This window comes from Eubalaena glacialis, chromosome 5 (genome assembly GCF_028564815.1).
Source record: "Eubalaena glacialis isolate mEubGla1 chromosome 5, mEubGla1.1.hap2.+ XY, whole genome shotgun sequence".
In the NCBI taxonomy this organism is placed as follows: Eukaryota; Metazoa; Chordata; class Mammalia; order Artiodactyla; family Balaenidae; genus Eubalaena; species Eubalaena glacialis.
Window position 1 is genome coordinate 26,814,567 of NC_083720.1, and position 144,179 is coordinate 26,958,745.

General features: G+C 37.4%; 1 protein-coding gene across 1 annotated transcript; it reads left to right on the plus strand.

The window, feature by feature from the left end:
• Window positions 1–36,662: 36,662 nt before the first annotated feature.
• On the plus strand, window positions 36,663–119,549 carry ARSJ (arylsulfatase family member J). The gene is made up of 3 exons (XM_061191138.1): window positions 36,663–38,013; window positions 113,448–114,846; window positions 119,513–119,549. The coding sequence occupies exons 1-2, from the start codon at window positions 37,613–37,615 to the stop codon at window positions 114,844–114,846; spliced, it is 1,800 nt and encodes a 599-aa protein (XP_061047121.1). The 5' UTR covers window positions 36,663–37,612; the 3' UTR covers window positions 119,513–119,549.
• The last annotated feature ends 24,630 nt before the right edge of the window (window positions 119,550–144,179 follow it).

Below are 144,179 nucleotides of genomic sequence, written 5' to 3' on the forward strand. Positions count from 1 at the left end.
TATAGTTGATGTACAATATTCTATTTTATAGATGTACAATATAGTGATTCACAATTACATTTAAAAAATTTTTTTAATCTTTATTGGAGTATAATTGCTTCACAATACTGTGTTGGTTTCTGTTGTACACCAAAGTGAATCAGCCATATGCATACATATGTCCCCATATCCCCACCCTCTTGAGCCTCCCTCCCATCCTCCCTATCACACCCCTCTAGGTCATCGCAAAGCACCGAGCTGATCTCCCTGTGCTATGCTGCTGCTTCCCACTAGCTAACTATTTTATGTTCGGTAGTGTATATATGTAAATGTTACCCTCACTGGGCCCCAGGTTCCCCCTCCCACCCCATGTCCCCAAGTCCATTCTCTATGTCTACATCTTTATTACTGCCCTGCAACTAGGTTCATCAGTACCATTTTTCTTTTAGATTCCATATATATGCATTAGCATAAGGTATTTGTTTTTCTCTTCCTGACTTACTTCATTCTGTATGACAGACTCTAGGTCCATCCACCTCACTACAAATAACTCAGTTTCATTTCTTTTATGGCTGAGTAATATTCCATTGTATATATGTGCCACATCTTCTTTATCCATTCATCTGTTGATGGACACTTAGGTCGCTTCCATGCCCTGGCTATTGTAAATAGAGCTGCAATGAACATTGTGGTACATGACTCTTTGAATTATGGTTTTCTCAGGGTATATGCTCAGTAGAGGGATTGCTGGGTCATATGGTAGTTCTATTTTTACTTTTTTAAGGAACCTCCATACTGTTCTCCATAGTGGCTGTATCAATTTACATTCCCACCAACAGCACAGGAGGGTTCCCTTTTCACCACACCTTTTCCAGAATTTATTGTTTCTAGATTTTTTGATAATGGCCATTCTGACTGGCATGAGGTGATACCTCATTGTAGTTTTGATTTGCATTTCTCTAGTAATTAGCGATGCTGAGCATCTTTTCATGTGCCTCTTGGTCATCTGTATGTCTTCCTTGGTGAAATGTCTATTTAGGTCTTCCACCCATTTTTTAATAGGATTGTTTGTTTTTCTGATATTGAGCTATATGAGCTGTTTGTATATTTTGGAGATTAATCCTTTGTCTGTTGTTTTATTTGCAAATATTTTCTCCCATTCTGAGGGTTGTTCATGCATGTTTTAATTGGATTAGGGTCTGAGTGGGTGGCAGGCAAGTACCCTTTGTTAAAACTTGCTCTAATCGTTTGCTCTATAAAGCTTCAGGATATGGTTAACAGTGGAACTAGATTCAACTAGTTGTTTGTTACTTCTGAATCAATGTATTAGGTCAACAACATGGATCTTTAAAAGGAATCACAACACAAAATATACCTTGTCATAACAGATTCCTCTAGTTATTTCCAGAAAGTAACATTGACTTAAGAAATTCAACTAATAGACATAACATCAAAAATGTTAAAATTAGAATAGTGCGGGAAAATGATACCTTTTTATTGAAAGTGACTTAAATAAAATATATTTCAAAATCTATAATGAGACAATACTCCCATTTTTATCTTTCCGTTTTTATATAATATTTGTATATTGATTTTCTCTAAAAATTCAATTATTCTTCCATTATTCCTCTACAGTTTTTCCCATTTAATCTCAAATTATTTGAAACACCACTATTTGCTTACCACTCCTTATATAGTCTAAAGTCTATTCAGAAAGTTTCTAACATTGTAAAGTATTTACTTCCTTCCCTTGAATTTTGACTTTTTCTACTTCACAAGATATGAACTAGAAATTCTCTTGTTACAAATGTCATTAAAGTTTATAGCAGTGAGGGAAAGAATGCTTAACCAAATCAGAATTATTTTCCACCTATCAATTTATAAATTTGAAAAGCTCCCATAATAGCTGTACACCCATAATTATTGGTTATTTTATGTTGAATTCAGATAGGTTAATTGGATAGTTCCACAAAAAAGATACTATATGATTAAATGTATATTTACATGTAAGTTTTTTTACTAAAACTATTAACATATCATCACAAAGGAAATGCAGGTTCCTTAAATTCATTCATATGAAAAGAAATTTATGAATGTTGCAAAACTAGTTTCCATGTGGTATTAAACTGAAAGAAACAGAATACTTTCATTTTGTTTCCAAAAATTTTTAAGGCAGGTATTTTTTATAAACCAGAGTCAGACTCTAGTTTATAACCAGACTTTATGGCTCAGAATTTTCAATATGCTAATAGAAACATCTGCAGATAATCTATAATTTATTTATAATGCCAAGTAAACACAAAGGGCCACAAAGGGAAACATGACCTATAAAATCTTATTATGAGCCAAATCTTTGATATCAACAGGAAATTATATAAATTACAATATAGTTTAAAGCAATGAAATGCCTTTCCCATGGTATTATTTTAATATGAAAATCTGACAACATTTTAAATATGGAATGTAATTTTAAAAGACATTTAAAAAAAACTCTTATCAGCAATATTCATGTCCTCCATTGTGGACAGGGAATAATGTAAAACATCTGCATATGTTTTAGTGTTGCCAAAATACGTTATTATGGCTACAGTTGACCCAGCAACTTAAAATCAAAAGCTTCCTAAGAGACTGAAAGGGGGTGGGGGGGCTAAGGGTTATATTCCATCATAATATAAAAGCATATGTATTGCCCATTCCACTTATTTTCCACTTTTTTTTTTTTTGAACATCTTTACTGGAGTATAATTACTTTACAAACGTGTGTTACTTTCTGCTTTATAACAAAGGGAATCAGCTATACATATACATATATCTCCTTATCTCCACCCTCTTGCGTCTCCCTCCCACCCTCCCTATCCCACCCCTCTAGGTGGTTACAAAGCACCGAGCTGCTCTCCTTGTGCTATGTGGCTGCTTCCCACTAGCTATCTATTTTACATTTGGTAGTGTATATATGTCCATGCCACTCTCTCACTTCATCCCAGCTTACCCTTCCCCCTCCCTTTCTTCTCAAGTCCATTCTCTACGTCTGCATCTTTATTCCTGTGCTGCCCCTAGGTTCTTCAGAACAATTTATTATTTTTTAGATTCCATATATAGGTGTTAGCATAAGGTATTTGTTTTTCTCTTCCTGACTTACTTCACTCTGTATGACAGACTCTAGGTCCATCCACCTCACTACAAATAACTCAGTTTCGTTTCTTTTTATGACTGAGTAATATTCCATTTTACATATGTGCCACATCTTCTTTATCCATTCATCTGTTGATGGACACTTAGGTTGCTTCCATGTCCTGGCTATTGTAAAGAGAGCTGCAATGAACATTGTGGTATGTGACTCTTTTTGAATTATGGTTTTCTCAGGGTATATGCCCAGTAGTGGGATTGCTAGGTCGTATGGTAGTTCTATTTTTAGTTTTTTGAGGAACTTCCATACTATTTTCCATAGTGGCTGCACCAGTTTACATTCCCACCAACATTACAAGAGGGTTCCCTTTTCTCCACACCCTCTCCAGCATTTATTGTTTGTAGATTTTTTGATGATGGCCATTCTGACCGGTGTGAGGTGATACCTCATTGTACTTTTGATTTGCATTTCTCTAATGATTAATGATGTTGAGCATTCTTTCATGTGTTTGTTGGCAATCTGTACATCTTCTTTGGAGAAATGTCTATTTAGGTCTTCTGCCCATTTTTGGATTGGGTTGTTTGTTTTTTTTGATATAGAGCTGCATGAGCTGCTTGTAAATTTTGGAGATTAATCCTTTGTCAGTTACTTCATTTGCAAATATTTTCTCCCATTCTGAGGGTTGTCTTTTTGTCTTGTTTATGGTTTCCTTTGCTGTGCAAAAGCTTTGAAGTTTCATTAGGTCCCATTTTTTTATTTTTGCTTTTATTTCCATTTCTCTAAGAGGTGGGTCAAAAAGGATCTTGCTGTGATTTATGTTATAGAGTGTTCTGCCTCTGTTTTCCTCTAAGAGTTTTATAGTGTCTGGCCTTACATTTAGGTCTTTAATCCACTTTGAGTTTATTTTTGTGTATGGTATTAGGGAGTGTTCTAATTTCATTCTTTTACATGTAGCTGTCCAGTTTTCACAGCAGCACTTATTGAAGAGGCTGTCTTTTCTCCATTGTATATTCTTGCCTCCTTTATCAAAGATAAGGTGGCCATATGTGCATGGGTTTATCTCTGGGCTTTCTATCTGTTCCATTGATCTATATTTCTGTTTTTGTGCCAGTACCATACTGTCTGGATTACAGTAGCTTTGTAGTATAGTCTGAAGTCAGGGAGCCTGATTCCTCCAGCTCCGTTTTTCTTTCTCAAGATTGCTTTGGCTATTCGGGGTCTTTCGTGTTTCCATACAAATTGTGAAATTCTTTTTTCTATTTCTGTGAAAAATGCCAGCAGTAGTTTGATAGGGATTTCATTGAATCTGTAGATTGCTTTGGGTAGTATAGTCATTATCACCATGTTGATTCTTCCAATCCAAGAACATGGTATATCTCTCCATCTGTTTGTATCACCTTTAATTTCTTTCATCAGTGTCTTATAGTTTTCGGCATAGAGGTCTTTTGTCTCCTTATGTAGGTTTATTCCTAGGTATTTTATTCTTTTTGTTGCAGTGGTAAATGGGAGTGTTTCCTTAATTTCTCTTTCAGATTTTTCATCATTAGTGTATAGGTATGCAAGAGATTTCTGTGCATTAATTTTCTATCTTGCTACTTTACCAAATTCATTGATTAGCTCTAGTAGTTTTCTGGTAGCATCTTTAGGATTCTCTATGTATAGTATCATGTCATCTGCAAACATTGACAGCTTTACTTCTTCTTTTCTGATTTAGATTCCTTTGATTTCTTTCTCTTCTCTAATTGCTGTGGCTAAAACTTCCAAAACTATGTTGAATAATAGTGGAGAGAGTGGACAACCTTGTCTTGTTCCTGATCTTAGAGGAAATGGTTTCAGTTTTTCACCACTGAGAACAATGTTGGCTGTGGGATTGTCATATATTGCTGTTATTAAGTTGCAGTAACTTCCCCCTATGCCTATTTTCTGGAGGGTTTTTATCATAAAAGGGTGTTGAATTTTGTCAAAAGCTTTTTCTGCATCTATTGAGTGATCATATGGATTCTCTCCTTCAAACTGTTAATATGGTTTATCACATTGATTGATTTGCATATATTGAAGAATCCTTGCATTCCTGGGATAAACCCCACTTGATCATGGTGTATGATCCTTTTAATGTGCTGTTGGATTCTGTTTGCTAGTATTTTGTTGAGGATTTTTGCATCTATGTTCATCAGTGATAATGGCCTGTAGTTTTCTTTCCTTGTGACATCTGTGTCTGGTTTTGGAATCAGGGTGATGGTGGCCTCATAGAATGAGTTTGGGAGTGTTCCTCCCTCTGCTATAGTTTGGAAGAGTTTGAGGAGGATAGGTGTTAGCTCTTCTCTCAATGTTTGGTAGAGTTCGTCCGTGAAGCCATCTCGTCCTGGACTTTTGTTTGTTGGAAGATTTTTAATCACAGTCTCAATTTCAGTGCTTGTGATTGGGCTCTTTATATTTTCTATTTCTTCCTGGTTCAGTATGAGCGGGTTGTGCTTTTCTAAGAAATTGTCCATTTCTTCCAGGTTGTCCATTTTATTGCCGTATAGTTGCTTGTAGTAATCTCTCATGATGCTTTGTATTTCTGCAGTGTCAGCTGTTACTTCCCTTTTTCATTTCTAATTCTACTGATTTGAGTCTTCTCCCTTTTTTTTTGATGAGTCTGGCTAATGGTTTATCAATTTTGTTTATCTTCTCAAAGAACCAGCTTTTAGTTTTATTCATCTTTGCTATTGTTTCCTTCATTTCTTTTTCATTTATTCTGATATGATCCTTATGATTTCTTTCCTTCTGCTAACTTTGGGGTTATTTTGTTCTTTTTTCTCTAATTGCTTTAGGTGTAAGGTTAGGTTGTTTATTTGAGATGTTTCTTATTTCTTGAGGTAGGATTGTACTGCTATAAACTTCCCTCTTAGAACTGCTTTTGCTGCAACCCATAGGTTTTGGGTTGTCATTTTTTCATTGTCATTTTTTTTCTAGGTATTTTTTTATTTCCTCTTTGATTTCTTCAGTGATCTCTTGGTTATTAAGTAGTGTATTGTTTAGCCTCCATGTGTTTGTATTTTATACAGATTTTTTTTCCTGTAATTGATATCTAGTCTCATAGCGTTGAGGTCAGAAAAGATACTTCATATGATTTCAATATTCTTAAATTTACCAAGGCTTGATTTGTGACCCACGATATGATCTATCCTGGAGAATGTTCCATGAGCACTTGAGAAGAAAGTGTATTCTGCTGTTTTTGGATGGAATGTCCTATAAATATCAATTAAGTCCATCTTGTTTAATGTATCATTTAAAGCTTTTGTTTCCTTATTTATTTTCATTTTGGATGATCTGTCCATTGGTGAAAGTGGGGTGTTAAAGTCCCCTACTATGATTGTGTTACTGTCTATTTCCCCTTTTATGGCTGTTAGCATTTGCCTTATGTATTGAGGTGCTCCTATGTTAGGTGCATAAATATTTACAATTGTTATATCTTCTTCTTGGATTGACCCCTTGATGATTATGTAGTGTCCTTCTTTGTCTCTTGTAATAGTCTTTGTTTTAAAGTCTATTTTGTCTGATATGAGAATTGCTACTCCAGCTTTCTTTTGATTTCCATTTGCATGGAATATCTTTTTCCATCCCCTCACTTTCAGTCTGTATGTGTCCCTAGGTCTGAAGTTTGTCTCTTGTAGACAGCATATATATGGATCTTGTTTTTGTATCCATTCAGCCAGTCTATGTCTTTTGCTTGGAGCATTTAATCCATTTACATTTCAGGTAGTTATTGATATGTATGTTCCTGTTACCATTTTCTTAATTGTTTTGGGTTTGTTACTGTAGGTCTCTTACTTCTCTTGTGTTTCCTGCCTAGAGAAGTTCCTTTAGCGTTTGTTGTAAAGCTGGTTAGGTGGTGCTGAATTCTCTTAGGTTTTGCTTGTCTCTAAATGTTTTAATTTCTCCATTGAATCTGAATGAGATCCTTGCTGGGTAGAGTAATCTGGGTTGTAGGTTTTTCCCTTTCATCACTTTAAATGCCCTGCCACTTCCTTATGGCTTGCAGACTTTCTGCTGAAAGATCACCTGCTAATCTTAAGAGGATTCCCTTGTATGTTATTTGTTGTTTTCCCTTGCTGCTTTTAATATTTTTTCTTTGTATTTAATTTTTGGTAGTTTGATTAATATGTATCTTGGCATGTTTCTCCTTGGATTTATCCTGTATGGGACTCCCTGCACTTCCTGGACTTGATTAACTATTTCATTTCCCATATTAGGGAAGTTTTCAACTATAATAATCTCTTCAAATATTTTCTCAGAACATTTCTTTTTCTCTTCCTCTTCTGGGACCCCTATAATTTGAATGTTGCTGTGTTTAATGTTGTCCCAGTAGTCTTTGAGACTGTCCTCAATTCTTTTCATTCTTTTTTCTTTATTCTGCTCTGTGGTATTTATTTCTACTATTTTATCTTCCAGGTCATTTATCTGTTCTTCTGCCTCAGTTATTCTGCTATTGATTCCTTCTAGAGATATTTTAATTTCATTTATTGTGTTGTTCATCATTGTTTGTCTGCTCTTTAGCTCTTCTAGGTCCTTGTTAAAAGTTTCTTGTATTTTCTTCATTCTATTTCCAAGATTTTGGATCATCTTTACTATCATTACTCTGAATTCTTTTTCAGGTAGACTGCCTATTTCCTCTTCATTTGTTTGGTCTGGTGGGTTTTTACGTTGCTACTTCATCTGCTGTGTGTTTCTCTGTCTTCTCATTTTGCTTCACTTACTGTGTTTGGGGTCTCCTTTTCGCAGGCTGCAGGTTCATAGTTCCCGTTGTTTTTGGTGTCTTCCCCCAGTGGCTAAGGTTGGTTCAGTGGGTTGTGTAGGCTTCCTGGTGGAGGCAACTGTTACCTGTGTTCTGGTGGATGAAGTGGATCTTGTCTTTCTGGTGGGCAGGACCGTGTAAGGTGGTGTGTTTTGGGGTGTCTTTGATCTTATTATTAATTTAGGCAGTCTCTCTGCTAATGGGTGGGGTTGTGTTCCTGATTGCTAGTTGTTTGGCATAGGGTGTCCAGCACTGTAGCTTGCTGGTTGTTGAGTGGAGCTGGGTATTAGCGTTGAGATGGAGATATCTGGGAGAGCTTTCACCGTTTAATATTACATGGAGCTGGGAGGTCTCTGGTGGGCCAATGTCCTGAACTCGGCTCTCCCACCTTAGAGGCACAAGCCTAACACCGGGCCGGAGCACCCTGTCTGCCTCACGGCTCTGAAAAAAAGGGAGAAGAAAAGAAGGAAAGAAAAAAATAATAATAAAATACAAGTAAATAAAGTTATTTAAAAAAATTATTAAAAATAAAAAAATTTAAAAGTAATTAACAAAAAGAAAGAAGAGAGCATCCAAACCAAAAAACAAATTCACCAATGATAACAAGTGGTAAAAACAGTGTTAAAAACTACTCTAAAAAAAGAAAAATGGACAGAGAGAGAGGAACCAAGATGGCGGAGTAGAAGGACGTGCTCTCACTCCCTCTTGCGAGAATACCAGAATCACAACTAGCTGCTGGACAATCATCGACAGGAAGACAGACACTGGAACTCACCAAAAAAGATACCCCACATCCAAAGACAAAGGAGAAGCCACAATGAGACGGTAGGAGGGGTGCAATCACAGTAAAATCAAATCCCATAACTCGTGGGTGGGTGACTCACAGACTGGAGAAATCTTATACCACAGAAGTCCACCCACTGGAGTGAAGGTTCTGAGCCCCATGTCAGGCTTCCCAACCTGGGGGTCCGGCAACGGGAGGAGGAATTCATAGAGAATCAGACTTTGAAGCCTAGTGGGAATTGATTGCAGGACTTTGACAGGACTGGGGGATACAGAGACTCCACTCTTGGAGGGCACACACAAAGTAGTGTCTGCATTGGGACGCAGGGGAAGGGGCAGGGACCCCAGGGGAGACTGAACCAGACCTACCTGCTAGTGTTGGACGGTCTCCTGCTGAGGTGGGCGGTGGCTGTGGCTCACCGTGGGGACAAGGGCACTGTCAGCAGAAGTTCTGGAAGTACTCCTTGGTGTGAGCCCTCCCAGAGTCTGCCATTAGCCCCACCAAAGAGCCCAGGTAGGCTCCAGTGTTGAGTTGCCTCAGGAAAAACAACCAACAGGGAGGGAACCGAGCCCCACCCATAAGCAGTCAAGTGGATTAAAGTTTTACTGAGCTCTGCCCACCAGAGCCACAGTCAGCTCTACCCACCACCAGTCCCTCCCATCAAGCCTCTTAGATAGCCTCATCCACCAGAGGGCAGAGAGCAGAAGCAAGAAGAACTACAATCCTGCAGCCTGTTGAACAAAAACCACATTCACAGACAGACAAGATGAAAAGGCAGAGGGGTATGTAACAGATGAAGGAACAAGATAAAACCCCAGAGAAAGAACTAAATGAAGTGGAGGTAGGCAACCTTCCAGAAAAAGAATTCACAATAATGATAGTGAAGATGATCCAGGACCTCAGAAAAAGAATGGAGGCAAAGATCGAGAAGATGCAAGAAATGTTTAACAAAGACCTAGAAGAATTAAAGAACAAACAAACAGAGATGAACAATACAATAACTGAAATGAACACTACACTAGAAGGAATCAATAGCACAATAACTGAGGCAGAAGAACGGATAATTGACCTGGAAGCAGAATGGTGGAATTCACTTCTGCAGAACAGAATAAAGAAAAAAGAATGAAAAGAAATGAAGACAGCCTAAGAGACCTCTGGGACAACATTAAACGCAACAACATTCGCATTATAGGGGTCCCAGAAGGAGAAAGGACCAGAGAAAATATTTCAAGAGATTATAGTCAAAAACTTCCCTAACATGGGAAAGGAAATAACCACCCAAGTACAGGAAGCGCAGTGAGTCCCATACAGGATAAACCCAAGGAGAAACAAGCCGAGACACATAGTAATCAGAGTGGCAAAAATTAAAGACAAAGAAAAATTATTGAAAGCAACAAGAGAAAAACGAAAAATAACATAAAAGGGAACTCGCATAAGGTTAACAGCTGATTTCTCTGCAGAAACTCTACAAGCCAGAAGGGAGTGGCATCAAATACTTAAAGTGATGGAAGGGAAGAACCTACAACCAAGATTACTTTACCCAGCAAGGATCTCATTCAGATTCGATGGAGAAATCAAAAGTTTTACAGACAAGCATAAGCTAAGAGAATTCAGCACCACGAAACCAGCTCTACAACAAATGCTAAAGGAACTTCTCTAAGTGGAAACACGAGACAAGAAAAGGACCTACAAAAACAAACCCAAAACAATTAAGAAAATGGTCACAAGAACATACATATCGATAATTACCTTAAACGGGAATGGATTAAATGCTCCAACCAAAAGACACAGGCTTGCTGAATGGATACAAAAACAAGACCCATCTATATGCTGTCGACAAGAGACCAACTTCAGACCTAGGGACACATACAGACTGAAAGTGAGGGGATGGAAAAAGATATTCCATGCAAATGGAAATCAAAAGAAAGCTGGAGTAGCTATACTCATATCAGATAAAATAATCTTTAAAATAAAGAATATTACAAGAGACAAGGAAGGACATTACATAATGATCAAGGGATCAATCCAAGAAGAAGATATAACAATTATAAATATATATGCACCCAACATAGGAGCAACCAAACACATAAGGCAACTGCTAACAGCTCTAAAAGAGGAAATCGACAGTAACCCAATAATAGTGGGGGACTTAAACACCTCACTTACACCAATGGACAGATCCATCCAAAATGAAAATAAATATGGAAACAGAAGCTTTAAATGACACAAAAGACCAGATAGATTTAATTGATATTTATAGGACATTCCATGCAAAAACAGCAGATTACACTTTCTTCTCAAGTGCGCACGGAACATTCTCCAGGATAGATCACATCTTGGGTCACAAATCAAGCCCCAGTAAATTTAATAAAATTGAAATCATATCAAGCATCTTTTCTGACCACAACGCTATAAGATTAGAAATGAATTACAGGGAAAAAAACGTAAAAAATACAAACACATGGAGGCTAAACAGTACGTTACTAAACAACCAAGAGATCACTGAAGAAATCAAACAGGAAATCAAAAAATACCTAGAGACAAATGACAATGAAAACACGATGATCTGGGCTTCCTTGGTGGCGCAGTGGTTAAGAATCCGCCTGCCAATGCAGGGGACACGGGTTCGAGCCCTGGTCCGGGAAGATCCCACATGCCACGGAGCAACTAAGCCCGTGCACCACAACTACTGAGCCTGCGCTCTAGAGCCCACGAGCCACAACTACTGAGCCCGTGTGCCACAACTACTGAAGCCCACGTGCCTAGACCCTGTGCTGCACAACAAGAGAAGCCACCGCAATGAGAAGCCCATGCACCGTAACGGAGAGTAGCCCCCGCTCGCCACAACTAGAGAAAGCCTGTGCCCAGCAACAAAGACCCCACACAGCCAAAAATAAATAAATAAAATAAATAAATTTATTAAGAAAACAAACAAACAAAAAAACCACAATGATCCAAAACCTATGGGATGCAGCAAAAGCAGTTCTAAGCAGGACGTTTATAGCTATACAAGCCTACCTCAGGAAACAAGAAAAATCTCAAGTAAAGAATCTAACCTTACACCTAAAGGAACTAGAGAAAGAAGAACAAACAAACCCAAAGTTAGAAGAAGGAAAGAAATCATACAGATCAAAGCAGAAATAAATGAAATAGAAACAAAGAAAACAATAACAAGTATCAATACAACTAAAAGCTGGTTCTTTGAGAAGATAAACAAAGTTGATAAACCATTAGCCAGACTCATCAAGAAAAAGAGGGAGAGGACTCAAATCAATAAAATTAGAAATGAAAAAGGAGAAGTTACAACAGACACCGCAGAAATACAAAGCATCCTAAGAGACTACTACAAGCAACTCTATGCTAATAAAATGGACAACCTAGAAGAAATGGACAAATTCATAGAAAGGTATAACCTTCCAAGACTGAAACAGGAAGAAACAGAAAATATGAACAGACCAATCACAAGTAATGAACTTGAAACTGTGATTAATAATCTTCCAAAAAACAAAAGTCCAGGACCAGATGGCTTCACAGGTGAATTCTATCAAACATTTAGAGAAGAGCTAACACCAATCCTTCTCAAACTCTTCCAAAAAATTGCAGAGGAAGGAACACTCCCAAACTCACTCTATGATGCCACCATCACCCTGACACCAAAACCAGACAAAGATACTACAAAAAAAGAAAATTACAGACCAATATCACTGATGAATATAGATGCAAAAATCCTCAACAAAATACTAGCAAACAGAATCCAACAACACACTGAAAGGATCATACACCATGATCAAGTGGGATTTATCCCAGGGATGCAAGGATTCTTCAATATATGCAAATCAATCAATGTGATACACCATATTAACAAACTGAAGAATAAAAACCATATGATCATCTCAATAGATGCAGAGAAAGCTTTTGACAGAATTCAACACTCATTTAGGATAAAAACTCTCCAGAAAGTGGGCATAGAGGGAACCTACCTCAACATAATAAAGGCCATATACGACAAACCCACAGCAAACATCATTCTCAATGGTGAAAAACTGAAAGCATTTCCTCTAAGATCCGGAACGAGACAAGGATGTCCACCCTCACCACTATTATTCAACATAGTTTTGGAAGTCCTAGCCACGGCAATCAGAGAAGAAAAAGAAATAAAAGGAATACAAATTGGAAAAGAAGAAGTAAAACAGTCACTGTTTGCAGATGACAAGATTCTATACATAGAGAATCCTAAAAACACCACCAGAAAACTACTAGAGCTAATCAATGAATTTGGTCAATTTGCAGGACACAAAATTAATGCACAGAAATCTCTTGCATTCCTATACACTAATGATGAAAAATCTGAAAGAGAAATTAAGGAAACACTCCCATTTACCATTGCAAGAAAAAGAATAAACCTACCTAGGGAGACAAAAGACCTGTATGCAGAAAACTAAGACACTGATGAAAGAAATTAAAGATGATACCAACAGATGGAGAGATATACCATGTTCTTGGATTGGAAGAATCAATGTTGTGAAAATGACTATACTACCCAAGCAATCTACAGATTCAATGCAATACCTATCAAATTACCAATGGCATTTTTTACGGAACTAGAACAAATCATCTTAAAATTTGTATGGAGACACAAAAGACCCCGAATAGCCAAAGCAGTCTTGAAGGAAAAAAACGGAGCTGGAGGAATCAGACTCCCTGACTTAAGACTATACTACAAAGCTACAGTAATCAAGACAATATGGTACTGGCACAAAAACAGAAACATAGATCAATGGAACAAGATAGAAAGCCCAGAGATAAACCCACGCACCTATGGTCAACTAATCTATGACAAAGGAGGCAAAGATATACAATGGAGAAAAGACAGTCTCTTCAATAAGTGGTTCTGGGAAGACTGGACAGCTACATGTAAAAGAATGAAATTAGAACACTCCCTAACACCATACACAAAAATAAACTCAAAATGGATTCGAGACCTAAATATAAGACTGGACACTATAAAACTCTTAGAGGAAAACCTAGGCAGAACACTCTATGACATAAATCACAGCAAGATCTTTTTTGATCCACCTCCTAGAGTACTGGAAATAAAAACAAAAATAAACAAATGGGACCTAATGAAACTTCAAAGCTTTTGCACAGCAAAGGAAACCATAAACAAGATGAAAAGACAACCCTCAGAATGGGAGAAAATATTTGCAAATGAATCAACGGACAAAGGATTAATCTCCAAAATATATAAACAGCTCATGCAGCTCAATATTAAAGAAACAAACAACCCAATCCAAAAATGGGCAGAAGACCTAAATAGACATTTCTCCAAAGAAGACATACAGATGGCCAAGAAGCCCATGAAAAGCTGCTCAACATCACTAACTATTAGAGAAATGCAAATCAAAACTACAATGAGGTATCACCTCACACCAGTTAGAATGGGCATCATCAGAAAATCTACAAACAACAAATGCTGGAGAGGGTGTGGAGAAAAGGGAACTCTCTTGCACTGTTGGTGGGAATGTAAATTGATACAGCCACTATGGAGAACAGTATGGAGGTTCCTTAAAAAACTAAAAATAGAATTACCATATGATCCAGCAATCCCACTGCTGGGCATATACCCAGAGAAAACCATACTTCAAAAAGACACATGCAGCCCAATGTTCACTACAGCACTATTTACAATAGCCAGGTCATGGAAGCAACCTAAATGCCCATCGACAGACGAATGGATAAAGAAGTTGTGGTACATATATACAATGGAATATTACTCAGCCATAAAAAGGAATGAAATTGAGTCATTTGTTGAGTCGTGGATGGATCTAAAGACTGTCATACAGAGTGAAGTAAGTCAGAAAGAGAAAAACAAATATTGTATATTAACGCATGTATGTGGAACCTAGAAAAATGGTACAGATGAACCAGTTTTCAGGGCAGAAGTTGAGACACAGATGTAGAGAACAAATGTATGGACACCAAGGGGGGAAAACCGCAGTGGGGTGGGGATGGTGGTGTGCTGAATTGGGCGATTGGAATTGACATGTATACACTGATGTGTATAAAGTTGATGACTAATAACCTGAAGTATAAACAAACAAACAAACAAAAACAACTAATACTAAACCTTCTTTGGGTTATATGTATGGAAATATGTTAATATAAATGTTTCAGACATTACATGAAATTTCTAAAAATCTTATATGTTCTGGTGTAATGTTATAAGTCATAATTCTAGTTATTACTTTAAAATGTATATCTCAGAAATAACTAAATTTCCTTGTCAATTGCATTATTATGAACTTTCATCAAATCTTTAACCGTGGTCATTTTTAAGTCTTTTGTCATTTACAGACAGTTCTGGGTGTACTCTGATGCTTTTGCAAAAATGTTCTTATAAAAGGGTTTCATCTTCAAGGAATTCATGGAAAAGACTCTGACAAGTACAGGTTGCTGGTAACTGACTATACTGCTGAACTGAATGAATAAGCATTTTCAGAACTCTAATGGAAAACTGATGAATTCATAAAAGTGCTAACAAAAGATCAAGATGAAAAAAAAATTAATTACATGGGACTGAGTAAACTGATGAGGATGATTATAATTTTTGTGACTTTCTGTTTGAATTAAAAAAAAAAATCCCACAAGGACTCAGAGGCAAAAAATATACAAATCAATTTTCACTGCAAAGTAAAGGAGCTGTTACAGTAGACGATTACTGGACTGAATGTCAATATTATGACATAGAAAATATATATATATATATATATATATATATATATATATATATATATATATATATATATGTGTCATCTTGGGCATGTTGCTTAAAAAAAAAAAAAAAAAAAATTGGTTACCAAGCACTTTCAAATACAAGGTGCCATACAAGTTTAATAATGATGATCACCATTACAATACGTTTCAATTGCATAACACTTCTCATCTTAGGAGTTCAGGGAATTATGGAGATATTAACACCTTAATTCTGGCAACATCCTGAACAGGCAACAAATTTTCAATATTTACAGAGAATAATGGAATGATTCAAACTCATATAGGACATGATAAAACCACAGCAATAATCTTACATTTTTAATTTCTTCCCATATATGTCTTAAAACATAGATAACAACTTTTATAAAATATTGGCATGAAAAGCATCCAGTTTAGTCATTTTTCCTTAACGTTTTCCTTTTTTCTTTCAACTTTATGATGCAAAATTTCAAACATAGAGGGAAAAAAATGAATAGAATAATACACACCTCTCTGCATATCACCTACTAATTAACATTCTCTCTCTCTCACATATATCTTTGCTGATCCATTAAAAAGTACTGGCAGAAGTCTAAACCTTGCATCCCCCCCCCAATATTTCAGCACACATATCTCTAGAATAAGAGTATTTAACATAACCACACTTTCATTATCATACATACAGAAATTATGCCTTATTTTGCCTACTTAGTGCTTCATGATCTTGCTATATTGACCAAAACTGATTGAATTAGCAATGATAATGCAGTAAAGAGGACCATCTACAGGCTAGGTGCCAGAAGTCCAGTAACATATAAGGAGACCTGGTATTAAGTATTCTACCTATTAGAAAAAATTCAGTAAAATACAATCTTGAAAAATGTAGAATGTAAGTACACAAAAAGAGGACAGATAATGCAGAAGTAGATTAAAGAAAAACCCAGAGTTGAAGCAAAGGAAGTATATCGAGTAGCAGATTTAGAAAAATCAGAGGTAAGAGGAGCTGGGTCACGAAGTCACTAGAGTAGTAAGCACTAGGTGTCCACCAGACAAATGGGTTGGGTCACCAGACCCATGGCTGAGTTAGTGAAATTACTGCTGATTCACTACAATTGCTGTTTTTAATTAATTAATTTATTTATTTATTTATTTTTGGCTGTGTTGGGCCTTCGTCGCTGCACGCGGGCTTTCTCTAGTTGTGGCGAGCGGGGGCTACTCTTCGTTGCGGTGCGCGGGCTTCTCATTGCAGTGGCTTCTCTCATTGTGGAGCACGGGCCCTAGGCGTGTGGGCTTCAGTAGTTGCGGCACGCGGGCTCAGTAGTTGTGGCTCACGGGCTCTAGAGCACAGGCTCAGTAGTTGTGGCACATGAGCTTAGTTGCTCCGCGGCATGTGGGATCTTCCCGGACCAGGGATCGAACCCGTGTCCCCTGCATTGGCAGGCGGATTCTCAACCACTGCGCCACTGGGGAAGCCCTACAATTGCTGTTGAATCCAAAATAGCAGTGGCTATTGCTTTGAATCTTCATGAGAACTGCTTGGCTCTTGATATGCTTTCTTTGTTTCCTTCCATACATTTTGTCTTTATCTACTAATAAACCACATCACTGGAAAAAACCTGAGTATACCTATTTTTCCTTGTGACCTGAAAGTCACAAATTAAAACAAACTCCTGAATATTCTCTCGTTTCACACACTTTCAGCTGCTGTGTCTTATGCTGCCTGACCCAGAAGTGAAAACCTGATAGCAGTTTCCCTAATTCTGGCCTTCAAATAGAGGAGATATGACACTGTCATTTATTTATTAAATATTTATTAAGGAATTAATTATATTCCAGGAGCTTTGCTCTGGGGAGGATATCATCCATGTTTAATAGGGGAAACAATCAAATTGTTATAACTAATAATATAATCTCTAATGCACTATAATAGATGATGAATTTAAGGCTGTGACATCAACAATAGGGTAGATAACACTTCTTTAGTGAGTTGGGAGAGGGTTAATAGAAGCCATAACATTTACGCTAGAGTTAATGTAAATATGCAATAAATAAGGAGTAAAAAGAGACTTTTGGGTGGAGGGATATTATAGTTATGGGGTTATAAAAGAGTCATATTATTTTAGAGAATGATGGAAAACTGGCTAGCAAAGAAGTGATGACACTAAGAAAAACAGAGGTTTCAAGTTACTTTCATTTGACTGGATGATAGAGCTATGCTACAAAAGAGACCTAATATTTTAAGTCATTTGTACAAAAACTGCTTTGACTGTGAAGTGTTTCAAACTACTTTTTATTCAATAGCTGGCTATGTATTTAGACAAAGTGTGTCCATTTTTTTTCTGTAATTAAAATCAAATGAGTTGGTTCACATTAGTGGAAAAAAAAAAAAGACAGACAGACCCCTAGGACAAACGGTAAAAGCAAACCTATACAGACAAAATCACACAAAGAAGCATACACATACACACTCACAAAAAGAGAAAAAGGAAATATATATATATATAAAAAGAAATATATATATATATATATAAAAAGGAAGAGAGCAACCAAATCAGTAAACAAATCTACCAATGATGATAAACTCTAAATACTAAACTAAGATAAACATAAAACCAGAAACAAATTAGATGCAGAAAGCAAACCCCAAGTCTACAGTTGCTCTCAAAGTCCACTGCCTCAATTTTGGGATGATTCGTTTTCTATTCAGGTATTCCACAGATACAGGGTACATCAAGTTGATTGTGGAGATTTAATCCGCTGCTCCTGAGGCTGCTGGGAGAGATTTTCCTTTCTCTTCTTTCTTTGCTCAGCTCCCGGGGTTCAGCTTTGGATTTGGCCCCGCCTCTGCATGTAGGTCGCCTGAGGGCGTCTGTTCTTCGCTCAGGGAGGTCGGGGTTAAAGGAGCAGCTGCTTCGGGGGCTCTGGCTCACTCAGCCCGGGGGGAGGGAGGGGTACGGATGCGGGGCGAGCCTGTGGCGGCAGAGGCCAGCGTGACATTGCACCAGCTTGAGGTGCACCGTGCGTTCTCCCGGGGAAGTTGTCCCTGGATCACGGGACCCTGGCAGTGGCGTGCTGCACAGGCTCCCGGGAGGGGACATGTGGATAGTGACCTGTGCTTGCACACAGGCTTCTTGGTGGCCACAGCAGCCTTAGCGTTTCATACCCGTCTCTGGGGTCCGCACTGATAGCCGCGGCTCGCACCCATCTCTGGAGCTTGTTTAGGCGGTGCTCTGAATCCCCTCTCCACGCGCACCCTGAAACAATGGTCTCTTGCCTCTTCGGCAGCTCCAGACTTTTTCCCGGACTCCCTCCCGGCTAGCCGTGGCACACTAGCCCCTTCAGGCTGTGTTCAGGCCGCCAATCCCAGGCCTCTCCCTGGGATCTGACCCAAGCCCGAACCTCAGCTCCCAGCCCCCGCCCGCCCCGGCGGGTGAGCAGACAAGCCTCTCGGGCTGGTGAGTGCTGCTCGGCACCGATCCTCTGCGCGGGGATCTCTCCGCTTTGCCCTCCGCACCCCTGTGGCTGCGCTCTCCTCCGTGGCTCCGAAGCTTCCCCCCTCCGCCACCCGCAGTCTCCGCCCGCGAACGGGCTTCCTAGTGTGTGGAAACCTTTCCTCCTTCACAGCTGCCTCTCACTGGTGCAGGTCCCGTCCCTATTCTTTTGTCTGTTTTTTCTTTTTTCTTTTGCCCTACTCAGGTACGTGGGGAGTTTCTTGCCTTTTGGGAGGTCTGAGTTCTTCTGCCAGCGTTCAGTAGGTGTTCTGTAGGAGCAGTTCCACATGTAGATGTATTTCTGATGTATTTGTGGGGAGGAAGGTGATCTCCACATCTTACTCTTCCACCATCTTGAAGGTCTCTCCTCCACTTATTTTCTTAAAATCAAATTCCTTCCAAATAATTGAGTGTAAGAACTGACTTCATTAATAATATTTTACAGAGGGCTATGTTTTTTAACTTTAAGCTAAAATCTTCTAGCATTTAATTTATAAACAAGAAGGAAGACACTTACTTTAATAAATAATAGTAAAGGGCATGATGTCATGAAAAAGGAAAGCATGAAAGCAGAAGCAATAGAAGGCTTGTCCTTTCATTGCCTCTTTAGTCAAGGATTTCCTATGTGACCTTGAGAAGGCAACTAACAACTCAAAGCCTCCCTTTACATGTCTGTGAAGCAAACACAAAGTAATAGTTACCAGCTGTTTCCAGGGTCCATGAGTCTGGGTGGGATCTTCCCGTGTTATAATACATAAATGCATCTCATCTGGGTCTGGCTGAGCCAGTCTATGACCAAAAGGGATGGGCTCCATCACAACGCCTCAGGCCCAGCGGACACCTTACGGGACGGCGTCAGGCTGGAGGCGCTCCAGGACGGCACCGTTCCTCCCACAGACACGCTGAGTCTGCAGCTACATATGGAACAGTTCCCTCTGGAGAAGACCCGAAAACTAGCCAAACAGCTCCCTCGCCTCAGGAAAGAGAAATGGGCCACTTCGAGGTACGGGTACAGTAGGAGAGGCTGAGACACAGTCTCGCGATAAACATGCCCTGTCCATGCCTCGACCACAGTCAAAGAGGAATTCACGAATTCAGAGCTTCTCTCTGAGGGGTGAAGGGTTCACACCCCACATCGGGCCCCCCAACTTTTAAAGACCTGAACCTGAGAGAGGGAGCCCCTAAAACGTCTTTGAAAACCAGCGGGGTCACATCCAGAGATCCGAGGAGCTGTGGCGAACCGGAAACTGTTCTTAAAGGCTCACGCACAGACCCACTCGCCCCAGGTCCCGGCGCGGAAGCAGCAGTTTGAAAAGTGCCGAGACTACAGATGAAGGAGATTCAGTTGCTACACTTAAAGCTTCTGCAAGAGGGGCAGGGCCTGTCAGGTTACCCTCCGGGGACAGAGGTGCTGGCAGGTGACCTTTTCGTGTTCCCCCTCCACCTTACCTGCGCCACCTGGCGCCATTTTTCCGGTCGGTGGGCGCCATCTTCGCTCTCCCTCTGCCGCCCTCCACAGCGCCAGCAGCTCCCGGAAGGGGAGCTTTTACACACGTCTGGTGCCCTGGTTTTTGCGGCTGCAGTTTAGGGGACACCGCTTCATCACCTGGCTCTGGAGTCCAGGGGGCCTTGGGTCCCTGGGACCCACAAGACAGTAACGACCGGTGAGATAGTTCTCAGCCGACTACCATCCTCAGGGTGCTGCAAGGCGGACCACGGACTGAAGCAAACTTCCAGCTTTTCTGAGAAGGAGGCCTGCTTTCTTGTCCTGGAGCTTTGGCCTGAGGGGCAGGCTTCTGACTGGCGCTCTTCTAGAGGCTCTGAAGGTGCTCTCGGGGCGCGGAGGCCGGCCACCGCCATCGCTGTGCTCCCCCTCCCACCCCCTCCAGCTCACCCGCCTTTTCCGGGAAGGAGTTCCTACCCCTGTCTGGTACCCTGATGTTTGCAGCTGCTGCCAGGGGACGCCTCTACGTCACTTGTCTCCGGTGACCAGCTGGGTTTATGCTGGTGGGTCCCACGGGACTATATCCAAGGGAGAAAGAGTCCTGAAACTGCCCGAGGCAACCGAGCCTGGAGCTCAGATTTTCAGTGAAAGGGGCCTATCGGCTTACCGTCAGAGCTGCAGCCTGAAGGGCAGGCTCCTAATTCAACACCTGTCTAAGGGCTGACGGTCAACCCCTGAGACTCAGAGGGCGGGCGCTGTCTTCACACTCTTCCTCTGCCCCAGAGCGTCAGGATCTTCTGGGGGAAACTCTTACACGTGTCTGGTGCCCCAGTTTTTGCAGCTGCTGCCCAGGGGATGCCCCTTCGTCGCCTGGCTCTGGGGGCCAGTGGGACTTGCATTCCTGGGTCCCAGGGCACTGTAACAATTGGAGAAACAGTTCTTGCCAGGCTACCACCTCCAGGGCACTGCACAGACCACAGACTGAAACTCCTCCCCAGTCTTTCTGTGAAAGAGGCCTATTTACTCATCCTGGAGCTTCAGCCCGAGGGGCAGGCTTTAGGTTTGCCACACATCTAGAGGCTACGAAGATGTTCTCAGTTTGCGCTGTTCCTCTACCTCACTCCAGCCGGCTGGTATCTCCCAGATAGGAGCTTACACACTCGTGGAACACCAATTTTTGCAACTGTCACCCAAGGGGCACCTCCAGATCCCCTGCTCTGGAGGTCAGCAGGATTTACCATTGTGGTCCCACATTACTACATATATTTTCATACTTTAAAAGCTGCTGCCTGAGAATCTGGCTTCCAGTCAGTCTGAAATTATGTGCTAAGATTCTTCCCTTTGAGAAATTGACAGGTCTGGGCACACCCTCAACAACTGAGAGCTATTAAAGGTAAGATAGGTTGCTTGGACAATCACAAAGGTTCCAGAGACAACCAAGAGCTGGGGCAAGGTTGAACAGTAAGTTTCATCTTCTACACAAGGCTACTCCTTCAAAACTGGGAGAGGTAGCTGCTTCATCTAATACATAGAAACACAGAGTTGAGCAAAATGAGGAAACAGAGGAATGTGTTCCAAATGAAAGAACAGATAAAAACCTCAGTAACACCTTATGAAATGAGATAAGTAATTTACCTGATAAAGAGGTCAACATAATGGTCTTAAAGATGCTCCCTGAACTTGGTAGAAAAATGGATGAACTGTGGGAACTTCAACAAAGAGACAGAAAATATAAGAAAGTACCAAACAGAAGTTACAGAGCTGAAGCAAACAATAACTGAACCGAGAAATACACTACCAGGGTTCAACAGCTGACTAAATGAAGCAGAAGAAAGAATGGCACCTGGCACCTCAGGTGAGACTATGCAGAAAAAGTTGGGTGCACTGGGAGACAGGTCCTCTTCCAGTCACTGCAGAACCAGGAGTTGAGAGGGCAGAAATAGGAAAGGGGGAGAAAAAGAGAAAAGAGGGACACTAAACTAGCACATTTTGAGCACCTACTATAAAATGCAAATGGCGACAGTACCTCAGAGGATGTTATGAGCGTTAAAAAACTTGACTCATTGGAAAAACCTTAGTGAAGTTCCTGAAATATAAAAGTACTAAACAAAATTGTTAGTGTTAGAGAGGTGGCTTGGGAGTGAGGCCAAATCAAATCTCTGTTCCAATATATTAGCTGTGTAAATAGTTACTTAACTTACCTCTGTCTCAGTTTCCTTAATTCTAAAATGGAGGTAAAGACACTACCCATTCATAAGGCTGATGCAAGGATTAAATATGTTAATACACACACAGCGTGAAGAAAGTGCCTAGGACCAGTAAGCCATTCAGTAAGTATTAGAGTTATAGTGAAAACATCACATCCTGCCAGGTACTGTGCACAATGCTTTCACAAAATCATCTCATTCTTCACGCCCAATTAATGTTCTCTGGGGCAAAAAAAAAAAAAAGACTATATAGTAATTTGTATTCTCTTAAAGAAAGATATCACTAGGATATCATTATGTTTCTTAATCCCCAAAAATCTGACATAAAGTATTTTTTAAAAGGGGATAGCACCAGACAGTATGCTATTATTAATCTTGAAATATCCTAATGGAAAAATATCCATTGAATTTACTTCTCTTCCACAAATATTTACTGATATGTACCTGAAATATGTTGAAACTCTGTATGCATAATATTGAAGGAATTTCTTTCAAAAAAAGCCTTTTTATTATATGACAAAAGTTAAGGTCAGAATAGACTTTCTACCATGTCCATTATGTTCATAACTTTTATTCCCAGGTGACTTTTTCCCTCTAGTTTGCATCTCTTTTCTAAGAAGCCATTCAATTCATTTCCTCCTCACTTTGGTCCCTGGAATCATCCTTGTTGGTCTTTCCATTCTCACTTCAGCATGCTGCTGTTTTAGGAAGAGCATCCATCGAATATGGCCCTTTATTGTCAGGCCTTGTATCGTGGCCTGGGTACAGGCAGAGCCAAATTAACTATAGGGTTGTTTGGCAGTGTGACTTGCTATATAGCAAACAACACCGAAACTGAGTAGCTTAAAGTAACAGCCACTTTATTTGCTCATGATTCTCTGAGTAAGCTGGGCAGTTCTTTGCTGTGGTCAGAAGGTAACTCAGCTGGGCATGATGATTTTGGATGGCGTCATTCATAACTAGTTAGGTCTACTGGGCTTCATCTCTGGAACAAGAGACAACTCGTCTCTGCTTCATGCAGTTTCCCATCCTCCAGTAGGCTAGTTCTGGTTTCTATCACAGAGATCTCAAGGTTCTGGAAAACAGAAAGAGGAAAGGAAAGTCCCCAGGTACAAACACTTTTTAAGCCTCTGTTTACCTTAAGGGTACTTGGGTCCCATTGGACAAAGGAAGTCACATAGTCAAGCTCAGATTCAAGGAGGGGAATATTGATTCCTCCTCTTGATAGGAGAAGCTTTGCAAAGGGCAGCATACAGAGATGGGAAGAATTTATGACCAGTCTGCACAGGAGGGTGAGCCTAAAAAAAAAGTCACGACATCACAAATATTAGGGGAAAATGAAATTTTTGATATTTGAAATTCAAGAAGGCATTAAAGTGGTTATAATGAAAAATTAGTACTAAGTTGGATTTCCTTATACTTATAATGACGTAGGATCTTGATGTTTTAAATTATATGTGGAACAAAAATGGACACCAACTCTTTTTCATTACTTAGTGTCTTAGTCCATTTGGGCTGCCATAATAAAATACCACAGACTGGGTAGCTTAAAGTAACATAAATTTATTTCTCACAGTTCTGAAGGCTAGGAGTCCAAGATCAAAGTGCCAGCATAGCTGTGTTCTGGTGAAGTCGCTCTTCTTGGTTCCTATCCAGTGCCTCCTTGCTATGTCCTTACATGGTGGAAGCAGCTAAGGATCTCTCTGGAGCCTCTTTTATAAGGTACTACTCCCCGTGAAATTTCCACCCTCATGACTTAAGCACCTCCCAAAAGCCCACCTACTACTACCATCACCTTTGAGAGGTTAGGATTTCAACAAATGCATTTGGGGGCGATTCATTCAGATGATAGCATTTAGAAACCCTAGGGGTCTTCTTCCAGTCGTCCTCTTCCAGTCGTCCTCTGTTAGCATCTGTAGTTGATACAGTTTTAGGAGAAGCAGTTTCAGAGGTAAACCTAAAACTTAACAGCTCATCCTGGTTTATGGTGTCAGTAATATTAATATGGATTCAGGATACATTCTCAGCATTCTAGGTTCAGAAACTCCAGCTCTGTTGTATTATTTCATCCAAGCATGAGCAGATTAGCAATTTATGTGTGAGCAATTTACACTAACCAGAACTATAAGAAAATGATCAAAAACTCAGAATGCTAGTTTATTATTTTGAATTTATTATTATATTTTCAGTAGCCAGACAGGCTGCATTTGCTAGTGAAGGTAACTGCTTTCTCTTTTCCTTATAATGTGGATAGTAATAAAAGGTCAAGCAGTGAGAAATGAATCAAGGTATATAGATATGATGATTCTTAAGAGATATTTTATGCAGGTGTAGATAGAAGCTGAGAGTATCTAGGTTCCAATATGAAGGGGAAAACCTACATCTGTCACCTTTTCTCTGTTAAATTTGGCTGTATCCTTCTGGCATGAGATTACCACATGTAGGTGACAATTGCATCACAGCTTACTTTACATTGATTACATTTTAAACTTCAAAAGCTGTGGGAGAGAACCTTCAAAATCATTAAAATGATAACTAAACAGCAAGAAAAACTCCCCTGAGACTGAATAGCATGCAATCAAGCAATACTCAGCAGCACGGAAGCCAAAATAAAGAAAATAAATAGAGCTGTTTACCTAAAGTTGGGATATGATTTCTCCCATATAGATTAGGACCCCTATTTTAGACTCTCATAGAACTATATATATCACCTTCAAAGCACTCATCACAGTTGTAGCTAATCAGCCATTATCAATTCTGCCAGTAAACTGCAATCTCCATGAAAGCATGGACCGTGCCTGTCTTATGCCCTGTTGTATGTATCTCCAATGACTGACAATTATAGTGGACCCTTGATAGGGGATAGTTTAACAAATGGCAAAGCAGGAGGAAGGAAAAAACAAAGATGTAAAACAAACATATTTTTTTGAAATTGATTTGAATTGATTGAGAGGATGTGAGCTGAGTGAAGGAATAAATAGTAGAGGGGCCTGCCTACACATGTTAAGAAAGGAAATGATCATCCACTGAAAGAATTATAACAAAAATGTATTTGGTAGGAATGAAAGTAGAAGTAGGGCATGAGCAAAGATTTCCCACTTTGAGAGATTAGGAGGCCCAAAGTGAAACTGAGCCTAAGGGTGGTTAAAGTGGAAGTAAGAAAGAGATTGGGCAGTTAAAGAGGCTGATAAATCAAAAAGCCAGAAAGAGTACTGTAGACCTGGCAAGAGGGGCATCTGCCCCAGTTCCCATCCTGTAAAGGGCCTACTCTCCAGCCCTCCTTCAGTTCTGCTCCTTCCCAGAGGGCAGGAAGCCTACACAGAGTCCACATACCCCCTTTTAGATCACATTTAGAATATTTGGGACCCCAAAATTCCATGCAAAGATCCCTTTTTGCAGGTCTGTTCTCCTGAGGGTGGACCACACACCTATAGTATGCTCCCTGGATCAAGGAGAGAACACAACCGTTTATGGGAACGTGGACAGTTTGGTCCTGTGGTCTGGAGTGTCTGCACACTAAGTATCTAAAGGCCTTCTGGTGCAGGAGCAGGGACAGGAAAAGAAAGACATGAACATGAACTTAGGACCACTCAAACCACCAACTAATGACAGGGAACTCTGACAAGTCCAGGAATTCTAATCTTGATAGGCTTCCAGATCATTTTGAAGGTAAATATACATTCCAGCTCTCAAATGATACCTTTGTTTCCCATGTACATTCCTTTGCTCTTACTATAATAAGAGAATGCAGGATTTCTAGGGCAGAAACAAGTTAGACATGAGCTAAATTGATGAAGTCAGAGATTTCAAACCGAAGCCAACCAGAGGAATTCATTGTAGATAGGAGGGTAGAACCTATTTTGTTTAACAATTTATTAGCTTGACATAACTGTTAAATATTTAGATATATGGCACATAGGCCTCCATTTTCAATCTTGACACCAGCTCTGTAATGTTAGGGGTGGGCCTAGCCAGGATGTTTACCTTATACTAGAAAGCTATGATTCTGTAATGATCTTTCACTATGGGTTGATCTTGGCTGGTTGTGGACTTCTTAGTATCCATAACTCTTATTTTTATGTGGAAAGTTAACCAGACTATTTCCACAACCACTGGCTTAGGTTTAGAGTTCCACCCACTCTTTTCAGATGGGCACAGAGTCATTCATTTGTTCAGGAGACCCCAGAGGCAAAGCGTTTTCTGAAGTCAGAAAAATTAAGAAAACTGGGGAGAGATGAAAGACCAATATGGTGCTTGATAGTTTCAAAACACTTTTATGTTTATCATCTCAATTTGGTTCTTAGAACCACACTGTGAAAGTAGATGGGGAAGATATTATTTTCTTTCTTCACAGCTGAAAACTGAAACTCAAAGAGATTGCACCATGGTGGACAGCAGAACTAAACTTGAATCTAGTCTTCAAATGTACTTTATTTTTCAAGTAAGGAAAGAAGTACCATATTTACAAAATTTGAGGATATTTTTTAATAAAACAAGATATGTGAACCTACAGTGAATACCTATATGTAATTTCACTGTGAGAAGATGATATAGTATTCTTTGAAAATATATAAATTCTTCTCTTTGGCTTCTGTTTTGAAACCTCTCTGACTTTATCAATTTAGCTGATAATCCAACAGGCTTAAGGCCTAGAAAGCCTGTACTTTTATTAAGGAGGGAGAAAAGGAATAAAAAATGAAACAAAGGGTATAATTTTAGGGCTAGAATTCTTCTCTTTATTTTTACCTGATGTCACTGAGGTTCAGAAAAGTTAAGTGAATTGCCCTAAATCACAGAGACAGAAGGAAGAATATGACCATGAAACCACATCTGATTCACAGCTCTGAGGCTTTCCTTCTCGCTGTGTCCTGATAAACTGTTTTCACTCCCTTGCATTATATATAAATAGTGCTCCCATGACCGTTTTCATCAATATACCTTTTTTATTCTACTGAATTATTTCCTTAGGATAGTGTCAAAGAATGCTGTTACTGAGCTAATATGTTGAGATATCTGTATCGTTTGTGATACGATATTGTGATACGTTATTGTCATGCTTAAAGGATATATCAAACCAATGCCCTCAGAGGAGTACCAATTTCACGCCAGTCTTACTAATATTATATATCATATACCGTTCTTTTTACTAACTTAATAGGTATAAAAATGTATGATAATTTGCTTTACTTTATATTCCTTTCATTACAAATAAGATAAATGTTTTTACTTTCTTTTGATCCATTTCTATTTGCATTAATTGTTTGCCCAACTTCTTTACATACTTATTATTGGTGGTCAGGATATTTTTCTTATAAATTCGAATGAACTCTTTATATGGAAAACATATGATCTCTTTTCTTGCTATAGTACTAGAAGTATTTTACCAGCTTATTTTCCTTTTAGGGTTTAGCTTTGTAAATTAATTTTCACACAGTTAAAATTTTATATCTGTTACGTTGAACAAGTACAACCAGCAGATTCTAACAACTGTGTTTTTATTTCTCGGTGTTCCTTTAAATTCTGTGGGCCTAATGTCTCTTGCCCTCAGACTTCTAGACTCACTCACAAATAACAAATAATCTGTGGTCGTGGTACATCACAGAACCTGATCTTAATTCAGAATTAGGATACCCAATCATATATAATTAGGAAAACTCTGAGCTTCATTTAAAGCAAATCTTCTGTCTGTTCCCCAGATCAGTACTACTTCAGCCTGGAAACCTAGAGTATTTTTCCAGTTCCCTGTTCCCTGCCTAGTATTTCCACTTCTCCTTCTCTAGCTTAACTTCAACTTCTACTCCTCTAAGATCAGTGTGCAGGAAGGGAGAACAGGTAGGTGAGTCAAGTAAGTTCTTGAATGATGCCTATGATGCATCTGGGCCTAGCAGGTGCTCAGGGTGACTTTTCTTCATATGGGCCCCCCACAGTGTCTTATCTGCAATTCCCTTGACATGGAAACAGGTGTCTCTAAGCATATTCTAAAGAGTCAGCCCCTCAGAATGGACAGCTACCCCTTGATTCTCTTTAGGGAAGTCTGCCTGAGCCTGCAGGAGACCTTCCTGAACAGGACCTGAGACAATTCCAGGCCTGCTTCCTTTCACATGTGGCCCACATCTGGTTTCCAGGGAACACTCGAGCATCCTTTGCCCCACCAAACTCTGGGAGAGCCGGCCAGCCCCTGTAAACCCCTCTCTTCCTTTGGTTCATTGACAACCAGTCCTGATGTGTCTCAAGCAACAACCAGGTACCAGACCACAGGACCTCAGAGTCAGTATCTCCCACCTTGGACCCATGTAGGCAGGTTTAGAGGCAGGTTTAGGTGTTCTCAGGGCACACCAACAACTTTATAAAATATGTCTTCACAAATCCTTTCCAATCTCCACACACTCTGACCCTTTATTGCCTTGGCATGGGTAAGAATTTTAAGAGTTGTCAAACTTGTTTTTAATAATCTCCTTTGAAAACTGGTATCTTGTTCTGGCATACCTCTTTGGAAAATCACAGCTTGAATCTTGGCACCTCTATTAAAACTTCTGATGTAATAGTTTGTTAAAAGTATTTCATAATCAATCATTTACCATTGAAATTTCTGTATCATTTAAAAACTGAAAATAAAATAGTTTCCCCATATACCTGACATATAGTCAATTAAATTTTCTGTTGGAGTTTCCTTCATTTAAATTTTTTTTAAGCTCTACAACTTCAACTAGATATGTTTTTCTCTTGGTGTGTGCTAATTATTCATTTTTTTAGTATGGTTACACAATTATCCAAGTATTATGTTCATCACTCTGTCTTTAACCTTTCTCTCATTTTGAAAAGTTTATTTTCGTATATGTTTTCCTATAACATCAAATCCATTTTTGGCCTCTCCTTTCTTTCATTAATCAGTGTTTAATTATTGTTGTACAATAATATGTTCTACTACCTGGTAAGGCTGGGGCCTTCCTGTAACTCTTCTTTTTGAGATTACCTTATGTTGAGTTCTGAATTATCATCAGATAGAGGTTTTGACTCAATGACATTAAACTCATTAAACTTAGGAATAATTTATAACTTAGGAATAATTATCATAGTAATAGCAAATTAAAACAAACATTAATAATGTTTACAATGGACCAAGCATTGTTCTATGTGCTTTTCAAATATTAACTCATTTAGTTCTCAAAACAACTTTGGTCTATTTAATTATTGGCCCTATTTCTTCAACTCTCCCTGTATCCATAGCTTTGTCATGGCCTAATCCTGGGAAGGGTGTATTTTCTACCCCTTGACTCTGGGCTTGGTCATAAGATTTGCAATGGCCAATGGCACATGAGGAGATAAGCTGAGTGTTGGTATGTGCTTGCTTGGCTGGGCTTGCTCTCTGTGCTTCAGCCATTGCCATGAGAAGAACCTGCGTCTATCCCACTGAACGCAGGAGGAGATGGGAAACACTTGGAGCAGAGCTGGTCCAGCAGATGCACAGATCTGTAAGACTAAATTATTGTTGTTTTTAGCCATTGAGTTTTGGAGTGGTTTGTTAAGCAGCTGTTTGGCAACAGCTAAGTAATATGCCACACTATCCAATAGGTACTATTACTATCCCCATTTTACAAATGAGAAAAATGAGGCAAAGAGAAGATAAGTAACTTATTAGCTAGCAAATGGGCAGAATGGCTCTAGATGCATGCTTTTAACTATCTTTACAATATTTGGTCCTTCGTTTTGAAGAAAGTTTATTCAAAACCTTTTATTCAAATTTTTTCATCTTCCAATATAAATATATACTTTTCTTTGTAAGGACTCCACACGTCTCATCTAGTTTATTCTAACATTTATCAGGGTTTTTCTTTATAGATTTTGGACTAAAACCTTGTTTTATTTTTCAACCTACTTTGTTATCAATACTTCAAAACTTTAGAGCTTTATCATTGTCAATGTTAGTAAACACAGATGAGAAATAAGCTTTAGTAAGCTATTTGCAGAGAACTTATCCCAATGAACTAACACCTACTGTGTTCTTTATCTCACTGTCCTCTTTACTCTTGACTCTATTGACCTCTCCCACTTCCTGGTGTGCTGGTTCTCTGGTTCTTGGCTATTTGATATACTATTCTCTTTGATGTCCTTCTCTTGCTCCCCACTTTGTTATAAAATAATAACACTTACCTGTATAAGTAAAGGTATGGTTGTGAAGAGCACTGAGACAGTTCATGAAAAACCGCTTCATCAAGTGCTGGCACCATGCCATTATTAAGTAATGTTCAATAAATGTTGCCCCCTTTGCCGTTATATTTCTCTTGCTACTTCTTAGTCTCCTTGTGGGCCCCATTTCATCTTCCCTATCCTTAAATAGTTCTGTCCTAGGCCCTTTCTCACTCCCATTTTCCACCTTTCCCTGGGAAATTTTACCCACTCCAGGTGTGGATGAAATTTTCTGCTCTGCCCTATTCCCTGAGGTCCAGACCCATATATCTACCTAACTACTGCACTCCTTCATTGAGACGCCTCACAGACCTCAAATTCAACAACACTATTTGCTGTCTACTCCCCAAACCTGCTAGTTCTCTCATGACTCCTACCATTATAAATGGTACCACCATTCATTCAATTTCTCCAAGCCAGAAACTAGGTATAATCATTCATTCCTCCCTCATTCTTTTTCTCCAGTCACTAACTTCTATTGATTTTACTACTGAATATCTTATAAATTTCATACAATTTTTATTCTTTGATTCAATTGATTCTTATATTCTTAAATTCACATGATTGTTATAGATTCATAAAGTCCATAATCAGGAATATGCTACTTCCTGGATATCTGATCAAGCACTTACTCTTACTGGTTAGCTTTGACTTTGGATTTCACATCTGTCTAGCCCCATTGAGACCAGACACTAGACCACTTCAATATCAGGAGGTCAGCACCCTACACCTTTGGTCCATGCCACAGGGATAGTAACAGGAATTTTACCCAAAGACATCCATGGAGGAGCTGGATTCCAAACTTAGCTCTTCCTGCTGGTCTTCCCTTTGAGTGTTTCTGAATCCACCAATGCCTGCACAGACTGCTGTCCCACGTAATCACCCCCTTAGACTTTAATGCCTCTCCCTTCTTTTCTAGATCCTGGTGGTTTAGCCATATCCCAACTGTACTTCTTCCTGCCATCTTACAGGAACTAGGTGCTCAGTCCTCAGATGTGCTGACTCTAGACTTATCCGCCTATTTTTCAGCTGTGTTTCCCATATTATATTTGGTAGATGGCACCAACCTTATCCATTAAGCAATCCCATTAAAACTTCTTGATGCCTTAGGTTCTAAATCAGTGGTGCTCAAAACTCAATACACATGAGAATCACCTGGAAAGTTTTTTCTAATATAGATATTTTCAGACTTTGGCTATTTTGATTTAGGTTTTGGGTGGAGCTGGGAATTTCCTTTTTAAAAAAATCACTAAAGGATTCTATTGAGCAGCCAGGCTTAGGAATTGATACTCTAAACAGAAAATGGCTTTGTAAATGATATAGAATTTTATTTACAATTTAATCAATAAAAACAGATTTTAAAATTATAGAAATTACCATGCTTTCCCATAGTAAACATTTTGTTTAAAAGTCTGCTTTCACATAAAGATGTTTATAGAATGGAAGAAAGATCTCTTCTTTGAGAGTTCAGATTTTCTGAGTTTCTGATGTCAAAAACCTTGCTACTTTTGGGTAGCTACAGTTTTACACAGTTGAAACTTTGGTGTCTCATCTTTTCTTTATAAATTATTACAGCTTATTTCAACAGAGACTTTCCAAAAACAGGGAAGTGATCTCAATTACTAAACCAGGCATTTAACCATCCTACTTGGTCTTATTCAGTGAGCTGTTGTTTCTTGTGACAATGGCTCAAAGTAGCCTTAGATCCATAGCCTAAAGAAGAGTTAATAATGATTATAAGGAGTTTATTATATGGAATTCATGTGAAGATGACTATATTAGGACAAACATGTTTTAGACAATTTGTGTATGAACTTAAACTTAGTAATAGCCTTCATTTTTAAGAACTTAATATACTTATAAACCCAAACAAGCAGCAATTAGGATTTTAAATCTTTTAATAGTCTGTAGATCCCTAGATTGACCATTTTCACATTTTTTTAAAGCTGCATTTAAAAATTAGCTGTATCTTTTAAGCATCTGAGTACATGTTTAGTTGAAAATAAATAACCTACAGAAGAAAAGGAAACAGTGTAGCAGGCATGCTATCCTACTAGGCAAAAAAAACCAAAAAACAAAACTTGTTTAGATGTATGCAATTCGTAAGCTAGGGCAATTCTGTCCATGCATACTATGCTACAGGAAATGTCATCTTTATGGTGAGGCTTAACATAAATGTTTCAAAGAAATTCTGTGCAACTACACATTTTACTGCCCATCTGTGATTTTTCTTAGCTTCTCCATTTACTGATAGGCTCCTCATATCCACTCCTTCATTCCACCCTCCACCCCTAGCCATCTACTACCCTTGGTCTGTCCCCTGAGGAGCCCCAGGCCACACTGTGGTGCCTTATTCTGATCTCCCCTCTCTAGCAGTGACCATCCTGCCAATTTACCCTACTCATTTTTTTCCTTTAACATTATCCAATCAAAGGAGGTCCTATCGTGTGTCCCTTATTCCTTTGTCCCTTGTGTTCCTCTTAGTTGATTACTTCTTTCTAAACTTTCAATGAATGCCCATCTCCCATCAGATGGCATAGCCATAGCATAGTTCTTTAGCCTAAAAAACATATTGCTGTAGAAATTTTACACATTGTGGCAGTTGTGTAAGTCTAGTCTTTACTCCCTCAAATCTCTCCCTAAAACTGTTCTGTGATTTCTTATACTTTTCATCATGTCTTGCTCTAAAACAAATAACTTCAATAGACTTAGTACTCTCAGGGTAAAACTACAACTCTTCAAACTTTTATGGACTGAAGCAATTCATTTGTAGCTTCTATCTCTACAAATCCCAGAAATAACCCATATAAGATTTAGTAGAATATTTTATCATATTATGTCCTGTTTAAAGGACCTCATCACTTCTAATGCCCTCAGAATCAAGTTCCATCCCTTCATAGCTTTTCAAAGTCCTTCAATATCTGGTGTCACTTGAACATTCTAACATTATTTCCCAAACTCTCCCAGTCCAACTGTGTCTCAGCCAGTTGGTATTCTCTTTTCTTTTATCTGAAATGTCCTTCCTTTAACTTCTTCTCCACCTTTCCAAATTTCCATCATACTTTAAGGTATAGCTTCAATCCCATCTCCTGATTAAGCTTTACCTGAATAATTGGTTCACACTAATTTCACCTCTAAGCAATTCTGCTTTTCTCATCTTTTTAACTGAATCAAATAGTACCTTTAATTTTTATATTATCATTCCATAACTAGAGGAGTGTATTTGCAATGTGACCACATCCAAGCCAAAATAAACCTAAGATGTGATTCCACAAGGGAACCTGATGCCTGAACACCAAAATGCCAGCTCAGGAAAGAACCATAAGTTATTGAGGGTCTTTAACTTGGGATTTCATGAGGATGTTAACTATTGCTTAGAGTGCATGAAACCAATCCTATAATTAGAAATGCAAAGTCTATGTATTTGAAATATCAGTATAGGTACAATAAAGCATAGGCCATTCAACAGCCTCTGATTTCATTCTCAAGTCTTCCTTATGTATGTGGAAATAATCTTTACCTATTTCCTACCGTGGGTGGGGCACTCAGCTGATGGATTTTCCCCTTTGAGTCACATCTCATTTGGTCTACCATGGCATGACCATTCTTGTTTCTTGGCTCTTATTACTAACTGTAAGTAGTTCTTAGTCTCCTTTAGTGTTACTCCAGAAATGGCTTTTTTAGGGCTGAGTTCTGCCTTTCCATCCTGCGTGTGGATAGTCTGCATGCCTTGTGTGGGGATTAGAATTCTCTGACTCTGGCAGCTGTGTTCTTTCTGTGCTGTATGGCTGGAAAACATCTTAAAGCCACTTGTGGGAAGAACAGCTTTTGAAAAATATGGGTTTTAAAGTCAGACAGATTTCTAAGTCTAAATTTCCTGCAAAAGAGGATAATAAACAATATAACATCTCCCTCAGTTTTAAGGTCACTTCCTTGTACCACCTTACCCACTAACCACACTAAGTCAGCTTACTTTGTTTTAAAATGTCTTTGAATTTTGTTCCTTCTCTTTTGAATACTTATCTGAATACTTATACAGAATACCACAGAATAGTAGGTATTAGAGTTTAGGAATGATTATAGTTTATCAGTATATTTCTTCCCTACCACAATGTAAGTTCCACTAGAGCAGAGGCTATACCTGATGTAGTTCACAATTATATTTCCAGCCTCTAGCACTGGCCCAGCTCCTCAAATATTTGTTGAATGGGTGGATATCTTATAAGGTTGGTGGAGAAGGAAAGGAGGTAAAATGTATAAAACACTGTATAAATACTTACAGATATGTGTGTGTGTGTTTATCAGTACATAGAGTGTTATGGTTAGCACATGGTAAGTATTTGGTAAATGTTAACGTTCAATTTTTTACTCTTGCTTGAAATCTGAACTGAAAATGGCCCTCTTTCTTGTATAGCAACATGGACACTTCTTGTATTATGTCATTGACCTTCCCCAACTAAAAGTAGCTGGATTGATCTGAATGTTTATTTGCATCTTTTCTACTCAAGCACCTGACTAGACCCACAGAGCTCGGAGCATTACCTCACAGTGCTTTCAGTCTCCCAATACTCAGTTCACTCATTACACATTTGGTGATTTAACTCACAGAATTGCCAAGATCACATTTCCAAGCAGGTCTTCTAAAACTGCCCATCTCTCCACAGACTAACCAGAATGGCCTCAGGGAAGAGAACAGACTAGTAGAAGGCTACACATGTTAGCAAAAATAACTGCATAGTGCACACTGCAAGTTTCAAAGGTGTTAAATTTCCATTTGGCTAACGTTTTGCTTAGAAACTTAACAGGAACTTTAGCAACAGGACAGAATATAACATTGTAAATCAACTATACTTCAATAAAATAAATAAGTAGATAAATAAAAATAAATGGCTAAATGAAACTTAGATTTATACCTAGGCAATTGGGAGAATCTGACATTTTATGTGCCAGCACATAGTAGGTGCTCAATAAATAACTACTGAATGAATTTGGGGAGGGGGAAAGCATATCTCAGTGGCTCTTGGCATTAATTGCTTCCCCCTGCAGATACTATAAATCCCATTCCTGTCTTTGAGCAGGGATTTAAAAACAGGACTCTAGTAAAAGCAGGCATATCTTCACAATCAGGACAAGCTTTTGCTTTACTCCACATAGTTATAAAAAAAGGGGGGGGGGGACAAAGTTCCCCGAATTTCTAGATGGGAAATGGTGGTTTCTGTACTGCAGGAGTGCAGACCGGCCTCGTGGTTCCTGAGGGTGAAATGTGTAACTCCTCTTCCTCCCCATGTTCTTGGCTGGAGACACGCTATGGGTAAGTTTGTGGAAATGTAAGGAGAAGGCGATTTCAGTATCTTCGTGTAGAGAGACGCTAATGAGGAAGTCAGGCTGTAAAGGCCAGCAATAGGGAAAGGGAATTCAACTTCACTTGTAGTCGAGACTGTTAAAAAAAAAAAAAAAAAAGGAGGCGGGAATAAAAGAAGTAGGAAAAATTGGGGGGAGGAGAGAGAGACTAGAAAAGGAAAACCAGAAGAGGAAGGAAGGAGTGTTATCTACGGAATTTGTTGTTTCTCCCGCTCTTCCTCTCTCACTCCCTCCAGAAGCTAGAAAAAGTTTGCATGCACAGCATTCGGAATGGGAGAGCGGGCTCTTGATTTGCAGACCCGTGAGGAGAAGCGCCCACTTCACCCTTCCCCGTTCCCGCCGCCGTTTTCCCCCTCTCCGGAGGATGGAGGGCAGTCCTCGAGACCCAGGGAAGCGGTAGCCCAGGCGGAGCCCCCTGGATCCAGCAGGGCTCAAGCAGCGGGCAGCTCTCTCGCCGGCAAAACCTCCCCTCCCTGCTCCCTTCTCCTCCCGAAAAGGAAAAAGATCGAACCTCTAAACCGGCTTTACCCCTCCCCCTCTTCCTGGGGGAGCTAAAGCAGAGAGTACCGTTCTGTGATTCACTGGAGAAAAAAGAGGGTGGAGGCAGCAAAGAACTCCGAGTGCCAAAACTAAGTAAGTTTTCTGACAAAACGCACGCAGCTTGCGGCGCCTCCGCCGGGCCACCAACCCCACGGAGACCAAGTGGGCTTGGCGTGGAGCGTGCACGGGGTCAGGGACCCACTTCGGTCCCCGTGCGCTCCAGCAGCGGAGAGAAGGAACCGCTGCCCGAAGTTCCTGCGGAGAAGAGGTGGTCAGCGGTGGAGGGAGATCAGTAAAGCGGCCTGTTTTTGTCATTTCGCCGCCTGGTGAGTGTCGGGGAGATTGGCAAACGCCTCGGAGAAGACGGAGAGAAATAGCACTGGAAAAGTGGAGAGAGTGATGCGGCGGCCGGTTCACTGCATGCTGCTTGTTATCTGCATGCGTAAGAGCTCTTTTTCGGCGGTTCCACTTCCCAGGTCTTTCCAGGTGACGGGACTGCCGGACCTACGGTCGACCCCACAACCATCGGTGCGCGCGCACATCGGAGAACCTCACTCCTCCGCCTCGAGGGCGAAAAGTTCTGGCCACGAAAAGTTCCTGCCCAAGGTGATTATCAATTCCTTACTTGATTTTTTTTTCTTTTTTCTCTTGAGAACTTTTGGGTGGAGGCATTAACTTTTTGTGTGGAAGCTACTTTGGGGAGCGAGGAGGAGGAGAAAGTGCGATTTGATGGAGAAAAGCGACTCGTTGTTCTCCCACACGTCCCATCCCCTAAGCCACCACGTGTAGAAGATTAAAGTTGTTGGACGTGTTGACAGCTGAGAGGAGCACGGACTTCTTTCCAGGTGGAGACCCTCCACCTCCACCGCCTGTTGGTTCTACCCCTCCTGCGTGCATGTGTGCGCCAGCGGCGGCGCGCGGTGCGTTGTTCTGCCTTGGAGTTTCAGCTGGGACCAGAGTGAATGGCCCACAGGGGCTGCGCGGGACCTCCGCCTCCGCCACTTCCTTCGCAGGCCTGGGTCTGGCCCGGAAAGATGCTAGCCATGGGGGCGCTGGCAGGCTTCTGGGTCCTCAGCCTCCTCACCTACGGTTACCTGTCCTGGGGCCAGGGCTTGGAGGAGGAAGAGGAAGGGGCTTTGCGACCTCAAATTGGAGAGAGACCGGAGCCCAGCATAACTACCATCTCCCAGCCCCATCTCATTTTCATCCTAGCGGATGATCAGGGATTTAGAGATGTGGGTTACCACGGATCGGAGATAAAGACTCCCACTCTTGACAAGCTTGCAGCCGAAGGAGTTAAACTGGAGAACTACTATGTCCAGCCTATTTGCACACCATCCAGGAGTCAGTTTATTACTGGAAAGTAAGTGTTACTGCTTCATATATTTATTCCTTGGAGTTATATTAAGCACTTAATTATGATCCAGCTCCTAACTTACAGGAGTTGCAGAAGATATGGGGAACTAAATGTATGAATGAGTGAATGAATGAATGGATCAAATGCATTTAGTTGTGGTGGGAATTTAAATGGATGTCCTCTTGATGATCTTGAAAGTCTCATCACTAGTTTAGTCTCATTTTCCTTACTCTCAGAGCCTGCTGTGAAGGGCCTTCAGAGTTTTAAAATGAGATCAGAACTTGTAAACTCCCACCTACCAACCAGAGGTCTCCAGAAGTGTTCTCCTTTTCTAAATCTATTTTGGCTTTTGAGCATGTTCAGATTTTGTTTCAGGTGTCACAATAGAATTCACAGTCACCATCATTGATAAGAAAAACAGACCAAATTTTTTCTGGACTCTTGGTTTATTCTTTTTTTTTTTATAAATTTATTTATTTTTATTTATTTTTGGCTGCGTTGGGTCTTTGTTGCTGTGCACGGGCTTTCTCTAGTTGCAGAGAGCAGGGGCTGCTCTTGGTTGCGGCGCGGCATGTGGATCTTCCCGGGCCAGGGCTCGAACCCGTGTCCCCTGCGTTGGTAGGCGGATTCTTAACCGCTGTGCCACCAGGGAAGTCCCTCTTGCTTTATTCTTAAATCTAGGACTGAATAATCAAAGCCACAGGTAATCACAGAGAGAAGAGGGGCCAAAGAAACGTATGGAAGGCAGTGTAAAATCTGACCAGTGCACATGTGACTCTATTTGGGTCTTTGATAAGTAATTTTCTCTTACAAGATCACTAAGGAAGGCAATGTGTAATTACCAGGGTAGTTCTCAAAATGGGAGAAGATAACAGTTGTAAATGCTCAGCATGAGTTAAACTTCATCTGAAGTTTTCTGCTGCTCCTCACACATCTGGGAATTTTCTGATTAAGAAAAAGCAGATTATTAGGATGTTTAAGTAAGTGTTTTTAGTATTATCGTTGCTTTGCTAAACAGCTAAATATTCTACTTAGGGTGTTCACTCATTTTCATATTTTTACTCTATCCTGTCAGAATGTAGGTTACTATAACTGATTTGCATGTCCAAATTCAGCCTGTGGAACTGAGATAAACTAGGAGACGCAGAGGTCCAGCTGCCACTGGACAGAGGTAGCAGAAAAGCCTTAGTGGTTTCAGTGTATGAGTCTTGTAATTTCAGTTCCAGGGGACCCTTGCTTCAGTGAAGTTGTTCTTGGAATTGGATCCTATAAGAGTAGCCAGTATCCATTGGAAAAATAAAGACTATTTTGCAGGAATCTCTGTCTTGCAGAGACTTTTGCTTAATACACGATTTCTACTGCTTAGCAAACTGTCACAAGTTAGCATCACTGCCAGAAAAAAAAAAAACAGTCCTTTTCTCTCTTCAGTAGGAGAGTAAAGAAGACTCACTGTACTTCAGAGTCATTTTAAAGGTTAATTGTGGCATCAGAAAGTCAAGGGCATTTGGTATTTATAAAGGAGAAGATTGTTGGCTGGAAAATAACAAGTCCATTTGATGGCCTGTGGGTCAACTTCTTCATGTCTAATCCAAACACTCTTATATTTGGTTTATGAAATAAATGAGTCATAAAGGCTCCCTGAACCTCTTAAACTAAATTTATAGAATTTAGATTTATTCAGATAGCCAAGAGTAATTGAAAAACATATAACTAAATTGTATGAATTTATCTTTCACAATAGAACATTTAAGACTTTTCACTGAAGAAGTTCTTCTTTAGTTCCTAAACATTACCTTGCACTGATAAAATATCTAGGTTTTATCCTTTAATCTTTATGTTAATACATGAAGCAGACATGAGGGTGGAAATAAATCCTCAGTTTTCTTTGCTGTCAAAGATTGACTGTCCTGTCTTTTCAATGCAAACATCTCATGAGAAGATTTATTCTCCTTATTAAAATTTTCTGTTCAGTGTAATAAGTTGTGTAACTGTTTTATAGACAAAAATTTCAAATAACTACTGTGATTTGACTTAAATTTCTGTTTGAATTAAACAGTTGAAGACATTTGCACTTTCAGTTCTCCTTTTAGACAAATTGCTGGAACCTTCCTTAAATGAACACAGATGTAAGAAAGAAAGTGGTTATGGAAGCCTAGTTCTGGGTCTAATATTCATAATGCAAGCCCAGATAATGTGGTCATTTGTCCTCCCCATGAGTACATATCTATGATTTCTGGATCCTCTAAAGTTAAAAAAAGCAATAAAAATGTAAATGGACTGAATTATATTAAGGGAAAGAATAGATTATGTGGAATATGATAGAATTCAAATATCTTCACATTTATAAAGAAAGAGTTTTAAGTGATTGAAGCTGGAGCTACTTTTGATACTATTAACAAAACAATCCTCCCTTTATATTTTGCTGGAGTCAAAATGTAAGAATCTATTCCCTTATACTGCACAAATCTATAATAAATTCCAGATTCTTTAACAATTTATGTCATATCAGTCTGGCAATATTGAACATAAGCCAGCCTGTCAATAAGCATTCATTGTGTGCAGATCCCTATATCGGAACTGGGAGGAACAAATAAGTAAGCCCTAATCTCTGGACAGTGATTCTCAAATTTGTGCAGAAAGAATGAGCCAAATGGTAGTAGCTAAAGTGCAGATTTCCAGGCCCAACCAATGACTCAGCTTCAGTGGTCTGGGGGTGAGCTCAGAAATTAATAGTAATTTAACAAACACGTCAGGTCATTCTAATAATGGTACTAATATAAATTGAGTGTTAGTATTAAATGCTAGCATCTACTGAGCAGTTACTGTGTTCCAAGATAATGCATTTTTATCTCATTTAATCTTTACAACAATTCTGTGAGGTAGTTACTATTGTTATCCCCATTTTAAATAGTTGTGGCAGTAGATTCCAAGAGAGGTAGTGATGCAGAAGTTCTGTACACTGGACTTTGAGAAACAACACTGTAGGTGTTCAAAGTTAGACTGGTAATATAAAGGTCGATTGAGAAAGCAGCTGCCTACATTTGGTTTATTTCAAAGTAATTTTTTCACCTTTTTTTAAAAATAGTTTTTCAAATAAAGACATGTAGACATGACATCATTTCTTCTTAAAAGAGAATATAGTGAAGGCCTCAGAAAGAGAATTATGAGTTTTACAAAATTTAGATGTGTTTCATGCAGACTTTAGAGTTGGAAAGATTGGCAGTCTGAACTGAATTCATATCTTGGGCAATAATTTTGTGTTTTTACTATTTTGTTATTCATTTTTCCCGCTTGAAATACCATGATGATCATTTTTAACAAATGCAAAGGTAACTCAAATAATGTGTATTTGTAATAGGATATTTGATAAATTAATTTCTTTTTACAAACAGCCCCTGCCCCTTACCAAGGGTAATCACGCTCCCAGTTTCTAACACCTTAGATTAATTTTGCCTCTTTTCAAACTTCATATAAATGGAATTGTAGAGAAGGTATTTTTTCATGTCTGGCTTCTTCCTCTTAACACTATGTTTGTAAAATTTATCCATGTTGTTGCCTGTAGATATAATTCATTTATTCCAATTACTGAATAGTGTTCTTTTATATAAATATACTGTAATTTATTCATCCATTCTGTTGAATGACATGGGTTGTTTCCAGTGTTGGACCATTATTAATAGTGCTGCCGTAAACATATTTGCAAATGTTTTTTGGTGAATACAGGTGTACGTTTCTCTTGGGTATCTATCAAAAAGTGGGATTACTGGATTATTGGGATGTGTATGTTCAGTTTTTGTAGATACTGTCCAGCAGTTACCCAAAGTGGTTCCACCACTGTACACTCTCATTAGCAATGTATGGAAAGTTCTATTTGCTTCACATCATTGCTAACATTTGGCATTGTCTTTTTCATTTTAGTCATTCTGGTTGTTATGCACTGGTATACCATTATGGTTTGTTTTGTGTTTCCCTGGTTACTAAAGAAATTGAGCATCTTTTCATATTTTTGTGGATTATTTGGATATCTCCTTGTATCTATTCAATTTTTTTGCCTATTTTTCATCAGATGCTGGCTTTTCCTTATTGATTTGTGGCAGTTATTTTTATATTCTATTCCTTTGTCAGATATTTGTATTGCAAATGACTTCTCCCATTCTGCGGCTTGCTTCGTCACTCTCTTAAAAAAGTTTTTTGATGAACAGAGGGTTTTAATTTTATTGTAGGCTTATTTATAATCTTTTTCTTTATGTCCTATTTGAGATATCTTTGACTAAATCATGATCATGACAGTGGTCTTTTTTTAAGTTTTATAGCTTTATTTTTCTATTTACATCTATAATTCATCTGGAATTAATTTCTAATATGGTATAAGTTAGGATTCAAGCATATTTTTTCCATATGTAAATCCATTTGATCCACACTATTTATTAAAAATGTCATACTTTCTCTACCTCATTACAGTGTCATCTTTTTCATAAATCAGATAAATGTACATGTTTGGGTCTGTTTCTGGACTCTATTCTGCACCATTAGTCTCTTTGTCTATTCTTGTGCCAATCCTACATTCTCTTAACTACTATAGCTCTATAATAAATATTGATATCTGGAATGTAAGTCCTTTTACTTGTTCTTCTTCCAAAATGCTTTAGCTATTCTTTACCAGTTCACTCACTTTAATATGAAAGAAGGGAGGGTATGGATGTACAGATTCAAAGAGATTGAAAGATTTGCTTTTGGAGAATATGAGGTAGTTCTCTTCTGAATTATTCTACTTTCTAAGTGAAATAACAAATGAGGTCATTAGATGAGAATGAGGATCTTAAGGTTTAAAGACAGAGATAGAAAATATTCTAGGAAAGGGAGAAAGTGAAATAAGTAGGGCAGTGCTGTAAAAATATTGGGCAACAATGAGAGCCCATCTGAGATTTGTGGTCATAAATTTATACAGAGACCAGTCATGGCTTGTTTTTCTCACGCCATGTTCAGGTACTTGTGTGCAGAAGAAGCGCTGTTGAAGAGGTGTATTTAACTAGATTTGGACCTTTGCCAAATGAATAGAGTCAGATTGTGGACTCTAAACTTGGCAAGAAAAAGGGGAAAACTATAAGGGGTTTATGTTCTCTAAAAAAGTGCCAGGGTCAATGGATTGACTGACTAGGGTTGAAGTGAGGATACCACAGTATACTTGGAAAGCTGAAAAGATAGATAATGGTAGTTGGAGAAATGCATGCTTGGAATCAAAATTTCATAAGTAGTCCAGTTTTTAGAAATGATAGGGGAATGGTGCTAAAGTGAGTTGGAGGAAAACATCTTTGGAAGTGAGGAAGGCAAGGTATTAGAAGGGCAGGAAGTTGGATGGATCACTTGGATGGATATTTAAACCATTAAGAATAATGGGAGAAATTGTATTAAAGAGCACAGTGAGCCAGTTGCTGGAATCATCTATGACTGAGCGGTGGGAGGGCAGGGCCTGGAATTGGATAAAGAACTCTAACAGGAAAGATAGTGAGTCTCTAATCTGTTGCCTGACTTTTCAAAAAAGTTGCACCTTTAAAAAAGAAACAGGAGCCAAACTGTGTAGAAGTGCCAGTGAGGAACTAAGAGGATACCCAGTCCCTGCTTCAGACTCTTCGATAATTGGGGTATGGGTAGAAGACCAGCCCTAAGTTGAGAGGATAGCCAGCAATCAGCTAGAGCAAGAAGGTGGAAGAAATGTCCAGGAAAGAAATGAGATCATAGAGGATTTTGCTAATTACAGACTTTCAGTAACAGAAAGCTCCTTGGAAGGAGTTAGGGAGTTAGAAGGGGAGAAGGATTTAATTAGAGCAGAGAATGTACAGAGATGTATAGAGATTAGAATCTGAATGAAAGTAGATACATTGGAAAGATTGGAGTTAGGATGAAGATTCAAATAAAAAGGACTGAAAAGTATGGTGGGATTTTTTCCAGATGATCTCTTAGGAAATGTTAAGTGTCAAGTTTTAATTATAACTTCTTTCTAGAGACTTATTGAGCTGGGCCTCCTGCCTGTCCATAGCCAACCACTGCAGCCACACTGTGTACAGTCAGGCACACAGTCAGGAGGTCTGGGGGTTTGGTCCAGGAAGACAAGATCTATGTAGGCCTCCTCTATGGACTGCAGTGGGCTGTAGAAGCAAAGGAATGTGTCTCCCAGTAGTTTATAAAGTATTCTTTTTAGATATGAAATTATCAATTAACAATTACCCTAGTGTTGAAAACCCTGAAAAAGTAATTGAATTCTTTCAGTCACTTTCACAGGAGAAAGATTCAAGGAAGCAAAGGGGAGTAGGGTTTGATCATTCCAATTCATAGGCATGTGGTACATTCAGAAATATTCCCCCCCCACCCCACTTAGGTCATAAACATCAAGGGTCATGCATGTTTCCTCTTCCATCCACTTCTGTTATCCAAGACCTAGTTTTAAGTAGTGTTCTACCCCCTAAGAGTACACAATAAAGATCAGTTACTAAGAGTTCACTTATTACATTCATAAATATTTAGTTAATACATAAATATTTAGAAAAATGTTTATGGTTAGAAGTTTGGAAGAAACAGGAGTTTTTCCCAAGCCTCACTTTGGCTTTAGAAAATGAATGTAAGAGCAAACGGAGAGGGTGGCTTTAAAACCTTGCATATCCATTTCAAAGACAGTGGCTCAATAGACAACACCATTCAACAAATAGCTGCCTTTTCCTATTTGAACATATGGATTTTTCTGACAGTAGAATCATGGTCAAGTAAGCTATTGGCACACCCTTATGATCAAAGTCCCTCCTTTTAAATGAGTCTTTTTAAAAAGACACCCTTTGAAGTGAATCCCTATTCAGGTAATTCTGGTGAGTTTCCTGAATAGCTGTCCTGAAAGGCGGAAATATATCCAGGTGCCGAGGGTTCGGATCATTTTGTTTCATCCTATGACCTCTCCCAGAGATCAAAGAAGGGAGGACCAAAAAGGCTTGGAGCCCGTTCTTCTAATAGGAGTTCAGCATGAAAACATCTTTTATTTCAAAGTTTAGTTTCATTCGGACTTTTTCCTATAGCAATATTATGGAATTTGTTTTTATGTAATCTTTTTCCGTACTTTACTTTGATATAATTAGAGTGTGTTGCAATGTTCTTTTCTCATTCCAGATAGTAAATATTCCCAGGAGTGTAACTTCATTGAGACATTCATTTCCCTGTGTGCTGTATTGCAAAAAAACACTTTTTGTGTCTTCTCCTTTACTCCCTCTGTCTTCTAATTCACCCAACACATTGGCTTTGCTCAAACATGACTATCACTACTTCACCACCCTCGGCAAACTAGGGAATTCCTAGTTCCCACTGACTACCACAGAATGGGGAAAGAAAGTGATTTTTACTGAGGGCCTTTTGTGCCAGTTGCTTTTCAAACATCCTGATATTTGATCTTCACATCCACCCTGAAGGTAAAATATTTTTATTATTTCAAAAAATATGTATCAAATATTTAACAAATGTCCTCATTTTATGGATGATATGTGAATGTTTTAGAGAAATTATACAAGTTGTGGGTGGTCATACGGCTTCTAAGCAGCAGAACCTATATTGGAACCTAAACTCGTGTGGCTTCAACAAAACCCTTGTTGTTTTCATCACCCCATTCCATCTGCCATGAAATTTGTAAGCACCTTAGTCCTGTCTTCAAAAAAAATTTTAGCCTTATCTTTCTCTGTCTTCAAACTCTCTACTCCAGAGAAAAGAATGATTCACTGTTTCTGGAGCACGTCTTATACTTGACTTTCTCCCTCCTTCTGCACATACCGTTTCCACTCCTTGGAATTCACACCCTATCTCACTTGGCCCAAATGCCAGCCACTCATTAAGTCATTAAGTCATTAAGACTCAGCTAAAATACCACCTTCCCTATACAGGTTTCCATGATTCCTTAGCCAGAAGTACTTATTCCAATGATGACCTTACATAATTATTTCTATTACTGTCATATGAGGCATGATTTTCCACCTCATTCACACGCTGGCCCCCTGAGTAGCAAGACTGATTTATTACCACCATAAATCGCACAGCAACCAATCTAGTGCTTTGTACTAATAGGCACAAAGAATACATGTAAGGAACGAATGAATGAATGAAAAGATGAATAAACAATCATTTAAGTATTTCCGTCTGGCAGGCAATGTGACAGAGCAGAAGTGACATAAAATATATAGTGAGGAAATCTGAATTACAGTACTGATTCAGCAAATTTCTGTGACCCTTGAATGAGTAATTTAATCTTTTGGAGACTCCATGTTTTCATCTGTAGGATAGGAATAATGATAATCTCAAAGGTTATAGCACTTGAGATAACATATATGAAAATAGTTTGAAAACTTTTAAGTATTATATAGTTTTTAAGTAAACATTCTTCTACATTTTAGAGCTACAGCTCCATAATGTTTAATCACATACTAACTTTAAAAGAACTGACTACTTGTTCTTTTTAAAAGCTGTGGGTATACTCATATCTCTTTTCCAGTTTCAATCTGTAAGTACAAAAAGTTAAATTCCATGTTTCAATTTTAATATATTTTATCCACCAGGATTTCTCATATATTTTTGTTCTGAAATGTCCAGGAAGGTGATTAGGGGTATATTTTTTAAGTTTCTACACTTGGAGATTGCGTGTGTTGTTGCTGGTTGTCACACTTGGCATGCTGCTGTCGTCATGCTTGGCCGAATCTGCTGGAAGCCTGCTAAGGCTGTGACAAGCAAAAGTAGATGTATGTTTAAACAGTGACATTAAGAGTACCACACTAAATGAGAAGAATTAAAAATAGCGTAATGGAAAGGCCAGTGATTAATTACTTCAAATTCCTTCAATCAACAATCATTTTAAAACATTTTCTTGAATATCATTACTACACCTTATTCAGCTTTGAATGCTAGCTCACCCCAGGGACTACCACTCAGTAGGTGTGCATTAAAGAGTTTTAAAATAAGACATTGTTCTAGGCTTCATGGTGATTGAAATTTCACATGCTTTATGATCACTATTTCATTAACTTCCTAAATGATTATATTGCCTGCAGCATTTGAATCCACACTCCACCCTAAGACCTGAGTGAAATCTCTGCGACACAGTCAAAATCATGCCACTCCCTGCTTAAAAATCTTTTAGAAACTGCCATTACCTGTAGACTAAAGCCCAGTTCCTAAGCATTCCATATAAGGACCTTCAAAATCCGGCCTCTGACAAGATTCGGGTACAATCTCCCAACACTTTTCCATTTATACCCTCTTTGGATTATCACTGCCAGGGTACTTGTACTTTCCCACAAGGGCTATGCCCCTTACCCCCCCTGTTCCCTTCTAAGCAGAATTCCCTTTGCTAGAATGTTCTTCATTCTCCTCTGGGAAAACGCCATTGCATCCTTCCAGACCCTCTATGTCCCTCATCTCCCCTCCAATACTTCTCTGATCATTTTACACCTTTATACACATTTTCTTGGGTATAATAAGATGTGGCAGCCAAAAAAGTGATAGAATTCTTAGAATTCAAAGGCATGTTGCACATGATTTTTTCCAACAAAGAACATTGTTGATCATTTTAAAGCAATAAATGGGACTCTTCTTTCCACTGACCAGACAGAATCAGTATCATGTATCCATCATATCACCAACACCAGTCTACTAACCACCTATACCTGGCAGGAGAAAAGCCAGAAAATAATTGCTAGGTCATTGTACCCTTGCTGAGGAGATACATTGATACGCTTTCTCAATGCTTGGTTGTTCTCCAGCTTGCTGGAGAGGGTAAGGGAACCAGATCTGGATGAGAAAAAGGCTGGAGAAACTAACAGGACCCTGTGAGAGTACTGGATTATTCCATGCACAGTGTATTTACAAGCTGGATAAGCATGGTTTGGCAACGTTCAGAGTCTGAGAAGGTCCAACCAATAGGTGGACACAGTAGCAGGAACCTGAGTGGCAAACGATACTCGATTAAATTAAATTCATGACCACAAATCCGAAATAAGCACGCAAAAATGCCCCAGTGATCCCCTAACCTTCCTCTAGTATATGTCCAATTCTTCAGAACTACTATTTCAAGATTTCTCATCTCCTCAGATTGCCAATATCCCCTCATCAGCTCATTACTATTCTTCACAATTCCATTGAGAGGAAAGAAGCAATAGTGAATTATCTCTTTCCTATCACCAGTATAAAATTTCCTGACCTACGGGCATCAACAGCCATGTCTCTGCCTTCCTTCCTCCAGTAGGGCATTGAAGTGCTCCAACCTGTCAAAGACACGTGCCTCCCAGAGCTGCTTCTCCCCTCCTCACGCGTCTGAGTCCTACAGTTTTACCGTTTCTCTCCTTCGTTATTAATTTTTATGTCTCTACAAAATCATTTCCATCAGCATGTAAATGAATTTAAGTTCCTTCTGTCTACAAACAAAAGCAAAGCAAAAAAGTTAATTGACCCAATTTCTCTGCTCTCCTACCTAGCAAAAATTCATGAGTTATCTATACTTGTGAGCTCTGCTCTAATTATTAATTTATACTATATTAGTCTATACTATAATTATCAATCTATACTATAATTTTGATAGTATAATCTTATACTATATTAATTGTATTATGTATGCCATAATGTATACTAAACATATACTATATTATAATATACTAAACATATACTATATTATAATATAGTATATTATACTATATTATAATATACTAAACATATACTATATTATAATATAGTATACTATACTATAAATGTATACTATAAATGATCATTAATTTTAAGATTTTTAATAAATCTGTAATTTATTACAAATTTATAAAAAGATTGTGCCATATTCTTGAATCTGAAGAGTGCAAGAATTTTTTAATTGTTTTATTAGACTTAAAAATTATCTTTGAGATTGAACATCATGAGGTTAAAGGCAGTGTTATATCCTTTGAACACATCAGGTTCTTGCATAGATAAGGCCATAATAAATGTATAATAAATGTGTGTAAACTGAGTAATTCATACTCATCAAATTAAAGTTTAATTTAGTTTAGATTTTTTAACACACTTAAAAATATAAGCTCAAATACTTGAAATCAGTTTTTTCTTTGATCCTTGTTTGGTTGTCTTTGTAATGCTATAAAATTAATTTAATTGTACATTTTCTAGCTAAGGGATTTAGTTGAAGATAAAATATTGGGAGTGGAGATGTACCATTTATATGACACTTAAGGAATATATTTTGTATATGTATATTATTCTCTAATATATATTCTCTAATTTATCTATATATGTATTATATATATATCTCTCAATATATTCTCTAAGCCTCATAACTTGGGGATAATTATTAATATCCACATTTTACATAAGAAGAGATCAAGCTCACAGAAGTAAAGTGTCTTGGCCAAAATCCCATAGTAAGTAATGAGACTAGAATTCCAACCCCCAAAACTATGATTTTCCACTACATTACTCAGATGGTTGACAGGATGGGTTTGGTATAGCTGCACAGGTTATCTTTAGAGTAGAAATAAATGAATATCTTATTTAAGTAAAACAACAAAAAGCTAAATATAGTTATTCTAAGAACCAGAAACTCATTTCAAACTGGCTTTCCCATTCAATTTGGGAAAACTGGAATCTCTTCTTGCTCTTCATTTGTTTCATATATAAATTAAGGATAATGTTATTAGTTTACCTTTTAGAATTTATAAGAATACTTAAATTATTAATAAAATTATCAGCCACCTGGAGAATTTGTTAAAGCATTTATTCCTCTGGGCTCTTCCCCAGAAATTTGTTTCAGAAGGTCTAGGGTGAGGCCTGAGACACCAGATCACTAACAAGCTGCTTGGTGATAGTGAAGTTGCTCGTCAGAAACCACAATGATTAACACTGCAATACAGTTTTAGCCTTTAATGTTCCAAGACTATTTATTACCATCTTTATCTCTCTTTTTTTCACCATTTATTTAACACCTACTCTATGCATATGACTATTTAGTTAAGTACTATCCAAGCTGCAAGTGCAGTTGTGTTTTTCCTCCTATGTTCTACAATTGAAAGCTTGTTTCAGGTCTCAAAGATCTAACTTTTGAAGAGACACCTCTATTAATGTGTTTCTGCTCTCCCATAGAATGAACGATAAAAAGATTCCTATTTTGGGCAAAGCAGTTGGCTCAAGAGCAAAAATCAACTGAATTTCTAAGGACTAAATCCTAAAATTAAAGGTGCTAAGAGATATAGACATTTTGGCACACTACTCTTTTCTTTTAGAACCTTTCTACTACAATGACAACTTGAAGAAAGTGGACGTTTATTTCGGGGTCTTGTTTAAATCAAACTATGGATTTGATCTAATTTGCATCAGTCTCCAGATGAATACATGTATATCCTAATTTTCTATAGTGTTGTACATAGTCTGAATTAGCTGAGGAATTCATTGTAATCGTTTGCCTTTAAAAGAAAATTGGGCCATTTGGATCAGTAGTCTGAGAATTGCTAGAATAATTTAATGATTTGGTTCCAACAATAGAACTTTTCAGCTCTATTTTCTGATATGGCTCTGAATGATCTCAGATGTCAAAATAACAAAACAAAAAACATAAGTAATTTAGAGTTTTGTTGAGGCAAATGTTTATATCGTCACTTAATCCTCACCACAAATCTGTGAGGTAGGTGAATGTTACTATTTCTCATTCTTGTAAAGGAGATTCCCAAAGTTAAATGCATATCCTTAGATGTTCTATAGGGAAGAAAACTATGCATTGACTAATTTGTCAAACTCAGTGTAAGCCTTCATGAAGCTTCCCATTACCATTTAATGGTTCATGAGGTAATGACCCTTGATTTAATTGGGCTTCTTGTTTTTGTTTCCTTGAAATTCATTCATTATTCATTCATTATTCATTCATTCATTCAATAATGAGCACCTACTCTGCCAGAAACTGTTCTAGGCACTGGGAAACATATCAGTTGACACAACCTCCAAAAATCCCTGTTCTCGTGGGATTTATTCTAGTGCAAGGAGACACAAATAAATAAAATATATAGTGTGCTAGACGGCAATATGCCCTGAGAAGGAAAACATAGCAGGAAACAGGATGGGAATTAAGAGGTTAAGGGTTAAGGGTTAAGGGTGAAGAGAGCAATATCATGGAGGTCAGGGAAGGCTTCACTAAGAAAGGAGGTGAAAGAGGGAGTCTCGTATGTCGCTGCTCCAGGCAGACAGTAACCACACAGGCCCTGTGACAGGGGCACCCCTGGTGTGTTCAAGTACCATCAAGAGGACAGTCCAGCTAGGCTGGATCAGAGAGGGGGTAGGGGAGAGTAGGAGGAGGTGAGGTCAAGGCAGTTAAGGGAGCCAGATCCTGTAGTGCAATGAAGGCCAAGGCAGGGAATCTTGACTTCCACTCTGAGTGAAATGGGAGCCATTGGAAGGCTTGGAGCAGAGGGGTGACATGACCCAACTTTGGTGTTAACAGAATTGCTTTGGCAGATGGATTGAGGATAGATCCTGGAGGTAAGGTTTGCAGCAGGAAGACCTAGTAAAGAGTCCATCGCACTAACCTGTGTGAGAAATGATGGGGTGTGGAGAGGAGTGACGGAGAGGGGTCAATTCTAAGTACATTCCACAGGTAGAGCAGACAGAATTTTTGGATGGACTACAAATGGGTTGGATGGTTGGAAAGAAAAAGAGGAATCAAGTACAACTTCAAGGTCATTCATTCTGCTATTAGCAAAAAAAAACAAAAACAAACCAAAAAAATAAAATAAAAGTGCTCACTCAAACAGGTAAAGTTACTACTGATCACAAATTATAAGAACTTCTTTGACAATCACATTGTACACTTCAAAGCCCATCAATGAAAAATAGCCTTTGCTTCTCCATTCTCCTTTGCCTGACTCCCTGAGGTTTGAAGTATTGCAGTAATATTTTTTTCCATTATATATATAATATATATATATTTTATTTCACAGTATAGTTTGGGGAAAGAGTAGTAGATGGGGGTCAGAAGATCTGCATTTGAGCATTTGATTCTGGCTCAGCCACTTACTAATATTTCAAAACAAAGACAAAGCAGCACAGGTAAATGTGGAGGAAGAGGCTTTTTAGGGCAAGGATGGCTGCCCATGGGCCGCAAGGCTGTCCCAGGATGGCATTGACTGGGTGAATTCACCATTCCCATCACTTTACCAGATTGGATTTACAGGCACAAACTCTGCACAGCCAGAGTTTCTTAGATGGTTGATGAAAAAAGAAACCAACAAGAAGAGCCAAAGTATGAACTCAACATTTCTCTCTATTTCCATCATGCTGAAAATGCTGTTCCTTCAGACAGATCAAATACCAAGTGTCTGCAAACAAACATGCACACACCTACACATATCTCCCTTTCTCTTGGATTAATGTCAATGCCAAAGAGTCTGGACAGTGCTTTGTGGTTGGCCCTGCACCTGTAATTTTAGAGTTATGATATTAAGGCTTTACTTCTTATATTACATTGTTTTTAATTTAAGGTACACCCATTTTGTTTCTCAGTTTAAAATGACTAAAAATAGAATATCTGCTTTTATTTTTAGAAAAACAGGCATTTTTAAAAAAAAATCCCCCGTTGGTGATCTCTTCTTTTTGTTCTTCAAGTTAGTAAAGCACTTCCTAAATAGATTATGAACCGCCCTGAATAAGTTGTATTACTACTGTTGTTTTCTGTACCAAAGAGTCAGTCAACAGCTGTGCAGACCCTGAGAAGAGGTTTATTGAGAGGAATGTTTGTTTCCATTCATTCACCTTAGTTACCCTCCTGTTGAGATCAAAAGGTCCAACCTTGTCTGATGTAACAGCGAACCCACATTTTCCTTTTCTTGGATTTTAAGGACAAGCACTGCAAAAAATCTCTTACTGATGCAAAAGAAATTTTTCAATGATTTATTTCTTAAAGAATGCTGAATCTAAAAGAATCTTTTGCAATTTCAGATCCCTCCTGTAAGTCTCTTAGTTTTAAATCTTTGTGTGAAACTGTAGTCAAGCCACATTCTCTTGTCACATGAGTGTTATTTCACTTCCCAAGTGCTGACGGCCTTCCCTGGTCTCCAAAGCAGGATTTTAGTATCACATCCCTGGCTGTCTACACAGGAACCACACTGCTGTCTCTTTCTCCATTACTTATTTTTGACCTCAAGGAGCTGGCCAGTTCACACATGTTTGTCTGCCATAGGTAAATTTGTTTATTTCCTTGTTGGACTTAAAACTTGTTCTGTGATTTACAAACTCTATTTTTTTTTTTTAACTGTGGAACTTTTTATTCAAGTGAATTTCTTTGATGGAATAGCCCAGTATACAAAACATATAAAGCAGAGCTGCTGGCAGGGGTTCCCACCCTCAACCCCTTCCTTCTAAGGTAGACTCAGGGACCCTCTGCCCAGTCTCCAGGGCTCCTGGGTCATTGTTTGAGATACTCAGGCCTATTTAATCTACTCTGGGAGTAATTTTCCAACATGTCAAGGAAGATGAATTACTGACTGAATGCTACAAATGAGTACCTTTTCAATAATGTCTCTCAAGAATATAGAATACAGGCATCAGTGTATAAAATGTAAAAATAATGACACAGAAGGAGCAGCAACAAAAAGCCACCAATCTCTTAAACACATTTCTTAAAGAAAATGCTTTGATTACAGCATTTTTTTTTTTTTTTTTTTTTTACAAATTATGATGTTCGTTTTGATGCTTTTAAAGAATCGATAATAGCTTCTAAAGATGAGGCAATTCAGTAATAATCTTGAGGTATTGTAATACTACAGTGGAGGGGGCATGCAAGACTTTAACACCCAAAGGAGGGGACATGGAGGTACGTGGGAAATAATAATGAAACCACAATGCTTATACAGCGGGAAAGGCTTTTCAGGTGTCAGACTTTCAAGGTTTCCTCTTGTCATCAAATACCATTTCAATATCCCAGTAGAGAGAAAAGAGTAGGAGGAAATTGCTATTCAATAACTAAGTTGTAGTTAACATGTTGTAGAACAGTTATTGGGAACTAACATTTAGAATTTGTTCTCCTTTGTAGACTTTATAAAATGCCTACTATACTTCAAATGACTCATTATTATTTCTCTAATTCTACAGCAGGAGAATCAGTTGTTCAGATGAGAAATGAGAAGTTGATAAGTCATAATAGTAAGAGAGGAAAAGAGAACAAAAATTTAAGAGACAGTTAGTGATAGAATGGACATTACTTAATACCTGAATGAACATAGCTTGAAGTAGAGGAGAAACTAGACGGTTTTCAGAAAAGTTCTATTCGGGTGATTGGTAGATCATAGTAACATTAACCAAAATAGGCATTAATCAAAATTCAAAGTGGAGAATATTCTGACTTTAAGCCACGCTATTTGGCTTCATATTTGTACTCCATTTTTCAGAAACAAAATACTATTTGGTACTATGCAACCATATACAACATTCTGATGAAACAGTTAATCCTATGTTGATTGTAGTTGCCAAATGGTCTAAAAAAATCAAGCTAAATAAATAGAAAGTGAAACATTAGCGAGTGTCTGTAAAATTTGTGTTTAAATGCTATAAGTGATTGTTGTACCTATATAAATAAAAAAAGATAGCAAACTGAGTCCCCTCTAATAAATGTTGAAATTCATAAAAGATAAAACATGAAACATAAAAATTGTGAATCACTGTATTGTACATCTGTAACATATAATATTGTACATCAACTATATTTCAGTTTTAAAAAAAGATATGAAACAAATGAAATGCTGTTTCTCTCTTACCCTGGCCTTTCATAAAAGCTAAATATTCTGTTTCCCTTGAGACTGTGAAATTGTTCACAGGTTCACATATGTCCCTGATGTTCTAACAGCTAAATGTCTTGGGGAACTTTATTACTCTGACTCATGTTTGGCCAGAATGATTCAATATTTGGGAATTAATTCACTAGGTCAGGACTGGTCTGGGCATTTGAAACATTAAACAGAAGATTTTTTTAAAGGAAATGTCATGCATATTTAGAGGTAAAGCTGTTAATGGGACGGAACACTGCACTGAGGGTAAACAGAAATCATTTCTCCATCACCCCAAGCCCACAGTATGCTATTGGTTTATGAGGTATATGTTCTGGGTGAGCCATTCAAAAATATGTTGACAGCAATTTGAGGCAGATTACTTAATGTAACAACATTTGCCTGCAAAGAAACATTCTTTTCAGACAGTTCTAGTTATTATTACAATTTTTATAGTGCTTTAAAGTCACTATTTTAAGAAGAAAGGCATCATTTTATCCCCCTCCCAAAACTCAAATAGTTTTGATTCTGGAGAAGTTATTAAAAGGGTAAGTGGAGTATAAAAATAAAAAGAGTGTGTGTAACCTGTGTGCGGGCTTTGGTCTTGAAAGAAAAGCAAGATAGAAATAGTGTGGTAATTTAAAAAGTAGCAGGTTCAAAGGGAGGGTATTTTCAAGATACAAACACTTGAAGAGGTGGGTGAAGGCATAGCACAAAATAGAGGGGAATTTAGTGGAAAGTAAGTGATTAAACAAAAGAGAGAGGTAAAATCGTGCCACAGTTGCCCTCTTCTTAGCCTATTTGAAATCTTATTTATCCTTAAAGATCCAGATCAGTGTTTTCCAAATATGCTATGCCTTAAGCCCTGTTATATATACATTCATATATATATATAAAACACTTGTATATATGTATGTGTATATATATATATATATATATATATATATAACAGCTAAAGACAAAATATTCAGGTTAATATATTGAGAGAAAAAATAGCAAATCTGTGATGCAGAGACCTGACATTTATCAAAGCTAATGGTTTACAGACCTTCTTTAATTATCATAGGTGTCTGGTTTGGGGAATGTAGTACAAATAGAAAAATAATTAATGGATTCCTTAACCTCTCTACACATGGGGAAACATGAGACTGCATTCTGTCTTTAATCATAACCTTGATAACACTGTTCTTGGCTACTGGTTAAGCATATAATTTTTTATTTAGCACTAATTTTGCTTCTGTAACTCTCCCCAGTTAGACTGGATTTTCATAGCGCAGTGCTTTATGTACAGGAACACTAAGTAAGGTGGCTGATTTTTCATCTCCTTTTTTACTGGGCCGCCTCATTCAGTTCAAGTTGCATCAGGAGAACTGCTGTTCAACTTTCTTTTCCATGGTAGTTTGGAAGGAGAGAGTAAGATGAAATAGAGGCTCCAGGCATTGGCAACAGCTGGAAGGCATCCCTAATTAGATTCCAGGCAGACTTGGGCCATGTTTATAATTTTCCGTATGCTGGCTTACAGTTTCTTTTAAAAAGGTTCCCAAAACAACATGAAAATTTAAAAAGATTTGCTGCACTTGTATATGTCACACAATACAAAGCTGTTTTCTTGAGCACCTTAGCATGGAACATAGAATGGTAATCACTGACTCCTAACTTAGAGGATGTTGTCCAGAGAGGATGTCTTAGAAGGTCTGTGTGCTAGACCGATTTATTATTTATGCATAAAAGTTTTACAACTGCCATTACATCATAAGATTAAAAGATGTATTTAAGCCATGTAGATGAAATTCTGTCTGACTTTTAAGGTTTTTTCTCACATAGGCAATTTGGAGTCTTTCTTGCAAGTTAATGTTACTTTTTTTTTTTTTAAAGAAACGTAAAAGAAGCAAACCATTGTGTTCAATATACAAACAAATCAGTGGCCATGAAATATGAGAACATATGTAGTACATTTATGCGTATGGTTTTGTGCTCAACAACAGAGAGAGAACTTGGAGTTAGGTTTTGTTTTTCAATGTTGTATACTGGAAAGATGGATTTAAAATTTTCCTACTCGATGGAATTAAAAATCACATTTGTTGCAGAAGAAATTTAAAGACCCATTGCCATTCTCAAATAAATGTTTAGTTGACTTAATTTTACATTTTATTTTCCAATAAAATGTATTGCTTATTAGCTTTGCAGTCATACAGGATTTATTTTTGTATTCACTTTTCTCAGGAGAGGTTTCTGAAATTAATTTTTTAAAAGAAGATGTTTAAAGATGGTAATAAAGATACATAAATAAAATGGAAATAAGATATGTAAATAAAAGCTATGTAAATTAAAAAATACCTTAGGCAGAGCTGAATGTAAAAGAACTGTCGTCATCCCAAAGCATCAGACATCACATTGAAGCCTTAATGCTATTAACTTACTATGTAATGAGTCCTCCTCAAGGCCTGCCTCCATAAACCTAGCCTTGCCTAAAAACATTTGATAATTATGAGCAGCCCACAGTTATTTAGAACACTAATTATTCTAAAGTAAAATGTATTCTCTATGTACGACAAAATACATAATTATGTAGGTTCGTCTTACCTGTACAGCTGCAACAGCTTGTGAAATGGTCCATGGACACCATTCTCTTCATTCTGCCATTTTTTTCCCATTAAGCCACTGAAATTATCTTACTAAATTGCATATTGGATGGTACTCTTGACAATGGGGCGCCTACGTCTTGGCACAAAAGACCCCTCACAAACCAGCCTCTTGTTATCCTCCCAGACTCCTTTCTCATCACTCCTCCAAGTACCCTGTAATCTACTTACATCTGATCATGTCACCATTTCATGAACTTATCTCTTTCTCATGCTTTTATGCCTTTTCATGCTGTTCCTTTTGTAATGCCTTTTACCCCTTTCTCATCCTGTGTTTTATCCTTCAAAACTCAAGTCAAATTTTACTTCCTTTGTTTATTCCTGCAGATGGGTTTCTCCTTTTTTATTCACACATTTTATTGACACTTACCAGTACTACAGTTCTTCAAAGGCACAGGCCTTGTCTTAAAATCTTAAATTTGCCTTGTATCTGACATTACATGGCATATAGTAAACAGTCACTAAATATTTATCAAGTGAATGTGTCTTACTGATTTCTAGTATATTTGTAATATTTCTTAATATTTTTGCTTTTCATAGCTTAGATCCTCTTCTATTTTTTCTTAACTCTTTATGTTCTAAGGGAACAATATATTAACAACACCCTGTAAAAAGAGGAGGCTCCATTATTATTATGAATAATTTGGATCCTAATTTCTTTTTATTCTAAGTGTTTGTTTCTATAGAGTAGGCTTTATCTCACTTTCTTGCAAAATCACTATCCTCCCCAATATTATTCTCATATTTTTAGACAAAGAAATTTTAAAAGATATTTTAATTTTTTTTCAGATTAGGCATATAGCTCAATGAATATTCAACTTCTCCAGTGTTGACTTGAAAAATTATTATATTTCAATTCAAGTCTGTTTTGTTAACTTGTCTCATCTACTCATTCAGTCTTGTTTAAGAGATGGGGTTCAATGAATACTTGGTTATAATTTAAATTATATCTTGTTCCAGATAATTAGAGAGAAGCCTAAGTCAAGTCAGTTGGAAATATAAAGACAAAGAAAAAAGAAAGGGAAAAAGAGAAATTATCATCAGACTATAATCCAAAGAGCTACCATTTGGATATAATTGGCAAAGAAGCATAAATATATATTGTGCATTTTCCAGATATTTTATATCCACTTGGATTTTATCACTAATATCAATATATCCTGTGGATAAACAGTTATATGTCTACTATAAATTTCAAATCAAAACTTTTAAAGTTATAAAATTGTTTTATCCTTACTGAATAATTTAATTTTACTTATTATAAGTGAAAAGATTTTTTATTTTTTACATTTCTTAATATATTAATTTTCTGATTAAAATCAAGATACAAGAGGGAGAGGCTGAATTATGTAATTTGTCTTCTCATAAGTAAGATGATGTGTTATTATCCCAGAACAACTTGGGAATGAGTTTTGTTTCTTTCTGTAGCAGCTTTGGACATAGTAAGTTTGCTTAAGTTGGAGTTACATGATAGCTAAACAATTTCCAAAAGGTAATTTTCATTAAAAAAAAAAAAATCCAGAGAAGAAAATCCAAAGCTTTCTCTGATTTAAAAAAATGATGGTTATTTTCAACCACATAAGCAGTAAAGTTCCCCTTCCTAACCAATTTTAAATTCCAGTTAAGTTTCTTCTGTCCTTCCTCATATTCAGTGGGATTAGAATACTTACCGTAAGCTATCATTTTCATAACTTAGAAATACCTTAATTCATTCCTTAGCCTTATTTCCTTGAGCTTTTGTTTTGTGGAGTGTTTTTCTGTTTCATCATGATTGGGTTACACATGTAATAAGAACTCGATGTGAAGTAAATGTTAGCAAGGCACTTAGTTTTCATAAACTATATAATGGTTTATATAGATATATTTATACTCTAATTTATATATAATAAATGTATGTGCTTCGAAAAGAACATTTTGTGACAATAGCTAATTTCCTTACAAAATAAACAAAACTTATAAAATAAAATAATATAGACTAGATAAAATAGAATAGAATAATCCAACCAACTTGCATTCTTCCTAATAGAAGTTAATTTACATGAAATTTTTTCACATAAAAAAGTACATCAATGAAGATAAACAGGTTGCATGTATATCTACTAGGCAGTACCATTTAAGTTTCTGATATTAAGACTTTTTAACTTATAAAAATGGCACTTTATACCTAATATGTATATTAATAAAAAGATGATACAATGTTAAGAAGTCATAAATACTATTAAAAAAATAAAGCAACTTAAGGAAAAAGAGAGTGAGAGGAATTGCCCTATTTCTATAGGGCACTCAGGGTAGGTGTCTGTGAAGAGGAAACATTTGCAACTTGAATGAAATGAGGAATAAGGTAAGCCCACAGTTGATCCAAGCTGAGGGAGCAACAGGGACAAAGGGCCTGGGATTGGAGCCGGCTTGGTGGTGTTGAGAAATGGTCAGGACGCTGGTGTGGAGTGAATGAGCAGAGCATGGTAGGAAATGAGAACAGAGGCAAAATCAGGGGCCAGACCATGTATGGTCCTTAACCCAAGCGTGATGAGATGCCACAGAAAAGGTTTTGAGCAGATGTACCATGATCTAATTTATATTTCAAAATTATTTTTCTTGCTTTCAGTACCTCAGTCGGATTGTATGAGGCAGAGGACTCCAAATTCACAAAATAAGGTTAGTGTGTCTCCCAGGATAGAGTGGAATTTGCTTTCTCTTCTCATAGCCACTTGAATACTGGGCTAAGTCAAGAGAAGCTGGTCCACAGAAGTAAACGTTCATCCACAAACAAGCCTCTACTACAAAATATGCGCTCTCCCACCTGCACAAATGTAGTCTGACTCTCCATGCTTCCAAGGCAAGCTTCCCCACTCCTACCCCAAACCCTACCCAAGTGTTCAGAAGCAGGGAACACCACCACACCTCACTGTAGGTTCCAGGAGCCTCCATAGCTTATTTATCTAATGCTGGCCATCTCGCGAGTGTAGGGCCTTGTCCCTCATCCCAGCCCACTAGTGGAAGAGTTTGGTAGAGTTAGGGCAGCATCATAAATAGGCAGCTCACAGGTCATTTCCAGGCCCTTCACTGAAGCACCTGTACACTACTATCAGAGGATCAGTGAGGACCAAAGAGTCCATTTATTTTGGCCTCTGGACAAGATAAAAATCTCTAAGAAAGAGACTTGTTCATGGTATTCTTTGTTTCTATTAAAATTACAAAATTGTCATTTGCAATGTTTTAAAAAAAAAGCACTCTTGTTTTAGCTACTCAGAACTTCATAAACTATTCCCTATTCAGCTAAATATTTTCATGTTTTGCCCCAAGCAGAGTGAACATACTTGCTTTAAAATTTGAGCAATTGCCTTTAACTTTTTTTTGAATATTTCAGCTATAAAGATATTTAAGGCCTTTTTATAAAAAGTGTGAGCTCAAACATGCTTAATGTGAAAACACATTAACTTAGAGATTATATCGTCTAATTAAAGACATGGTTATCTGCTTTTCCCTCATCTCAATGAATATATGTCCTTTATCTTTAGTTCAGAAACCTTTATAATTGTAACAGCACTTTAATCAAAGGTAATCAAAATTAGTGTGCTTTGAAACTTTATTTTCTTAACACATTTTGGTTAAATCAGTGCTCTTTATCCTGAGGCATTACATTATTCATGAGTTGTTGGCACATTTAGGTAAGTACTTGTCAGTAACCACGAGGATCTCTGGGTGAGGTTTTAGGTTTGCTAAGGCTACAGTCTACACAAACTGCAAGTTTCAATACATAGAAAAAAAAATTCTGATCAAATAAAATAAAGTGGAACCGAGTAAGCGTGTTTAAGTAGATTTCAATAACATTTCTAAACTTTTGGTTCAAAAAGACTCAGTTACCATACTACAAATGCCTTAGAAACATTATCTTCATAAAATATTAAACCATAGCCCCTATTGCTGGAAGATACTAAAAGGCAACATTTTCTTTAAAAATCACATTAAAAAGTATAATAGCAACATTATTGTTCCTACAATGTAGAATTTGTTAAAGGATTTTGAAGAAAGGCAGCACGACATTGTAGAAATAACACAAGATTTGGAATCAGAAAGCCTCATTTTGTACTTCGAAAGTTGTGGTTTAAAACAGTCTTTTGCTATGTGATCTTAACTAATTCATTTTACCTCCCTAAGATTCAGTTCCCTTAACCATAAATGAGGATTATAACAATTATGAAGTTTAAACAAAGCAATATGTAGACTGGAAAGCACTCTGCACATGTTAGTCATTATTATTTTCATGGTATTTACTGAGCTCTAGTCATATGAATTTGGTGCTTGGAAAAACCAAACAGATTGCATCCTAGTAGTTTCTCTTACAATAAAAACTCTGGCACCACCCCTGCAGGATGACGTGGAACCTGGGCTTCTGAGTATTTCTGTTGATCCTTTTTTCCAAATTTTCTGTTTAATTACATAATCACTTAAGATTACCATGAGTCCACGTAGATTTAGGACCCAAAAGAAGTTGGTTAATCGGTTGAGTTAACATGTAACTAATAACCAGTGTGTCCACTTATTTTAATAGATTTTAATGAGAATTTGGGGGAGGGGAGGGGGAGGTAAGTGTAATACATCTGCCATAACTGCTCAAGGACTTTCTCAAACTAGACATAAGTGCCACTGGATCTGACAAAACTCTGAGAAGTGGCTTTAGTGTGTTCCTGATAATGAGTGTCTCTGTTTTTCAGTTCCTGTTCTACCCTTCCATTATCCCCTGCCTATGTTAAAAGTACCTTGATCTCCCTTTCCTCAGATTTCTCCAAAAATTAATTGCATCCATCTGGCATAGACTCAGAAACAGATGCTGTGTGCTCACATATGCTAAAGAAAACAGTCAAGAAATTGAGAGGGGGGATAAAAAAGAACATAGCTCTGTTTGTAGGGGAGAAGAAGGAGACCAGAAATAACACAAGACAGATAAGTGCACAGAGAATAATATAGAGGAAGCATTACTGCATTAGAACAAATTGGAAATTATTTTTAAGAGCTTCCGTACATCTGGCTCCTGGGGTGTAGGTGTTGAATGTCCATGGACCTTTCAGAAACAGTACAAATTTAAAAGGCATGGCTCTATTTTTATTAAGTGGGCCATTGGTGGATTGCTGGCCAGTATGAACTGGCTTCACCTCTCTCGCTACTATGAGATAAATTCCCACCTATTGGTAATACCTGTACATCAAAAAATGCCTGTAACTGTGGAAATCTTTGTCCTCGGGACAGTTAGTGCAGTGAGAGATAAAAGAGAAAGATGTGGGCTTTTAAAGTACAATCTATGTTGAACTTTAAATGAATGAAGATATTTTAGTTTTTTGAAACATAGTGCTTCCTAAGTATTTTGTTTGAGGCAGAATTTGAAATAAACATTTTATTTATTTTATAAGTATTTGAAATCTATATCCTCATTAAGGATGAAAACAAGCAAATAATATGAATTATGGGTTTATTTACATAAACTTGAAATTTTGTTCTCTTTCATACTCCTTACAGATTATACTTTTTAAGATCAGAGAACGCTACTGTGGGAACCTTATATATTAATTTCAAGGAAAAATCTGTATTGATTGCAAGGAATATTTTTTATTTGCTGGGAAGGAGGGAGGCAAAGAAAAGGGAGACTACTGTTAATAGATTTCCATATATTCAGATATGTAATGGATATGTTCAACTATCTAATGAGATGTCAGTGACTCTAGGAAGCCAGAGGACATCCTTTCAGAAAGTCTAAAATAGATTTTGGTTTTAATATATTATTTTAATTACTTCTTTTCTGAGAAAGCCATTAGAAACCCAGAACAGTAAAGTTATAAAGAACCATACTCATTTACTTAGTCCTAAAGCTTGTTCTAGAATGCTTTCAATATATTTAAAAACATTGCCTTTTTGAATCTCACATTTCTTGAAATAATTTTATTTTATTTAAACATGTCCCGCATCTTTGACATCAGTGACCTTACCATCACTTCTGCTACTTTTTGAATCTTATTTTCTCCCCAGAGCACTTAATCTTCACTTCCATCTAAGTTATTTAACATTCAGCAGTTTTAAAATCATTTCTTATGCTATCACTGATCTTTTTTTTTTTTAACAGATACTAAAATTGAAAATACTTTTTTACCTCTTTAAATATTTCCTCCCTTAATTAATTAGTATGCATTTCCACTAGGTCAATCTGGTGCTTCATTTGTGTGGACAATATTTGGGGCCAAAAGGTGCAGGTCCTATTTGAAATTCAAACTATTACTGAGAATATTGCATTAAGTTTGTATTAAATCCATAGAACTAAAAAAAAATGGTATATTATGTTTACACAGTATACATATGCCTCAAGACTAAAGAAAATAGAATGGGGGCTTCCCTGGTGGCGCAGTGGTTGAGAATCTGCCTGCCAATGCAGGGGACACGGGTTCGAGCCCTGGTCTGGGAGGATCCCACATGCCATGGAGCGACTAGGCCCGTGAGCCACAATTGCTGAGCCTGCGCGTCTGGAGCCTGTGCTCCGCAACAAGAGAGGCCGTGATAGTGAGAGGCCCGCGCACCGCGATGAAGAGTGGCCCCCACTTGACGCAACTAGAGAAAGCCCTCGCACAGAAACGAAGACCCAACACAGCCAAAAATAAATAAATAAATAAATAAATAAAATTAAAAAAAAAAAAAAGAAAATAGAATGTATTTTGTTTACAGTCTCCTTGAAAAGCAGAATGAACTTCAAACTGTAAAAGATTGATGAAATATGATTATGATTACTAGCAAATAGAAGCCCAAGATAAATGAGAAGATGTGTCCACTCTCCACAAGTTCTAAGAGAGAAGGGCAGGTCTTTGAAGCAGATTGTAATAAGTTTTTGCCATGCTCTCTTCCCAGAGTTCTAATTATTGAATCAGGATACTCTACAATCTTTCAGCATAGAGAACACATGCTTTGGAGCTCAACAGACCTCCATCCAGATTCTAGTTCTTCCACTTAAATTTCTTAAACCCCACTTTCCTTTTTATGAAATGAGGATGCTATTACTTTCCAAAGGCTGTTCCAAGAATGAGAGATATTGTTGGTTTATTGCTAGATATATGGGTAGACACTCAATAAATTGTAGCTGTTATTGCTGAGTCTATGCTATTTTGAACTTAACTTTGAATACAGACTTCAACCATGACACCAAGACTCCTGTTGTCAAGGATATTTTCTGACATTGATATCAAACTTCTAAAAATGTGTGCCATTGCTGTGTTCTCCATCTGAGTGCTGACTGGCAGATCCATCTTGATCATGTCCCAGTTTTTATGTGAACCATGTATCTAAACTGGAATTTCTGGATAAGCCTAAAAGATATGCCTCTCCTACCAAGTGCTGGTCTTCTCTAGCCTATAGGTGTCTTGGCCCTACCACCTGTCCCTCAGTCCGGTATCTATTTCTCAGCCCTCTATTGCCCTCTAGTGACTGCTTTCAGCACTACCTCATCCAGGGGTTTAAGAGATTTTAAGAACAGTTTAGCTGAATTGAAAATCCACAGTGGATTAAATTACCTGCCATATTTTGAACATTAATACGTGCGTGAAAAAATTGAAAAGCAGCTATTGAAGACTCCTGAAAAGTAAATGTATCAGAATATTGAAGATGTGTAGTATCCCAATGTCAAAAAGAAAAGTCTGGATTTTAGGAACAAGACTGATTAATTGATTATGGTGCCCTGATTAAAAATTCTACTTGACTAGGCAATTGATTATTATTAAGTTAGTAATCAGTGATCATTAGAATCTACCTCAGATTCATGGAGAAGAAATCATGCCCCCAAAATATCACTTACTTTTCTTTTGGCATGCCAACATCAGGGGAAGTTATAGGTATACAATAGCTCAGTTTCAACAAAGTTTATAGAAAAGTCAATCCTTTTAAGTAAAAAAAAAAAAAAAAAATAGACTTAATGGTAAGTAAAAAGTTGAATGAGTCATTCAAAGTGAACTGAGTAATAAAGTTAATCTTAGGGCAGGTCTCCAGTAACATTTTATAAGACTTTGCTCTGAGTTAATGCTATCCCCTCAAAGTCTTTAACACATGATTCAAATGAAGACATATTTACCAAAATTAACAGAGGAGGAATAGCTAACATACTGGATGACAAAATCAAGTATCTTCTGGGTCATTAAATGGCAGGAAGAATGAGAAAAAAAATCAGGAAATGGGAAATTCTCTGTGTAGATTCACCAATTAAACTGTTCTTCTGCAAAATGCAGGAAACTTGGCTTAAGAAAATTATGCATGAAAAAAAAATAACTTAGGGTTTTAGCTGCCTGTGAACTCATCATATGCCACCCACGTGAACTTCCAAATAAACTGATGTGAATCCTCACAAAGTGTAGACTGCACATCAGGGAAGGTAATAGTCCCGCTTGAACTTTGTACTGTTCAGACTACACCTGGAGTATTATGTTCAATTCACAGTGCCAGATTTTCAGAAGGACACCAACAAACTGGACTGAGGGCCACGAGGAGCTCTGACAACCGCAGAGCGTGAGGATTGGCTGAAATAGCTGAGACAACTCAGAAATATGGTAACTGTCTTCACATATTTGAAGAACTGTAATGTAGAAGAGAGTCTGCATTTATTAAGATTCCAGACAAGGAGATCCTAGATCAATCCAAGTAAGAACCTTCTATTAGCAAACTCTTCAGAAATAAAATGAGCTGTCTGGCGAGAAACTGAAATTCCCACAACCTGGAAGCATTCTACAACAAGCAGTGAGACTAAGAAACAAGTATGGCTCTTTACAGCTTTACTGTTTGGGCTTTTAATGCCTTTCTCATATATCTTTATCTTCTGTGATTCTAATTCCTTTCCCTTTTTTACATTTGTTTCTTCAAACATGGAAACCTTCATTTATTTTCTTTTATTCCTCGATTCCTCCCCCCAGACTTGTGCAGAGTTGGACAAGGGAGTGCCGTAAACAGAATTACATAGTATCCTGGCCAAACCAGTATGCCAGAGCTTCAATTGTATGCAGATTTCTTTAAGAATAGGATACCATCCCAGAACAGACTCCAGAAAAAATAATTCTTATTCCTATGCCTAGTTATGGATAATCAGAAAAGCATAGCCTCTTAATACGCAAGCCTTTATAATCAGTGACTATAAAAATAAAGAGAACACAATCACTTTCGCATAAGCCTAAGGAGCTGGTGAGCAGCATTTTGATATTCATATTACAGAACCAAATAGAATTTATATAACTTCAGAATTTGTAGGCCTTTTGAAACAAAACCAACCTCTCTCTCTCTCTTTCTCTTTCTTTTATTCCCTCCTTCCCTTCCTACCTTTTTTTTCCCCTCTTTCTTTCAAGATGTATCTCACAACTATTGCATAACGTTTCTCAGCAGAATGATTCAGTGTCCTGTTCCTATGTTTCTCTTGAGCTGTTTTCTTATTACCAAACCAAACTGACTGCCAGGTCCAGGGCTCATCTGGCTGGTGCTTCCTACATCTGCTGTACTAGGAATAGCTTTCCCTTCACCAGCTGGCAGCAAAGCAACCATGAGGGTGCAAGAGGAGGCAGGTTTAGGGGGAGCATAAAAAGAATGGGGAGGATGTAGAATAGAAATGTCCTTTCCTCTCTGTGATGGATTTCCTTCAGGACAGCTCTGGACAGCTGAAATCCCTTCAAAGGGAGGGAAATAGAGAAGCTGTTCTTTCAGAAGCAGGTTTCTCCTTTCAGACAGCCCCATATTATTATTCCTGTGTAATCACTTTTCAGTACATTTTATTAGAACTTCTTTTTATTTCCTGAGAAACCATGTAGTTTGCATCTGTGTAGCATGCATTTCTGTGGACCCCTAGTGTCTTGGCATTTACAATGTCTGATTCCCAGACATTCCCAGGTTAAAAGTAGGAAAAACCTAGGAAAGAAAATCCCTCCATACTTTTTTTTCCTCCAAAGAGCCTTTAAATATCAAGTGGAGGAGAGGCTTTGAGCCATAATAACAATGATCTTCATCTGCTTTGCAGGCTTGTGGGGAGGCGTAAGGAACTAATATGATATGTATGGAGTAGGGTAACTCTATACATTTCAAAAGTGCTTCATTAGTGATGTGAACATCTGCTTCATCTCTTTATGCCTTCATTTCTTCATATTTAAAATGACACTAGCATACCTAACCCATGGGGTCGTTATGAGAAATACATAGGAAGAAGGTGGTAAAGCCCTTAGCACAGGGACAGGCCTAGAGTCAAACCTCACTAACACTCGGCTGTTAACATCATTCCTGTCTATTTTTAAGTTGGACATTGAAGGGGCCATCAGTGAGCATCTGTGGAATGACAGTGGGTCATTGAATACCAGTCCTAGTTCACTGTGTGCAGATCATGAACTTTGTTGAGAAATGGCAGATTCTAGCGTGTGCTTCCTCATCTTTTGTCCATATGCCTTTTTCCCCTCCTCTGATGAAAGTCAAGCATAAAGGAAAGAGATGGTCTCTGGTATTCACTGTATCTTCACTTCTAGCCAGAAAAAAAATGGTGTCATAGATGAGATCACACATTTCTTAAAGGTGGACTTTAAGAAACTTGTTGAACATCTGTTGCAATGAAGAAATACAGAAAATTATAAGAGCAAAGCCAAATGAAGAGATACAGAAAATTCTAAGAACAAAGACAAATATTATCCAAAAAGCCTGGAAGAGGATGTGGAACAGCACAGGGCTACACTCTTCCCTTTGTGCTCCTGCAGTAATATAATTGTTATGTTTCCTGGAATATATATATCAGTGAAGCACAATAAAATTCAAGGCTATAAGGATAACACTAATGGTATGCTTGGAAAAAATCCTAGAATACAGCATGCTTGCAACTATTATCAGGGCATAGAAAGTTTTAAGTGGTTGGTTTTAAAATAAGTAAAGCTGCCTAGACATTACAAAATATGACATTTTGTATAGCTTTAGGGTTCCAGGGAATGTTCAAATCTACAATGTTAGTTGTAAAGAAGATTCCAAAGTAAAGAGTAATAATTTTTAATTTTTTCCTGGTTCAAATTTCTTGGTGATTATAAACCATTTGGGTTTGCTGATCTATAGTTATGAATGAATATAAATCTCAACAAGTAATTCCCTATTCAGGCTCTTATAGATAAGATAGTATTTTAGAATGAAGTCATAAATAACTCACAAGCATATTACTTCTGTAGGGGAGGAAACATTCTCTTCTACCATTTTTGGGTTTTTTCCATAACAGTTATCACACTTGAAATCTCTTATTTGTTAATTGGTGATGTTGACTAGGCCAGATATTTTCTTCACATATATATATTAGCTGTACCAAAGAGTTAGCTATTCTAGGCCATGATGGAACATATATCTTGGGTGCTATTTAAATAAACATGTACTAAATATTTTCTTCATAGTTTTATGACTTTTCCATTTTAAGAAAAAACTCTGAAGTTCTAGCAGTACTGCCCATTGTGTATATACCAACTTAAAGATCTAAAAAGATCACTCACAAAAATAAAAATACTGTAAAAAGATCACTCATATCCACTCCTTGCCAAATCTAAGAACATTCCCTAGTCATTGTTGATTGTATTCTACTTTGTGTTTGAAGTAGAGAGGAAAACTCCATGGCAGAGGTGGTATTTGAAATGGGCCTTTAAATATGGAAGTGGTTCCAGAACAATGATTCATTTTGAATAAAGTCACAGGAGTGAAGTTGTTTGGGGTTTATTTCGAACAGTGACAAAGTGGGCTTATATTCTACAATGTATATACTATGTGTACTTTGTAGGTAACTGTTTTTTTTTTTAACAGCAGGATTATGTCATTGGGCTTTATTTTGTAAAATATTGATCCTGAAGCTGCTTAATAAATTAATCTGAGTAGAACAATATGGAAAGTGAGAAGAAGGGGTGGAAGCATGAATTCAGAGGCTGTTACCATCATTTTACTAGGTCTTCAAGTCTCCCCAGGATCTAATCTTTCTTTGCCTTTATTACTCACTACTCATCCGACATTTACCTAACAAGATTCTTGGTAACTGGTATCCAGTCTTCCTCCTTCAGCATCTCAACAGTTTAATCGTATTTCAGGAAAGTCAGGTCCCTGACACTTTCTCTATCCTGCTCCCACCATCATCCCTGCAAATCCATGTTCTGGAAACATGACCTTTCATACATTTCTTACCTCTCTAAACCTCTAATTTATAATCTGTAATAGTAATAATAATATCTGTCTCAGAACTGTGCTACAGTCAATAATGAATGAAAATATTTTGAGTGTTCTTGTTTTTGAATTGCAGTTTTAACTTGGCAATGTTAATTTAACATTTTGTCTTGCTTACACTAATTCATGTATGTGAGTTATTGTTTCATGTAGATTATAATTTAAAGTATAAATTGTATATTATTTTTGTTTCTACCATAGAGTTTCATGTACTGCCTTATATATTAGGTATTTAATTCATGTTTTTAACTTGAATTAAGTGACAATTTATAACTTTTAACAGCACATCTGTTTTGAATTGTGATTATTTGGGAGCTTCTGGGGAACACACCAATATCAGATACTTTATTTCATTGTAAGTCATTTGAGGGCAGATAGGCCATGCCTTCCCATCTTTTAAAGTCCTAGGTTTTCTTCCAAATGGTAGGAACTAAATAAATACTTGATGAACCAAAACATGAACACAGAAGAAGCAACGCTTGTGTCATTTTAAATTCTCTAAGATGCCAAAGGACTACACGTTGGCTTGCTTATTTATGTAACTGAAAAGTGGTTTTTTCGTTTTACAACTTTCAAAGTCCTTAGAAACTCTGACTAGTGCATCTTATTTTCAGAATATAGAAGGTGTTCTCATGTTGCTGTGTACATCACATTTACATCTGGAAAGATGGCATTCATTCTTTCTAGAAATATTTATGATCCTCTACAGTGTTCCCAGCTCTGTGAAGAGCAAAGAAATTCAGATGTAGAACCAAATGGAAAGATCTGTTTATCTATTAATAAACCTTCAAAGGCTACTTAGCTGGAAGGCTATCTCCTTTTTCTCTGAAACCTGGAGGTTTGCTTCAGGACGGCCTTGTAGAAACTGGAAAAGAAAAAGGAAATCAATTGTGTAAGGGGTCCCTAAGACCCTTACCCCAAGAATAGTCTGCTTTAAACATATATACTTAAATTCAAGAAGTATGTATACAGCCTGTCAAAATATTTGGATTTAACATGAAAAAATTTTTTCTCTTATTTTAAATTTGTAATCCATTTTGAATTTACTCTTTAATGTAACTTTTTCTTAGAACCAATTCTAGGCCAAGTTTTAAAGTGGATAAAATCCATCTTTGGTAACTCCACCTCTTTCTCTGAGTTCTCTTTCTTTACCCCTACTTTCTAGGCATTCAATATTACTCTGTTGCTTAACCCAGCAGGACCTAATTCTCACTAAGTTTTCCGTGCCCTTTAGATGCCTTAATGTTCTTGTGTTCACAGATTTTGATGCGATATAACTAAAAGTGGGGATGTGAACATATGAACAGAAGATATTAAAGGCACATTAATATTTCATTTGAAACAACCAAATACTTATTGCATTCTTAGAGGTATTTTTAAAATTTATTTTGCTTCATTATTATTCTGCTTTTGTGAGCTGCAAAACAAAAATGGTTTGGTATTTGAGCCATAATAAAATATCTTCACTTCTATGATTAATGAAAGTGCCCTTCTAATTATTTTTAGGTTAAAAAAAGCCTACAGTGAATCTGATTCTAATTCTAAAAGAATATGTACTAGTTTTTTTTTGTGGTTAGATTATTTCAGCATAGTATAAAATGTAGAAACCAAATTTTTTTTTAATTAGCACATTATTTTTAATTCTAGCTATTAAAATTTTCTCTTTATGTAGTAACATTCTCTGAACAATTCTCTATGTCTAATGAAAAATATATTTTTCTGTGTTTATGGGTTATAGTGGAGAAGATCATATTACTGCCTTCATTTTATGAACAGAGGGTAAAGACACTATAATTTTTTATATTCCTTGCTTGATTTTTAGTGTATAAATCCCATATATCATCCTGCCCAATGTCACACAAATTGTGAACATTCAAAAAGTATCAGTTGTTAGCTATGTGTCCATTTTTCAAGGCAACTTTCCTCATTTGTAATAGTTAACTTTATTGCCTTCTTCACTCTGCCACACCCCTATGCTAAAACACTCATGCTGTACTATTTCAGTCATATTATGCATCTGACACTTTGCAATGCACCAAAAATACAATGATGAAGAAGTCAGAAAAGGCCCTCACCTGCATGGAACTTATATTCTAGTTCCAGTGTGCAGTATATAGGGAACAAATAACCCAATGAGTAAGATAACTTCAGATTATGCTACATAGAAAATATACAGGTTGAGTTGATAGAGAATACTATTTAACATTCAGCCTTCACTTATGCATGTATTCATTCAATATATTTAGTTCTTAAGTAGCTGTTATGTGCACCAGAAATTACGAACTCAGGTGCCTGTGTGTGAAGTGTGAAGTGTGAAAAGCAGCTACCTAATGAAAGTTGTAGATGTGTTTTTTGAATGTTCTTCAAATTTTTTTTTTGCTGACCAAACCAGATTGCCCTTTGGAATACATCTTCCCACTGTTATCTACCTCTACATGCAAATGTCCTCTTTTTCAGAAGGTAGCAGATACATTCTCTTTCTTTTGAATGTCAATCTGATTCAAGTACACAAAATTCATTCATTTATTCATTCACTCATTCATTCAATAACCTTTAAAGTAAAACCTTTATTTCGGTGTTCTTGTATGAAGTAGAAAGCCAGTACTCAGACTCTACCCTCCAGTAAATTGTAAACCATGTGACCTTCTTTCTGTCTATCCAGCCAGAATTAACTTCCTCCTCTTCAGAGCACACAAAGAATTTTTTGTCTTGCATTTATTTCTATATATGTCTTGTCCTCCTTACTTAGCTCTTTATTTCTTATATATCTTGGCATTATTCATGACATCAAAAGTTGTGCCTTACCCACAGAAATTGCTCAGTACCTGTTTATTACATGAATGAGGAAAAGGTCAGACTAAGTCAGGGTTGTTACCTATATGATCAGTATGTGTTTTCTAGGTTAAAGCACCGTATTTTGCATTTATTTACATTGTGAATTATGGTGAGGATATAATGGGCAGCACGTTCCCTAATTATTTGGTTTTATCTGACATTTAATTCCCTCGGTTGGTATCCTTAATTAATTACATAAGGTTAGAAAGAATGTTTAAAATTCAGTTTAAGTTTTCAGAGGTACCGACTTTCAGAAGAAAAGTAATATGAAACCCAGACACTATTAATTGCTATTTTAGGGGAAGTTTGAGAATCATGTTATATACTTAGGATAAATGGGAAAGCAGAGAAAGGGTTGAGCATGCACTCAAAACAAGGACATAGAGAATCCCTGAATTGAGTTTGCACCAGAAAACTGGTTTTGTTTGTTCTTACTTTCTTGGATCAATTCATATTCCGGTTTAGTAAAAGATAAACTCCAAGGTTTAGAATACACAATTTTAAATTGTTTTGTTTTTGTTTTTTAACATCTTTATTGGAGTATAATTGCTTTACAATGGTGTATTAGTTTCTGCTTTATAACAGAGTGAATCAGCTATACATATACATATATCCCCCTATCTCCTCCCTCTTGCATCTCCCTCCCACCCTCCCTATCCCACCCCTCTAGGTGGTCACAAAGCACCGAGCTGATCTCCCTGTGCTATGTGGCTGCTTCCCACTAGCTATCTATTTTACATTTGGTAGTGTATATATGTCCATGCCACTCTCTCACTTTGTCCCAGCTTACCCTTCCCCCCTCTGTGTCCTCAAGTCCATTCTCTACATCTGCGTCTTTATTCCTGTCCTGCCTTTAGATTCTTCAGAACCATCTTTTTTTTTTTTTTTAGATTCCATATATATGTGTTAGCATATGGTATTTGTTTTTCTCTTTCTGACTTACTTCACTCTGTATGACAGTATCTAGGTCCATCCACCTCACTACAAATAACTCAATTTCATTTCTTTTTATGGCTGAGTAATATTACATTGTATATATGTGCCACATCTTCTTTATCCATTCATCTGTCGATGGACACTTAGGATGCTTCCATGTCCTGGCTATTGTAAATAGACATTTCTCCAAAGAAGATTTACAGATTGCCAACAAACATATGAAAGGATGCTCAACATCACTAATCATTAGAGAAATGCAAATCAAAACTACAATGAGGTATCACCTCACACCAGTCAGAATGGCCATCATCAAAAGATCTACAAACAATAAATGCTGGAGAGGGTGTGGAGAAAAGGGAACCCTCTTGCACTGTTGGTGGGAATGTAAATTGATACAACCACTATGGAAAACAGTATGAAGGTTCCTTAAAAAAACTAAAAATAGAACTACCATATAACCCAGCGATCCCACTACTGGGCATATACCCTGAGAAAACCATAATTCAAAAAGAGTCATGCACCACAATGTTCATTGCAGCTCTATTTAAATTGTTTATTGTTTTAAATCAGTTATGTCTTTTGAGGAGGGAGGTAAATAAAAAGTTTGATTCGGTAAGTATGAGGCACATATTAGATATTAAAATGGAGTTTTCAGGAAAGCAATTAAATACAAGAAACTGGGGTTTGGAAGAGAGATTATATATCTGAAGGTATAAGTGAAAGACATTGAGAGCCATGAGATTATATGGGATCCAAAGTTGAACCTGGGCACTCCAGAGTTAAGATGTCTATTAGATGAAGGGAATCAAAAGGGTACTATTTAAAAAGAAGCAGCCAGCGAAATAGGAGGAAAACCAAGAGAGTGTTCTGGAAGCCAAGCGAAGAAAGTGTGTAAAGGAGAAACAAATGATCAACTTGCCAGAAGCTACTCATGGACCAAGTGGGAGGAAGACTGAATATTGGCCATTGGATTTAACAACATGGAGGTCAATGGTGATCTTTTAGTGGAGTGGTGGGTAGAAAAACCTATTAGAAATATGTTCAAAAGAGAATGTGAGAAAGCTAGGTGGAGACAAGTGTCAACAAATATTTCAAGGGGTTTTGATGTAAAAATGAAGTAAAAAAAATGGGGCAGTACCTGGAAAGGGAAGTAGGGTCAAGAAAAGGTATTTCATAAGAAGGAGTAAATAACAGCAACAGCGTTATTAAGCTGATGGGATTGGTTCAATAGAAAGGAAGAATTTGCTGATGCTGAAGTTAGAGTGGCAGAATATCTGGAAAGATGTTCCTGAGTAGACAACAGAGGATGAACTCTAATGTGTAAGGTGGACGATTGGTCTTATCCATGAATTAAGAAGGAAGGCACAGTGTATGAGCACAGAGGCAAGGAAGTGGTAGATTGGGGTGAGTCCTTTGTGGAAGTTAGAATCTGAGTCATTCTGTTTCCTCTGTGAATTAAGAAGTAACTTTATGCGCTGAGAGTGAGGATGACAGCGGAGCTGTTAGAGAGTTGAGGAGAGGAGTATGGTATGAAAAGTTTGTCTAGGAAAATGAGAGAGGTAATGAACAAGGAAAATAAAGTAGGATTGATGGCCAGCACTAAGGGCCCACTTGCGATTCATGATCATGACTTTAAAGTGAGACTAGTACACATCATTTTAGGTTTTTTTTTTTTTCATGGAATGGCTTAGGCAGAGAGTTGGATTTAGGCAAAATTAAACTTTTACCAAAAGAATGTGATAAAGTTAGAGGGAAGGAAAGAGAGTTGCATACATATACAAGGAGGTAATTACAAAGAATGCACATGGGATTTAAATTAGGCAATGGGTATAAGGATAGTGAAAAGAATAAATTGATTGCTAGTCTCAGTGGGCACAGATTTTTAAAAAAATTAGGTACTTGAAGGAATGAGCAGGGAAAAAAGGAGAGTCAGTGATTAGAGAATGAGGTGCTTAAAATTGTGATTAGAGTGGGGTTTCCATAAATGGCAATGATAAGATCTTCTAGGATGTGATCACAGGAGTTGGTAGCTGGGGAGACAAGATCATGGGAGGAGAGGATGTCAAGGAACCGAGTTCAAGGCATTGGAGAATCATTCATCTGGATATTGAAGTTGAGTTGAAGAGTGTTTTACAATAAACTAAGAGCCAAAATCTTCAAAAACTGAAGGAGAAGAGTGGTATGAAAAAATGAGATGCAGTATCTTCTGTAGTCTGATAACATGGGATTCAAAGTTCGGGTTTATACGGAGGAGAAAGAGAATTGTTTGGAAGTAGTTATGAAGTGCAAGTAGGGTATTTAGCCCACTTCCAGGCCCAGCGTTATGAGAGGTGTGGAAGAAAGAAGAACCACCTCTTGAGAGAGCTACGGGGGATGGAGTGTTGTCAGAAGAAAGCCAGTTTTTTTTTTTTTTTTCCCACACACACTGTATTTTATTTTTACAAGAGATAAATAGACTGACACCAAGCATTGTACATGGATGACCACAACAAAAGCAACAATGATTGCAATTACCAAACATGAAACACACTCATACTATGTCATAATATTGACATTCAGTCCAGTAATCCTCCACTGCAACAGCTCCTTTACTTTGCAGTGAAAATTGATTTGTATATTCTTTGCCTCTGAGTTCTTGTGGGATTTTTTCTTTTTTAAAATTCAACCAGAAAGTCACAAAAATTATACTCATCCTCATCAGTTCACTCACTCCCATGTAATTAATTTTTTTTTTTCATCTTGATCTTTTGTTAGCACTTTTATGAGCTCATCAGTTTTTCATTAGAGTTCTGAAAATGCTTATTCATTCAGTTCAGCAGTACAGTCAGGTACCAGAAACCTGTACTTGACAGAGTCTTTTCCATGAATTTCCTGAAGATGAAACCCTTTTATAGGAACATATTTACAAAAGCATCAGAGTACACCCAGAACTGTCTGTAAATGACAAAAGACTTAAAAATGACCACGGTTAAAGATTTGATGAAAGTTCATAATAATGCAGTTGACAAGAAAATTAGTTATTTCTGAGATATACATTTTAAAGTAATAACTAGGATTATGACTTATAACATTATACCAGAACATATAAGATTTTTAGAAATTTCATGTAATGTCTGAAACATTTATATTAACATATTTCCATACAAATAACCCAATGAAAGTTTAGTATTAGTTGTTTTGTTTGTTTGTTTATACTGCAGGTTCTTATTAGTCATCAATTTTATACACATCAGTGTATACATGTCAATCCCAATCGCCCAATTCAGCACACCACTATCCCCACCCCACCGCAGTTTTCCCCCCTTGGTGTCCATATGTCTGTTCTCTACATCTGTGTCTCAACTTCTGCCCTGCAAACCGGCTCATCTGTACCATTTTTCTAGGTTCCACATACATGCGTTAATATACGATATTTGTTTTTCTCTTTCTGACTTACTTCACTCTGTATGACAGTCTCTAGATTCATCCACGTCTCAACAAATGACTCAATTTCGTTCCTTTTTATGGCTGAGTAATATTCCATTGTATATATGTACCACAACTTCTTTATCCATTCGTCTGTTGATGGGCATTTAGGTTGCTTCCATGACCTGGCTATTGTAAATAGTGCTGCAATGAACATTCTGGTGCATGTGTCTTTTTGAATTACGGTTTTCTCTGGGTATATGCCCAGTAGTGGGATTCCTGGGTCATATGGTAATTCTATTTTTAGTTTTTTAAGGAACCTCCATATTGTTCTCCATAGTGGCTGTATCAATTTACATTCCCACCAACAGTGCAAGAGGGTTCCCTTTTCTCCACACCCTCTCCAGCATTTGTTGTTTGTAGATTTTCTGATGATGCCCATTCTAACTGGTGTGAGGTGATACCTCATTGTAGTTTTGACTTGCATTTCTCTAATAATTAGTGATGTTGAGCATCTTTTCATGTGCTTCTTGGCCGTCTGTATGTCTTCTTTGGAGAAATGTCTATTTAGGTCTTCTGCCCATTTTTGGATTGGGGTGTTTGTTTCTTTAATATTGAGCTGCGTGAGCTGTTTATATATTTTGGAGATTAATCCTTTGTCCGTTGATTCGTTTGCAAATATTTTCTCCCATTCTGAGGGTTGTCTTTTCGTCTTGTTTATGGTTTCCTTTGCTGTGCAAAAGCTTTGAAGTTTCATTAGGTCCCATTTGTTTATTTTTGTTTTTATTTCCATTACTCTAGGAGGTGGATCAAAAAAGATCTTGCTGTGATTTATGTCAAAGAGTGTTCTTCCTATGTTTTCCTCTAAGAGTTTTATAGTGTCCAATCTTACATTTAGGTCTGTAATCCATTTTGAGTTTATTTTTGTGTATGGTGTTAGGGAGTGTTCTAATTTCATTCTTTTACATGTAGCTGTCCAGTTTTCCCAGCACCACTTATTGAAGAGACTGTCTTTTCTCCATCGTATATCTTTGCCTCCTTTGTCATAGATTAGTTGACCATAGGTGCGTGGGTTTATCTCTGGGCTTTCTATCTTGTTCCATTGATCTATGTTTCTGTTTTTGTGCCAGTACCATATTGTCTTGATTACTGTAGCTTTGTAGTATAGTCTGAAGTCAGGGAGTCTGATTCCTCCAGCTCTGTTTTTTTCCCTCAAGACTGCTTTGGCTATTCGGGGTCTTTTGTGTCTCCATACAAATTTTAAGATGATTTTTTCTAGCTCCGTAAAAAATGCCATTGGTAATTTGATAGGGATTGCATTGAATCTGTAGATTGCTTTGGGTAGTATAGTCATTTTCACAATGTTGATTCTTCCAATCCAAGAACATGGTATATCTCTCCATCTGTTGGCATCATCTTTAATTTCTTTCATCAGTGTCTTATAGTTTTCTGCATACAGGTCTTTTGTCTCCCTAGGTAGCTTTATTCCTAGGTATTTTATTCTTTTTGTTGCAATGGTAAATGGGAGTGTTTCCATAATTTCTCTTTCAGATTTTTCATCATTAGTGTATAGGAATGCAAGAGATTTCTGTGCATTAATTTTGTATCCTGCAACTTTACCATATTCATTAATTAGCTCTAGCAGTTTTCTGGTGGCAGTTTTAGGATTCTCTATGTATAGTATCATGTCATCTGCAAACAGTGACAGTTTTACTTCTTCTTTTCCAATTTGTATTCCTTTTATTTCTTTTTCTTCTCTGATTGCCGTGGCTAGGACTTCCAGAACTATGTTGAATAATAGTGGTGAGAGTGGACATCCTTGTCTCGTTCCTGATCTTAGAGGAAATGCTTTCAGTTTTTCACCGTTGAGAATGATATTTGCTGTGGGTTTGTCATATATGGCCTTTATTATGTTGAGGTAGGTTCCCTCTATGCCTACTTTCTGGAGAGTTTTTATCATAAATGGGTGTTGAATTTTGTCAAAAGCTTTTTCTGCATCTATTGAGATGATCATATGGTTTTTATTCTTCAATTTGTTAATATGGTGTATCACATTGATTGATTTGCGTATATTGAAGAATCCTTGCATCCCTGGGATAAATCCCACTTGATCGTGGTGTATGATGATTTTAATGTGTTGTTGGATTCTGTTTGCTAGTATTTTGTTGAGGATTTTTGCGTCTATATTCATCAGTGATATTGGTCTGTAATTTTCTTTTTTTGTAGTATCTTTGTCTGGTTTTGGTATCAGGGTGATGGTGGCCTCATAGAATGAGTTTGGGAGTGTTCCTTCCTCTGCAATTTTTTGGAAGAGTTTGAGAAGGATAGGTGTTAGCTCTTCTCTAAATGTTTGATAGAATTCACCTGTGAAGCCATCTGGTCCTGGACTTTTGTTTGTTGGAAGATTTTTAATCACAGTTTCAATTTCATTACTTGTGATTGGTCTGTTCATATTTTCTGCTTCTTCCTGGTTCAGTCTTGGAAGGTTATACCTTTCTAAGAATTTGTCCATTTCTTCCAGGTTGTCCATTTTATTGGCATAAAGTTGCTTGTAGTAGTCTCTTAGGATGCTTTGTATTTCTGCGGTGTCTGTTGTAACTTCTCCTTTTTCATTTCTAATTTTATTGATTTGAGTCCTCTCCCTCTTTTTCTTGATGAGTCTGGCTAATGGCTTATCAATTTTGTTTATCTTCTCAAAGAACCAGCTTTTAGTTTTATTGATCTTTGCTATTGTTTTCTTTGTTTCTATTTCATTTATTTCTGCTCTGATCTTTATGATTTCTTTCCTTCTGCTAACTTTGGGTTTTGTTTGTTCTTCTTTCTCTAGTTTCTTTAGGTGTAAGGTTAGATTGTTTACTTGAGATTTTTCTTGTTTCTTGAGGTAGGCTTGTATAGCTATAAACTTCCCTCTTAGAACTGCTTTTGCAGCATCCCAAAGGTTTTGGGTTGTCGTGTTTTCATTGTCATTTGTCTCTAGGTATTTTTTGATTTCCTCTTTGATTTCTTCAGTAATCTCTTGGTTATTTAGTAACGTATTGTTTAGCCTCCATGTGTTTGTGTTTTTTATGCTTTTTCCCCTGTAATTCATTTCTAATCTCATAGCGTTGTGGTCAGAAAAGATGCTTGATATGATTTCAATTTTCTTAAATTTACTGAGGCTTGATTTGTGACCCAAGATGTGATCTATCCTGGAGAATGTTCCGTGTGCACTTGAGAAGAACGTGTAATCTGCTGTTTTTGGATGGAATGTCCTATAAATATCAATTAAATCTATCTGGTCTATTGTGTCATTTAAAGCTTCTGTTTCCTTATTTATTTTCATTTTGGATGATCTGTCCATTGGTGTAAGTGAGGTGTTAAAGTCCCCCACTATTATTGTGTTACTATCAATTTCCTCTTTTATAGCTGTTAGCAATTGCTTTATGTAATGAGGTGCTCCTATGTTGGGTGCATATATATTTATAATTGTTATATCTTCTTCTTGGATTGATCCCTTGATCATTATGTAGTGTCCTTCCTTGTCTCTTGTAACATTCTTTATTTTAAAGTCTATTTTATCTGATATGAGTATAGCTACTCCAGCTTTCTTTTGATTTCCATTTGCATGGAATATCTTTTTCCATCCCCTCACTTTCAGTCTGTATGTGTCCCTAGGTCTAAAGTGGGTCTCTTGTAGACAGCATATATATGGGTTTTGTTTTTGTATCCATTCAGCAAGCCTGTGTCTTTTGGCTGGAGCATTTAATCCATTCACGTTTAAGGTAATTATCGATATGTATGTTCCTATGACCATTTTCTTAATTGTTTTGGGTTTGTTTTTGTAGGCCCTTTTCTTCTCTTGTGTTTCCCACTTAGAGAAGTTCCTTTAACATTTGTTGTAGAGCTGGTTTGGTGGTGCTGAATTCTCTTAGCTTTTGCTTGTCTGTAAAGCTTTTGATTTCTCCATCAAATCTAAATGAGATCCTTGCCGGGTAGAGTAATCTTGGTTGTAGGTTCTTCCCTTTCATCACTTTAAGTATATCATGCCACTCCCTTCTGGCTTGTAGAGTTTCTGCTGACAAATCAGCTGTTAACCTTATGGGAGTTCCCTTGTATGTTATTTGTCGTTTTTCCCTTGCTGCTTTCAATAATTTTTCTTTGTCTTTAATTTTTGCCACTTTGATTACTATGTGTCTCGGCGTGCTTCTCCTTGGGTTTATCCTGTATGGGACTCTCTGCGCTTCCTGGACTTAGGTGGCTATTCCTTTCCCATGTTAGGGAAGTTTTCGACTATAATCTCTTCAAATATTTTCTCTGGTCCTTTCTCTCTCTCTTCTCCTTCTGGGACCCCTATAATGCGAATGTTGTTGCGTTTAATGTTGTCTCAGAGGTCTCTTAGGCTGTCTTCATTTCTTTTCATTCTTTTTTCTTTAGTCTGTTCCGCAGCAGTGAATTCCACCATTCTGTCTTCCAGGTCACTTATCCGTTCTTCTGCCTCAGTTATTCTACTATTGATTCCTTCTAGTGTAGTTTTCATTTCAGTTATTGTATTGGTCATCTCTGTTTGTTTGTTCTTTAATTCTTCTAGGTCTTTGTTAATCATTTCTTGCATCTTCTCAATCTTTGCCTCCATTCTTATTCCAAGGTCCTGGATCATCTTCACTATCATTATTCTGAATTCTTTTTCTGGAAGGTTGCCTATCTCCACTTCATTTAGTTGTTTTTCTGGGGTTTTTTCTTGTTCCTTCATCTGGTATATAGCCCTCTGCCTTTTCATCTTGTCTATCTTTCTGTAAATGTGGTTTCTGTTCCACAGGCTGCAGGACTGTAGTTTTTCTTGCTTCTGCTGTCTGCCCTCTGGTGGTTGAGGCTATCTAAGAGGCTTGATGGGAGGCTCTGGAGGTGGGTAGAGCTGACTGTTGCTGTGGCGGTCAGAGCTCTGTAAAACTTTAATCCACTTGACTGTTGCTGGGTGGGGCTGGGTTCCCTCCCTGTTGGTTGTTTTGCCTGAGGCAACCCAACACTGGAGCCTACCCGGGCTCTTTCGTGGGCCCAATGGCAGACTCTGGGAGGGCTCACGCCAAGGAGTACTTCCCAGAACCTCGGCTGCCAGTGTCCTTGTCCCCATGGTGAAACAGAGCCAGCCCCCGCCTCTGCAGGAGACCCCCCAACACCAGCAGTTATGTCTGGTTCAGTCTCCCCCAGGGTCACTGCTCCTTCCCCTGGGTCCCGATGCACACACTATTTTGTGTACGCCCTCCAAGAGTGGGTTCTCTGTTTCCCCCAGTCCTGTTGAAGTCCTGCAATCAATTCCCACTAGGCTTCAAAGTCTGATTCTCTATGAATTCCTCCTCCCATTGCCGGACCCCCAGGTTGGGAAGCCTGACGTGGGGCTCAGAACGTTCACTCCAGTGGGTGGACTTCTGTGGTATAAGTGCTCGCCAGTCTGTGAGTCACCCACCCAGCAGTTATGGGATTTGATTTTACTCTGATTGCGCCCCTCCTACCGTCTCACTGTGGCTTCTCCTCTGTCCTTGGACATGGGGTATCCTCCTTGGTGAAGTCCAGTGTCTTCCTGTCGATGATTGTCCAGCAGCCAGTTGTGATTCTGGTGCTCTCGCAAGAGGGAGTGAGAGCACGTCCTTCTACTCCGCCATCTTGGTTAATCCTCTCCCTGCTGTTATCTTATATCTCCTTCTGCCAAAGCCAGTTTTCAGTGGCAACAAGAAGATAAATATCACGTTCAAGAAGAGATTGAAGAGTAAATTAACTTCTCTTCTAACTGCTCCAGAGGACACAGTGTGTTAGGGAGGAGTTGGAGATGGGGGAGCAAAAGGAGGAACGAATATACAGAGCCTTTGTGCAACTGGAGACACTGATTTGAGGAAACCCAGGTTTCACCTGGGGTGTGACTTAAATAGGAATAAAAGACCAAATGGGACGGGGGCTGATCCAGAGTGTGGTGGGAACCTGTCCCTGTTACGGGGGAGGGTCTTGCCGATGGTCTGCAGAGCTGAGAATATACTATCGGAAAGCAAGCATGGGAGGGAGGGGCAAGATGGCGGAAGAGTAAGACGCGGAGATCACCTTCCTCCCCACAGATACATGAGAAATACATCTACACGTGGAACTGCTCCTACAGAACACCCACTGAACGCTGGCAGAAGACGTCAGACCTCCCAAAAGGCAAGAAAATCCCCACGTACTTGGGTAGGGCAAAAGAAAAAAGAAATAACAGAGACAAAAGAATAGGGATGGGACCTGCACCAGTGGGAGGGAGCTGTGAAGGAGGAAAGGTTTCCACACACTAGGAAGCCCCTTCGTGGGCAGAGACTGCGGGTGGCAGAGGGGGGAAGCTTCGGAGCCACGGAGGAGAGCGCAGCCACATTGGTGCGGAGGGCAAAGCGGAGATTCCCACACAGAGGAGCGGTGCCGACCAGCACTCACCAGCCCGAGAGGCTTGTCTGCTCAGCCGCCGGGGCGGGCGGGGCCTGGGAGCTGGGGCTCGGGCTTCGGTGCTAGCCGGGAGGGAGTCCGGGAAAAAGACTGCAGCTGCCAAAGAGGCAAGAGAATTTTTCTTGCCTCTTTGTTTCGCGGCGCGCAAGGAGAGGGGATTCAGAGCGCCGCCTAAACGAGCTCCAGAGACGGGCGCGAGCCGCGGCTATCAGCGCGGATCCCACAGCAACAGGGACGCAGAGGGAAAAACGGAGAGATTCCCGCACGGAGGCTCGGCGCCGAGCAGCACTCACCAGCCCGAGAGGCTTGTCTGCTCACCCCCGGGGCGGGCGGGGGCTGGGAGCTGAGGCGCCGGCTTCGGTCGGATCCCAGGGAGAGGACTGGGGTTGGCTGCGTGAACACAGCCTGAAGGGTCTAGCGCACCACAACTAGCCGGGAGGGTGCACGAGAAAAAGTCTGCAGCTGCCGAAGAGGCAGGAGACTTTTTCTTGCCTCTTTGTTTCGCGGCGTGCAAGGAGAGGGGATTCAGAGCGCCACTTAAACGAACTCCTGAGACGGGCGCGAGCCGCGGCTATCAGCGCGGACCCCAGAGACGGGCATGAGACGCTAAGGCTGCTGCTGCCGCCACCAAACAGCCTGTGGGCGAGCACAGGTCATTCTCCACACCGCCCCTCCCGGGAGCCTGTGCAGCCCGCCACGGCCAGGCTCCCGTGATCCGGGGACAACTTCCCCGGGAGAGCGCACGGCGCGCCTCAGGCTGCTGCAACGTCACGCCGGCTTCTGCCGCCGCAGGCTCGCCCCGCCTCCTCCGTACCGCTCCCTCCCCCCGGCCTGACTGAGCCAGAGCCCCCGAATCAGCTGCTCCTTTAACCCCATTCTGTCTGGGCGGGGAACAGACGCCCTCAGGGGACCTACATGCAGAGGCGGGTCCAAATCCAAAGCTGAACCCCGGGAGCTGTACGAACAAAGAAGAGAAAGGGAAATCTCTCCCAGCAGCCTCAGAAGCAGCGGATTAAAGCTCCACAAACAACTTGATGTGCCTGCATCTGTTGAATACCTGAATAGACAACGAATCATCCCAAATTTAGGAGATGGACTTTGGGAGCAGGATATATTAACTTTTCCCCTTTTCCTTTTTTTTGTGAGCGTAGATGTGTATGCTTCTGGGTGAGATTTTGTCTGTATAGCTTTGCTCTCACCGTTAGTCCTAGGGTTAGGTCCGTCCGTTTTTTTTTTTTTTTTTTTTTTTTGGCTTAAAAATTTTTTTTTTCCCTAATAAATGTTTTCTTAATAATTTTTTCCTTATTTTCTATTTTTAAAAAAATTTTAATAAGTTTTTTCATATTTTTTATTTTAAAAAATTAAAAAATTTTTTTTCTTAATAAATTTTTTCTAAATAATTTTTCTTATTTTTAGTATAAAAAATTAATAAATCTATTTTTAAAAATTAAAAAAAAATTTTTTTTCTTAATAAATTTACTCTTAATAATTTTTTTCTTATTTTTTATTATAATTGCTTTATTTTATTTTATTTTATCCTCTTTTTTTCTTTCTTTCCATTTTTTCTCCCTTTTATTCTGAGCCGTGTGGATGAAAGGCTCTTGGTGCTCCAGCCAGGCATCAGGGCTGTGCCTCTGAGGTGGGAGAGCCAACTTCAGGACACTGGTCCACAAGAGACCTCCCAGCTCCACGTAATACCAAACGGCGAAAATCTCTCACAGATCTCCATCTCAACATCAAGACCCAGCTTCACTCAACGACCAGCAAGCTACAGTGCTGGACACCCTATGCCAAACAACTAGCAAGAGAGGAACACAGCCCCATCCATTAACAGAGAGGCTGCCTAAAATCATAATAAGGCCACAGACACCCCAAAACACACCACCAGACGTGGACGAACCCACCAGAAAGACAACATCCAGCCCCATCCACCAGAACACAGGCACTAGTTCCCTCCACCAGGAAACCTACACAACCCACTGAACCAACCTTAGCCACTGGGGACAGATACCAAAAACAACGGGAACTACGAACCTGCAGCCTGTGAAAAGGAGACCCCAAACACAGTAAGATAAGCAAAATGAGAAGACAGAAAAACACACAGCAGATGAAGGAGCAGGGTCAAAACACACCAGACCTAACAAATGAAGAGGAAATAGGTAGTCTACCTGAAAAAGAATTCAGAATAATGATAGTAAGGATGATCCAAAGTCTTGGAAATAGAATAGACAAAATGCAAGAAACATTTAACAAGGACGTAGAAGAACTAAAGAGGAACCAAGAAACGATGACAAGCACAATAAATGAAATTAAAAATACTCTAGATGGGATCAATAGCAGAATAACTGAGGCAGAAGAACGGATAAGTGACCTGGAAGATAAAATGGTGGAAATAACTACTGCAGACCAGAATAAAGAAAAAAGAATGAAAAGAACTGAGGACAGTCTCAGAGACCTCTGGGACAACATTAAACGCACCAACATCCGAATTATAGGGGTCCCAGAAGAAGAAGAGAAAAAGAAAGGGACTGAGAAAATATTTGAAGAGATTATAGTTGAAAACTTCCCTAATATGGGAAAGGAAATAGTTAATCAAGTCCTGGAAGCACAGAGAGTCCCATACAGGATAAATCCAAGGAGAAACACACCAAGACACATATTAATCAAACTATCAAAAATTAAATATAAAGAAAACATATTAAAAGCAGCAAGGGAAAAACAACAGATAACACACAAGGGCATCCCCATAAGGTTAACAGCTGATCTTTCAGCAGAAACGCTGCAAGCCAGAAGGGAGTGGCAGGATATACTTAAAGTGATGAAGGAGAAAAACCTACAACCAAGATTACTCTACCCAGCAAGGATCTCATTCAGATTTGATGGAGAAATTAAAACCTTTACAGACAAGCAAAAGCTGAGAGAGTTCAGCACCACCAAACCAGCTTTACAACAAATGCTAAAGGAACTTCTCTAGGCAAGAAACACAAGAGAAGGAAAACACCTACAATAACAAACCCAAAACATTTAAGAAAATGGGAATAGGAACATACATATCGATAATTACGTTAAATGTAAATGGATTAAATGCTCCCACCAAAAGACACAGACTGGCTGAATGGATACAAAAACAAGACCCATATATATGCTGTCTACAAGAGACCCACTTCAGACCTAGAGACACATACAGACTGAAAGTGAGGGGATGGAAAAAGATATTCCATGCAAATGGAAATCAAAAGAAAGCTGGAGTAGCAATTCTCATATCAGACAAAATAGACTTTAAAATAAAGACAATTACAAGAGACAAAGACGGACACTATATAATGATCAAGGGATCGATCCAAGAGGAAGGTATAACAATTGTAAATATTTATGCACCCAACATAGGAGCATCTCAATACATAAGGCAAATACTAACAGCCATAAAAGGGGAAATCGACAGTAACACAATCATAGTAGGGGACTTTAACACCCCACTTTCACCAATGGACAGATCATCCAAAATGAAAATAAATAAGGAAACACAAGCTTTAAATGATACATTAAACAAGATGGACTTAATTGATATTTATAGGACATTCCACCCAAAAACAACAGAATACACATTTTTCTCAAGTGCTCATGGAACATTCTCCAGGATAGATCATATCTTGGGTCACAAATCAAGCCTTGGTAAATTTAAAAAAATTGAAATCTTATCAAGTATCTTTTCCGACCACAACGCTATGAGACTAGATATCAATTACAGGAAAAGATCTGTAAAAAATACAAACACATGGAGGCTACACAATACACTACTTAATAACGAAGTGATCACTGAAGAAATCAAAGGGGAAATCAAAAAATACCTAGAAACAAATGACAATGGAGACACGACGATCCAAAACCTATGGGATGCAGCAAAAGCAGTTCTAAGAGGGAAGTTTATAGCAATACAAGCCTACATCAAGAAACAGGAAACATCTCGAATAAACAACCTAACCTTGCACCTAAAGCAATTAGAGAAAGAAGAACAAAAAAACCCCAAAGCTAGCAGAAGGAAAGAAATCATAAAGATCAGATCAGAAATAAATGAAAAAGAAATGAAGGAAACAATAGCAAAAATCAATGAAACTAAAAGCTGGTTCTTTGAGAAGATAAACAAAATTGATAAACCATTAGCCAGACTCATCAAGAGAAAAAAGGAGAAGACTCAAATTAATAGAATTAGAAATGAAAAAGGAGAAGTAACCACTGACACTGCAGAAATACAAACGATCATAAGAGATTACTACAAGCAACTCTATGCTAATAAAATGGACAACCTGGAAGAAATGGACAGATTCTTAGAAATGCACAACCTGCCGAGACTGAACCAGGAAGAAATAGAAAATATGAACAGACCAATCACAAGCACTGAAATTGAAACTGTGATTAAAAATCTTCCAACACACAAAAGCCCAGGACCAGATGGCTTCACAGGCGAATTCTATCAAACATTTAGAGAAGAGCTAACACCTATCCTTCTCAAACTCTTCCAAAATATTGCAGAGGGAGGAACACTCCCCAACTCATTCTACGAGGCCACCATCACCCTGATACCAAAACCAGGCAAAGATGTCACAAAGAAAGAAAACTACAGGCCAATATCACTGATGAACATAGATGCAAAAATCCTCAACAAAATACTAGCAAACAGAATCCAACAGCACATTAAAAGGATCATACACCATGATCAAGTGGGGTTTATTCCAGGAATGCAAGGATTCTTCAATATACGCAAATCAATCAACGTGATACATCATATTAACAAATTGAAGGAGAAAAACCATATGATCATCTCAATAGATGCAGAGAAAGCTTTCGACAAAATTCAACACCCATTTATGATAAAAGTCCTGCAGAAAGTAGGCATAGAGGGAACTTTCCTCAACATAATAAAGGCCGTATATGACAAACCCACAGCCAACATTGTCCTCAATGGTGAAAAACTGAAACCATTTCCACTAAGATCAGGAACAAGACAAGGTTGCCCACTCTCACCACTATTATTCAACATAGTTTTGGAAGTGTTAGCCACAGCAATCAGAGACGAAAAAGAAATAAAAGGAATCCAAATCGGAAAAGAAGAAGTAAAGCTGTCACTGTTTGCAGATGACATGATACTATACATAGAGAATCCCAAAGATGCTACCAGAAAACTACTAGAGCTAATCAATGAATTTGGTAAAGTAGCAGGATACAAAATTAATGCACAGAAATCTCTTGCATTCCTGTATACTAATGATGAAAAATCTGAAAGTGAAATTAAGAAAACACTCCCGTTTACCATTGCAACAAAAAGAATAAAATACCTAGGAATAAACCTACCTAAGGAGACAAAAGACCTGTATGCAGAAAATTATAGGACACTGATGAAAGAAATTAAAGATGATACAAATAGATGGAGAGATATACCATGTTCTTGGATTGGAAGAATCAACATTGTGAAAATGACTCTGCTACCCAAAGCAATCTACAGATTCAATGCAATCCCTATCAAACTACCACTGGCATTTTTCACAGAACTAGAACAAAAAATTTCACAATTTGTATGGAAACACAAAAGACCCCAAATAGCCAAAGCAATCTTGAGAACGAAAAATGGAGCTGGAGGAATCAGGCTCCCTGACTTCAGACTATATTACAAAGCTACAGTAATCAAGACAGTTTGGTACTGGCACAAAAACAGAAATATAGATCAATGGAACAGGATAGAAAGCCCAGAGATAAGCCCACGCACATATGGTCACCTTATCTTTGATAAAGGAGGCAAGCATATACAGTGGAGAAAAGACAGCCTCTTCAATAAGTGGTGCTGGGAAAATTGGACAGGTACATGTAAAAGTATGAAATTAGAACACTCCCTAACACCATACACAAAAATAAACTCAAAATGGATTAAAGACCTAAGTGTAAGGCCAGACACTATCAAACTCTTAGAGGAAAACATAGGCAGAACACTGTATGACATAAGTCACAGCAAGATCCTTTTTGACCCAGGTCCTAGAGAAATGGAAATAAAAACACAAATAAACAAATGGGACCTAATGAAACTTAAAAGCTTTTGCACAGCAAAGGAAACCATAAACAAGACCAAAAGACAACCCTCAGAATGGGAGAAAATATTTGCAAATGAAGCAACGGACAAAGGATTAATCTCCAAGATTTACAAGCAGCTCATGCAGCTCAATAACAAAAAAACAAACAACCCAATCCAAAAATGGGCAGAAGACCTAAATAGACATTTCTCCAAAGAAGAGATACAGATTGCCAACAGACACATGAAAGAATGCTCAACATCATTAATCATTAGAGAAATGCAAATCAAAACTACAATGAGGTATCATCTCACACCGGTCAGAATGGCCATCATCAAAAAATCTAGAAACAATAAATGCTGGAGAGGGTGTGGAGAAAAGGGAACACTCTTGCACTGTTGGTGGGAATGTAAATTGATACAGCCACTATGGAGAACAGTATGGAGGTTCCTTAAAAAACTAAAAATAGAACTACCATATGACCCAGCAATCCCACTACTGGGCATATACCCTGAGAAAACCATAATTCAGAAAGAGTCATGTACCAAAATATTCATTGCAGCTCTGTTTACAATAGCCAGGACATGGAAGCAACCTAGGTGTCCATCATCGGATGAATGGATAAAGAAGATGTGGCACATATATACAATGGAATATTACTCAGCCATAAAAAGAAATGAAATGGAGGTATTTGTAATGAGGTGGATGGAGTTAGAGTCTGTCATACAGAGTGAAGTAAGTCAGAAAGAGAAAAACAAATACAGTATGCTAACACATATATATGGAATCTAAGGGAAAAAAAAAAAAAAAGAGGTCATGAAGAACCTAGTGGCAAGATGGGAATAAAGACACAGACCTACTAGAGAATGGACTTGAGGATATGGGGAGGGGGAGGGGTGAGGTGTGACAGGGTGAGAGAGTGTCATGGACATATATACACTACCAAATGTAAAATAGATAGCTAGTGGGAAGCAGCCGCATAGCACAGGGAGATCAGCTCGGTGCTTTGTGACCACCTAGAGGGGTGGGATAGGGAGGGTGGGAGGGAGGGAGATGCAAGAGGGAAGAGATATGGCAACATATGTATATGTGTAACTGATTCACTTTGTTGTAAAGCAGAAGCTAGCACACCATTGTAAAGCAATTATACTTCAATAAAGATGTTTAAAAAAAAAAAAAAAGCAAGCATGTTTGACAAATGAGACTGTAGTTTTGATGTTCATGAGTGGAAAGGTAGAATGTGAGTAAGAGTAGAGTCTTAACTTTTGCTAGAAAATTCTGCTTTGGGCCGTTTATAAATTGATGATATTCTGTAGAAATTTAGCCTAAGCTAATTCTTAGCTTATAAAAGAAAAAAATTGTTTAGGGAATGATTTTTATAGGTTTTGCCAGATCTAGGCTGATACTGTGGTTCCAGGAATTCATATATGTTTGGTCATTAACTTCTTGGGGAAAATCTGGACTTTCACATAATATGATTTATTAATAACGTCCTTTTCCCCATATTTCCCTTCAGTTGCCCAGAGTCTAAGCTTCACTAATAATATTTAGCTTTATCATGGTTATGACAGGGACTTAGTATGCTGAGTGAACCAATTTTCTAGTCCATGCATCAGCTTTAATTATTTAAAAATACATTTATACTCTTAAATCCCCTGCTTAAAAATGAAAATTAAATAATTGCCAGCTATCTAAGTAATAGCAAATTGTTGACATCTCTGAGCTATTTTCTTTTTCTCTCATTTCTTGCATCCTTTCTTTTTCTTCTGACCTTCAAGTGGATTCTCCTCATTGCCGCTTTTGAGGCTGTGATGTTCAGTTCCCGTCTTGGTTTGTTTGTTGGTTTGTTATTAATTCTCATCATTCTTTCCTGATTGGGATTAATAATTTCATTGCCCCTATGTTTACATTTCAGTGTATTTTGATTCAGCAATTAAACTGTATTTTAATTTCTCCTGGATCGAGATGTTTCCTGCTTTTCAATTCAATTCTAATTTTTATTTGTTTATTTGTTCTTACAATTATTACTTTTTTCTTGCAGGTATTCTGAACCCCTTGACATGAGTTCTTGCTTACATGTAAAGCTTCCTCAAAGGAGAAAGATATTTAACTTCTTCCATTCCAAAATAATCCAAAAATTATTTTTAATCATGACCAGGGAAAAATAGTTGATTGTATACATTTACTTTAAATAAATTTCAGTGATAAAATAAAATGAGGAATGGAATAGTGTAGAATACAACTATTCTTTCTTTAAGGTGGCTTTCCTCTCTTCTGAGTAGGTGGAAAAAGTGGCTACGCCATTTATAGCTCAGTTGGCCTCCTTCTCTACCCTTCTTTGCTTTGGTTATCTCATTAATTGCTTTTGCCCCCTCTTTTCATTTAATCATGGATCATGCTAGGTCCAAGAGGAGAGTAAAGTTGTTAATGAATAGGAAAAATTCACTCTTACTATTTTTCCTCTTGCTCAAAATATATTGAATTTGGGCCAAAGCAAAGAAAGCTGAGCCATTGACAGTCTTTATTTTTATGCATATTTATTTATACTTCTACTGCCTACAGTTAGTAGGTTCAGAAACATGTGTGGACCATATTGAAAAATCACATTAAAAAGCAGTATTTAATTGTTGGTACTTAATTGGGTGATATTTAACTTTTAAGTTTTCATGATTCAGAGTGTGGTATTTGAGTTTTCAGCCACTGCATTGAAAACGGATCTTTTTCTTAGGACTATATACTTAGTAGCTGGCATCATAAGTACATAGACCAAGTAAATTATTTATTATCCTAAAATACAAATTTTCCTATGGTATAGAATGTTATTGTGTTGGCATAACCACTGCATTCATTCTCCGATTGAATGGAAGCCATTCTGACCTTTTATTTCAGGACTTCCCTCTCTTATAGCTGGGCTCCATTTCCCCATTGTGCAGTGCCCTCATTGCCTAGCCCTGACCTTTGTGGACAGCACCTGGGTTCTCTGCCTGTCTCTCCCACATCCAATATTTTGAAACTTTATGGTTCTGCATTCCTTAGTAGAGGAACTTTCTCTTGCTATAACTTGAAAGCTAGAATATCTTGAAAACTATAGAGTTCTATTGGCCAAGTCCTATCAGCAGACATTCCAGTTAGCTAGTTTTAGCTATCCTTTAACCACACAAAACCCTTCCCAACATCCTCAACCCTGGCTCTTGCCTGCCATGTTGAGCTACTTAAAATTCCACCATTGTGCCTGTTTACATCATTTAGCCTCTGCTAGAAAGGTTTTTTTCCTACCCTCTTCACCTTTCTATTCTATATTCGAAACTCGGCTTAAGTATTTCCCCAGGGAATATTTCTTTGAACTTTCTTGAAATGCCAACATTTGAGTTTCCATATCACACTGTCATCACCCCTATATAAGCACTTAACACGCTGAATTGAAATTACCTAGATCTTTACCTTATCCTTTATTATTTGGCTGTAAACTCCTTGAGATAAGCCACTACACCTTGTTCACCTTTGTTTAGCAGCACATTGTTTGGGTTGGAAGGGTGGGAGGGAAGGGAGGAAGGGGAGGGGAGAGAAGGAGGAAGTTAATTATAAAACTGAAGAAACCTAAAGAGCTCTGGGTCTTCCATCTTTAAACAGACAAGTAAATATTTGCTGGAAATCTTTCATAATATGAAGGATAGGGACATAAATTTGAAGTTTTATAGTTATGACATAAAATAAAAACAAATTATCTTTCTTCCAAGCTATTCATCTCAGTGTTCCTGCCTAATTTACATCTTATGGTGCTTTTAGAATTTTATATCACTTTGATATGCAAATTTCAAATATATACATTGCTCTGGGAATATATTTCATATTTTATTGATTATAAGATGACATTATAGTAGAGAACCCAATATATTAAATGAAATCATATTAAATATGTAAGTGAATTATATAATACTAAACAATTTTGTAATTGTTAAGTTATGAAAAATGTGCATTTTATTAGAATTGGGGACTATGGTAATATTACTAACAATTATTGAATACTTACAAAAAACCAAGTACTTTACGTAAGTTATAATACTTAATTCTCAAAACAACCCTAGGTGGTAAATTCTACTACTATTATATTACATATGAGGAAACTAAATGCACAAAGTTCACATTGGTAATAAGCCCTGGAAGTAAAATTTGAATCTAGACAGTCTTACTCTGGAGAAATGTGGTCCAATGGAACTTTTATTCAATGATAGAAATTTTCTATATCTGTGCTATCCAATATAGTGGCCACTAGCCACATGTGACTATTGAAAACTTGAAATGTGGCTAATATAAATGAGAAACTGAATTTTAATTTAGTTTAACTTAATTACTTTTAATATAAATAGTTGCAGAGACAGAGATTTATTTTAAGGAATGGGCTCACATGATTGTGGATGTTGGCAAGTACAAAAATCTGCAGGATAAGCCAGCAGGCTATAGACCCTGCAGTTCAAGTCCGAAGGCAGTATACTGGGAGAATTCCCATTTCTTCAGAGGATGTCAGTCTTTTTCTATTAAGGCCTTCAACTCATTGGAATATGCCACCCACTATGGAGGATAATCTGCTTCACTCAGTCTGCTGATTTAAATGTTAATCTCATCTAAAAATATTTTCACAGAAACATCTAAAATGTTTGACCAAATGTCAGGGTAGCATGGCCTAATCAAGTTGACACAAAAATTAATCATCACATAGTTCACGCAACATTTTTGTACGCAGTTCAACAAGTTATATCGTTCTATGGAGTACACTGGAAAAGAATTTAACCAGTACTAAATTGAATTGCTTTCATAAAAATCAAACCAAACTAACATGTTTAATAAATTATCAGATAAAGCATTCTAATTTAATGTTACTTGTTTGAGTATTCTAAAATTCTTTGATGCTATCTAATTATTATCAATACTACTTTCTTGTTTTCTAGAGTATCTGAGTAAAAGTATGAAGACTGCTCTAATATTGTCATTTTCCCATAGTGAAAATATCACAGTGATTGAGGGGAGTTGAATCTACCATTACTTCCATCAAACAACTACAGAACATATCTAATATATTTGAAAAAAAAGCATAACGATAGAGCTGATGGGATGATACTATGTAACACATGCCATAATTAAACATGGAACAATAGCTAATCATAAAAGAATAATTAAAATATTTGTTAATAATCCTCCTGTTTACATTTCAAATATGAAAAGTAAGTGTTAAATTACATTTCTTCGTTGATTACAAACTCTTAGTAATTGGAACTATTTAAAATGAATAACAATACTTGATTTGGTCTGGTTTTTAATTTCATACCAGAGATTTCAGCTCAGTACTCTCCTAACATAGCATCTTTGACTAAGTCATGAGATTTTACTTAAGCAAAGGGCTGCCTTTGGAAGAGAAGTAGACACAGAGATACTTCCTGCATTTTTAAGTGTTCTTCCCTGTAGTAGACATTACTTCCTTCCCAAACTATAATGTTTACATTGCTCTCTTTCATATTTGAATGAGGAAGATGGATCACAGGGAAGAAAACGTCTGCCCTGTTCACGCTGTACAGCATAGTGGTTGTTATTTGGTTTTTTCTTAGAACTCTTTGAGAATTCATTGATATCTAGACTCACTGTCCACCTGAAGTTTTCACCAAGGTACCTCCTTCCTGGTTGTCCACCAGGCTATCTGCCTGTGGCTATTGTGAAGATGAAATTTTATGTGGCATTTGGATTAAGTGGCTGGAGGCAGCCTTTATTTTAGTGATTTGCGAAATGGAAAGCTGAACTCAAAGTGACTGTAGCTTTTTTCTTTAACTATTTATTTATTTATTTATGACTGTGTTGGGTCTTCGTTTCTGTGCGAGGGCTTTCTCTAGCTGTGGCAAGCGGGGGCCTCTCTTCATCGTGGTGCGCGGGCCTCTCACTATCGCGGCCTCTCTTGTTGCGGAGCACAGGCTCCAGACGCGCAGGCTCAGTAGTTGTGGCTCACGGGCCCAGTTGCTCCGCGGCATGTGGGATCTTCCCAGACCAGGGCTCGAACCCGTGTCCCCTGCATTGGCAGGCAGATTCTCACCCACTGCGCCACCAGGGAAGCCCCGACTGTAGCTTTCTGACTACGAAGAGAAGCTATGCCATGTGGTGAGTTTAATTAACACAAGGCTGGTGAGATTATTCCTAGAATGATGGGTTAATAATCACTTAGCTGGTGGCTTTGTTTACAGCCTAGATGAGCAAGCCTTTTTAATAAGCTTTGTGGTTAACCTAGCCTCTGGGTTAAAAGTTACATTTCTGGTAGATTAAACAGATTTTGTAGTTTTAGGTGAATAACTCTGAGAACCTTTGCCCCCCTCAATAAACATTAAACACAGGAGGGCTTCCCTGGTGGCGCAGTCATTGAGAATCCGCCCGCCAATGCAAGGGACACAGGTTCAAGCCCTGGTCCGGGAAGATCCCACATTCCACAGAGCAACTAAGCCCGGGCGCGACAACTACTGAGCCTGTGCTCTAGAGCCCGTGAGCCACAACTACTGAAACCCACACGCCTAGAGCCTGTGCTCGACAACAAGAGAAGCCACCGCAATGAGAAGCCGGAGCGCCGCAACAAAGAGCAGCCCCCGCTCTCCGCTACTAGAGAAAGCCCGGGAAGCAACACAGCCAAAGATAAATAAATAAATTAAAAAAAAAAAAAAACATTAAATACAGGAACTGTCATTCAAGATAATAAGAAAAAGAGTGCGTTATAAACTAAAAGAATCTTTCTTAAATCCTTTGCACACACGTCCCAACCCCCAGTCTCCTAACAGCCTGGTTCTTTGTGCTCTTCCTTCTGTTACTGGCATGAGTAATACTCACCACCGTTTATGGAAGTTGCAAAGCAAGTGTGTCAACAAGATTCTTTTCTCTCAAGGCTTGTCATCAAATACCATGGTTTTCTATAGTTTCTTTTCATTTTAACCAAAGATAAGTCAAAGTTTAAAGCTTATAATTTTTCTTTCTACACTCAGGTTTCCCCGTGGTTTCCCAGTTATGGTCATTTTAAAATGTGTATCTGTACATCTATTTCAGAGAATTTTTTTTTTGGCTGCGCCATGCAGCATGCGAGATCTTAGTTCCCCGGCCAGGGATCAAACCTGTGCCCCCTGCATTGGGAGCATGGAGTGTTAACCACTGGACTGCCAGGGAAGTCCCTATTTCAGAGAATTTTAAACAATATTCTGCTCTTTCTCTTTGTTGGATGAGTCGAATTCAACTCCATACAATGTCCACACAGTCCAGTCGTCCCATTTCGTGCAGTAACCCCAGATTTAATGCTCCAGGATGTCATTATTGGTGCCTTTGCTTTTTGTCGAATACCTTCTTAAGCTTGTCAGTGGCCCAGATTAAATTGTTCAAGAATGAGAATGTGACATTTGTGGTTATCCTGGACCTCAAGACTATTCAAAAAATGTTTAACTTCATTCTTATTCTGAAAGGTGATTAAGGTACGTTAAGTACAGATTGACTTTCTCATAATAGGCATTCAAAACAGGCCATCGTCATAACTCATGTCCCACATGGACTTACATTTGATGTGGACTTTGATGCTAAGTCTGTGCCTCTGAAGAGACATAGAGGCCTCTAGATACTTTATGATTTTTCTCCTTAAAGTTTTCATTTTAGGAGAATTCAGTTCATCTTCCAGCTTCTAATTGCTAGTAAAAGTTACTGATTCATAGACTGCTAGAACAGAAAGGCCCTGGAGACTTCCTAATTCTAGACTCCTTATTTCATATAAGAAGTTTTACAGTTTTGTGGAAGGGTTTTCCTGATGTTGACTAGTATAGTTCTTTAAGTGTATCACCAATTGTTATTCTAACCCATTTCTGCAAATGTATCAGTAGTCTACAGTGTACAGAGATTTTGTGAAGTGATCCTGGATAATTTTTATGCTTGCTGCCTTGTTTTATGAATGTGTACTTTAAGTCTGTTCACCTGTACGTAATAGCTACTGAACACTCTTCTAGAGAATGTTTTATGAGATTTGGACATTCAGGTAAACATGAACATTGTATGGGAGCCTTTTCGTTCATACTGAAACTGCCCTGTTATGAGAGCTAGAGAATAATTATGATCTTTGGCAAAATAGTGGTATCAATTTTTTTCTAACTCTCAGAAACTAGCTGTTGGCTTTTATACAAGGGAATAACAAGTTACTTTCTCTTTTTTAAAATTCAAAGGGGTGTGGAACCAAGTGTTCAGTACACAGAAGGAAGTGCTTCCTTTCCATTGAACAGTATGTTTCTAGTTCCTACTAGAAATCTTTAATAAAGCATCACAATATTCACTTTACAGAGCATGAATCCTGTTAGATACAAAACTATTTCAACACCCAGATTGTCTCTATGAGTGGGATCTACAGGACTGTTTTGCTCCTATCTTACTTAATAATGATTACTAAACTTGTATTAGAGGGCCTCTATACATATTATCTTATTTAACTTTCACAGCAACCTGAAGAGAAAGGCATGTGTTACAATTCTGACCATATTAAGTGAAAGTCAGATATCATTTGGAGCAGTGATTTAGTTAACCGCGATTCACGGCCCTCTTCCGTAGTCAGGGCTGGCCAAGGCCATTCCCATCATTTCTTTGGCTTTCCGGGCTGCATTCCTGCATCTGCCCATCCTTCAGCTTCCTCCTCTAGTCACACTAAGCTATGAACCTCTGCCCCCTCCTTTTGCCACAAGATTCCCAATACTTTTCTGAGGCATTACTAACTTTTCTGAAAACGTGGGGTCGTGTTGCATAGCAACGGGTTTCTGCCATCTCTCTGGCTCTCGCCCTCACTAACTACCCCTTCCCCAAACCCACAAGCATCAAACATGTCCCTGCCCCTCATACAGGAGGGGAAAGTTAGGTTTAGGAAGGGTTAGTGATGGATCCAAATGATGGAACATGACCTGAAAGCCATGTGTTCTGATGACAGATCCAGGGCTCTACTTGTTACTTTAAAAATATCAACAATAACCATTTGTTTAGCACTTTACAATTTACATAGACATTTTACTTACGTTAACTCATTTTAATGTCTGTAATAATGCTGTGAGGTATTATTGTTTCATTTTGAAGAAGCATATATGGTTACATAGAGAATTGACTTACCTTAGGCAATGCCTGTTTGTTAATGCTCGACTTTACCCTTTCCTTTGAGATTTCATTTACCTAAAATTGATTTCATCTCTTTGTGGCAAATCCCGTAGTGTCCCAAGGATTTCTGTTAATTACTAGTCTCATGGTCATCTCTTCCTACAGCTGAGCCCTTGATCTCAGCTAAATCTCGCCTTTCCCTAGGACAATATACCTTTCAGCTTCAGTGCAACCCATATATGAAAAATAGTCTTTTATTTATTTATTTTACTTATTGTAAAAACCAAAGCTGGCTACTCCAGAAGTTGAAGAAAACAATACAGAAATTTCTCACCACTGACATGAATTTTGCCGGAATTGGCATACTATTTTGACTTTAAAAAATAATTTTTTTCATTTTGCTGGCGAGTTAACAATGGATTCAGTATTGGAATTTTTACTCCTAATCTCATGTTCTTTTTACCACAAAATACTATTTCATAGAAGTATTTGGTATTTAGGTTTGGTAATTATTGATATATCTATTCAGAAAATTTTAATCATAGAGTAATTCAGAGAATATTAAGACATCAGTGGTTCTCAAACTTTTTTGGCCTCAGGGCCCTTTTGCACTCTTAAAAATCACTGAGGACTCCAAAGGACTTTTGCTTATATGAGTTAATGCTATTGGTTTTTACCATAATAGAAATTAAAACTTGAGAATTTCTTAAAATATTTATTTAAAAATGACAGACCAATTACATGTTAACATAAATAAGATCTTTTTATGACTATAACAATATTCTTTTAAAAAAGTAGTGAGAAGGTTAGCATTATTTTTAATTTTACTGTCTCTTTAATGGCTAGCTTAATAGAAGATAATTAGATTTTCATTGTTGTTATGTTTGAAGTATGTGAAGAAAACTTAGCTTCATAAAGGTATATAGCTGGAAAAGGGAGATGTATTTGAGTCGTGTTTTCAGATACATGTGATGCTCTTCTTGATTACTATACCAAAATTTGTCAAGTGGTAGTTATTTAGAGATTCTTACTCATTGTTAGGTGAGACCAGACAACAACCAAAGGTTGGAAAATGTGTTGTCTGCCAAAACTCTAGTAACCCCTTTGAACTCTGTAATTTTTTCTATTGTGTTTCTATGTTCTGGACACTGTTCTAAGCGCTTTGCATATATTAGCTCATTTAATCCTCATAATAACTCAGTGAGAAAGGTGCTAATATTAACCTCATTTTGAGGTTACTGAAGCAACAGAGTAAACTGAGGCATAAAAATGGAAATGAGGAAACTGATGCACAGAGATTCTCTGAAGTGAATTTGCCATTTTAGTTCTCAGCTCTGTTGTTTTACAGGATAGTAAATTCAAAGTAAAATAACCCTAATGACATGGACAAGTAATAGAATTGCAAAGTTATTGATAATCCTATGACATACTGAACACTCTAATAATATATTGGTAAATTACCAAGGGAGATCACATAGTCCTCCGTTAGTAGGCCAAAATCACTTATTATTCCCTTAGTATGCCTCCAGTTATATTGTCATTAATGATCTATGTTTAACTTGTTTCTAATATAATTTTTTCTGAATATGACATCTAAGAACCACATTAATACAGCTTCTGAATATAATTTTTAGCTAATCAATACATGTTTGCATGCACTTTCCCTTATGTTACTATAAAAATACCATTAAACTAATTTTGAGAATCTGTATTTTGGATCCTAGTAGAAATACAGCTAAAACAACACTTAACAGCTTTTCAGGATTACAGAAATTCAAGAACATGGGAGTGACAGTTTTGGATGTTGCAACACAAATTTTTAGAGGAGTTGGCAGGTATAGCTTAATAGGACACATGATTCCTTCTGACGGTACAGGAAAGTGGGCAACGGGCAGTAAGAGAAGCAGCAGCTTCAAGAACAATTTTTACTGCCATGAATTCTTAATGGTACTTTCTGGGAGCTTTCCAGGATACATTCAGCTGAGAAACCTATGATCAGTAGTGAGTATGCTTTCCCAGGGTCAAAGATGCAGTATCTATGTGATATATATATATATTTTTTTAATGTTTTTTGTTTTTTGTTTTTTTTTTTAATTTATTTTTGCCTGTGTTGGGTCTTCGTTTCTGTGCGAGGGCTTTCTCTAGTTGCGGCAAGCGGGGGCCACTCTTCATCGCGGTGCGCGGGCCTCTCACTGTTGTGGCCTCTCTTGTGGAGCACAAGCTCCAGATGCGCAGGCTCAGTAGTTGTGGCTCACGGGCCTAGTTGCTCCTCGGCATGTGGGATCTTCCCAGACCAGGGCTCGAACCTGTGTCCCCTGCATTGGCAGGCAGATTCTCAACCACTGTGCCACCAGGGAAGCCCTGTGTGATATTTTGGAAACCTATCTGTTATGGTATGAGTAAAGAATAAGAAAAAAATTGGATGGAATAGCACAGCTGAGATTTATCTGTCAAATCTTCCCTCTGGTAGACAAAATAAGCATTACTTAATAATATTAAAGCACTCCAAAGAAAATTTGGGGGAACAAGTTTATTTCCATGTCTGAAATATAACAAGATCCATATATTAATACTGGAAAGTATGACTCAGGCAACAAAGAGATCAGTTGGTTTTTGCTTATATATCATTACAGCTCAGCATATCATAAATATTCCTATAGATTCAATACCTATCCTTCTTTTTACAAACCATCTTCATTCAGAACATTTATTTTTTTTAAATAAACCTGAGTACTTGGCATGGGCCTCCCTATAGATCAATGTGTTATTTCTTTGCATTCCTCCATAGACATTTAAGGAAACTGACACATAAAAGGGGAAAAAAGCAATTGCATGGCATAAGCTTCAGTTTGACAACTGGAAATTCCAATCTGACTGCCAGGAAGAAAGACAATGGGCAAGACACTAATTCACTAGTCCCAAGTGATGGCATTATGTTTTGTTTTGCTTTGGTTTTGGTTTCATCACTTGCACACAACAGAGCAGTAGGAGAAAGACATGGAGTTGAAGAGATGATGGACGGGAAGGGCACAGAAGAGAGAAGATGTAGTAATAAATAGCTATAACTAGCATTTGTATAGAATTTTACAATTTACAATATGTCTTCTGTATTTTATTTCATATAACCCCAACCAAAAAAGAAAAAAAAGGTCCTGTGGAGGGATCTTCAGGGCATATTTAGTTATTTTTTTTATTTCCAGTTTTTAAAATTATTATCACTGTGAAATATTTCAAACATACGAAAGCTTCTTAAGAATAATTTAACAAATACTCTGGGTATTTTTGTACATAAAGGAGAAAGTTGAATGAAAAGAATTATTATATAAAATTAAGGCAGTTGTAACCATGCTATTGTACATGGGGTAGAAGAAAGATGATCTATGATAATGATTTGGACAAGGATCCGTTTAAATTTGCTAAATTTCTTTCGTTTAACTATTTATATAGTTCAACAGCTCGGAATATAAAATATCAATTCCACATTCTTATCTGCCAGCACTAGTTGCTTATTAATACTGTCATTTTAATAATAAATCCTAAGCTATTTAAAATAGTTCAATATCTGTATTTAGGACAGAATCAATAGTCATCACTACTAGAATTTAGAAAAGATACCAATAGAAGGGCAAAGTCACAGATAGATTAGAAGGCCATGAATTTATCTTTTGGGAAAGAAATTATTTAATACATGTCAATTGGTGCCTATGTTCTATTTCTAACGATGCCTACATGAAAATGCATGGCTCTAGCCTTGAGAATTTAGTCATACCAATTAATACAGTTTTACACAATAATTCTCTTTATCTTTAGTTGAAACTGCTTTATAGCATAGAATTATAAAGTTCCTTTACAAATAATGCTAATTAACTTCAAGTGTAATAGCCATCTGCCTTGAGGAATAAGCAAGTATATTCTTTTTGAAACTTTCCCTAAAACATAAAAGTTATTCTCTACTTTGATATTTAGTATATCACAATATGCCCCATAGAGTTATTGATCATAAATTCTCACTATCTTTTGTGTTCCCCACACAGTACAGTGCCTGGAATATTGTAGGTTCTTAAAAAATGCAATTTTTATTAAATTGAATTTGTAAATTTTTCTGGAGACTGCCATCATTTTCTCTAGTAAGCCGTTGAGTTTCAGTTTCTTTTCACATAGCTTGCAGCTAAGACACTGATGCCTTCCACATGAGTTTGACATAAAGTACTTTCACTTATGTGTGGCTAATTTCAGGTGCAAAGATACTCAGTTATTTGAAAGAGAATTCCTAAGGACAGGTAGGAGGAGATAATCCTGCTCAAGAATGCAGGAATGTTACCACTTTTTTGTTGGGCTAATTTCTAGAGAAGACACCTGGTGAACAGAAATGTCAAGCTCTTCATAATTTTTTTTCTTCAAAGTCAGAACTACAAAGAAAACATTGGACTTTTCCACCATTTGAAAATATGGCAGTCCTATTTCTAGGGGGATTAAATAAATGATAGACTGATGCATACAGAGGAAAATGAATAGATCATATTTTCAAAAAAATGAAAAGAATTTTTTCCTAAGGAATCTGCATTTTACATTAATAATTTTAACTAATATCAATAGAATATTAGCTAAGGATATTTTCTGTAACACATCCTGTCTCAGGGCAAAGTTGGTAATGTGAAATGTGGTTTAATATTTAAGCTGCTCTCTGTTCTACACCTCAAAGCCCATTTTCTGTTTAGTATAGAAGAGATAAATCAAATTTTTTCTAAATTGATTTAATAATACTCTGTGGTAGTAGTAAAAATAGCAAGAAAAGTAGAAATTTTATTTTGGCAGTATGGGTACACTTTGCTTTTTGGAATACATGTGTTCTTGAAAAAGTCTAAGTTAAATCATTTTAAATGCACCTCTGGAGTTCCCTCTTAAATTTTACTCTGTAAATAATTTTACAGATGAGGATTCAGTTAACTATATAAGTGAATGTTCATTTAGATAGATGTTTGGTAGTCTTTAATTTATGTATTAAACTTTATTTTTTTAAAATAATGGAGTGTAGAAAGTCCGGGTCTTTAAAAGGAATACTTCCAAAAGATAACATGGAAAAAGGGGGTCATGGCAAAGTCTCTCTGGTTAGGGACTAAACTTATTTTTTGATGGAAACTACCAAGAATTTACACACACTATAGATGAGAGTAAAAAGAATGTTTTCAGAAAGAAACCACTTAACCATGTGTTTTGCAGCCATGTTTCTTATGAGACCAGGAAAACTGTAATCAGTGTAGCAAAATCTTTGTGGATGAGAAAGGCAATGGCAAGGATAAACAGCAGGCTCTGATGACCAGCAAAGACCATTCAAAGGTAGGAATTTTTAAAATTATGTGACAAGTTATCCTTTTGCTTATTTAGTGAAAGGAGACATTTTCTCTGGCTTTTAGGGGATAATTACAGAATTCATTTAGCATATTCCATCCCCTTTCTTCTGGTCTAAAGGTAATCTTCTGAGTAGACATCCTTGCTAGAAAACATTCCTTGATAAGATGAATGAGTGTTTTCATTCAGTTGGCATTTAGATTTCATTTTTTATTTTAAATTGCTAACTAATTGCCTTGGTAAAATTAGTCCCATATTAACAATTAGTCTGAGTAGAATAAGCTAGTTATTTTGAAACCCATTCATCTAAATTTCATCTATATATAAATTTATATAACAGAAAGTGAAAGCTTCTTCTTCTCCCACAATTGTTATTCCTCTGAAAATAATCATGTCCAAGGGTTTGGTGTATATCTTTACATTTTTTCTTTCTCTTTCTCTCTCAGTGAATACATGCACAGTCACATTTATTTGTTCATTCATTCAAAAAATATTTATTGATGTCCTATAATGAGCCAAACATTGTTTTAGGTGGTGTGGATACAGCAGTGACTAGTCCCTGCCCTTATGGAAATTAACATTTTTTATTGTAAAGAGCTAATAATAAATAAGATATTCTGCCATAGCCAGATGTCCTTCCAGTCAGCAATACCTCGTAAGCACTTTTCCGCATCAGCGCTTAGAGCCCCACCATACTCCTTTTTTTTTTTCTTTTGCCATTTATAGTCTTGAAGTACTCTATGCTCACCATCTATACATTTTCACTTTCCAATCATGTCTCAGCTTTCAAAAGTCTGGGCTTCTTCCCACACCGTTCTACTAAAATATTGTTTATCAGTTCCCATGTGCTTGTTGTGAAATCCAGTTGACGCTGTTCAGTTCTCACCTTCTTTGGCTCCTTCACAGTATGGGATACAGGCCACTCTGTATAACTCCCCTCCACTGCTCTAGTTCACACAGTAGCTGTTTCATCTCAGACTCTTTCGCTGGTGCTCCTTGCTTTTCTTCTAAATGATGGTATTATTTCCTTGGCCCTCAGTCTCCATTCTGTCTGTAGATAGTGTCATGTGCTCCTGTGAATTCACATACCACCTATATGCTAAGTAGTCTCAGATCTTTATGTTATGTCATCCTGTACACCTCCTGATGGGTATCTTACAGGTGCCTCCAGCTTAATGCAGAGCAGGATTCATCGTCTCCCACTCATCCCTGTTCCTCTTCCTGAATTTCTTAGTGGAAGAAGCCTCCTTTCTCTCAGCCACCCAGACCAGACATTCTGGACTCATTCTCAACATTCCTCTGTCCCATGCTCTCCACATACAGTCTGTAACCCTATTAAATGTCCCTCTTTATAATCTCTAATCTCCTTCTCTCATCCTTACTGTCACCCATCTCAGTTTTGACTATCAACATTTATCTCTTAGATTAGGGCAAATCCCCTTGCCTAAGTCCTGTTGCATTCCAATGCATTCTTCACACTACAGCCAGAGTGCTTTTTCTAACGCAAAACTTATGTTATTCTTTTTTCAAAAGCATTTCTGTGGCTTCCTATGAGCTCTACATTAAGTACAAAAACCTTAGTACAGCTGTAGGCTGTAATACAGCTCTCTGTAATTTGGCACCTACTTGTCTATATACTCTCATCTCCTGTCAAGATATGTCTGAATCTCTGTTCTGAACTGTTGATCCACAGAGGGCCAAACTCTCTCTCCCTTTTTATATTTGAACATCCCGCTCCTTACTGAAATGCTCTTTGCCTTTCTTTCAGCCCTTTACCCGGATGGCTCCTCCTCCCTCAAGAATCATCTCTGATTCATGTTCCCCTGTGACTTTGCTTTTGTCCATGTTGTTGCAAGTGTTTGAAATGTCTGTCCTTTTCCCAGATTCACCCAGATACTCCTATGAATGCATTCAGATCTAACATGGTCCCTTCTGAGAGCATTTCCTGACCCTGCTATGAGCACTCAGAGAAGGCTGTGGTTGTCTTTGCTGTAGCATTTACTCCTGTCGTGATAATCCTCTGATTGTCATCTGCATCTCACATAGACTGAGTTCCTTGAGAGCAGGACCCATCTTATTCAACTTTGTGACCCCCAAAGCTAGCAGTGTCTGACTCGTGGTGGGTGAAAGAGTGTTAAATAAGTAATTCATTCTAAACTATGCCTAGTTTTCATCTCATAAATGAGTGGATATTTGTTCATGAGATGAAAAACTTGGCATAGACTTGGTATGACACCCCTCCACAACCTCCACCTCCCACCAGAATATATAAGTACTAAATAATGAAATTAAGGCCTATAAATAGAATTATAGTCTTTGAGATAAAAAAGTCTTTGGAAGAAAGTAGTAAAGGAACTCCTTTCAGCATATGGAAAATAAGTTATATATTTCTAACTTATAAATATCTGTGTGACATTTGATTCGTAAACTATAGTCAGTTATACCTGTTTCCTTCCCTTCAAAATATCAGTTTCTACTGCACTGTTGGCTGCTTTTGTACCCTCTAACCATCCTGGATTTTAGAGCCTGAATGAAACTATTAGGATTCATTTTTTATCCTTGTAAGTGTCTGTACTTACAAGGATACATTAAATATGTAATTGGATTAAAATAATAATATTGTATTAGATATTATTAGAAAAAGGAGAATTCAAAAACTACTGCCACTGCCAGCACTCAGTAATATAAATTAATATTTTAAAAGATTACAAAACTCTTCACATGTTCTAATGTCAAGCTGAAAGGCTCACTTAGCTTTTTTCTTGTAAGTTGGCCGGAAAGTGAGAATGATAGCTATTGTTTTAAGCAGATTTGGCATCAACTCTAGTTTTACTGTTGTTCATATGGAATTTTCTTCACATGGTAGCCAGATGGAGACCAAAAAAATCCACTAAATTTCAAAATTAGTTTATTTTTTAGCAAACATGATTACAGTATGTATTCAGAATACATTATGTGAAAAACCTATTTTTTAATCTAACTTTATATTATCAAAGAAAGAAGTTAAATATATGTTGATGCATTGTGGAAACCTCTTTATCAAATATCTGTACATAAATATTATAAACTTGGTTTTGTAAAGCTGCTCTGAGGTTGTATGGAGTTCTTTATGGAAACACCAAGCTATAGTCCTTGACCCATGAATTTTTATAGAAGGAACCTTAGAGGTCATTTAGTACTTCTTTTCCAGTTCAGGTATGTCTTTTACAGAATCTTTGGTAGATGATCATCTAACCTATTTTTTTTTTTGGTCTTTGTTTCTTTTCTTTTTTTAGAATTTTTTTTTTTTTTTTTTTTTTTTTTTTTGCATTGAATTGAAATCTGCCTCCTTGTAATGTTACCCATTAGTCCCAATTATATACTTTGGAATAAAACAGAGACCAGCTGGTCCATCTGCTATTCACTGAATTATGAAAGCCACAAATCTAGAAGTCATTCTTGATTTTTTTCCCTTTCCTCTCCCATTATCCTCCCTCCCCTCATTGAAATTGTCCTATCAGTTCTAAGTCCAAAGTATACATTTGATCCATCCACTTACTTCCATTTTTACTGCCACTAGATGGTAGTCCAAGCCACCATCATCTTTGACCCAAACTACTTTAATAGCCTTAAAAAAAAAAACTCTGTGCTTTGATTTTCATCTCCCTACAATCTCCTTCCTATACCAACGATCTACAAATTGTAGTCCTGACACCCTAGGACAACACAAGATGATTCATTAGAATGCAAGAAGAAATACCAGAAATTCTATTTATATTTATTTTTATCTCATCTGTTTTAATTTCTATTTTTGTATAAGTTTCTATAATGTTTATAAATTAGTACAGTGTATATATTTTAGCTCTTATTTTTCTTTTTTGCTTTTTATTAAATTCATAGTCTGATAGATCCAACTTCCCACATCTATTTACATAGTCTTATATAACTAACATGTAAACAGCTGATTTTTTTAAATAACATGTAGTGCCTTTCGTTTATTCCATTTAGATTTTCTTACACATTTTTTAAAAATTTTGAAACTATCTTATACCTACAGAAAAAATTCAAGTACAGCACAAGTACAACACAAATAACATTTTTTCCTGAACCATTTGAGAGTTAATTGCCAACCTGATGTCCCATCATCTCCAATACTTTAGTGTATATGTCCTACAAAGATGTTTTCCTACATTAGCCACAAAAGAACTATCAAAAACCGGAGAACATTATTATTCCTATTTAGTCCTCAAAACCCATTTAAGTTTTGCCAGTTCTCCAAGTATGTCCTTTATTGTAACCATTCCAATTCAGAATCGCGTATTACATTTATTCACGTCTCCTTAGTCCCTTTCAAATTGGAAGAGTTCCTCAGTCCTTCTTTGACTTATATAACCTTGATACTTCTGAAGATTTTAGGTCAGTTATTTTGTAGAATGTCCCTCAGTTTAGTTTTGCCTGATATTTACTGAGAATTAGATTCAGATTGTGTACCTTAGGATGGAACACTGTAGAAACAATGCTATATTCTTCTCATTGCACCTATCTGGTGGCACATGATGTTGATTTATCCTGATTACTGATGATGTTAACTTTGATCACTTGATTAATATGGTGTTTATCAAGCACTTCCAGTGTGTGGTTACTCTTTTCCATATAATTAATAAGTGTTTTGTGGGGAGGTACTTTGAGACTGTATCAATATCCCATTGCATACCAAACTTTTCCTATTTACTTATTTACTTATATTAGTATGGACTCAGGGTTTCCTATTTTATTCAGCGGGTGTAATTTATTACTGTTTATTTTGATGTCCCAGATTTGGCCACTTAAGAGCCCCTTAATTCAGGTTTCTACGTCTTTTTGACATATTCCCTTTCAGTCTTTAAGCCCTTCTTTAACTTTCTATGTACACTTTATCGTCTGTTTCAACAACATTTCGGGTCATTTAGATTACTTTGGATCTTCATTATGCCACTTTTAACTATTCCTCTTAGATAATAAGCATGTCTTCTATTTCTTTATTCAAGTCGTGGATAATAATAATCAATGAGTTGAAGCCAAAGAAAGGGCCCAGTTGTGCTGCTCCAGAAACTACTTTCCAGATCGGAGATTCTCAACCAGTTAATCAGTTAATATTAATTAATATACTATTTTTTAGTTTATTTTGAAGAATTATGTGATTAGTCTTCCAGCTAGTTGCTGCTGCCAAGTCAATGTCACTGACAAGCCAAAAACTCTATCAAGATCTTCCCTAGACCCCAACCATCTCCTTCCTGAAAGAAAAAATTTTTTTAGCATTCGATGCTGTTCTTCATGACTGACAGCACCGTCTCCAACTGATCCCAGGGTTCAGAGAACTCTTAGCTTCCCGTCACCCTCATTACCAGTAGGATCTTTACTTACAACCCACTTTGTAATATAACAGCTCTGGGGGCAGGGGGAGAAACAGAACAAAACAAAAACTTAATTCTTAGCACACGTTATACACTCAGTAATATAGCTTAAGTACGGAAATGAATAAATACTGAAGATTAATGCAAATAAATTAACCCAAACTTTAGATGGGTCTAACTGTTCAGTTAGCTGTGAGTGTACAATGTGAGTCTCCAAAGCCAAAAATCTGGATTCCAGTATAGAACCCAAGATTTACAGCTGTAAAACTTGGGAAAGCCACTAAATTACTCTGAGTTTCAGTGTCCTTTTATTGTTGTTATTGTTGTTGTTAGATGGAACTAATAAATGGAGCCCCCCTGCCTGCTCCACATTGTTGTAGAAGCCAGAGAATATCATGTAAATGAAAAGTTTCTGTATGCAATTAACTGGTATGAACGTGTAAGATTATCATTCTTATCACAAATATATAGTGCTGTCATACAGTTGATTTTCTGTTATTTTATAAGAAAAGAATCATGGGCAGACTTTTCAAATGCCTATCATTTTCCTAAACTATTTTCCTAATTCTGATCCATTTTTAAAAAAGAAAATGAAGCTAACTTGGCAGGACTTTTGATCCTACCTAATTTGTTTGTTTGTTTAATGCTCACAAATTGTCTACTTAAAAAGTTGTTCTCGAAATTTTGGGGGATCAGCATAAGCCTCACTATTTGGTTGATAAATTCTTCCTATCTTTTTTTTTTTTTTCTTTTTTAATGAATGGGTTTTTTTTTTTAATTTTTATTTATTTATTTATTTATTTATGGCTGTGTTGGGTCTTCGTTTCTGTGCGAGGGCTTTCTCTAGTTGTGGCAAGCGGGGGCCACTCTTCATCGCGGTGCGCGGGCCTCTCACTATCGCGGCCTCTCTTGTACAGGCTCCAGATGCGCAAGTTCAGTAATTGTGGCTCACAGGCCCAGCTGCTCCGCGGCATGTGGGATCTTCCCAGACCAGGGCTCGAACCCGTGTCCCCTGCATTGGCAGGCAGATTCTCAACCACTGTGCCACCAGGGAAGCCCTCTTCCTATCTTTAATTAGAAAGTTAGAACAGATTCACTTCTCAAGACTGACGTGGCATCTTTCCTCTGTTCCTTGATTTTTCAAGAAGTGGTGGAATTAACTCTTAAAGAGACTAGAGAACGCATCAGGCTTAGCCCTTGTTGTTCAGGAACATGTTTCACAGCCTGGTGGGGCAGGCTGGGGAGTTGGGGGACATCTCTATGTCTCTATCCTCCATCTATAAAATGAACGTAAAGAATCCTACTTCTCACTGTTGTAATGAGGACTAAATGCAATAATGCATGTGAAATAAGGCCTATAAATTATAAAACTTTAAAGAAATATGTTAGTAACATATGATTCAGAACTCTGGGATAATAATAATAAAAGCTATCATTTACTGAATGTACTCTCCTTACCAGACTCTGTGCTCTCTTTTGATGCTACAACAACCCAATGTGTATTATTATCCCTGTTTTACAAATGAGGAAGCTGAGGATCAGAGGGGATAAATACTGCCCAAAGTCACACAGCTAAGAAGCAGTCGAGCAAATTCAAACCCAGTCATGTCTGACCCCAAAACCTATACCCTTAACCCTTGCCTCCAATTTTACCTCATACTCCCTCCTGTTTGGCCCTACAGGCTTGAACTCATTTAAGCAGGAGCTGCCCTGAAAAGCTCTCTTCTGTTAGGAACTGCTGCCAAACCTTTATATTGTTGATTCTAAATTTTCCAATATGAAAACCATTCTATTCTGGAGAAGACAGAAACCACGTAGTTGATTAATAGCGCTGAACTCTCTTATTTATCTGCTAACACTGTACCATCTTCTGAAAGCAGCAGCCCTCTTCTTTCTTACTCTTTTTGTATGAACATTTTCTCTATTTTACAATTTCAAAAGCCTCAATTCCCTTTGCCTTTAGTACTAGGTGCAAAAATGCCCAATTTAATTAGAAAGACTTTAATTGGTTAGCTGTTCAATGACTTGAATAGATTTCTGGCCAGGTACATTTTCTGCATAAGGTAATTAGTTAGTAACCCATGCCCACAAATCCTTCCCCAAATTCTTACATCATACAGATTTCACCTTTTTAAATATCCTCAATGTTTACATTGATAAGTGTTACCAATTTGTCATGTACTTTTACAAAAATTAGTGGTTTCAGAAGTGAATGATCCTGAACTGAATCAATAATTATCAAGAGCAATAACACTTTATGAATTTAGTGCTAAATAATACTTATGAAAAGCTTATTTCTTTGGGAATTTATTACTTAAATTACCACAACTGTGTTAATTGTGAACTTTGACAGCTAAATGATCAGCTGTGTAGACAGGACCCATATGAATGCTGCCTTGTGTTAGTGACCAGACGTCCCTACAACTTCTATGAAACCATCAGCCTGTTACTGCAGTTGACACTTTGAAAGAACTCACAGTTGCATTATACTATCATTTGAACATTTAAAAATAAATTGAACTATTCACCAAGGACATGTGTAATACGTTGACCTTTCAGGTTCAATCAATTTGGAAAAAAAATTTCTTTTTTATCTCAATATTACTCTTTGTAATTTGATTCCAAGAATATTTTTACTTTTACACTAACACTCTCTGAAAACTTCATTTTCTCAGAATCTCTATAGTTCCTATTTAAAAAGTCTTTTTAAACTTATGTAATAACTATAGATATTAATCACTTTTAAAATGGCATGAACTAATGGGCACATCTTGACCCAATTGAAAATTCATACCATTCTCTAGAAAAAAGTCCCTTGGCAAAATATCCTTGGGAAGAGGACAATGCCAGAAATTAACAACTGCTTAATTTTAATGTATAGAAAGGGTTACCTTGTTTTCTTAGACTAAATTGTAAGTGAATATAATTTTCTTAAAAAGGACACACTGTGGGAAACATATGAAATGATTCATTTCCTGCTGTTTTTGGAAAAATGTAATTCTTCTGTAGCATTAGCTAAAAGATTTACTCTAAAATGGCTTTTCAACAATAGTGTATTGTGAGTCAGAAATATTCTCTTTCTCGTTACAGAGATTTAGCAGGTTTTGACAATCAAACAGGAGATTTTTGTATAATTTTTGCATGAAAGTTTAGTTCTTCCTAATCAGCTAGAAATAAATTATTTCAGAAAATGATTTAGGAACTAATGTGAGGTCCTTAGACCAAAAACAACAACAACAATAACAACAGCATGTTACCAAAGCAAACTTGAGTCCACTCACCTGTGCGCAGTGCCCAGTAAAGCCAGTCTACTGCCACTGGGTTGTGGTGAAGGAAAGTGCAGCATTTACTGCAGTCCCCAAGCAAGGAGTCTAGGCAGCTAGTGCTCAAAAGACCCTGAAATGGCTTTCAGGGAAAGGTTTTTAAAGACACAGTGAGGGAGACGGTTGTGGGGTGTGTGATCAGCTCATAGACATTCTTCTGATTGGTTGGTGGTGAGGTAACCAGGAGTCAACATCTTCAACCTTCTGGTTCCAACCAGTCTGGGGTCTATGTGCTTGTGGGCAGCATACAGTTAACTTCTCCCATCTGGTGGGGGTTTCAGAATCGACAAAATAGTTCAAAGATATGGCTCAGAATATAATCTCTAGCCCTTGAGGAGGAACTAAAGGCCCTTGACTTTGTTTAATGGCTAAACTATTATTATTCTGTCTTGCTTGACTGTTTTCCTTTGTTTCTACAATTTCTCACTTCTCTGATTAAACTTATTCTTTGGAACTTGGGGAAGGCCTAGGAGGTTAAAGTTTTTCTGAGAACAAGAAGCAGGCAGAGGACATGGCATGGTGGGAGGGGGCTGGGAGGTGGGGTCTATCCTGAGAAGGCTCCATAGGATCCTGCTCGGTTACAAACACTCTGAAATTTATATACTTTCCTTTCTCATGTTAGTTTGTTATGTCATGTAATTAATTAAAAGATTAAAGTTTATTCAGATTAATTCTGTTATAAGAACTTTAAAAAGACTTTGAGATAGGTGGTGAAACCTTAGTTTCAAAAGTACTGATTTAAATGCATTTCAAATGTTAAATATGTAGCTAATTAGGGTAGGACTTTTGAGCAACAGTAGAATACTGAATTGGTCATATTTTATTTGGGGTAACATTTCTCTTCATAGAAACATTGTTTAAGAATCATTGTTTTATGTGGAGTCTCTCTTTTATCCTGCACTTACACAATTTTTACTCTTTTGTCAAGGTATCAGATACATACTGGACTTCAACATTCTATCATAAGACCTACACAGCCCAACTGCTTACCTCTGGACAATGCAACCCTACCTCAGAAGCTGAAAGAGGTTGGATATTCAACACATATGGTTGGAAAATGGCATTTGGGTTTTTATAGAAAAGAATGTATGCCCACCAAGAGAGGATTTGATACCTTTTTTGGTTCCCTCTTGGGAAGTGGCGATTACTATACACACTACAAATGTGACAGTCCCGGGATGTGTGGCTATGACTTGTACGAAAATGACAATGCTGCCTGGGACTACGACAATGGCATATACTCCACTCAGATGTACACTCAGAGAGTGCAACAAATCTTAGCTTCCCGTGACCCCAGAAAGCCTATATTTTTATATATTGCCTACCAAGCTGTGCACTCTCCACTGCAAGCCCCTGGCAGGTATTTTGAACACTACAGATCCATTATCAACATAAACAGGCGCAGGTATGCTGCCATGCTTTCCTGCTTAGACGAAGCAATCAACAATGTGACCCTGGCTCTAAAGACATATGGTTTCTATAACAACAGCATTATCATATACTCTTCAGATAACGGCGGCCAGCCCACCGCAGGAGGAAGTAACTGGCCCCTCAGAGGTAGCAAAGGAACGTACTGGGAAGGGGGGATCCGGGCTGTTGGCTTCGTGCACAGCCCACTTCTGAAAAACAAGGGAACAGTGTGTAAGGAGCTTGTGCACATCACTGACTGGTACCCCACTCTGATTTCACTGGCTGAAGGACAAATTGACGAGGACATTCAACTGGATGGCTATGACGTCTGGGAGACCATAAGTGAAGGCCTTCGTTCTCCCCGAATAGATATTTTGCACAACATCGACCCCATTTATACCAAGGCGAAAAATGGCTCCTGGGCGGCAGGCTATGGGATCTGGAACACTGCCATCCAGTCGGCCATCAGAGTGCAGCACTGGAAACTGCTCACAGGGAACCCCGGCTACAGTGACTGGGTGCCCCCTCAGTCGTTCAGCAACCTAGGGCCGAACCGGTGGCATAACGAACGGATTACGTTGTCAACCGGCAAAAGTGTGTGGCTGTTCAACATCACAGCCGACCCCTACGAGAGAGTGGACCTTTCTAACAGGTACCCCGGGGTCGTGAGGCAGCTCCTGCGGAGGCTCTCACAGTTCAACAAGACCGCGGTGCCTGTCAGGTACCCCCCCAAAGACCCCAGAAGTAACCCTCGGCTCAATGGGGGAGTCTGGGGACCATGGTATAAAGAGGAGAAGAAGAAACAGAAGCTACGCAAAAATAAGACTGAGAAAAAGCAGAAGAAAAGTAAGACAAAGAAGAAACAGCAGAAAGCAGGCTCGTTTACAAATTGCCGCTTGGGCGTTCCTCGTGGATAGGTACACATTTTTTCCTGTCTGGCTAAACTTAAATCAGTACTTAGTCTTTCACCAGTTTTCTAGGTGAACCAGCATGTTTGGCTCAGTAGGATCCCTGCCATCAGCATCGCTGTTTTCGGGTTGTGCTACTCCCGAGACTTCTGCCACCTGGAAAGCTTGTGCTCAGTGCCAAAGGTGCTACTCTTGGAAGCCATGCTTGGAGCAGAAAGGAGATGTTTGTTTCTCTTGCTCCTTTATAAAAGGTGGTCAGTGACGGGTCCAGCTGTTGTGCTTCAGTCAATTGACCAAACACGATGCTTTAAATTATAACATTAGACTGTAACCTGCAGTTGATGGACATGCTACTTCGATGGAAGTTACAGGGCAGCATGAGTAAAAACCACCTTTGATGAAGTGTAGTCAAAGGTTGCATCACCTCAAAGGCCTTGAAAAACATTTTTTTCTTAGTGAATTTTTGTATCTCTATCATAGGACACTTGGGTTTTTTTAATTAATTCTATTTCATATATCATTTCCTTTCCTGTGAAAATAAGCTGTTTTTCTCACATGTGAACAGCTTGCACCTCACTTTATCATGCATAAGGAATGGCAAATGTTTGAGCACACTGCCAAAACGTGAATGTAACTATTTTCTAAACACTTTAATAGAATGATGTTTCAGAATAAAGTACATAATTTATTTTTACAGAAAAAATATTATTTTGTTTTCATAAAAAGTTATACAAATGACTTTTAATTATTTTATTTTTATTTTCTACATACCATTAGAAGAATTTTATTTCATATTATCAAGATTATCAAGCACTGTAATACTGTATTACTAGTGTGTGAATTCATAGAATATAAAAAGAAAAAAATGATAATCATCATTGTTCAACCATTATTTTGAATGTAATAGGATGAATATATTCCTTACAAATTACTTGGAAATTCAGTATTTGTACAGAATTGAGAGACAACTTTATTGTTTCTGTCATAAACACTTTATTTATGTATCTTAATTATTAAAATGACATATTTTATAGCACCAGCAGATTGTGTGGCTTTTCTGATTTAACATCTATATAGAATTATATTATTCTTTTTAACAAACAAAAATCTTTACAAATAGGCAAATGAAGGTATGATTTGCTAACAACCATAGTAATATAATATGGATTTTGCAAATAAGAGATATTTCCACTTGGCCACTGCATGGAGAAAAGTGTTCTCTTGTTAATAAATAAGGTTTGTAATGACCCTACTCTTTTTTTTTTTTTTTTTTAAATAATTTATTTATTTATTTATTTATTGTTGGCTGCATTGGGTCTTCGTCGCTGCACGCGGGCTTTCTCTAGTTGTGGCGAGCGGGGGCCACTCTTCGCTGCGGTGCGCAGGCTTCTCATTGTGGCGGCTTCTCTTGTTGTGGAGCACGGGCTCTAGGCGCACGGGCTTCAGTAGTTGCGGCACACGGACTCTAGAGCGCAGGCTCGGCAGCTGTGGCGCACGGGCTTAGTTGCTCCGCGGCATGTGGGATCTTCCCGGACCAGGGCTTGAACCCGTGTCCCCTGCATTGGCAGGCGGACTCCCAACCACTGCTCCACCAGGGAAGCCCCCATGACCCTACTCTTATACAAAGTGGACGTGGTGGGGAGATACAGAGAAATGAAGATATGGATCCTACCTGGCGTTGTTAAAAATCGAATTTGAAACTCACGCATGCAAACGCCATGAGAATTAAAGGAACGTGATCTGTAATGAAGTTTATCATGGGTGATCAGTGAGGACAGGTTGATGTGGTTCCTGTTGGCCCTGGAGTTTTCTTTAAGGTGCCCTCTCCTAATACTGCCTGTAAGTCTCATAGTTTACACTGGAAAAATCACAGAGAGCTAGAACTGTGATATGTAAAGTTACAATTGTGATTAAAGAAAGGTACGTGGCAGTATGGCAGCATACTATTAAATACATTTATATCAGAATTCAGAGGATAGCTTCTCACAGTTCATGGAAATCTATAAAAGAATCGATAGACTGTTACCAAAATTACTAAAATGGACAAAAATAATTTAATATTTAAAAATTTTAATATTTCAGTTCTAGAATATATATCTCCATTTCATTATATAGGATTAAGTACTATTTCCTGAGTTTGTGTTTTGTCAACTGTATATTTAAATGGGTCTTAAAAATCAAAGGCATACTGTCAGTGTTTTCCTCTCTTAGTGGCACATAAATTAATGAGGTGTCATAAAATAGATAGTATCTTATAATTCAAAAGATAGTTATTATTACATTAAAAAAGAGTTCTGAGGAAAAATGAGTTCAGGATATGTGGAGTTAAACAAGGTTAAAGGGGTCAATTTATGCAGACTTTCTTACAGTTTTTTAAATCCTAGCTTGCCTTGTAAATCTCTAACAGAAGGAAATTTTTATATAGTGTTTTCTAATTTATTTCACCATAAAACCCTTGTCTATAGCACATTACACAGGAGTAGGCAAAGTATGGAACAGACCTCAGAAATTTTTAGTGTAAACATAGAATCTTCTAGAAATCCCTAGCAAAACAAAAAGGAGCAAAGAGGCAAATTAGGATCATGAAAATTAACTCACATTTGAGCCCAGTAGATATTATGTAATATGGTGTGATTTTAAATTCTCTGTAAATGACCATAACTTTCTCAATGAAAATAAATTAGCCCACAGTTTTCTACCTGGAAATGACTTCAAGGACGTTATTTACTATTTTTAGGAGAGTACCTGCCCGCCTCCCCATGACTCTGGGTAGGCGATTTAGGAGAAGTCTGTGTCTTGCCCTTAAGAAACTAAAATCTAATACAATAGTCATCTATGAATAATGAACAGAAATGTTTCCAAAATGCTGTCAACAAATCACTAGGTGTTTCAAGATGTCCAGGGAGGAAAATACTCTGCACTTGACTTTTATGCCTTAACCATTAAAACTATGTTCACGTGGGGCCTTTATTCTCAGGTGTCATTTTCCTGAACTGTGATTCTCAGGTTGCATTTCTTTGGCAACCTGAGAGTTGCCCGTGGCTTTTTCAAGTGTAAATGGCACCACTTTAAAACCTCTGATCCTTTTATTAGGATACCAAAGGAAACCCCTGGATTGAAATATAAGTATCCCCCTAGCTTTGTCAGAAAATAAATTGTGGATGTGGCTTATGTGTCTTGGATGGGAAAGAATCTAAATCATTGTATTCAAATGACAAAACAAACAAAACTCTGTGGTACCTTTCAATCAGTGAAAAACATCCACACCATGACTGTCAAGTCTTGTTTCATCCGTATTTACATACTTTTCCCTCACTTTTCCCTTTTAAGAATCTTAAGAATAGAGGAGAAACTGTCCCTTTGATAGTTGAATGAGTAGATAGTTAATACATTGTAACATTTGCTATTCCAAGGTACATGAATTTGGCATCAGGATTAGCTTCTTAAGCATTTTATTCCTGGGATTCTTGAGTACATACACTGTGAATTTGTCAGTAGCCATCAGAATGTGTGTTGTTGGCAGGAATAAACTGGCTTGCCAGAAGCAGCAAACAAAATTCTTGTGTCAGAAGTTAGTAATTTCATTGTTTTCTCTTAGCGAAATTACTTATTAAAATTCATTCGTTCTACAAATGTTTGTTAAATCCTACTGCCTGCTTGGCAGGCAGTGTTCTTGGTGCTTGAAATCCATCAGTGAACAAAATGGATAAAAATTCTTATTGCTTGTGCAGGTGACATTCTAGCCGAGTGATGCAAACAATAAATAATAAACATAAATAAATAAATTGTATACTATATAAAGTAGTGTGGAAAAGAAAGCGTAGATCAGGATAAGGGGAGGACTTATTCAACACCAAGTTTACCCATCCATTTATTCAACACTTGGTAAGTGCCACACATGATAAACGCTGTGATATGGTGACTAGCAACAGCAGACAGAGTCCCTATTTTCGGGTAGTCTGCATGTCCTGGGAGACACAGCCATTAGTCAGATAACCAAACACACCCTCCTCTCCTCCACTCTCTTCCCCTACTTGATCTTTCTCCATAGACTTATCACCCTTTAATATATTTCATATTTTACTTACATATTTTATTTATTCTCTGGCTCTTCCCACTGGAGTGTAAGCTTCTTAACAAAAATAGTTTATGTCTGCTCTATCTACATCTGTATTGCCAGTATGTAAAACAATGCCTGACTCCTAGTCAGTGTTCAATATATATTTATTTTTTGTATGAATAGATAAGATAATCACAAATATTCATATGTTCAGCTACATTTGCTTGGGTTTCTACTTTCCACAGTTGTATAGGAATTTCACTGTTGAAAAATAGAACTAATCATCCCTAATACCATTCCTCATAATAAAGCATTGTTGTGAAATGAAGAAATTTCTAGCATTAGAAAAAACTAACTTGAATAATGTATAGTTATAGGAACAGAGTGTTAATAGCAAAAACCAAGCAAAAATCATACAAATCTGAGAGCAAATTTTATTTTTATTACCTAACAGAGTACAACATAATTATTCTAACACTACTTTGAATGTAACAAAATACAGTATAAATGAGAGTTTCCAGAAAGGAGAAATGGGGATTAAATTGTGAATAATTTTTGTAGCAAGCCATAGAAGGGAAAAATATAAATAGCAAATAAACCTCTGTGTCTTCACAGAATTATGAAGCCAAATGGACTATATCTCACATCCTTGGGTATCTTATTACGAAGCTCTCCAATTTGGCAAAGAAAGAATTCTGTTTCTTTAAAGGTAAGTTTTTCTTAAGTGTTTTATTGGTCATAGCATCTCTGTGAAATCCATTGATTCATTGATTAGATATGACACTATAAAACACACGACATGAAAATGTTGTCCGTGGGAGTTAGGTAGACTTGAACATATTTACTTAACTTTCCATTTCATATCTATGATTTGAAATTTCCTTCCTCTCAAATGTACTACAATGCTATAATATTCTTTGTCAATTGGGTTATGCAATTTTGGATAAAATCAATCCCACCAACTTAAGAGGTCCAAGAAAATAACATATGCTCATTAAAATGTCTGTGTATTCATTCTTTGCAGAAATTCTTTAGCTGTTAATTATAAATGGAGGGCATCTTATCTAATGAATCAAATAAAAGTAAAATTTATCTTTCAGAATAAATATCCAAAAACAATTTTTAATATGACATATTAATGCTCTGGAAACAATACTTTAATAATTAAGGTTTCTTCAGCCTTAAGAGTTGTGAATGGGGATTACTTTCGACTGAACATCTAAATTCTAAACAACTGTGAGAAAGAATATTTTCATAACAAAGGTTAAAAAAATAAAACCTTGATTTTACTTAATAATCTGAAACTGTATCTTCTCATGTCACCATCACCAGAACTTCCAGAGGCTCCTTTTCAACAAAAGTGATAGCATAACTCATCAGTCATGGAGACTCATTCTGTCTCTAATACATGTCCCACTAACATTTCTCTATTTTAAGTTTTCCCTGATTGGAATAATCAACCGTCTCTATCATCAAGAAGGTAGGGAATTATAAGCATATAACACCACATAATTCCTACTACACATTCAGACATAACAGCAACAAAATGTAGGGGTTCAGAACATGTCATCCCAAAATATGCCCCCTTGGAATATTGGTTATTTTGAGTGAGTTAAAGGCACCTTAAAAATAGCAGATCAAGCAGGACACTTTGACCTTCCTTTTTCTTCCTGAAAGGAGGAGATAAAAATCCCAGGTGAAAGGTGCCCTCTCTGTATCCGGAGGAAAGAAGACATTCTTATCACCAGAGATGGGAAGTCAAAGCTGAGAGAAATCTGTACAAAAGAACTTGTTAAACTAACCTTCATCTTTCTAGTCACTTTTCCACAATTCACTGCCCTAGCCCAAACCCCTTTGCCTTGTCACATCCTCACAGTTTACTATCCTTTGTCCAACCCAGGACATAAGCATCCAGCTCTGATTGCTTCTTTGGGTCTTCATTTTCCTGTGAAGGTGCCCATGCATATGTAAAAATAAAAAATACAGTCTTTTTATTAAACTTGTTTTTCTTTTCTTCAAGTTTTACTCAAAGCCCTAAGAGTTAACTTAGCATTTCAAAGATTACAGTCACAGATGCCAGGGTAAGCTATTATCTCCCTACTGGGAGAAGTGGCTGCAGTGACAGTGTAGGTGAGGGGGATAAGTGGAGAGGTTCTTCCCTTCTTTTTTTCTTTGACTCCATGCCTGTGTACTTCCCAGCACCTGGGCTGTGACTGGACTGTTTCTTTATGTCCTCTCACATAGAACCATGGCTTCACATTTTACATTCTTGGTTCCTTTATTGTCCATCACTGAGTCCCACACCCCTTCCTGCCCCAGAACTAGGCACATAGACACCTGTGTCCAACAGATTATTAACATTTAAATCCCTCCCCTCCTGAAGTTCCCTGGCATAAAGGGATGGGTGTGTAGAGCTACCCCCATCTGCTGGTGACAAGAAGCCCTGAGCACTACCCCTAAACTTAAGTCAGTCAAGATCAAGGTAGAAGGGGAATGGGCCATTGGGGGAAGCAGATAAAGTGTTTCTGCATGAATAAGTGAGCTATATCTCCTTTCAGGTTCAAACAGCTCAACAGCTGCAAAGCCCAAAGACTTGCTTCAGTTTGGGGATCTAATTAATGCTTTCTCTCTGTTGTTTCTTACCTTTGGGAATCCCTGCTCTTTCTCATGTAGCATAGAGGAGAGAGCAACAGAGACTTCTAACATTCTCTACCACCCACAGCCCAATTTCGGGAATGCCTGGACCCTTTCTTCCCTTGCCTGGAATAGAAAACCAAAACCAAAAGCACCATTTAGACTGCTCTTTCCAATCCTACCTCCCAGTCCTCAGCCAACAAATGTCTCAGTCCTTTCAACATGTCTGCTACTGGTTTCTGTGGACTTCTCTCAAATCCTGTCAGCCTGTGAGGATCTCCTTTGTCTCTCTCAGCAAACCATGTTTCAAACAGGAACCCATCTTTGTCAGCAAAATTGATACATTTTTACTCTCTATATTTCTTCATTGTTATCCCGAAAGCAACCATGAAGCTTCCAGAGCAGAGATCAGAGTCATTGTCATTGTCATTGTCTTTACTGAGTATAGTGACTGCACCAGTTTCCCTCCTTCAGGGTTACCAGAATCTGTGTCTCCCGAACCGCAATTCGTAATGTTACTGAATCTGGACTTGGGTCTTAAGCGCAGCAAAGCCAATATACTGACACCGGGTTGTGGTGAAGGAAAGTAATGTTTATTTGCAGGGCACCAAGCAAGGAAAATGCGCAGCTCAGGCTCAAAAGACCCGAACTCCCCAGTGGCTTCCGGGGAAGGGTTTTCAAAGGCAGTGTGAGGGAGAGGGCTGCAGGTGCCTGATTAGCTTGTACTCAATTCCAGGACTGGTTGACATCAAGGTGAAGTTTCCAGCATCATCAGTCTTCTGGTTTCAACTGGTCTGGGGTCTACATGCTTTTGGTCAGCAATTTTCATCTGGTAGGGGTCTAGTTCCTATAAAAACAACTTTGGAATGTGTGTCAGACCTTTATATCTTTGAGGGAACTGGGAGTTCAGTGACTCTGCTACGTGGCTGATTTATCGTCTAAATTGTTACCAGTTTCCCAGCTCAACAGCTATTCTTTGTTTCTGCATCTTCACATTTGCTGATCATTAACTCTTTTTTTTTTTAAATTTCTGAGATATACATTTTAAAGTAATAACTAGAATTATGACTTATAACATTATACCAGAACATATAAGATTTTTAGAAATTTCATGTAATGTCTGAAACATTTATATTAACATATTTCCATACAAATAACCCAAAGAAAGTTTAGTATTAGTTGTTTTTGTTTGTTTGTTTGTCTCTACTTCAGGTTCTTATTAGTCATCAATTTTATACACATCAGTGTATACATGTCAATCCCAATCACCCAATTCAGCACACCACCATCCCCACCCCACCGCGGTTTTCCCCTCTTGGTGTCCGTATGTTTTTTCTCTACACCTGGGTCTCAACTTCTGCCCTGCAAACTGGTTCATCTGTACCATTTTTCTAGGTTCCACATATATGCGTTAATATACGATATTTGTTTTTCTCTTTCTGACTTACTTCACTCTGTATGACAGTCTCTAGATCCATCCACGTCTCAACAAATGACTCAATTTCGTTCCTTTTTATGGCTGAGTAATATTCCATTGTATGTATGTACCACCACTTCTTTATCCATTTGTCTGTCGATGGGCATTTAGGTTGCTTCCATGACCTGGCTATTGTAAATAGTGCTGCAATGAACATTGAGGTGCATGTGTCTTTTTGAATTATGGTTTTCTCTGGGTATATGCCCAGTAGTGGGATTGCTGGGTCATATGGTAATTCTATTTTTAGTTTTTTGAGGAACTTCCATACTGTTCTCCATAGTGGCTGTATCAATTTACATTCCCACCAACAGTGCAAGAGGGTTCCCTTTTCTCCACACCCTCTCCAGCATTTGTTGTTTGTAGATTTTCTGATGATGCCCATTCTAACTGGTGTGAGGTGATACCTCATTGTAGTTTTGATTTGCATTTCTCTAATAATTAGTGATGTTGAGCAGCTTTTCATGTGCTTCTTGGCCATCTGTATGTCTTCTTTGGAGAAATGTCTATTTAGGTCTTCTGCCCATTTTTGGATTGGGTTGTTTGTTTCTTTAATATTGAGTTGTGTGGGCTGTTTTTATATTTTGGAGATTAATCCTTTGTCCGTTGATTCGTTTGCAAATATTTTCTCCCATTCTGAGGGTTGTCTTTTCGTCTTGTTTATGGTTTCCTTTGCTGTGCAAAAGCTTTGAAGTTTCATTAGGTCCCATTTATTTATTTTTTGTTTTTATTTCCATTACTCTAGGAGTTGGATCAAAAAAGATCTTGCTGTGATTTATGTCAAAGAGTGTTCTTCCTATGTTTTCCTCTAAGAGTTTTATAGTGTCTGGTCTTACATTTAGGTCTCGAATCCATTTTGAGTTTATTTTTGTGTATGGTGTTAGGGAGTGTTCTAATTTCATTCTTTTACATGTAGCTGTCCAGTTTTCCCAGCACCACTTACTGAAGAGACTGTCTTTTCTCCATTGTATATCTTTGCCTCCTTTGTCATAGATTAGTTGACCATAGATGCGTGGGTTTATCTCTGGGCTTTGTATCTTGTTCCATTTGATCATTAACTCTTGAACCAGCTTTTGAGACTCAGGGAAAACCTGAGAGACTAAACCAAAAGCCTTTTGTTTCAAAAGATGGGGACATAGGGTGTTGTATATGGTTTCATTAAGACCCCAAATAAACTCTTTTCTTATCTGCAGCCTCCTGCGTTATTTTATTTTGGTTGACAGTAGGAATGTCTACTACGTGCTTACCCTATGACACAGCAATTCCACTCCCAGATATTTACCCAAAACCAGTAATAAAACCATTACATACCTAGCAAAGTGTCTTGCACACTGTAGTATTTAATTAACATTGAACACAGAACAAAAAAGGCCTAATATAATCACTCGATATTTTTGTTTTTTATAAAGTGTATGTATTATTTTAAATTTTTATTTATTTATTTATTTATTTATTTATTTTTGGCTGTGTTGGGTCTTCGTTTCTGTGCGAGGGCTTTCTCTAGTTGTGGCAAGCGGGGGCCACTCTTCATCGCGGTGTGCGGGCCTCTCACTATCGCGGCCTCTCTTGTTGCGGAGCACAGGCTCCTGTCACGCAGGCTCAGTAGTTGTGGCTCACGGGCCTAGTTGCTCCACGGCATGTGGGATCCTCCCAGACCAGGGCTCGACCCCATGTCCCCTGCATTGGCAGGCAGATTCTCAACCACTGCACCACCAGGGAAGCCCATCACTCGATATTTTAATCATTTTTCCACCATGTTAACTAGCATGTGGAAATTAGTGGAACTGAAATAAACATCTCTCCAATTACATGTTACAGATGACTGCCACCAGGTGTCATGCCAACAGGTTTCTTTCAACTGGCTGAAGCGGTATGTAACTAATTTTTAATTATTTAAATCTACGTCCTTTAAAATTAAATCATGAAACTGAGGCAATGTGAATGATATATTGAATGGTAAGTGCAATTAAATCTGTATATACATTTCATTCACAATTGATTCATGTCTAATAATCACAATTAAAACTTAATTCTAACCAAAATTGCTAATAAATATAAACTGAAGTAAAAAGGCATGCGTATATGCATGTATGGCTTTCTGATTATATGACACTCTACTAAGAAAATGAGAATTCCCCTCAAATCCCTCTCTGTCATTCTCATCTTAGCAGTGACTATCCTTCTGCTTCTCTGCCCTGCCCCACTCCACCACTGCCACTCTTTCTTCTGCCTATTTGTCTATCTCCCACTCCTCTTTGGCTCTTTTCCCTTTCTCATGCTTACCTTTCCTTCCCCATCTTTCAATAAATATATTGTATTTAATATCTCTAAAATCTAAACAAACCCACTTGTTGAAATTTAATATTAACTTATGTTAGTTCTGTGCACCTATCTTTAAAAAAGTCTTTGAGCAAACTTTCACGTTAGGATATGCTATTCCAAATTGCCACTTATGTTCCAACCTAATCTAAGAGTGACAAAGACTACTGATTGAAATTTGTATTTTTACCTACAGTCAAAGGTAGTAATGATATTCAAAAAAGATAACTTTATTTACTATTGCCAGATTTACACATATCTTTGTGTATATATTTGTATATTTAATTATAATCATATAATCGTATAATGTTTACTTGAATTATGGTTCCAGAACTAATTATAGCTATTACTGGCCATTAAATGAGGAAATGTATTTGCAGCTCAAAAATTTGTCTTGTTATATTTTCTAGTGGAAAAAGGCATATACTAACAGGATATTAACTAGTTTTAAGTGGATTCACATTATTACCCTGCATAATAAAACAATAAGCAAGTCTCTGCTTTATAGATTATGAATTGTTAAATATTTATTTGTCTGAATTGTCAATATTTTTATATTTATGATCATTTTTGTAAGTAAAATCAATGTAAGATTTAAGTACTTATGAACAAAAAGATGAATCACCATTTTCTATTAAACTGCATTAATTCTTCCCAGCAAGAAGTAGTTTATTAAATTATATCCTACTAACTTCCAGCATGACGCATTTGTCAAATTACCTAATAGTCTGTGTTATGGGATAATTTCAGTAGAATATGTTTTGAATTATTCTAAACTGTCTTAAATTGACTGATAAATTTAAAGAAACCATAGTTATTTTATGAATTACCTAGTTCTACCTCTAAATTTCACCTAAACCTTCCTATTGAAAACAAAGTTATGGTTTCAATAAACTTCAGATTATTAATACATTGTCGTCCTCTTTTTCCCTCTAAACATCATTTGAGTATTTTTTCCACCATGAATTATTTTGTTTCCTTTAAAATTCTTAAATAATTTTGGGATTTTTGGTCAATATGGAAATATTCTAATTTCCTTATAATTTGTTATTAACGCTAATTTACTTCTTAATTTATTTGCGCTTTATAACATCTTTCTCTTTTGACGTCTTTAAAATGTCTTTGTAAGATGCCTTGAGCTGAGACATTTCATCAGCTGATTTTGATGCTGTACATGCTTGTGAAATACTGCTAAGTAAATCCTTGAAAATTTTCCCGATCATTACTTGCCTTTCCTCTTATACTAAAGAAGTATTTTGTATACTATTTACATGCAAAATATAAATTTCTGAAATCTGACTTCCAAAGTCTATTATCTCAATTTCAAGGAGTGAAGGAACTTGAACAAATAGATTTCAACTATTGTTCAAATGTTCTAATATCTCTTTATCTTACAAAATGTACTACTGATATTCTTACTATTTTAAAACCTTGAAGTATCCTTTAAGATTGAGTGTATCTTATAAGTAATGAGCAATGTGACCGAATTTGCCATGCTAAAACCATTCACCTGTTCTCGCCTCACATTCACAATATGTGTCATCTTAGAAATTCTCCAGGAATCAAAAATTTAACCAGTGTTACGAAATGAACTTCCTATAATTGTGTGTGAAAAAAGAGGAAATGCTTATTTCATAAAAACATTGGTAACTTCATTTTATTTATTTTACTGCCTTCTCTGAATGAGAAAACCAATCTTGATACATAAGTGGAAGAAAAATAGGTAGCTAGAAGCTTCACATTGCTGGTGTATGTCCTCCACAGAGAAAAAACACAAAAAAATTATTACTCAGATCCAGTTCTTTAATTTTTTGGTTTTTTGGGGGTTTTGCAAGATGAAAAACATGAGAACTTTGTAGGAAAGCTGTGTTCTCGTAGACCAACCATTCGTACAGGGCCTTAATTTCCTACAAAAAGAGAAGTTTAGACTAAATCAAAGTAAGACAGTAAAAGGCAAAACTGATTTTTCACAGATCACAATGTTTAAAAATAGATGTCACTAATTTCCTTGAGCTTGACAAATCCCTCAGGAGTCTCATCTGAGTCTCATCTCATCCTTTAGCTGTACGTAGTTAACAGAACATTAAACAATAAAAAGTCTGAAATCAGTCAAATGATGAGTTCAACCACTCTTCTCCTTTCAGTACATCACACTTATTCTCCAGCCTGGAGAGACCCATACGCAGGGAATGTTGCTGTTCCTATTTGTTTATAAAATATAAAGTGATGTGTACATAATAACAAATCATAATATTATTATCATTATTGTAAATAAGAGAAGTATATTCTTCTTATTTATTATGGTTAATAACAGAAGTACATTACTAGGAGGCATATCATTGTTAAGCACATTTTAAGAGGCATTATCGGGACTTCCCTGGTGGCGCAGTGGTTAAGAATCCGCCTGCCAATGAAGGGGACACAGGTTCGAGCCCTGGTCGGGGAATATCCCACATGCCGCGGAGCAACTAAGCCCCTGCGCCACAACTACTGAGCCTGCGCTCTAGAGCCGGTGAACCACAACTACTGAAGCTCGCATGCCTAGAACCCATGCTCCACAACAAGAGAAGCCACCGCAATGAGAAGCCCGCTCACCGCAGTGAACAGTAGCCCCCGCTCGCTGCAACTAGCGAAAGCCCGCACGCAGCAATGAAGACCGAACACAGCCCAAAAAATATTAATTAATTAATTTTTTTAATTAATTAATTTTTTAAAAAAGAGGCATTAGCTTAAACTCATTCATTAGAGCTCATGACTAGATTAAAATGTTTTTGAAACTGCATAGGTGACTCTCTAAAGCAAACCTAGGACTAACAGACTGAAATTACTGAGAGGCAAGTGTTAGTTCAATATAAGCAAGAACTTTCTAGTACTAGTGCTGCCTTCAGTGGAATGTGGTAGACTCAAAAAACACTGTGTTTCTGTTATTGATAGAAATCTAACAAAAGTGGTATCATTATATGTGAGAGACACATCCAGACTCCGTGTGTTAATTAGAGCCAGGAGAGTCGCCCGGAGCCCAGACTGCTACAGTAGTTTGGGTCCAAAACCACCTTACACAGACAACCAGAAAAATGACCTTCCACAGTTTCCCAGTCCAAGGTTCCTTCCCAGCAATGATTCTAATGATGTGAATAGGTGTGTACATTATTTATTTTCCCTGACTTCAACTGAAATCAGTAGGAAAAAACAACAGGTTTGTGCCACACTCAGAAGCTTGTGAGCATACAGGCTCAACTTCTCCCCCTGGGACATCATTCAAATTTTCCCTCTCATGATTTCATCTTTAGTTGATGGCATACACCTGTTCCAAACTCTTTTTCCAAACCTATTTCCAAGGGAGATAGGGCCACCTCTATTTGTAATTCACTTTAAGTTCATGTGATTTTCTCATTATAATGTCTTGGCATAAGAAGACACACCTGCTGCCAGGGCAACCTAAATGCACAATTTGTTTCCTTAAAACAGATGCTACCTGGTCAAATTCCTTCTGTATTCTTGGTTGGCCTCACTTTTGTGTTATTAAAATGCAAGCGTTCTGTAGTTTCCCGCTTATTATTTTTCCTGTTTTTTACAGGGTCTTACTCTTTTCCTTTGATTCGCTGACATTTTATTTTTACTAACTCAAATACATTTCCCCACCTTGAAAGTGAGATCGTTTTCCCATCTTTTACATACGTCTGTCTCAGAATTTTTATCTCCATTAAAAAAGTAAAGAGGGATCAACTTCTGTAATTTAAAAGCTTATATTTGATCAAAACTTCAGGTATGTCTCAAATAATTGAGGTTAATATATTGCATTTTTATAGACTCAGTGGAAGCCTATATGAGCATTACAACCACTTTTTAACTTGTGCTGTTTTAGTTTCATCACAGAATCATGTCTTCTTTAACATACTTAACATGGTCAAATCGACTGTAATCATTTTTTTCCCTTTTGATTTTTGATGTTTTTGATGTTAAATTTGATATCCTGGGCATGGGAAGACCTCTCACAAACCACCCTCTTTGCCTTTTTTCGTACTACCTCAGATATTTCTGAAAGCATCCTTGTTTTTGATAACATTAAGATATGTCAAACCCATTCTTATTTTTCCAATCTTATGAGGTAGAGTCATCTATATTTCAAGAAGTTCTGGAATATTTTAGAGAAAAAGAATATCAGAAGCCATAATGTTGACATTAGATTATACATTAGACTATTCCATGTGATTATAAGAGGCAGGAAGAGTGACACCAGAGGACCCAAAAAGTGTCTGCTTGCATCATTAACGCATATTGAATATTGGAAGAGAAAAGTATGTTCACAAATAACATAATGAAGTATAATATTTTAGCTTATTCAAAATGATGAAAATGTTAAAAGGGCAAAAATAGCTTACAAAAGTGAAACTTCATAACAGCAATTTCTCTTAGCATATTGAAACAAATCATTCGCAGCAGTAGAGTTTTCTCAAAAAGAAGGGACAATCAGAAACAATAGTTCTTGCCAATAAAATATTCTGCCTTTTCCTCTCATATATTCAAAACTGAAGAATGCAACTTAAGGAACTTTAATTAAGGTTAGCTCTTTTCTATAAATCATAGGATTTTTAAATAGGTGGCTTGGGAAAGAGGTCAGAGGACATATTCTTCCTTATGCATCTTAAACAGTTAATTACTTTTTAAAAATAGTAAATGAGGGAACCATTTCATTTATGTTTCTTTTGAATCATTATAAGGTAACAGACATTTCCAAATGAAGTTCTGAGAATATATCTTGAAGATATATTTCTTCCATAAAATGAAATTTTTTAAAAATTATTTCTTTTTTTTTCAGAGTGTGGCTTTGTGGATTTATGAAAAGTATTGCTCTTTATTTTAACTGTATAAGGAAACATTAGGGACAGACCAATTATTGCCAAATTTCATTCAGCCAGCTGCCATTCATATGATGCAGATGTTTGTGATCAAGTCTCCCTAGAGAGCTCAAGGTGTTGCATCAGAAAAGAGTCAGTTCATAAGCCTTAGCTGTGTTTCTAAGAGCTGTCATTTCTCCTAATTACATCAACTACAAGTGTGCTAAATTCATTCATAGACATATGCTGAGCATTACATCAGAATCAATCTTCATTCATTACAACTACTCTTTGCTTTTTAATTATTAAGAAGCGTATCAATGGATAAGCCTATTGTCATACCTTTAAGTTAGGATTTCTTAAATTGTTTTTTTCCCCTAAAGAAATATAATGGCTTTGAAAGAGGCTAGAAGTGACAGGGATTTGAGTTTTTCTTGAAGGACAAAAGTCTGAAAATAACTGTTAGTATAAAATCAATAAGAATTTATAAAGAAATAAATAGTAAATAAAAACAAACTCAACTGATTTTTGACCATCAGATGAGAAGGCAGGGCCTTGGCTCAACTTTTCATTTAATTATACCTTGGCTGAATATTCTGGGTAGAAAGAACTTGCCTTTTTCTTATACTAACTTGTAGAAAGACTAGATTAAAACATTTTGCATAGTTACCCAAATTTTTTATTATTACTGTACTAATCTGACTAAGAATAGAGGGAATAGAAATGAGAATAGAAAATGAGTTTCAAAGTGTTATGTAGTTTAGGACTCAGAATAAGTCTCAGAAGTATGAAATTGAATTTATAAAGGAAATTAGTACCCTGAAAGTTCTCAGGTTGAGTAGCTCTATATACTATTCATTCTGGACAGTTCTGAAAACCACAATGCTTTCTTATCCATATTTGCCTGCACATACTTTACCTTCATTGTGTATTTCTAATGTTATTTATAGTTTGCTGTTATCACCAAAAACCACAGTTGTCCATATTTTAAAACTTGTATCACTACAAACATTAATTTCTAATGTAGTGCAGAGAATTCAATGATCTTCAATGACGTTTGCATAATATTTATGCAAAAGACAATTTCTGTCTTTGATGATATGTTGTTATAACATGGTGTTGGCAGAGCACCAGTTGAAAACTTTCTTACTGTCCCAGGATTAATGCCTTAGGGTCCACAGTCTAACACTGAGTAATGCAAGCATATCTTCCTATTTTCCAGAATTAGTGCCCAAATCCACATTCTAATGTCAAGTAATGTCAAATTCTAAAATCAAAAAACTATGAGCTACTAAGCTACTGAACCAGCAGAGCATTTGGTATCCTAGATTTAAAGCTGCTGATGAGAGAAGAGAAGGGCAAGAGACATAATGAGGAGAGAACCACAAGGGGGCACAGCCTGTACTCCCACTGTGTGGTGTGAAAAGGATATCTTTGTTTCCCACGGTCACTGTGAGTGTAGGTTAGACATTGAGTTATTTTACTAGCACTCCCTAAGAGACCTACAAGCTAGGAGAGGAATCCCCAACCACAAGAGGTAATGAAGCAAACTTCCCTTGGCAGAAATGAGGGATAATAGTTGGTTAAGCATCAGCTGACTTTCCCAAGCCAGACTACAAAGGGTAAGAGTCCCTTAGAGCCCTTCAAAGAACTAGCAAATATCTGCCCATTAGAAAACCAGCACTTAGATGCCTACCACAGAGAAGTAGCTGCAAGTGACAGAAAGTGAAGAGCAATCCACCCGTGGAGGATTAGTTTAAGTGATGGGAGAGCAGTTTCAGCTAACAAAGTAAATGTCAGCCAATTATCCATAGGCAGTTGCGTATTTACACATTTTGACTCTTCCTCTCTGCCTCAACACCAGTGGACGAAGGGCTTGAAAAGACACAGGGTTATGAGAGTTTTTTTCCACTCCCATCATTAAGCACAATTTCCAAGTCGCTGGACTCTGGGGAAAGGAGAGCTTATATTGATTACAAGATTTATATTCTAAAGTAGATAAGACTTCATATTAACAACCAGTAACTTGTATTCTTTTTCTTAGGTAAAATACCTATGTACATCTCATTTGTAAAAGAAAGTTCTGCTTCATCTGTAATTCTATGGTACCAATTATTTTCTCTCAGTATTTAGAATATATTATTTCACTATTTTCTGGCTTCAGTTTCTACTGCTGAGTAATCAATTTCTAATCTAATTGTTCGTCCTTTGTGATTATTCTATTTTACTCTCTAATACTTTAAATATCTCTTCTTCTTCATTAATATCTTAATTTCACTATGTCTAGGTGTATGTTTGTTTTTATTTACCTCCTTGGGATTCATTGAGTTTCCTGAATTTGATATTGGTGTGTCTGAAATGGCAATTATCTCTTCAAATATTTTCTTCTCACCATCTTTTTTATTATTCTGGAACTATCATTAGGAGTATCTGGGAACTCTTCCCTCTGTCCTCTCTTTCATATTTTCCTTTCCTTTTCTTTCTTTGCTGCATCCTGGGTAATTTCTTTGTATCATTTAATGATTCTTTCTTCAACTGTGTAATGTGTTATTTTATCCATCAATCAGGTTTTTTAATCTAATTTTATATTTTAATTTTTACAACTTTTGTTTGGTTCTTAATTGATAGTAATTTGGTCTTTGTTTATATTTTTGATTCACTCTTTTTCCTTAAGGAATTAAAAAATACTCATTTATATTCTTCTGATTATTACAATATCTACAGGCTTTGCAAATATGGTTCATAACATTCTGTTTCTGTTAACCTTGCTTATGGCTTATTTCTTCACGTTTTTATTTTTTATTTTTTATTTTTTTTATTTTTTTAAATATTTATTTATTTATTTATGGTTGTGTTGGGTCTTCGTTTCTGTGCGAGGGCTTTCTCTAGTTGTGGCAAGTGGGGGCCACTCTTCATCGCGGTGCGCGGGCCTCTCACTATCGCGGCCTCTCTTGTTGTGGAGCACAGGCTCCAGATGCGCAGGCTCAGCAGTTGTGGCTCACGGGCCCAGCTGCTCCGCGGCATGTGGGATCCTCCCAGACCAGGGCTCGAACCCGTGTCCCCTGCATTGGCAGGCAGACTCTCAACCACTGCGCCACCAGGGAAGCCCTTCACGTTTTTAATATTTTTATTAGGGGATGATATTCTTTGGAACTCTGAGAAATGTTTAAAAATTGTGTTTTCTTTCCTCCATAGCAGATTTGTGTTTTCTTTTGCTGGGCTCTTGGGGTCACTGCCAATCCAGAATCACTTTGACTTAATTATTGGCTTGGGTTTTAAGTCACACAGTAGTATGAATTAATGCTCCATATCCATGGTCTTGGGGTGATTTAGGGCAAAAGGAATCTTAACTTGGTATGTGAGAGTTACATAAAGGAGGTGGCTGAGGATATGGACTCAGGATTATTTGTTCTGCATATGAAAGGCATGCTCACAGGTAGTTGTTTGCTAACTCTAGCAATTAGGTACCCCTGGGTAGGGCAGTCTCTCCCAAATCAGCAAGGCCCCAAGATATCAAAGCATCATAAAATATTAAAAATCATAATACACAAGGCTAGACAGGCAAGTACTCTCAACATCTTCCTCTGAAAGGGGATTTCGCCTCTTTTTTTCAGTCACTGAGTGTATTGTCCTCTGGGAAGTGAGGTCTCAGATTTTTGAGGTTATCTCTAACCCAGCCTTCTATGACACTCAGACCCATGCTTTGCCTCCAGCTCCGTGGGTGCACGGGACTTTAAAATCCAGGCCCAAGTTTACTGACAATTGTCAGGTTTTCTCCAGGCAAACACTGACTCCAGTGCTCACTTACTGCTCTGGATTTGTGGTTTTTGTCAATTCTGCCCTCTAATGGTTTTTCTTAATTTACTACCACATTAGCAATGATTTTTAAAACATTTTTTAACATTTAACCCATTATTTCAGGCATTTGATGTTAGGAGGGGTTTTTCTACTCGACTGGTCAACCATTTTGCTAAAATTAAAGTCTTAGATTTACACTTTAATGTCTTTTTGCGTGCTGAAAGTTATTCAATAAACTCTATTAAAAGCAAGGGAAAAAAAATCCTAAAATAGTATCTAATGAAATTTTAATCTTGAAGTTTTTTAGGGTTTTCAAACAGTTTTGTACATTTTGAACAATTGCCACAAACATATAAGCTACTTGAAAATTTTGACCAGATGTTTTGTAATTATTATTTTCTCTAAGAAATTTTAAACCTTTCCTGTAGTTATATATGTTGCAATCTGAAATCTAATTTTAAAATGTGAGAACATCTGTCTTCCTTTTTCAATATTGAAACTATTTATGTGAGGGATGTAAATATTTCTAATTTACAGACTAAATTTTCTCATTCACTGATCTTAAAATACAGAAGCTATCGACCCTATCTTCTGAAAACTCAATATCCTCTAAATGGGTGGTAAGAAAACATTTTAAAAGCCAAAGAAAACTCAGTATGCAGTAGACAAGAATATAAATGTGTAGGTTCATAAATTATACTCAGAAAATAAAATTTGAATTGCATAGTATATTAACTGCAACTTAAATATCATATTAATTTTGTCACTTTGTTTTAATTTTCAAGTTCTGATAATACAAAAAAAAAATTAAAAAACCCAAAGCTGATAGTACAACTTGATTATCATAAAAGACAACTAGTCTTGATTTTTCAATAGAGCAGTTTGAGTTTAATTTATTGTTTAATTCATTTTTAATTATAATTAAACTAGTTGGAAGTTCATAAGAGTCAATGTGTTTTATGTTACCAAATAACATTGGGAATTCAAACAACTGTTGTCACTAATTAATCATTATTTCCATTTTCTTCTGAATCAAGCCAGATTTGAGAACTAACTAGTAAGCAGGAAGTTTGGTAAAGACCTGTTTAACAAAAGGAATATGAACAAACATGTTTTGTATGTAGTGACTGCTCCAAAGTTATTTGCCAATTAAGTTATCTACCTTGTGAGAAATATCCTAGTATTTATATCAAGATTAGCAGACAGAGAAAAGAGGAAAGGAAAAGTTCTGAATAAATAAATTTTCCTTTCATAAGAATTGGCTCAATCTCAATAACGGTCAAAGAAATACAATTTTAAACAAGGTATTTTTCGACTATCAGATTACCAAAGAAAACAGTGTATAATACCAGGGTTAGACAAGGGAGAAGTGAAATCAATGTTTTATGCACTGTTAGTTTAAATATAAATTGCTCCCAGCCACAGGAGGACATATTGACACTATGTATCATTAAAACCCTTTTTAAAATGTGTATATACTTTAACCTACTAAACTTTCAGTACTTTTTCCTAAAAAAAAAAATTTTAAGTGTGTGTAAAGATGTAGATACACAAATGTTTATCACAATTTTGTTTATAATTGTGAATGTTTCTAACAAGAGTGAGCCCCTTAACTAAAAATATAGGCTAAAGAATTTGCATAGCTCTGCTCTTTCAGGAAGGACACACCTTCTGATGACTTGACTTGGGAGGTCACCTCTCAACCAAGCACCTGTCCTAGCTAAGGGTTGCTCTTGCTAGCCTGCCTACAGTGTGGTTGAGTTCTCTCCCTTAACTAAAAATGATGTCTGTGGTTCATCACCTCAACATTGACTTAAAACTTATTAATACCACGTATGATGTTTACTCCTGATTTTTATCCTAATTTATTTAATTTTTATATTTTAGATTTTCTGCTTATTTTTTAACTTAAACACTTATTCCTACATTTTTAATAAACATAATTTAACTTTATTTTGTAGTCTTAAAAACCACTTTTAGTCTTAATAACCTCTTTCTTAACTTTTTACCATTTAGACCTAGCTTCTTTGGCGTCTATTTATTTTCAAGTTTCATTTTCTTAACTTACTTGCTTTTTCCAAATTTTAAAATTTATATTAGTCTTTGGGATAAATTCTCTTGCCTTAAAATTATACCTTATTTCTGCCTTTTGGTTAGACTTCACCTACTTAAATGTCTGGTTTTTCATTTACTATTTCATTTTAATTTTTTTTCTGTTGTGTTGAACAACCTCATTCCATGGCTCATGTTCATGAGGAGAATCCTGGCCCTGCCCACAGATGACTCCTTAGCCCATCTGCATGAAGCAGTAGGATGGCTCTCTGTTCTGGCACAGTCCTTGCTAAGCTCAACTTGCACAAGAGGATGTGAATTCTGCTTGCCAGGTCCCTTGAAACTTAACTGGCAATTAACTTGAAGTGTAACTGGCCATGTGTTGTAAAGGCAATCCAGTTCTTAACAAAGCCTTATTTGAAAGAAACGTGGTCGCTTAGACTGCTTAAAAGTTGTGCAGTCCTTCCATGTCTCTCTAGGTGCTTCCATCAGAAAGCTTGTGTTCAGCTGTGCTGATTTCGTTAGTTACATATTTTTATTTTATCTGGATACATTATATGCATTGTTACACTCCACTGTAAAGAATTTGGAAAACATAACACTCTGAAAGAGAGAAAAACAAAGAAAAGTTCAGCATTATAACCCAATTTTACACATTTAAAAAACCAGGACAATGTGGTAATTATAGGCATCCAGTCAGTAGCAGAACGGAAATTGGAACATCCACCTTCAAGTTATGAAATAACTTAAAATTCAAGAATCCAAGCCATCAGACTCTGTTGCTATAATTGCCAGATTTCCATCAACACTGGGGATCAACCACCAGTCAGAAATAATCAAATTCCTTGTGCTGTTTTCTCTACTTTATTTTGAGTAATATTAAAGTTCCAGAAATATATCAACCCAGGCAAATCCAGTGAGTATAAGTAACGGAAAGTGTTAGCTCCCCACTTTTTGCCATATGCTCAGAAAAATCTTAGACAAGTTCAACTTGATGTTTTGTGAATACCCATCTAGAAACGCTGCAGCTTTACTGGGTGGGGTTTTGTGGCAATTTTAAAGTACACACATTTAGTCAAGAATACATAGATGAGCATGATATAAAGATTCATTTTGCCACAAAGATTTATTTTTGCCATTTAATATTAAACAAAATATTTAAATAATACTGATAAATACTTCAGGTAGTGAATAAATATTTCCAAGCCACAAAACTTTGAAACTCAACCTCTACTCCATGGAACTTTGTATTTGTTTTGGAGCTCAATATTGTGTAAGTACCATCCAGAGATTTTTCTACAAGACTTTTTGCTTTGCTTTGTTTTCTGATTATAAAATTAATTATTCTTATCGTAGAAAATGAAAGAAGCAAAAGAGTAGACAAGTGAAAATGAAAACTTCATAGAAATAACTATAGCTAGCATTTGTTCAGCGCTTAGTGTGAACACAAATCTAAGCATCTTACATACATTTTCTCTACCTCCCAACAGCACTGCGCAGTAACTACGCTGCTTACCCTTATTTGATAGCTGAAGAAAACAAGACTCAGTGAAGTTACTTAAGTGATTAAGTGAATGGACCACTAATCATAAAAGGTGAAAATGGATGTATTGCATCCCATTTTTATTCACTTATTCATTTTGATAGATGATAGACAGCAAGATAAAGAGAGAGATGATAGATATATAGATACATAGATACATACATAGATAGATACATATATAACATAGATACATAGATAGATATACTTTTCTTATTGTTAGGACAGCTATATTTGAAACCTGATTCAGCCACATACAATTATATCATGCATTTTTTCTATGCCTTGAAATTTTACCAAAAATTTAAAAGCCTGTCAAGTCAGTTTAAATTACATTCAGCTAGAACGGACAGCAAACCTAACAGATAAGTTTAACATTTAAACATGTAATTGCTTCTTCAAGTACAAGAATTCTAGAGATAGGCAGATGTAAGGCAGGATAGTAGTTCAAGGATGCCATCAGCAATCTGGCTCTTTCCATCTTTCTTCTTGCTGTCCTTAGCATATAGGGCTTCATCCTTATACTTGTCACCTTGGGGTCATATGGTGGCTGCTGCATCTGTAACTGTCATGTTTCAGGAAGGAGAAAAAAAGGGAGGTGGGTGGGAGAAAAAGTATCATACCCATGGCGCTATGCCTCAGAAGCCCCTCTCATCATTAGCCAAATCTGGTTCATACAATATTTCAGTTAACTCAGTACTGCTTAGCAAATTATCCCAATACTTTTTTTTTTTTTTTTGGCTGTGTTGGGTCTTCGTTGCTGCGCGCGGGCTTTCTCTAGTTGCGGCAGGTGGGGGCTACTCTTCATTGCCGTGCTCAGGCTGCTCATTGCAGTGGCTTCTCTTATTGCGGAGCATGGGCTCTAGGCGCGTGGGCTTCAGTAGTTGTGGCATGTGGGCTCAGTAGTTGTGGCTCGTGGGCTTAGCTGCTCCGCGGCACGTGGGATCTTCCTGGACCAAGGCTTGAACCCGTGTCCCCTGCATTGGCAGGCGGATTCTTAACCACTGCGCCACCAGGGAAGCCCTATCCCAATACTTAATGGCTTAAAACAACAATGAAATGGCTGACAATTCTGCGTTTTGGATGGGTTTCACTCGGGGACGCTAGTCTCTGCTCCAGGCGATGTTAGCAGAGGCAGCTCAGCTGGGGCTGGAGGATCCAAAATGGCTTTACTCACAAACCTGGCACTCAGCTGGGCACTCAGAATGACTGGGGATTGACTAGGTCTCTCTCCTTTCCTTCATAATTTCTCATCCTCCAAGGCCCTTCTCTATCTCCTCATGAACTTTTTCTAGCCAGATAGTTAAAATTCTTTACATGACGCCTGGCTTCTAAGAGAGTGAAAAAACAGAAGCTGCAAAGTCTCTTCAGACATAGGCCCGGAAGTCAATCAACACCATTTCCACATTTCCACAGTCTACTAGTCAAAGCAAGTCATGGGGCCAGCCCAGATTCAAGGGCAGAGGAAGACAGACTCTACCTCTTGATGGCAGGAGGGGTATCACAGGGATGGAAGGAATTTGAGGTGGCCATCTTTGCAAGTAATCCAATGCACATAGAGGCTCCTATTCCAATCACTGTTTAGAAAAAACTGTAGTAGATCAAAAGACAGCCAGGCAACAGTAGTGTCTAACTTAAGTCTTTTTTTTTACCAAGGAATTCCTATTCCCTCTTTCTGTCTTTCTTACCCTCTAGCTCTCTCATTTCCTCCTGCTCTCATTCTTACTCTCCCCCTCTGCACTACACACATACACACACATATATAATCTCCCAGGATTAAAATTATGTAAAGTGATAGATTAAAAATTAAATATAAGGTTAATCCTAACTTTAAAGATAGGAAAAAAATCACGCATGAAAAAGTCTTCTTGGGGCAGAGAGTGGGAGTAGGGGGAGTTGTAGGAAATAGATGAAGGGGATAGAGAGGTACAAACTTCCAGTTATAAAATAAATAAGTCATAGGGACATCATGTACAGCAGTGGGAATACAGTCAATAATATTTTAATAATTTTGTATGGTGGCAGATGGTTACTACACTTACCATGCTGATCAATTCCTAATGTATGTAAATAACAAATCACTACACTGTACACCTGAAACTGATATAATATTATATGTCAACTATACTTCAATTTAAAAAGGAAAAAAGTTAAGATTTCTCTGTGTGGTTATGCTAATCTTTTTGTTTGTTTGTTTATTAGGTTTTTCAGTATTTTCTGATTTTCCATAAATGATATTACTTCTGTATTAGAAAATAATAATAAATATAATTTTCTAAAAGCTGAATTTTTACTAGTAGTATGATATTCCATTATATAGATGCAACAAAAGTGATACACTATTCCCTTATAATTGAATATTTAGGTTGTTTATAATTTTTCCCATTAAATCATGCAAAGATAAATGTATATAAATAACTATAAATGTGTTTTCCTAAAAATTTCTTTCCAAGAAATGTTATTTCCATTTAGACTTTGACCAGCAGTGTATATAACAGTCTTTCTAATCATATCTTCAGCACCTTTGGGTATTTCTGCAGTTTTAAAAATTTATGACAATGTATTTTTTCTTGCTTTTCCTTTATTATTAGTGAGTTTGATATTATTAAAAATATGTTTATTGGCCACTTATATATTTTCATGTATGAATTATCTGCATCATTTCCAGTTCTTCTGTTGGAACTAAATTTGTTTTTCATTTATCTTTTTTTTTTTTTTTTTTTTTTTTTATTTATTTTTGGCTGTGTTGGGTCTTTGTTTCTGTGCGAGGGCTTTCTCTAGTTGCGGCAAGCTGGGGCCACTCTTCATCGCGGTGTGCGGGCCTCTCACTATCATGGCCTCTCTTGTTGCGGAGCACAGGCTCCAGACGTGCAGGCTCAGCAGTTGTGGCCCACGGGCCCAGTTGGTCCGCGGCATGTGAGATCCTCCCAGACCAGGGCTCGAACCCGTGTCCCCTGCATTGGCAGGCAGATTCTCAACCACTGCGCCACCAGGGAAGCCCTTCGTTTATCTTTAAAAGTCTTCCTGTGTTGTGCAGTGGTGGCTAACACAACATTGTAAAGTAACCATACTCCAATAAAAATTAATTTTAAAAATAAATAAATAAAATAAAATAAATGAAAAACAAACTCTTACTATAAAAAAGCATATTAACTTCTTGTTATAACTTATTATGTTTTCCTAATTTCTCATCTGCTGTTCTGATGTTTTTCTCACAGAAAAACTTTAAAATGTCTTACTTTTGAAATCTATCAGTCTTTTCATTTGTATTTTCTCCCATAGCGTATATCCTCAGATATTCCACCCCCATCCTGAGATATTAAGTATTCAGTCAAATTTTCTTCTAGTATAATTTCGAATTTTCTGTACTTAAATTTTTTATTCACTTGGGTTTTATTTTGATATGTGATGAAATGAGAAAGTTTAAGCTAACACATCCCCTCGAAGTAAAGGCTGTTTCTAACGCCATTTATTGAAGAATTCATCCATCCACAACCACATATATATGTGTAAATTGTAATATATAATATTTTGTCTATACATACATACATACACACACACATTCACATACTATGGTCTAATTAATTTATCTACCAATTCTTATGGCAATGAATAGCATTATTTCTAGTTTTATAATAATATATTTTTAAAATCTGTTCATTATTAGGGCAAGATCCCAGTCCAACTTTTGCACTCAAAAAAAAGGAAGAAGAAGAAAAAAAATTTAGATCATCTCAGTTTTCTTTTTTTATCATTCCAAATAAATATTCAAATCTTTATTTCAAAGTCTTAAAATGATCCTACTATTATTTTCACTTAGAGTTGCAAGAAGTATATAAATTAATTTGGGAAGAACTGACATCATTAAAATATTCTCATAAGAAAAAATTTATGTCTGTACCCATGAGAATTTTTCTTGTTTTTCAGCAAAGTTTTATAATTTTCTTAATGTGGATCATGATATTTCTTCTTAGGATATATCCCGTGGTAGTATTTTGTTGCTATTTGGAATGAAATACTTTTCTTCCATTATATCTGCTAAGTGATCATTATTTACTGAAAATCTATCATTTTTCATGTCTTTCACATACCTGACCCTTTTATTGAGTTATTTTCTGCTTTCTAAGAATTTTCAAATCATTTTCTTCAGTATTCTTGGTATATACTGTATTGCCAGCAAATAAATATTACTGTCTCTTCTCCAAAGAAGATATACAGATTGCCAACAAACACATGAAAGGATGCTCAACATCACTAATCATTAGAGAAATGCAAATCAAAACTACCATGAGGTATCACCTCACACCAGTCAGAATGGCCATCATCAAAAAATCTACAAACAGTAAATGCTGGAGAAGGTGTGGAGAAAAGGGAATCCTCTTGCAGTGTTGGTGGGAATGTAAATTGATACAGCCACTATGAAGAACAGTACGGAGGTTCCTTAAAAAACTAAAAATAGAACTACCATAGGACCCAGCAATCCCACTACCGGGCATATACCCTGAGAAAACCATAATTCAAAAAGAGTCACATACCACAATGTTCATTGCAGCTCTATTTACAATAGCCAGGACATGGAAGCAACCTAAGTGTCCATCGACAGATGAATGGATAAAGAAGATGTGGCACATATATACAATGGAATATTACTCAGCCATAAAAAGAAACAAAATTGAGTTATTTGTAGTGAGGTGGATGGACCTAGAGTCTGTCATACAGAGTGAAGGAAGTCAGAAAGAGAAAAACAAATACCGTATGCTAACACATATATATGGAATCTAAAAAAAAAAAAATGGTTCTGAAGAACCTAGGGGGAGGACAGGAATAAAGACGCAGACATAGAGAATGGACTTAAGGACACGGGGAGGGGGAAGGGTAAGCTGGGACGAAGTGAGAGAGTGGCATGGACTTATATATACTACCAAATGTAAAATAGATAGCTAGTGGGAAGCAGCCTCATAGCACAGGGAGTTCAGCTCAGTGCTTTGTGACCACCTAGAGGGGTGGGATAGGGAGGGTGGGAGGGAGACGTAAGAGGGAGGATATATGGGGATATATGTATATGTATAGCTGATTCACTTTGTTATAAAGCAGAAACACACCATAGTAAAGCAATTATACTCCAATAAAGATGTTTAAAAAAATATATTACTGTCTCATTCACTGCAAAATAAAAATCTTATTTTTTTCTATTTAATGTCTTATACATTGGCTAGAATTCCAGAAGAGTGTTATGATATAAATATTTGTTCATTTGACTAATATTTAGTGAGTGATTGGTTTTCTGGTTGCTAATCTGTGAAACAATTATGTCATTTTGTAATTTCAGAACCCCATTCTCATTTTTTTTTTTTTTGGTCTTTGTAATCCCAGCATGGAAATTCAGATATCAGCTATTCACTGGATGTTTGATGAATGGAGACATGAATGATGCAGTGTATAGTTGGAGCCATGTCTATGGAGAATGAGCTAAACAGGATGTGTTCACTTAGACACACAACATTTCCACCCACCAATCTCTCTCAGCCTCCAACCAAAGAGCTGTGATTTTGGAGAACAAAAATATAATGAGCAGTACAGCTGAACTGAAGGGACTTATTCTAGGGAATGAGCTGGTGGTGAAAAGCAGCAGGAAGCACAGAGGCTTTACCACGAAATCTTATTTTTAGTCTGCTTATATGCAGGATGTTCATGCCCCTCTTATCACTGAGGAGATTCTAAGGAACAAACTCAGAACAACCTCTGTTCAATATTTGGTAATGGGTTAATGATGGGAATGGAAAGCCATTATAGCTACACAAATGAAACTAAGGATTTCAGTATTAACCTGTGTGCAAAGTTCAAATTGGACAATGGTAGGGTTAACCGATATGGAGAATAATGGGCAGAAAGTATCACTGTTTTGCCCTAATTTTCAAAATAATTTCTAAGATTGTATATGTGAATGGTGTACTCACCATTTAAAATCTTAATCCCAAAATGTAGTTTAGAGATTTAAGAACATAAACTGTTTTTAACAGGTCTAGTTTTCAGTACATATGCAAAGTCTTTAAAAACTCTAGCTGTCGGGCTTCCCTGGTGGCACAGTGGTTGGGAGTCTGCCTGCCGATGCAGGGAACATGGGTTCGAGCCCTGGTCTGGGAGGATCCCACATGCCGCGGAGCGGCTAGGTCCGTGAGCCACAATTACTGAGCCTGCGCGTCTGGAGCCTGTGCTCTGCAACAAGAGAGGCCGCGATAATGAGAGGCCCGCGCACCGCGATGAAGAGTGGCCCCCACTTGCCGCAACTGGGGGAAGCCCTAGCACAGAAACGAGGACCCAACACAGCCATAAATAAATAAATAAATAAAATTAAAAAAAAAAAAAAAAAAAAAACTCTAGCTGTCAATTTGTATAAAAAGTGATTTAGGGACAGGAAAAAAAAATGGATTCTCTAGTCTAGGCCACTGGTTTTCAAATCAGGTCTGTGTGTGTTTCATCTGGGAAGAGATGGCTTAAAGGAACCAGGCTCTAAAAATTCCACTATTGCTCTAGACTAATTTTATAACTAAAGAATTTTATTCTGAGTAGTAATTCTTGGATTTGTGCACGTTACTATCACTCATTCTAATGAATGGGCCAGGAAGA

Excerpts from the sequence above, each read along its gene's own strand:
- ARSJ (XM_061191138.1), top strand. The coding sequence starts at position 37,613 with ATGGCCCACAGGGGCTGCGCGGGACCTCCGCCTCCGCCACTTCCTTCG. Across the intron at positions 38,014-113,447 it reads AGTCAGTTTATTACTGGAAA|GTATCAGATACATACTGGAC; the intron begins GTAAGTGTTACT and ends TCTTTTGTCAAG.